The sequence below is a fragment of the Acipenser ruthenus genome, chromosome 13, assembly GCF_902713425.1.
Source record: "Acipenser ruthenus chromosome 13, fAciRut3.2 maternal haplotype, whole genome shotgun sequence".
Classification (NCBI taxonomy): Eukaryota; Metazoa; Chordata; class Actinopteri; order Acipenseriformes; family Acipenseridae; genus Acipenser; species Acipenser ruthenus.
Window position 1 is genome coordinate 33,861,185 of NC_081201.1, and position 138,822 is coordinate 34,000,006.

The 138,822-nt window shown below is 37.4% G+C and overlaps 10 protein-coding genes across 21 annotated transcripts; 8 read left to right on the top strand and 2 right to left on the bottom strand.

The window, feature by feature from the left end:
- Window positions 1-428: 428 nt before the first annotated feature.
- htra1b (HtrA serine peptidase 1b) lies at window positions 429-21,939 on the top strand. Of its 2 annotated transcripts, none has more exons than XM_034029970.3 (9): window positions 429-1,273; window positions 6,863-6,965; window positions 7,281-7,485; window positions 17,371-17,565; window positions 17,870-17,902; window positions 19,185-19,299; window positions 19,766-19,823; window positions 20,191-20,286; window positions 21,630-21,939. In XM_034029970.3, exons 1-9 carry the CDS (start codon window positions 811-813, stop codon window positions 21,796-21,798), a joined length of 1,437 nt encoding a protein of 478 aa, XP_033885861.1. In that variant the 5' UTR covers window positions 429-810; the 3' UTR covers window positions 21,799-21,939. The 2 variants fall into 2 exon arrangements, with proteins under 2 accessions (XP_033885861.1, XP_033885862.1); XM_034029971.3 differs by having other exon boundaries at window positions 6,866-6,965.
- Window positions 21,940-29,905: 7,966 nt separating this feature from the next.
- LOC117417717 (deleted in malignant brain tumors 1 protein-like) lies at window positions 29,906-37,860 on the top strand. Its single transcript, XM_034029952.3, has 13 exons — window positions 29,906-29,988; window positions 30,402-30,437; window positions 31,618-31,665; window positions 32,156-32,284; window positions 32,616-32,657; window positions 32,838-32,954; window positions 33,119-33,163; window positions 33,467-33,611; window positions 33,963-34,171; window positions 34,379-34,554; window positions 35,430-35,818; window positions 36,165-36,427; window positions 37,324-37,860. Exons 1-13 carry the CDS (start codon window positions 29,928-29,930, stop codon window positions 37,368-37,370), a joined length of 1,707 nt encoding a protein of 568 aa, XP_033885843.3. The 5' UTR covers window positions 29,906-29,927; the 3' UTR covers window positions 37,371-37,860.
- A 315-nt stretch (window positions 37,861-38,175) lies between these two features.
- c13h10orf88 (chromosome 13 C10orf88 homolog) lies at window positions 38,176-42,740 on the bottom strand. 3 transcript variants are annotated; one of them, XM_058985187.1, is made up of 6 exons: window positions 42,057-42,740; window positions 41,485-41,688; window positions 41,120-41,192; window positions 40,756-40,956; window positions 39,839-40,281; window positions 38,176-39,055 (listed from the first exon to the last, which is right to left on the bottom strand). In XM_058985187.1, exons 1-6 carry the CDS (start codon window positions 42,173-42,175, stop codon window positions 38,830-38,832), a joined length of 1,266 nt encoding a protein of 421 aa, XP_058841170.1. In that variant the 5' UTR covers window positions 42,176-42,740; the 3' UTR covers window positions 38,176-38,829. The 3 variants fall into 3 exon arrangements, with proteins under 3 accessions (XP_058841170.1, XP_033885901.1, XP_033885902.1); XM_034030010.3 differs by having other exon boundaries at window positions 42,061-42,739; XM_034030011.1 differs by having other exon boundaries at window positions 42,074-42,203.
- A 533-nt stretch (window positions 42,741-43,273) lies between these two features.
- LOC117417745 (RNA binding protein fox-1 homolog 2-like) lies at window positions 43,274-47,853 on the top strand. Of its 6 annotated transcripts, none has more exons than XM_058985190.1 (8): window positions 43,274-44,160; window positions 44,406-44,525; window positions 44,616-44,687; window positions 45,219-45,274; window positions 45,377-45,447; window positions 45,810-45,960; window positions 46,068-46,113; window positions 46,602-47,853. In XM_058985190.1, the coding sequence occupies exons 3-8, from the start codon at window positions 44,633-44,635 to the stop codon at window positions 46,802-46,804; spliced, it is 582 nt and encodes a 193-aa protein (XP_058841173.1). In that variant the 5' UTR covers window positions 43,274-44,160; window positions 44,406-44,525; window positions 44,616-44,632; the 3' UTR covers window positions 46,805-47,853. The 6 variants fall into 6 exon arrangements, with proteins under 6 accessions (XP_058841173.1, XP_058841172.1, XP_058841171.1 ...); XM_058985189.1 differs by lacking the exon at window positions 44,406-44,525 and having other exon boundaries at window positions 43,274-43,863; window positions 44,027-44,160; XM_058985188.1 differs by lacking the exon at window positions 44,406-44,525 and having other exon boundaries at window positions 43,274-44,248.
- A 124-nt stretch (window positions 47,854-47,977) lies between these two features.
- On the top strand, window positions 47,978-51,469 carry LOC117417961 (L-seryl-tRNA(Sec) kinase-like). The gene is made up of 6 exons (XM_034030405.3): window positions 47,978-48,667; window positions 49,170-49,455; window positions 49,723-49,924; window positions 50,351-50,426; window positions 50,524-50,617; window positions 50,933-51,469. Exons 1-6 carry the CDS (start codon window positions 48,449-48,451, stop codon window positions 51,142-51,144), a joined length of 1,089 nt encoding a protein of 362 aa, XP_033886296.3. The 5' UTR covers window positions 47,978-48,448; the 3' UTR covers window positions 51,145-51,469.
- A 6,429-nt stretch (window positions 51,470-57,898) lies between these two features.
- Window positions 57,899-61,587, bottom strand: LOC117418435 (zinc finger protein Pegasus-like). 2 transcript variants are annotated; one of them, XM_034031491.3, is made up of 4 exons: window positions 61,343-61,587; window positions 60,019-60,188; window positions 59,437-59,619; window positions 57,899-59,126 (listed from the first exon to the last, which is right to left on the bottom strand). In XM_034031491.3, the coding sequence occupies exons 2-4, from the start codon at window positions 60,149-60,151 to the stop codon at window positions 58,174-58,176; spliced, it is 1,269 nt and encodes a 422-aa protein (XP_033887382.1). In that variant the 5' UTR covers window positions 60,152-60,188; window positions 61,343-61,587; the 3' UTR covers window positions 57,899-58,173. The 2 variants fall into 2 exon arrangements, with proteins under 2 accessions (XP_033887382.1, XP_033887381.1); XM_034031490.3 differs by having other exon boundaries at window positions 59,437-59,649.
- Window positions 61,588-61,904: 317 nt separating this feature from the next.
- Window positions 61,905-70,439, top strand: acadsb (acyl-CoA dehydrogenase short/branched chain). The gene is made up of 11 exons (XM_034031489.3): window positions 61,905-62,040; window positions 62,656-62,830; window positions 62,930-63,030; window positions 63,665-63,871; window positions 64,421-64,591; window positions 65,150-65,275; window positions 66,044-66,136; window positions 66,408-66,497; window positions 66,934-67,071; window positions 67,683-67,782; window positions 68,810-70,439. Exons 1-11 carry the CDS (start codon window positions 62,008-62,010, stop codon window positions 68,884-68,886), a joined length of 1,311 nt encoding a protein of 436 aa, XP_033887380.2. The 5' UTR covers window positions 61,905-62,007; the 3' UTR covers window positions 68,887-70,439.
- An 18,285-nt stretch (window positions 70,440-88,724) lies between these two features.
- LOC117417624 (homeobox protein HMX3-like) lies at window positions 88,725-92,327 on the top strand. The gene is made up of 2 exons (XM_034029772.3): window positions 88,725-89,590; window positions 90,273-92,327. The coding sequence occupies exons 1-2, from the start codon at window positions 89,299-89,301 to the stop codon at window positions 90,881-90,883; spliced, it is 903 nt and encodes a 300-aa protein (XP_033885663.2). The 5' UTR covers window positions 88,725-89,298; the 3' UTR covers window positions 90,884-92,327.
- Window positions 92,328-95,196: 2,869 nt separating this feature from the next.
- Window positions 95,197-104,097, top strand: LOC117417670 (homeobox protein HMX2-like). Its single transcript, XM_034029857.3, has 3 exons — window positions 95,197-95,334; window positions 101,852-102,135; window positions 103,151-104,097. The coding sequence occupies exons 2-3, from the start codon at window positions 101,853-101,855 to the stop codon at window positions 103,675-103,677; spliced, it is 810 nt and encodes a 269-aa protein (XP_033885748.3). The 5' UTR covers window positions 95,197-95,334; window position 101,852; the 3' UTR covers window positions 103,678-104,097.
- A 1,382-nt stretch (window positions 104,098-105,479) lies between these two features.
- LOC117417936 (mitotic checkpoint protein BUB3) lies at window positions 105,480-120,972 on the top strand. 3 transcript variants are annotated; one of them, XR_004546770.3, is made up of 9 exons: window positions 105,480-105,645; window positions 106,587-106,781; window positions 107,286-107,355; window positions 107,913-108,064; window positions 111,112-111,270; window positions 112,639-112,816; window positions 113,144-113,360; window positions 115,233-115,316; window positions 120,554-120,972. XR_004546770.3 is itself a non-coding variant. In XM_034030355.3 (8 exons), exons 2-8 carry the CDS (start codon window positions 106,587-106,589, stop codon window positions 120,561-120,563), a joined length of 981 nt encoding a protein of 326 aa, XP_033886246.3. In that variant the 5' UTR covers window positions 105,481-105,645; the 3' UTR covers window positions 120,564-120,972. The 3 variants fall into 3 exon arrangements, 2 of the variants coding, with proteins under 2 accessions (XP_033886248.3, XP_033886246.3); XM_034030355.3 differs by lacking the exon at window positions 115,233-115,316 and having other exon boundaries at window positions 105,481-105,645; XM_034030357.3 differs by lacking the exons at window positions 115,233-115,316; window positions 120,554-120,972 and having other exon boundaries at window positions 113,144-113,364.
- Window positions 120,973-138,822: the final 17,850 nt, after the last annotated feature.

A 138,822-nucleotide genomic window follows, 5' to 3' on the forward strand; every position in this document is an offset into this window, starting at 1 on the left:
AGAGTTGGGAGTATTGGGTGTTTTGGAATCTCTTCACATTGTGTCTATGTGTGTGTGTGTGTGTCTGTATATATGTATGTGTGTATATCTATCGTAGTACAAATAACTTTTACAAAGCTACAAATTTAACTAGGTGATGGGTCATATAAATTGGACGTGCTCTATAACAATTTGGGGTCTTTTTGCCTGTGTCTAAGATTTGTCTTTAATTATTTATTTTTTTGTCAGCAGTGCTGAAAACGAATTATTGGAATACGACAGAGCTGTACTCTGCTGGTAAAAGTTAGTATTATGCGTGAGGGCTGGTGTTGACTGTTTCAATAATCTTCCCAAATTGAACGTCACGGTCAAACCACCAATCGCTGGCCTTGTATATTGTCTCCAAAGTGTGTCACGTCAGATGGAATGACTGAGCCTCGCTATAAAACTTTGTTAAGAAAAAACACAAACAACGTGCACAAGAGAGAGCTTCGTAAGAGAGGTCGAATGCAATGGTTTACACAGCTGTGCTGTAACTAACCATACCAGAATCGGCTGTTCCGTACAAGAGTAAACAGAAACTTGAATCGAAGTTTTATATAGTATACTTTTTGTTGGTTTTTTTTTTTGTGTTCACTTCATTACGTTTTTGTATTTCGTTCTGACTAACGTTGTAGTCATTGAATACCTCATGCCCATGCAAAGTTCATTTATAATAATTTAAACAAAAAAAAAAATCGTAGAACTTTTTTGGAGGTCGAATTTGTAATTTAAAAAAAATAACATTTTTTTTCCTTCTATTTATAATTATTATTTAAATAAGTTGTAATCATGTTTTTGAAAGTTTTTTGGTCCGGTTTGCTATTTGTACCCTTGCTGTTTGCAGAAGCCAGGATCTCTAAGCGATATGTCGTTGGTTGTCCTGACCGATGCGACAAGTCCCAGTGCCCTCTGATTCCAACAGAATGTCTCGCTGGGGACACACTTGACCAATGCGACTGCTGCCCTGTCTGCGCAGTCGGGGAGGGAGAGTCCTGCGGCGGCTCGGGGAGGCTCGGGGAACCGGTCTGCGGAGAAGGGTTGGAGTGCTCTGTTTCAGACGGCGTGGCTCACTCTCTAACGGTGAGACGGAGGGGCAAAGCTGGGGTGTGCGTCTGCGAAAGCTCCGAAGCAGTTTGCGGGAGCGACGGCGTGTCCTACCGAAATATCTGTGAACTGAAGAGAGTCAGTCAGCGTGCGGAGAAACTTAAACAGCCGCCTGTAATCTTCATTCAGAGAGGAGCGTGCGGACAAGGTATGTGAAGAATATTCTTCCTGTTCGGTTTTCTGTAGAACATTTAGCATGCTGTATCATTCACCAGTACCACAAATATTGCATTGATTAATTGTGCTAAATATGAACATTACCTTAAGTACTGTCAGACTGCAGTTTTTAAGTGTGTTCCAGGCAGATGGCACCACCAAGTATACTGAGTAAGTAAAGATCACTTCCTTCATTCCTGCTAAAGTTTTATCAGCTTCTGACAGTTACTGCAAAGAAAATAAAACCGTATTGTTCATCGGCGTATACAATATTATACTAAATGATATGTAGGCCTACTGTCGTTATACGTAATTACACAGTACTTAAACAGATACAACTAACGGGCCCGTATAATAACTCTTTTGTGCTAAAACAGTATCAATTTTATGGATGAAAAAGCGCGTCTTGTTTTTTCTCTCCAAAAGAAACATCAAGTCCATTTGCCAGCCTCAGACTGTTTTTGCTATGTGCTGCGTGCTGTGAGTGGTCTGGCTTCATAATTTCCTGGCGTTTATGTGGTGTGAAACGTGCCAGTCTCACCAGCCTGCCTTGAGATTTGACAGATGGCAGTGTCTGGGTTTTTGCACTGAGTCTAGGTTAAGTAGTGTATGTCTGCCATACCTCACGGCCATGTGCACGTTTACAGTAATATATAGTCATTTGTTGCACTTTACATTAGGCTTCCATAGTTTCTTTCGGTACACTGTTAAATTGTAAGATAACAGACTTTGTTGACAGTCTACTTTGTTTGAGCTTACCTCACCCTTGGAACCTGCCTTCCACAATGTTACCCTGCAAGCCAAAAATTACAGCTCCTGATAGCAGGGATGGAAAGTGAAAAGCGAAACAGTCCTGAGCATGTTATCTATACACAATGGCTAATTCAACATATAGTAAAACCTGGATTGGATTTAAGTGCTATGGAATGGGATTCTGACAACCATCCCTGCTGATGAAATTAAATAAAAAGGCAGAATGAGGGAGTGCATTCCAAGACTGTAAACCAGTTTGTGTGAATGCTATTGAGGTCGAAGTTGCCATCCCAAAACTTAAAAAAAAAAACATATCGATACATACATTATGAAATAAATTATCCACAAAGTGACAGGATATATAGCACACTGAAATCTGATAACTCACAGATAAGCATGACAAATCACTGGGAACTATTGTAAAGCAACAAACAAAAAACAACACAAAAAAGCATTGTCAGATTGTTAATGTACACTTAATTCATTATATAGACATGGGTGTAGCATGGAAAACTGCAAAGGTATTAGTGTGTGCCCAAGCTTGTGACTTTCTGGGTTTAGGGATATGGTTGGGGTTGGATGTTGGCTTGAGGATAGAGTTGAAGTTTGGGTTGGGTTAAGGGTGGCAGTAATCTACTTGTATGAAATTTAACAATCTACAGCATTAAAACATACCTTAGTAAACTGGGAGTCAGCCACTGAGCCATGAAAAAGCACTTCACACACTGCTGCAGTACATCGTTTCCTTTGAGGTCCCCCATCCAAGCACCACCCAGACCCACAACCTGATTAGCTTCTGAGATCACAAGGTCAGGCTTCTCCAAGGTCGTATGTCTCCCCGTTGAGTACCAAAGACTTCTGATACTAGAGACTCCAGCTCAGTAGAAGGGCACGTTGCTAGATTGTAAGGCAGCACTTCATAATTCTGTCCTCTGTATAAGAGAACATTGTTGAGTTGCTCTGTGCCCGGGTTAACAGCAGGAGGGCAGTTAGAGCTCATTAAGGAAATACAAGTTGTTGTTTCTCCAGCCCTGCAATACAGATTTAGCCAGGAGGATTTATTAATAGCTATTGGAATTGATGTAAATGAATATGGTGCACAATACACATAATGTCCTGCTTTTATAACACAGCTTATTAAGTGCATTAGAGCTGATTTGCTAAGCTTTTCTACTAGCGCAAAAAGTCTGGACCATTTTATTTTAACTGGATAAAAAAGTAGTTGATATTATAAATAGTTAGATGATTGTAAGATCCCATAAATTAAGGTTCTTAGTAGCCTACAAGGAATGTCTATACTTTTTGGGTATCCCTTTAATGAGCCTGTGAAAGATCATTAAATTAGACCAGTTGTGTTCAGGAGAATACTGTAATCCATTGCAATCAAGCACACTTACATTAGGATATTATTTTCCTCATGATTTAAATCCCTCTCCATGTGCATCATTTGGAATACCTCAATACATAAACCCTTTTGTGTCTCTGCTCATTGTGTTGCCTTAGTGGCAGCGGTTCTTATGGTTGCACTTGTGCCAGCCTTACAGTCTTAACTAGAAACACAGCTGTGGGATAAATCCATCACGTATAGCAGTTTGGTTCCAGCTTTGTGCAATGCACCAAATAAAACAAGTGATCTTAATATGATTTTACTGCCCTGTAATTTATAAGCTATTAAAGCATCTATTACTGTAGTGTCAGCGGGAAAAAGGCAATTCCTTAATAATAATAATAATAATAATAATAATAATAATAATAGTAAGACTCGTTGGAGTTTTAGAGGCGTTGGTTTTAAGGTCATACAACAAGTAGCCAGCCATTGTCAGCAGCTCCGTGTCACGTCACATAAACAACACCCCATGCTCTCCAAGACTATGATAGCATGAGAGCAGTGGATGTGGCTTTTCTGCAGCAGTTTTTTTTTTTGTGGGTCAACATGTTTTTGTAGCTTACTCAGCATCTACCCAGCCCCAACTGCAAATATAGACTTCTTTTTTTTCCCATTTAAATGTATTGGTAAACATGTACTTCGCAGTGAGGGTGTTTACTGTGCATCCCATATGCACTATTGCTGCTGCTGAGGCAGCTAGGGGAGAGAATCTCAGTCCTGCAACTCAATCCACTGCCTGCAGCCAGCGCAGAGTGACAGGCAAGCGATGGGGGCCCGGTGTGGACTCCCAGGACAGGAAGAAAAGCTTCAGGAGGGAATGCAATAAGGTCAGGAACCCAGCCAGACATTCACCAGGAGAAGTAACTGAGAGTGTTGAGGAGGGAGCCTTCTGCTGCTTTCAGGGGGGTAATAATAGACAAGCCAGGTCTCGCATTCTAAACGAAATACATTGAGGAAGGAAAAGTCACAAGCAGCGGTCATTGGGGCTTTTTTATTATTTATTTTTTTACATTCACTAATTCTCCTCCATAACTTCCAACGATTCAAATTAATTTGTTTCTTGGTTTTACCTTACGTAATTAGTTGCGCTGCGATTTGTTTTTTTGTGCATTCATTTCATTCTTAAAAGCTGTATTAGGACTGTGATGTTAGTATAGTACAGTAAATATGTTTTGTTTGTGTTGTCATGTCAGGACCCTTGATATAAATTACCTGTAGAGTATGTATTGATGTTGGAATGGCTACAGAAACTTGCTATGAGCACAGCTTAATATATATATATAAATAAATATATAAACAGTCAACAGGCAAAATCAGGCACCAGGAGCCTCTGAGCATATGACTGCTCTATAAAACGTGACAGTGGACATTAATGGTTTCAGTCTTGTCTGACCCCCTCCCACACTCCCACATGTACCCCAGTATGCATGCTGAGGGTTACTGAGGCCACCAAAACAAGCAGCAGTTACCCCAGTCTGCATAAACACAGGAAGCCTTTCAGAATAAAACCATAGTTATTTGTGCTATTTATTTATTTATTTATTTATTCATTCATTCATTTTATTTATTTATTATTTTTTTAAAAACTACTTTGAACTTTTTTCTGTTCTAATGTTGTTTGTTTGGGTTATAGCCATATTTCGAAATCTGTGTGGATTTTTTTTATCTTTATTTTTCTTCCAGTCATGCACAGCAGATGTTTTGGTTTGGGACATGATAAACAATCCCCAGACGCTACAGTAACTGTTTCGTGCCCAGTCACAGATGCACTACTGTTACAAAACTGACTTGTGATGGCTTTGAAAAGCACTCTCCAACAGCAAAAGTCTTAGACGTGTTGCATTTTTCTACTCTGATGCATTATGAGCATCAACAATTTACTCTAAGCCTCCACTAGTGTTTTCTCCTATTATAAAAACCTTGAGTTGCATAAAGAAGGAAAAACACTGAGTGAAATAGCTCACATCACTCGATTTTCAAGGTGTGGTATCCGAAGCATAATCAACAAGCACAGAGAAACATCATCTGTAATTGACAAACTCAGGACTGGAAGACCCAAAAAGCTGTCTAACAAGGATGAGCAATATTTGAAGATAATATTATTAAGGAATAGAAAGGGAGTGTTGAATTGACAAAAGAACTGGCAGAAGGCACAGGTGTCGTTGTCCATCCATCAACAGTCCAAAGCACCTTTGACCATTGTTCCATAGTCTCATTTCTGTGTTCTTGTGCATATTTTAGCCTTTTAGTCTTGTTCCCCTTTATTAACAGAGGTACTCTTACTGCAACACATCGTTCAATGGGCAACGACACCAACAACACCTTATTTTCTGCCTAGATTGTTATTTACCAGGATTACTAATTATCCCAGGAGTGTACAACCATTTTTGTAAGCTGAATATCTGAAGTGAGGTGTGGTATTATTAATGAGCACTGGGGCATGCTACTGTGGAATCTGGGAGTTTATTTTTTAAATAAAGATGCACCCAAAAGGATTAGCAATGACTTTCCTGGGCTTATAGTTGCATAGGTGAAGTGGAAAATTTCTAAAGCGATTTCTTCACTTTGAAATACATAGCGATAAAACAACATTCCTTACAGACTGAATTGCAGTCAGCGACCCCCAAGATTTTCATTTGCTGAACAGAACAGAACTTTTCCATAGCAAAAGAAGAGTAAGTCCCTGGCAGAGCATCAAGTATGCCCTCGTTTGACGATTATGAACGCATTGATTCGGTCCAAGCTTGGCCCAGCATTCCACAATCTGTTGCTGATTCCCGTTGGGCGGGGAGATGAAAGTCAACACCAAGGCTGTGACTCCATGAGCTTCCTGCCCTGACTCTGTTATATCACCCCCTCACACGTTTCATAACGGGTTTTGTAAGAGGTAACATCAGGAATGTTTGTGGGCCAGACCTCACTGAATTAATAGATTGTTTTGGATACACTTGAATAGGTTGGATTTAGTGGTTTAAAAAAAAAAAAAAGACATGATTGCAAATATTTTGGTTGACATCTGTTGCGAATTGAAGGTTTATGCAAGTTGAAAACAAGTGCTGGATTTCAGTAGTTCGAAAAGGTCTATTATATCATAGCCCAAACTTTTCTAACCCTTGATTTCTAGACACAGAGAATAACTGCTGTGTCTGAACTGTACTTTTGATTATAGGGGGTGGACAGTTTATCAGTAAGGGGTTCTTAATAAACTTGCCACACACTCAGTACTTCTTACTCTTCTGATTTTGGTAGGTAGGCATTTAATATAATAAACATAATATATATATTTTTTTGTGGAAAACAGAAGATTATTGTGGAACGCAGTGGATGATGTTTTCAAACCTCTTGGTGCGTGAACTCACGTCACGAGAAGACTCCTGTGTGAAATTTGCAATTACCCTCTTATGCTTTTTGGAATGTTGTGGTAATTATTTGTGTCTTCAGCAGGTCAAGAAAACCCAGACAGCCTCCGGCACAGATACAACTTCATTGCGGATGTGGTGGAGAAAATTGCACCTGCTGTGGTTCACATTGAACTGTACCGCAAGTATGTGTGTGTCGATCGATATCCTCTGGTCTATCACTGTATCCCCTGTGAAAATACTGTACTACTTTTAGGTAGTCCAAAAAAACTGTATATATTACTACTATATTCCATATAGTATACCACAGTATTCACTTCCAATCAAAGCATTTTCACGTTGAAAAGTCAACAAGCTGAACTTTAGAGTTGTACAGTCCCCCCAACACCACAAAAAAAAAAAAAATTAAACAAAAATATCAGGAATGGAAAGCAGTGACAAGGGAGGCACATATTGAAGGCTACACCTCAATGGATTTTCTCTCTTTCTCCGTCTCTCAGGTTGACGTTTTCGAAGCGGGAGGTTGCTGTGGCGAGTGGCTCTGGTTTTGTGGTCTCGGAAGACGGGCTGATTGTCACAAATGCTCACGTGGTGGCCAATAAGCACAGAGTGAAGGTGGAGCTGAAGAATGGGGCCACTTACGATGCCAAAATCACAGACGTGGACGAGAAGGCGGACATTGCACTAATTAAAATAGACACTGCGGTAAGCTGGACTCTCTCTATAGAGGGCTGTTTTAAAAAGTAGTGAAAAAGGGTAAGAAAGACTTGATTTAAAGTTCAAAACTGGCAGAGAATTCATCTGAACCACATGAATCATCCCTCTTGATAGCTGTCCTGCTCACTCAGAATCAAGCCAGTGTTTCCTTGGCATTGCTCAAGCCTTTTATTAGCTGTCTCAGCCACAGTTAATATTGGAGGGGCGGGGAATGCAAGACTGCAGCACCAGCAGACATGGCCAGGCATTTTCCCAATAAACTTACTCTTTTCAGTTTCCCACACTGAGAACCATGACCCCTCCGTCCCTCTTCCTAACGCTTTGAGATATTGGATCCCTACTGTGGTTCTCAAGGTCTCTGAGAGGCAGTTTGAGGTTGCAGCTTTCTGTGTGCAGCGTAGTGTAAACACTGCGTTGTGAATGCATTGCTTATCAGCTGTGCAAGCTCAGGAATTGAATGTATAGTGTTGTGGTGGCAGTATATATTGGGTCTCCTGAGTCAAAATGGAAACAAAATCTCTGATAAAGAAAGTGGTAGAGAGTTCTCATACTAGGATTGAGAAATAGGGGTGGATAATTCCTTTGTTTTCCCTGGAACTGGACTCAGCAGAATAAAACAAAGCCAAGGATCATTTACTGCAGCACTGGACTCGGAGGTTCATGTGAAGTGGTGGGGTGATTACACTGGAATACAGCATTGACCTTATCTGACACAGATATTTAAGAGCTATTGAGAGGCATTTATTAGGTAACTGTGCCATATCGCCCTCAGCTAGACCACTCCTTGCTTTTAAAAAGTGCTGTGAAGGATGCCACGGCATGTGTAAGCTTGCAGGCTGGCAGTGTTATTGTAGTACCACAGAGAAATGTTCTAATTTTAATGTGGATTTTCCCCAGGCTAGCCAACAATACCTTTTTTTTTTTCTTCTTAATGTTTCCTCTTCAACACCTGGCTTTTAGATCAGCTGTTTTTGTTTTATGTAGGTTTGTTCATTTCTACCCACATTTACAGAAAGAATACATTTTCATTTCCTACTGTGCTGGAAAAGGTACAGGGAAATTTTGCCCTTTTCCATTTGCAGTTTCTCAGGGTGAACCCAGCACAGTTGACTTTTCATTTAACAAAAAGTTGTCTTTTAAGTGTAATTACAGCATGTCTGCTTGTTCAGTGGATATGTGTGGTAACCTAAAATGCTATTTCAATACAAACAATACATGATAACCCTCAGGCCATCTAGCTACAACATCCCCCTGTTCTACAATGCATCTCTTATCCATGGCAGCTCTTGCTGGAGAATGAACCCAGTAGCTAGAACTGGTAAGTAAAGCAACATGCAGTCTAACCAAAAAGAAAAGCATGGGTTAAATGAATTAGCTGTTGTCGGTTAGGCTGACTCAGATTGGCAAGCAACACTTGAGTACAGTTGGAGCATAAAACGTGTACAGACAAGATGTCTGCTCTACATTAATAGGACAGGAATTGCAGTTAGAGCAAAATAGAACTGTGGACAAAACTCCTTTCTGTTTAAGGTGTCTGTGGTAAATCTTGAGCTAGTACTATAGTAGTTAGAAGTCCTCTCAATGGGGGAAAGTCAAATTTTTTTTATTTTTTTGCAGAAACCCGAACCCAAAACCAACTAATGAAAAAGTTGCATAGCCCAGTTAAACCATATTAAACCCACAATAGTGCTAGATTTAGAAATACAAAAAAAAAAAAAAAAGAAAACAGAATGCCAGCCAGAAATTGGCTCAAGCGAAAATGAAGTCTGAATAACTTTGCGGCTTGTGATGATATAATCAGCTCCCGGTGGAAATAACTCTTTTTTTTTGTGATGGATATTGAACCTCTGGAGAGAAACTACTTAATTGACATGTTGTTTTGCCATTTCCATTAGTCATTTACATTCCGCACGGCTGTTTTTTGTGGCAGAGGCAGTGGTTACCAAACAATCTTACAAAAAAGCTTTGAAACATGTTTTTTTGTTTCTCATTGTATTTACTCCCTGTAATTTGTGATCAAACAAATCATCCAATTACCGCAGGCCACAGAAAAGTAACCGGGATATTGTGTGGGAACATGAAAGAGCGGGGAACTCAATGACCTTTTACTCTTATTCTTAGCTTTTTGTCTTGTGTTCTGGTATTTTTGCTTGGGTTACAAAATAGTACTGGAGAATAGTGTGAACAAACTTTTGTGATCATGTGACCCCTTCAACACTGAGCAATGCGGCAGGAGCTTTGAATTGTGGGATACAATAGTGATTAACTCATTTTTTTGGCCAGCTAGTGTGTATATATGCAGTCAATCCCCTTTAAATAAATGGCACATCAATGGCACATCACAATTGTAAGAGCATTAAAAGTAAGGGATAATAACCTCAGCCTGTTCATACAGAATGACTGCCTCTGGGGAAAGACTCATTTCACCAGGTTGTAAAGTGCTATACTGGGAAGTGAAGTTTGCTTGGATGTGTTTCACTCTCCCCTGGGCTACAGAAACATGGCTAGAGACCGGCATTTTGTGGTTAGGTTGGTTTGTAGCCAAATTTCTGAATCTGCAGGTGCTGATGTGCAATAACGCTAGATAAAATAAATCTGTCTCAAAGATTTTAATTTTATGATATATATATATATATATATATATATATATAATATATATATATATATATATATATATATATATATATATATATATATATATATATATATATATATATATATATATATATATATATATTATTAACTTCTGGCCGGGGAAGTTTTCAACATATGGTAACACTTTCCAAGTAAAACAAAATTTGCTGTTTTCAAATAAAAACAAAACCGATGAACCGAAAAGCACAGGTGGCCAAGTTATATTTATGTGTTCCCTTTCAAAACAGTTGAATGATTTGTGCTTAACTAATTGCAAATTAGCCTGCAGCTATATAGAAAATAGCTTTTCAGTACATTATTTGTGAATGTCATGTTGTTTAGCGTGACTGTACTGTGAATTTAGGTCATGATAAGTTACTGTTTCCCTGTACTGACACTTTGTTAGCGGAGATTTTTATGGCTGTATCTTGGGGAAATTCTCACCAGAATATGATTGGTTTGGGGAAGCAATGACCAGTAATTACCACTGATCTATGGACATGTGCCATAACATGTTATTATGCTTGGGACCTGCTTATCAAAACTTACTCATTTTTCTAATTCATTTTAAAAGAATGAATCTGCTTTGCTATAGCATTTCAAATAAATGTAATATTTAAGCTTTGGAAACTTGTCCCATAGCATGAATGTAAGCCACCTATATACTTATTGAAGTATATCTTGGGAATTGCTTGTCTGGGTATGTCATGGCATGCTATTCTACATGTTTAGACCCGCTTTTCATGGTTCTGACACCAGTAAAGGGTTACTACAGAATATGCAACAAATGCATTCTCCTGTGTATTTTGCACACATCACTGCAATATCCTTTTCAACATTATCATAATTGTTTTCACATATCCTGTGTCATAAATCAACCAAGGAATGATGCCAAACACATTCCCCGACTTAGCTAGCCTCGGATCGACAAGGAAAACTTTCCAGCACAGTGCATCAAGTGTTTTGTATCCATATATAAGCTGTTGGCCACGTCTGCTAGAATGGGAACTGCTGGAGCACAATACCAGCATTAGTGCTCTTGCATGAGGGAGTTTTTGTTTTGATTCAAATGGTTGATAACACCATGTAACAAATTCAACCTACATATTGAATTGATGATCATTAGCACCTGTTTGGTATAATTGTTTAATCATACACCTGACTATATGCCTACAAAATCCCTGACTTTGTGCAAGTGTACCTAGAAGAATTGATGCTGATTTGATTTAGATTTTTCTTCTATTCACTCACTTTGCATTTAGTTAATTGATAAATATAATCTATTAACATGTCTATTTTTGAAAGCATTTTTTCACACCTGCCTAAAACTTTTGCACAGTACTGTACTAGGTAGTATGTATTTACAATGCAAGGTTTTTACTAAAAGCAAAATATTTAAATCTTGTGGGGGTTTGTTTTGGAGTAATGGGCAGTACTAAAATGCTTGGTCAGGGTTCTATAACCGCAGTGATTTTAGAATGACAAAAATTCCACTTTAGTTTGTAATAAACTGCAATACCCATCCTTGGCAATTGAGGTGCATTCCAAAGCCTTTTCTTTCTGCCTTGTTACTTTGGTGTCTGCCTCTTTTAATCTTTTACTCTTGTCAGTGAGGATTTTAAAAGAGGCACATAAAATCCCATGTACCGCACAGTATCTAGCTATACACAGTCAACTGGAGTTTCGCATTCTGATGCTCATCTTCTGCCATGACTTTGCTGTTTTGCTGCTGTACTGTGCCTGCTGTTTTGATCTCAAGTAAACTCCCCCAGCTACCATAGAAATGAATCTTTTCAAGTCTGGTAACTGAATAGGGGGTTGCCATTGTACTAGTCCAAGCACATCCCGCAGTGCGTTGGTTTATAAGGGATTCCACAAGATGACCTGTTTTATTTTTATTTTTATTTTACTGTCTTCTGATTGGGTGAGATATTGAAATCTGTATCTTGGGAACCGCATATCCAAATTTGAAAGAAGTATTCCACATAATGTTAATTGAATGGCACCTACATATATGAGCTGTTGAAGTTTATATATTGGGGTATGTTTGTCTGAAAAAATATTTCCTCAGATAGTGTTGTAACCGGTTCTGTTTTGGTAAGATAGTTTGCTAAAAATGATGAACTGTACTGTAGAGTCACCACGGCTCACACAGTAAAGACACTGTCATGTGGAGTGTGTGTCACTGTGGGCTCAAAGGACACTCTCAGCATTATCACAATGACCCCACGACCAGGCTGGTCAGAGGCAGGAAGAACTGAACCATTTTAAACTGGGTAGAAAACTGGGGAGAATATCTAATTTACCTTATTATGAACTGAAGTTTTCCTACTGTTGCTTGACAGCTACAGAAATGCTGTTGATTAATTGTTTCTAACAAAGATAGATGGAGTTCCTAACTTTGTGCTTGGGCAGTTAGTTGGTTTGGTCATGTGGTTTAAGGGTGACACCCATGCTCCTGATAAGATGGCAGACTAGCTTTCAACACAAAAAGCCAAGAGGAACCCAGAGGAGTTTCCCGTGTGCAAGAAGAATGTGAAAACTGTGTGTTTACCGTAGTGCAGCAAGAACTGATGCTGTTACACTGAGATTAAACCGATAGTCTATCTATGGATATGACAATCTGGAATGCAAAATGTTGGTATTCAATTATATAAGAATGAGGCAAAAAGCCCTGTACAGTAGGTGTTTGTATTTTTAGGTATTGAGTGGTATGTGAATGTAATACCCTGAGCCCTGCATCCCCCAGGCATGTGAATGCTGAACTTGCAGCACATCAAGATAGCAGACCAACACGGCTCTGTTTCTTTAAAAACATTCACCTTAGACGCACTTATAAAAATGATCCATTTAATATTTTTGGCTAATTTAAATTGTAACTACCTTTTAGCAGTGGTGTTTTTCCAAAACACTTTCCAGTCGGATAATAGAGTGTATAAGTACAGAGAGGAAAAAGTGAGGATTTCAAAAATAAGAGCCTGGGAGCATTATGATGTGGGCATGGAGAATTACACATACTGTATGAATTCCAGTCATAATCAGATTCATGTGTTGCCATAAAATGGCAAGAAATAAATTGATCAAATCCTAATTGCAGCAGGTGCTACTGCAAGATGTGATTGTTAAGTAGCTGACAGATTGCAAGTCCATTGGTCTTTACAATACTGCTAAGCCTGGAGGCTTGGAACTCTCGCGTTGCATTGAAAAACTGAGTGAGTGACTCACAGGGTTGGTTCAAATATTATTTTACCAGAGGATGCAGATCCCCTACATTGATTCATGATTATAAACACTTTTGACATGATGGTGTGCAGCTTTCTGGTTTCACGATAGATCTGTACATTGTTAGTGTCTGAATTTCGGGCTTGGCAGCTCAGCACAAAAACAGATTCAGCTTCATTACTCATAGGTTTAAAGACCTCTGACCGGGGAGAACAATTCCCAATTGTTCAGCAGCTGTAGTTCTGGCACGGAGATTCTAACTAACGTGACTCACTGACTCGTGGGATGAGAGTTTAGCTAAACTGCTAGTGACAGAATTTATATTTGACATACCTCTACTGGGATGTTTGTCCTGCTTGATTTCATTTGAAACCTTTAAAACCTTAAACTTCCTTTTTTAGTGACAGGAAGTCTTGACATTTTACTGTCTTTACTAATGGGCTGATAACCTAAAGGTTAAACATAAAGGCTGTAACAATGCGCAACCCACAAAAAAAAAAAAAATAGTGTGGTCTCTGAAAAAACCCACTGCCTCCATCTGGCATGTGGCATTCTCTTTAAAAACTCTCAGTTTCCTACAAAGTTGTGATTTCACATACAAATCTATATGTTATCACTGCACTGGAGTGTTTTCTCTTAGATTATATGAGCAATTTAATAATGTGTGTTTGTAAAATGTTTAAGAAATATTTAAATAGAACAATGTAAAAGTGCCATTTGTAGTGGCGCAGCAGGAACACAGATTGCGTGGCAGTGAAAGGGGTAAACTATAGTGCCAAGGAGTACAATGTTACAATGATAGTCTCAAAGTAACATAGCTCTTTTCAAATTATATTCAATGGCATTGTGTCACAGGGTGGCTTTGTGACTGACGTCAGACCAGAAAGGAATACACACAGACAGACAGTACTGGGGTTGAAACTGAAAACGCAAATGGCAGCGCACAGTATTTTAATAAACAAATAAATAAAAAAGGTTGAACAAAACAGAAGACAGGACACGGCACTTTACGCCAAAATAAATAGACAAACAAAATGGACTAACATTAACAAATGGTGGACGGACAGGCACACAAACACGGTGAGTTTAAACACCTTCTTCTTCTTATTATTTTTATTCTTTTTACCTCCTCTCCACATCCGTTCTCCACTCACCGAACACACCACCCCGAGTGAGTAAAACGTGCATCTATATATACTGTTGTGCCGGGATTGTAATTAATTATTCACTTGAATCCCAGCACGTGAATTAATTACGTGCAACCTCATGCTCAAATATTATATACTTTAAATGCACGTGAAGTGATGTGCCATCCTCGTGCCTAAATACAATTCTACATCTTAAATAACTCGTGCTGCACACACCCATTTATATCCCGCAGCCATCTCTATACACCAACATTAACACACGCAACATACAACATATAACACACAAATGCACACAGGGGCGGGGCACATTGCCACACATTGGCACTAAAATTTCAATGCATTGCAGGCAGTGAATGTTTTTTAGAATGTTACAAATGCACTGTACCATGCACCTTTTAAGCATAATATAAATTCCACTATGAACGCCTTCATCAGTGTTGCTGAAAATGATTAGTTGAATTGCTGTATGTCTTCTACATTTTTTGTCCTCTCCTATATGAATATCATGTGTGCTTGGTGCTATAAAACACAATGATGTAGACTTTCGGGTCTCTACAACTTTTAATATCCATGAATGTGGTAAAGTTCTGCAGTTGTAAAAATGACTACAGGGTCTTACTGACAATCAGAGCACTACTGGCAGGGAAGGATCGGCAGGAATTCGCCCAGCTCAGTACTAGGTGCATTTTCAAAGTGTTAGTCAAGCCTTCTCAGCAACAGTAACACGTTGTTCCTGCAGCGATGCTGCTAGATATGTATTTTTAATTTTGATGTGGAAATGCTCCAAGTGGCTGTTCTGTTCTGAAAATACACTGCTGGAATTTTACTTTAGATCTGCACTCTTTGCCATGCTTCTTAATTAGCTGATTGGGTGTATAAAGACCATGGGGGTTCATTCTACTGGTCTATACAAAGTTGGACCTAAAGACTGACACTAGTGGTGGTTAGGGCTCTGGACTCTTGACTGGAGGGTCGTGGGTTCAATCCTCGGTGGGGGACACTGCTGCTGTACCCTTGAGCAAGGTACTTTACCTAGATTGCTCCAGTAAAAACCCAACTGTATAAATGGGTAATTGTATGTAAAAATAATGTAATTGTATGTAAAAATAATGTGATATCTTGTAACAATTGTAAGTCGCCCTGGATAAGGGCGTCTGCTAAGAAATAAATAATAAATAATAATAATAATGATTAAAACCAGGGGTGCCCAGTCTTGGTCCTGAAGGTCCATTCCACTCCACGTTTAACAGGTAAAATGCTATAATGAAGAACTTCAGGGTCTGGATGGAGTTTTCATTGGTTCAATTAAACAATGTAGAACAAGTTTGGAACAAAGACCAGGAGTGGAAAGGCCAACTTTGACCACCTCTTTTTAGATCAATTTTACAAACAACTATATGCCTGTATTTGCATGGACATTTTTTCCAAGGTACTGTATTTCAAACACTGTGAACTTTGGTCTCAGGCACTTACATTTTCACAGTATTGACAAGTTAGTGAGGGGACTAATGAAGGCTTTATTTTCAGAATCTCTCACTTAAATATGAAGAGACTAACTTGCTCAAGGTGCTGACACCTGACAAGCTATCAAAAGGTTATGTGATTATGAAGAACCTGAGGCCGTTGTATCTTTTCAAGCAATTAACAGTGTAAAAGACTTCAAAGGTCCTTGACTCTAATGCAGCTCGGGCAACGATTATATATATATATATATATATATATATATATATATATATATATATATATATATATATATATTTTTTTTTTTTTAATCCTAGAAACCTTTGCATTTCTATTCACTTTCACCCCCATCCTGTTTATTTGCTTACATGCAGTGGATTGCAGACAGCTATTCCTGTTGAATGGATGTATTCCTCGAGCGGGAAAGAGGAGGTGAAAGATTCCCCTTCACATATATTCAGAGCATTCTGACACACTTGACACACTTTGTTGCGTGTTCTATTTATATAGGCGGTTACTCAATGCCAGCCAGGCTTCGCTATGCCCTGTGCATAGCACTTAGGTAAGTAAAGATCTGGCCAGATGAGAATTTGAGACCGATTTTTAAGTTTCTTTTTTTTTTTAGTAATACTTTAAAACAAAAGTACATGTTGACTTTCCATGTCTTTCTCAGGCCAATAACCATTTCAGCACCATCACGGATCCTTTTTAGATGTTGCTAATTCACTTACCCTGTGTTAATCAACCGTGAAACCGCTTTTAGAAACTTGACTCAACCTGGACATTCTATCATATTCCAAAACCATCCCCCTGACAAATGGGCTGCTGCTTTTATTTTTTACTGTCCAGACTCGCTCAGCATGGTAGTTTGGGGATCCCAAGGGTCTGGTTTCGAAAGTCTTCTCTTTCTTGGGGCCAGACAATTGAAAAACTATTTATAGAAAAGTTTTGGCAAATTGTTTCGTCCCACAGTGCACTGTACTTGCACTGGTAATTTATGTATAATCCTGTAAATAATTTTGTTTCCAAGTGGTTTCTAAGATATGACCAGAGGTTAAACAAACGTTACCAGGAATCAAACAATGACATTAAATATACCTTAAAGCATGCTATATTTTTAGATTTCTATTTAAGAATTTCTAACCTGGTTTCACTAACAGTACTTTTGACTGTTTTTGCATGGTCATAACACAGGGTGAAATGCATGTAAAATGTATTTCCACCATATGTATAATTGCAAACAATCTTTATATATAGAGACAGCTGAATATATGTTAAATCCATCTGTTTTTTCTATTTGCTTATCTGGTATTAAGAGCCTATGTTTAGATGGGCTCATCCTTCTGTATCGGTGGAAGTGGCTGCAGTGGTTCATTGCCGTTTGATTTTCGCCGGCTCCTCTATGCAGGCTAAGCTGCCCGTTCTGCTGCTGGGCCGATCAGCTGACCTGCGGCCAGGGGAGTTTGTGGTGGCCATCGGGAGCCCCTTCTCCCTCCAGAACACAGTGACCACAGGGATCGTCAGCACCACCCAGCGAGGAGGCAAAGAGCTGGGCCTCCGCAATTCGGACATGGACTACATCCAGACCGACGCCATCATTAACGTGCGTACTCTCTATTGGTTAAGGTTTGGGGTTAGGGTCGGGTTTACAGGTTTTATTAGGAGCTTTGGTGTCCTAAAACCCTCCAACACAGGAGCCACTGAGTCCAGATTAATAGTTCAAAGGAATACCTTAAATTGATCCATTTGTCCTCAAAATCATTGTGTAAACAGATTCACTTGGACAGTATCTGGCTCAAGGATACCATCATCCATACTGGAACTAAATAAAGTGTTTGAAATATAGTGCTGGCGTTTATATTACAGTCTTTGGCAGCTGAACATACCTGTTGTGTCTTTGCTTTCAGTATGGAAATTCCGGAGGCCCTCTGGTGAATCTGGTAAGCGTTCTTCTTTTTTATTTTTTTTTCTTGATAGACCACACAATAAAACAGCTGGCAGGAGCTGCTGTTGAGGCTTTTTGATTCTCTGGGATTCTTATGATAACAGACATGGTACATAAGAAGGCTTTGTTACACCCAGACTCATGTTGTATCGAGGAGTATATTATTTTATTTATTATTTGTTTATTTAGCAGACGTCTTTATCCAAGGCGACTTACAGAGACTAGGGTGTGTGAACTAGTGTGTGAACTACACATCAGCTGCAGAGTCACTTACAATTACGTCTCACCCGAAAGACGGAGCACAAGGAGGTTAAGTGACTTGCTCAGGGTCACACAATGAGTCAGTGGCTGAGGTGGGATTTGAACCGGGGACCTCCTGGTTATAAGCCCTTTTCTTTAACCACTGGACCACACAGCCTCCAGTATAACAGTAAGACAGTAATTGAATAAGAACCGTATTATGAACTATATATATTATGTATGTACGTGTGTATGTGTGTGTGTGTGTGTGTGTGTGTGTATGTATGTATATATATATATATATATATATATATATATATATATATATATATGTGTATATATATATATATATATATATATATATATATATATATATATATATATATATATATATATATATATATATATGTGTATATATATATATATATATATATATATATATATATATATATATATATATATATATATATATATATATATATATATATATGTGTATATATATATATATATATATATATATATATATATATATATATATATATATATATACATAGTGTGTGTGTAGGTTTTGCTGCATTTGTGAGCTAAGTGAATGTCCCAGAAACTTACATAGTCAGTGATTTTGGACACCACGTTATGGGTCTGGTTATTGTTAAGCCTTTGCAAATGATAGTAAACCATAGTGCCGACGTTGTGGTGACGCTTTACTATTAAATGCATAAATGTTGCCAACATTTTAAAACAAGAACCTTCAATAGGATGAACTGGGGTGGTACAAAGAGCAAGAATTAAGACACGTGTGTTCCAGTGCATACATCATGAGTTCTACTCTTTTTACACTACATGCTTTAAAATAAATCTATCTGGATCAAAGAAACAGGAGCTGGGGTGGAGGTGGATGCTCAGTGATTGTAAATCGCTTACAGTGGTCAATCACGTGAAACTACTTCATACAAATAGCCTGTTCTCGGCCATATTCCACCCACAATTCCTGCAAAGAGACCTGTGAGCTGAGCTGGATTTCTTTGCTTCTGAAGGACGGCGAGGTGATCGGGATCAACACTCTGAAGGTGACGGCCGGCATCTCCTTCGCCATTCCCTCTGATAAAATCAGGCAGTTCCTTGCAGAGTCCCACGACCGACAGGCAAAAGGTACCTCCAGGATTTCCTCTCTGCCTTGGATATATCAACGGATCCAGTTTCCATTCTGTTTGTACCAGTGCAAAGTTTGCTTCGTTTTCCTGCAAGATGAGTGTTATAAACCTACCAAGAAGATCTCAGAGCATAAACTTATAACATCCTTGCAGAAGAATATGGGGGAAACTTTGCAGTAGTGCATTGCCAATGAAAGGTGGACCCAACACATTTCATTACTGTGCAGGTATAAATATGTGCAGACCTCTCTGTATGTATTTGAGCTATTGATACCTGATGTGAACATCCTAGTTTGCTACCATGTTGGCTATGGTCTAGTTGTGACGGATGGTATATTTGCAAAGTATATTGTGCACTGTAATGCCTAGACCATACTTGTATTTACTATGTTTTACATGTGTTACAGTGTATATGCCTGTGATTTAACCTTCACTCATTGACATTCTGCTTTTCCTTTACTTAGGGATGACTGCACCAAAAAAAAAATATATTGGAGTAAGAATGATGAGCCTCACTACCACGTGAGTGAGCCCTTTTAACACAGCTGTGCATTGCTAAAGGTTCTTAATCCAGTAGATTAAATGTCTCAGCAGTACGACTCATCTCAGAAGCAACATGCTTTAATACTAAACATAGCAGCATTGCTGAAAAGCAGAATATCCAATGCTTATGAGCTAACACAGTTACAATGCAGTATAAAATCCATTCTTTGGTCTGCAAATTAATGTATTGAAATATAATTTAGAAAGGCAGCTTCATTCATGTGGTGTGGAGATGGATGAGATGGATTTGTATACACAATGTAAATTTTGAGGGATTGCTCCTAGAGTCTCTTTGAGAATCCTTGCAGGTCGCTGGTTCCTTCAGACTCATTGCACTGTTTTACAGGCTTGCCAGGGAACTGAAGCAACAGCACAAGGATTTTCCAGATGTCACCTCCGGAGCATATGTGATTGAAGTCATCGCGAAAACACCAGCTGCAGCGTAAGTGGAACAACAAAGTGCACAGTACAGCACTGCAGTTTCACTCAACAAAGTGCACAGTACAGCACTGCCGCTTCACTCAACAAAGGGGTGCACAGTACAGCGCTGCAGCTTCATACAACAAAGGGGTGCACAGTACAGCGCTGCCGCTTCACTCAACAAAGGGGTGCACAGTACAGCGCTGCAGCTTCACTCAACAAAGGGGTGCACAGTACAGCGCTGCAGCTTCACACAACAAAGGGGTGCACAGTACAGCGCTGCCGCTTCACTCAACAAAGGGGTGCACAGTACAGTGCTGCTGCTTCACTCAACAAAGGGGTGCACAGTACAGCACTGCAGTTTCACACAACAAAGTGGTGTGCAGTACAGTGCTGCTGCTTCCCAATTAACAAGCTGCTCTTTGTTTTAATCAATCCTTTCTTTAGATGGCAACCTCTGTTTGTGAGGGGTCATGTTGAAAGGCTCCTATTGGCCCGTTTCTCTGTTCCGAGAGGGAGTAGATTTCAGCACTAGAAGAGACATTGTAGTTAAACTGTATGAGTGCCTTAGCTCTATTAATGCAACAAGAGCCAGCCTGTGACCTAGAACAGGAAGCCAGGAGAACTTGGCTTAAAACAGCACTTCAAACATTGGCCCGCTCAGAGAGAATATCCTTGGCCCAGGCCAGCTGTAGGGTTGAGGAGCTGGGAGGATGAGCGGTTTGGCAATGGTACTGTATATGAAGCCTTTCACCTTTGTATTTGTTTCCAGACAGTAGTGATATTTAACCCATGTAATGCCGAATCCATGCAAGTTTGCCATTTGCTTTCAGAATTTGTACTATTTATTTCCAGTTAGTTCCAATATCTCAGGAGGTCTGGTATATTTCTTTTTTGGAACTTGCATAGGAAGAAGTGCCAGTGCCACAGCACTGTCTGAAAATGCACGACCCGTAACATAGCTACACTACCGGAAGTGGGAGCTGATCAAACTGGCTTCTGCTAGTCCAGTCAGTGTGTGTGTTTTCTGTAAGAACAGGATAGAGGATCAAGAGATAGAGAATTATGGACAAGAGGATTATAAAGCTGTTTTCAGAGGAATATGCATTATTAAATCAAACAATTACTAAATAAGCCTCTGTATGCCCACTGTACAGCCAGAAAGAAAATAAATAAAATAAAATATAATTCCAAATAGAAATACAGCTATCGGAACAGAAAAAAAAAACAACAGCCACTTCAATATTAGAGTTTGGGAGCAGTTTCCTTTTACCAAGAGGACAAGGGGAAGTCTAGGAAGGGCAGGAGTTCTTGATGGGATTGAGGTGGGTTCAGAAGAGCTGACCGTGTGATTCCTCGTTACAGCGGAGGGATGAAGGAACACGATGTGATCATCAGCATCAACGGGAAGCTAATAACCTCATCCAGCGACGTCAGCGACGCCATTAAGAAGGACAGCACCCTGCGCATGGTGGTACGCAGAGGGAACGAAGACGTCATTCTGACCGTCGTCCCCGACGAGATCGACCCCTGATCGCAACCCCGAGCTGGTTCTCGCCTTTCACAATGGACCCTAGCAGGACGTGACTGGGGGATCTCGTCTCTGTTACAACCTGCCGATGTTCGGGCTACTCTGATAATAAAGAGAACTGAGATTGATATGCTGTGCATTACATCCATGTTTTAGTTTCCTTTTTTTCCCCATGTATTTACTTGTTAAGGGATTAAATGCATGATTTGAAAGCTGTTAACTACTCTTAGAGATATACAAGTAGACAATGTGTGTTTCTTTTTTATATATATATATATATTTTAATAATCATTGTACAAGACCCACCAGAAACATTTGATATCGATACTAAACTTTAAAAAAAAATATATATATATATATATATATATATATATATATACACACTTAGTGGGCATTTTTTTAGGATGGTTTATTGTTGTTTTCAAATAATTGTTTTGGACGATATCTGCAAGAAAGGGGAATAAAATACCTTAAAAAGAGAAATATTTTTAGTTTGTACAATATTTACAGCATTCTTGGGATCTTCCATATATTCATTATACTGAGTCAGAGGTGACAGCTGTTCTTGATTCGAGGGCCTTCATGCCCGTTGATGATGGCTAATTCTGTTTTCCTTTACAAAAGCAAAATATACAGGGGGATCAGTGCTACTTTTTTGTTGTTAACAGTTCTCAACTTCGGTGAATTAGCTTTATGTTTACATTAACGTACCTGTCTGATTTTATAACTGCTTATAATGTACAGAAGTGTGGAAGCCAGGCTGTAGTAGATGTTTCAGTGAATCAATACGTGCACCCAGTGTTGATTGTTATTGTGCTTGGTTATCTATGTTGTGCCTGGGAAGCTCAAGGTTAAATGTTTTGGGTTTTTTTTTTTTTTTTTTTTAACATTCCTCCAGGATATCAAAGATCTTTCAGCTGGTGCTGTATCCAATAGAAAATGCTGCTGTTTTTTTATTGTTACCACAATGATGGAGAAGAGAAATGCAGGGCTGGCAGTTAAAACAGTTAAATAACAGTTCAAAGCCATAACATGCATTGCAAATCTATTGTAACTACAGTGTGTGTGCTTTTGGTTATTACACTATACTTCAGTTATGAATTTGTTGGATTGCCAGCAAAAAAATCAAGGTCCTTAATCATTAGTTGCTGCCATCTACTGTATTTGTCTGGCATTGCAGATTTGTCGAGCCCAGACATTCCTGGGAAGTATTTTTATTTCTAAATTTAAACCATTGAGTTAATTCCAAAAGCGCTTGAGAAATAAAAGTGAGCATCTGGCTTAATAGCAACGGGTAGTGTGGAACGGAACTGAAATGTAACAGGAACTGCTCCCGGAATCGCTTGTTCTTGGAATGCTTTCGCTTTGAAGATTTCCACTCAAATCAGACTTTGTCCCAAAATAGCTACCATATTGAGAGTATGTGACTTTTAGGCATCTGCATGTCTTCACACAGATATACTTGGTACACAGCTGTAAAATAATAATAATAATAATAATAATTGCTGTAAGCACCAGGCATATCCCAGAAACCATTTGAGATTCAAACTTTATATTTGTAACTTAAAATAAATACCTCAAGCAACTTGTGGCAGTGACCCCTGACTAATGCCTTACAAACTGATTACTTGCTTATTCACACTGAACTCTCCATAGAAATCAGGTGACCTGTATCTGTGATTATTGCTGCTTTTCTTAGACTCTGAAGAACAGCAATCCAGGCAAATCCAAGCAGCTGTTTCTTCACTTAGTCCAATCAACACCAATGTCCCTCACCTGTGGAGAGCTTCATCCGAATACTCGAGTAATCGGTTTGTGCGGCTCTACCCATGACCTAAAAACCTAGTAGGACACATTCCAGATTCAACCTGGTAAACAATGCATGCTTTCAAATGCAAATGCATTGTTCAATAACAACGAACCATTTTTGTTGCCACTTTGTTTTAACCTCTTGCCATATCCCTGAAACCATTAATGTTACATATTATGTTACATAATGTTGAATATGTACTTCCACACCACTTCAACTGATCGCCGCACATATTCATTTCTATTGCTTTGATTTTGTTCACAAAAACATCAATCTTTCCCCATCTGTGCTGAATGGCTAATATGGTGAGTCATAAGAAAGACAGAATATTGGGAACTTGTATTATAATTTTCCACTGTGCTACCACTTACCACATCTGAGGTCACGAGGAACTGATCAACTGGAAAAGCATCTGGGAATGTGGTGAAAGCCTGGACCAAAAATATCACACATAAAACTTTCATAGACTGAATTAGGTCACTCCTTGTCCCATGGCCTGATTTCATAACTGCCAATCACCCATAGACTTAAGTTGGTTGTGCAACAATATGCTGCTTTTAACCACAAACCCATATGTAGTGATACCATCCAGTCACTGCTCAATTTCAAGTTAACTGTAACAATAACAATGCAGTGGAACACTGCTTGTGAATGGCCATGTAATTACAGTGTAATAACCTGATGCAATACCAATGGTTTCTGCTCCTGCATGGTAACTACTGTGTAATGGCCTCCTGATGTAATTACATGCTAACACAATTACACAATAATTACACCAGGGTAAACTGTGAGAGCAGGAATTGTTTTTGGTAATTACCCAGTTATTACAGTGCCATGTAATTGCATGGTTCTGTATGCCCAATAATCTATTTTTTGTATGCACAAAATGCAGTGGTGTCCCCCAGGCTTTTAAAACATGGGTATGATTCTCAATTGTTCAAAATGTTTTTTCTATTTTTCAAAATGTAATTATTAGCAGTTGAAAATAACAATAATTGTTAGAAAATCAACAGCAGCCTATGAAGAACTGTTTTAAACATACATCCTGTTTGCACACCGCTGTGACTCACAGGCAATTATTTGATGCTTGCAAAGTGCAATTCTTTTTGTGTATGATTTACCTATAGCAGTTACTGTAAACCCATAAATATTTGCGACCAAAATATTTGGCAAATCACACCCATAAAACCTAGTTTGCTCCAGAAATGTTGGTGACCTGTTGCAATATATCAATGCACTTGCAATGTGACGTATGTAATGTTACAACAGCAAACACAATGCACATTCAGTTGTACAGCTCTGCTTCTGTTATGTTATCAGTTCAATACGTTAACAGTAATTGCCACATGTTCCATTGAGAATATAAATGAATTTCCCTTCTTAGTAACACACTGAACAATGTCCTACTTACCGAACATTTGTCAAAGTCAGCGATAAACCTTTATGTACCAGACACAGTCAGCACTGATTGGGTAGGAGTACGGATAATTGGGGCTTGTGAATACTCCACTTTCACCAGTCAGTTGACCCCCACAAAGTCCTAAAAATGAAATAATAATATGAATAACTGGTAAGGTTTGGTACTTTGCAGTACTGAAAGACATGTCATGTGAAAAGAGGAAGCAGTACGTACCGGAAGTGGCTGTGGTTCTGTAGGGCCAGGCTGTTTTAGAAGTGAAAAGGACAAATAAAGTTATGAAAAAAAGAACCATTGATTCAAATAAAGGGTTAGGGTTCATGCCATGGTCACGTCAAAAATAAACTGCAAGCTAACCATGCATGATACCATGAGGATTAATGGGGGCAGTCATAATTAGTCAGGATCTGACTTTGGTTCTTTCCACATTTATCACATTTATTTGATATGGCAAACCACTGAAGACTGAATTGACAGGGTAAGATTGATTGTGTTGAATGTACTGGGTTTAATTGGGAGCATGTAACTATTTTGGAGTCATTAGCCGAACCTGCTACCTTACCCACATTGTTATTATTAAAGTTGAATCATTTGAATGTTATAGGGTTTACATTTTATTTTCCTTACAGGTTCACTTAAAGTATAAAAGAAACAAAGAGTGGCTGATGTTTTGGGCAGTTAATGCAATGCTAGCATTAAATATTGGAATTTTTAGCGCATTGTTTATCATCTTGTTTTTCAATCCTAATCCTATTGTTAATGAATCATTAATAGACCACTTTACCTTGTAGCATAGATCAAATCAAACAAAGGCCTTGAATCAATTCAAATTCAATCATACAGTGCTGTGCAATACCAGATTGAAATTACCTGCTGTGTTAGACGATGTTTGTTGGGCAGGAGATCCTGAAAGACACAATTAAACAATGCAGAAATACTCCCATCTTACACAAAGTTTTAGGGTTCAATGGGTTCATATTTTCTGCCACAGTAAAACTCATTATATTCAGTGAAGTAGTCTTCAATATTTAGCTTTGATGAAGTCATGGGAAAGGTATGAAAAAAATTGATTTCTGATTTACAGAAAACCTTTAACTATATAAATGTTTGCTGAAGCCATACACAATTAGTTCACAACACTAATAAATGGAAGTAGAGCAGTTGCAGAGCTTTGCATCTCTGCTTAGTGAAAAACTGAGATTTGCATCGCAACTGAAAAAAAGCAAGCCACAGATGCTTAAATGCAGTGGTAGTCCTGACAGTAAATACTGTATTGTAATGTCATTTTAATTAAAAGGCCATTACATGTAACACCGCACGGCAGTTAAACTAGGCACCCTCATGAGACGATCGCTTCTCAAATATACTGTAGTAAAATAGGATTCTGCAGCCTTGAGTAAACATAATCATGATCATATAACAAGTTGCTTATCCACGAGGACTTGTTTTGATGTATTGTCCTCAGTGATTTGAGCACCATTGACATTTGTATACTGGATTTAAACTGCTGATGGTGGAGGCACGCTTTTGCTAATTGTAATCATATCGGTCTGCTTTTAAGACTATAACTACTTATAAGAATCAAATCATCCGGGATGGATGTGATTCTTATAAACTAAGTGCACTGTAACATACCTGGGAATGCACTGTCAAAAGCAATCGGCGCGTATACAATCAGTTGCACTGCAGTCTCCATTTTTCTCCTTTGCAGTCTGTTATAGCGATCAGTCACACCTGGTATATATAATGTACCCTACCCACTGAACAATGGGGCTGTTATCTATAGTTTTTATTTATAATAAATGACCAGAAACAAAATGACCTTTGTACCTTGTATCGAAGTATTCTGTTAGCAATTGTTATATATAACGTTTTGGCTCAAAAGAGCCAACTTCCCAACATTTTGGTATGTTTAACAAACCTTTGTCAAGGGAAAGTGTGTTTGACAACAAACAGTGGCGGTACTTAAGCTTTTGATGCCATGACAACTACAATCAGCTATTTCTATTTAAATCTATTAATGTGTTTGGGATGTCATTTAATACATAGCTCATGATTTAATGATCTACTATTCCTTTCATTTTAAACTTTCAGGGATCATAATATTGAGTCTGTTTATCCATTAATTTCCTTTACTCGTCTGTATTGTACATTATCTAATTTTATTGCTTCTAAAACTACAAATTGTAGGTCACGGATGTTTACTATGTAGTCAAAAGTTGCCCAATGGAAATGTATAATTTCTAGAAATTTCTTGAAAATAAATAATTATAGGAAACATTTTGTGTAGCAAAAGTTTTGCTTTCATGGATGAGGAAAACAGTTTCAAGAAATAGATGTCTACAATGGTTTTTTTGCAACAATCCAAAAATGCTAATTCAAAGGTATTCATACTTTGACAAGGAAAATTAAATTAATAGCTAGTTGAGGCACATTTAGCAATAATAACCTCTTTTAACACTAGAACCGCCACGTTGGTCATTTTGACCCATACATTTTTTAACTGCTTTGATATGAAAATGAAAGACAAACTATCGGATACAACTCAAAAGTTTTATTCATGAACATCATATCAAAATAAACATAAAAGGATTTATTTTCAAAATGAGCGCATATACAGCATGACTACAAAACATGAAAAACTATAATAAAATAAACATTTCAAAATAAACTATTGTGTAAACGGGTATAAAACTGTAAACCTGAAACAATTTTTTCAAACAATAACATAAAAAATATATTGCACTGTAGCCGATATTCTACTGTGTTTCTTCTATTTGTTTATTTGTTGTATTTATTTATAAATTGCACTTCTCATACACTTAAGTCACGTTGGATAAAGGCGTCAGCTAAATACAATAATAATAATAATGTGTAGCTGTGGCTGTCCGGTCCTACTTGATCACTCAAAGACCGCTGTATGTAAAGCAAATTACATCAGAAATAGCACCCAAAACAGCACAATCCTCACAGATGTAAAGCAAAAAAGAAAATATAACTGAATTTCTGTTCAAAGTTAGCGCATACAGCGGACTACAAAAATGTGTAAACACTATTGTGCAAACAGATCAAAATGGGTAGGCCTATATACATACAAAACTGTAAAACCATTTTTTTTTCTAAAAGTAATATTATTATTTGTTTATTTAGCAGACGCCTTTTATCCAAGGTGACTTACAGAGACTAAGGTGTGTGAACTATGCATCAGCTGCAGAGTCACTTACAACAACGTCTCACCCGAAAGACGGAGCACAAGGAGGTTAAATGACTTGCTCAGGGTCACACAATGAGTCATTGGCTGAGGTGGGATTTGAACCAGGGACCTCCTGGTTACAAACCCTTTTCTTTAACCACTGGACCACACAGCCTCCTATAAATGTATTTGGTACCAGAACCGATATCAACGGCTCGTTTGGCACCAAGACGGTTACCAGTGCTCCATTCTTGTGCACAACAGTTCTCAGAACTCCAGTCATCGTTGCTGTCTGTTTTGTGTGCACATATATGACACGGCTGAACTGTTTATTTCAACCTTGCACCATGCCTTGGTTTCACCCTTGTGCTGCTTGCAAGAGGAACATCCTGGCAGAAAATAAGCACGACAGGTGCACCCATTGCTGTTGGAAACGTTGGAAATTGGAAAGCAGGCTGGCCCGCTGTTGTAGGGACCTCTCTGCCTCTCTGACACTGGCACAACATCCAGACTCGCCCCATTCATGCCCTGGAAGACAGAACCCATAGGCTAACTGTCTGCTTGGAGCTTTTTCAGCCTTTTCAGGTGAGGGTGCTGACATTCCAGAGACTTCTGGGCCTGATGGCGGCAGTATCTCAGATCCTTCCCTTAGGGCTCTTCCAAGCCAGGTTCACCTCCAGCACCACCTGCTCACAGTGTCTCATCACTGTATGGAAGCTCTTTCATGGTGGAAACAATCAGCTCACCTGTGCTTGGGCACAGTTCTGGGCAGTGTCACGAGGAGAGTGGTGGTGACCACAGACGCTTCCAACCTAGGTGTGTGAACCCCCTAGGAGAGTCTACACAACATGTGTTGGAGCTGCGGGCAGGTCATCTGGCCCTGCAGCACTTTTCCCAGGAGATACAAGGGAGACACTTGTTGATCCGCCTGGACAACACCACGGTGGTGGCTTACATCTACCACCAGGGTGGTCTCCAGTCTCGCTGTCTCAATCTTCCTGAACACCTGCTTCCAATAAGAGCAGTTCACCTGCCAGGGGTGAGGAACTGGGTAGTGGACTTCTCGAGAAGAAGCCCCCAAAGTTCGGAATGGTGACTTCACCCAGAGGGAGAAGTTCGGGTGCGCAGAGATACACCTCTTTCCAACCCAGGAATCCACCCATTGGCCCAAATGGTATTCTTTTTTGGAGAGCATTTACCCACCTGGCATAGACTTACTGGCCCACAGATAGTCCACCGTTGCCACTTCTTCCACTGTGTGTGGAGAAGATCAGGCAAGACCGGGCTTGGGTGCTCTTAGTAGCCCTGTAGTGGCCCAGGAGGACCTCTTTCTCAGTACTAACACAGCTCCTGTACGGTCAGCCATGGGACCTGGTAAGCGCGGGGGACTCTGTGGCATCCAGAACCAACAGGCTTGCCGCTTTAGGTCTGGCCCTTGAGCGGAGACATTAGAGTCACCTCGGGTTATCTGACAGGGTCATTGTCACCCTTCAGAATACCAGCCAATATTCAATAAGTAACTGTGCGAATAAGTAACTAACTTTAGCCTTGAATCGGGAATAAGTAACTAACTTCAGCCCAGTTCTAAACTGTACGATTGTGGCTCTGATGAATAATTGGGGCTAAATAACAGTTCCATTGTTCAGTGGGTAGGGTACAGTATATATATACCAGGTGTGACTGATCGCTATAACAGACTACAAAGGAGAAAAATGAAGACTGCAGTGCAACTGATTGTATACACGCTGATTGCTTTTGACAGTGCATTCCCAGGTATGTTACCATGAATATAATTGACACTGTATAATAAAATTTACTGTGTTGCAATAATAGTTGCCCCGTCTTGCCTCTATCTTAATGATACACTTTAATTTATTAGTGTTGTGAATATCATTGCATGGTTTCAGTAAAAATTTTACAAGAATTACATGGCGAGCGAATGGATAAAATTTATATAGTTGACAGTTTTCTGTAAATGTGCAGATTTCTTTTTCATACCTTTCCCATGACTTCATAAAAGTTGTACTTAATCTAAATATTGAAGACTACTTCACTCAATATAATGAGTTTTACTATGATAGAAAATATGAACCCATTGAACCCCAAAACTTTGCAAAAGCATCCACAACCAACTCACTGTTGTGCAAGATGGGAGTATTTCTGCATTGTTTAATTGTGTCTTTCAGGATCTTCTGCCCAACAAACATCGTCTAACACAGCAGGTAATTTCAATCCGGTATTGCACAGCATTGTATGATTGAATTGAATTGATTCAAGGCTTTTATTTTATTTGATCTATGCTACAGTTGAAATTGTATATAACTGATTCATTAACAATAGGATTAGGATTGAAAAACATGATGATAAACAGTGTGCAATTCCAGTATTTAATACTAGCATTGCATTGACTGCTGAAAACATCAGCCTCTCTTTCACACTCTATTTGTTTTGTACTTTTTAAATGAAGATGTGAGGAAAATAAAATATAAATCCCTGTAACATTAAAATGATTAAATAAAAATAATATGTGCCCCTCATGAAATTTAATACAATTCCAAATGCGCGTCTCCAAGGAACATAACACAAGAGGTAGCAGGTTTGGCTAATGACTCCAAATACAGTACACCCTCGCTATAATGAACCTGTTGGGGTCCAAGCCTTTTGTTAGTTATATCGAGGAGTTTGTTATAGCGAAAGGACAGTCAAAATGAACAATATACTGTTGGAGTAAGTTAATGAGATGAGATTGTGAATAAAAGTCGAATTACATGTACCTGTTTGTCTCGTGTATGCAGTATTCTGCCTTTGCTTTATCCTATTCGTTAACGAATTAAAACGGCGTACAAAAAGCAAAATGCACCAAATCTCAATCCAACATGCAAGAATCCCAAACTGAGTTTTTATTCCAAATAAACCGACATGAAAAGTTCATCGGATCCTCGGATTTCTTGAATCAATTTTGCTTTGCCACATGGTTGCAGAACAAGTAAAAAAAAAATGATTTTCATTTTGGAGGCATACTTACACAGTTTATCTTTTTTATTATTATTATTATTATTTTATTTGGGGTCCAGGGGCCAGACTGTATTTCAACAATTGTTTTGCAGAACTCCATAAATGCAAAAAATTATAAATTTCCATTAAGGTATGTAAACTTTTGACTACAACTGTGTGTGTATGTATAATATATGTATGTGTGTGTGTGTGTGTGTGTGTGTGTGTATATATATATATTGCATTGTTGTCATTATATTTATCTAGTGGGCAAAACCTTTTTTTTTTAAGACAGTTTGTTATTCTATAACTGAACTAGACTGTACTATATGGCTACAATCTTTATATTTCAATCAGTGTAGAACCGCCACCATTCTGTGGTTAAAAGCATGAATTTGTTTCTTTCAGTTCTTTCTCTAAAATGGTACACCACAACAAGTTACCCAACTATATCTGGTAAGTACAGACTGCTTAACACAGTTCCAATGTTTTAGAGACATACCGCTATATTACTATTCTGCAGTATTTATCTGATCCTAATTAAAAGCTGTGTTGTATCATTTTAGTGTTTCATCCACAGTTTGGTAAGGTATTGGTGTTCCAATTTAAGATTAGGTTCAATATAAGCACACAACCTGTTTTACCCCACCATGACCCTATGTACACTCGTATACCTTTTTAGTTAACTTTTTGTGTTCTTTTTGGCTTTAGCAACCGAAAAGTCAGAGCTGAATTTGATAGGATCAGGGAATTCCCCTGGATTGCATCAACCTCTTATTTTTATGGGTAATCTAAATATGAAGCCGTTGTTTGAACAAATGGATTTTAAAGTCATGGTTAGCACTCCTGTAAGGCCCTATGTTGCAATCAGGTGTCAAATCCAGATATGCATTGTATTACACTATTACAGGGACTGAAATGTGTGTGATGGGTGCTTTTCTTTCAGATGGAACGCTTGGGACTTGCCGAGGCAGATGCAGTGGTTTTACTGGACGTTGCTTTTGCGATACCAGTTGTGTTAGAAATAATGACTGCTGTACAGACTTCTGTGACTACTGCCCCTATGTGAATACCGGTAAGCAATATACCCTATAACAACCTTTGCATCCAATCAGAATGCTCTGCTGTGGTAGATTATGTCATCATACACTCTTTTTGGATTTCAGATGTGTATGAAATGGAGCTAGTCTTTGTTCAAGGTCATATAGTAATGTCACTATATGACCTTAAACAAAACTTATCTGACTAAATACTTTTGACTAACTGTACATTATTGTTAAGATGCATTGCACCTACATCATAAGATATAGATGACCACCTGAAATTTGAATGCATTCTTTCTATTTAAATACACCATATATGTATATCTATTTAGTCATGATCTAAAGCAAGTCTCTGTTCCCTAGGTTACTGTCAGCCTTCAAGCACCCCACCCCCAAGCCCGCCAGGTGGGTGTTTGTTGTGTTATAACCCATCACTGTTATTATTCAGAGCTGATAAGTGTTGTACTATAGACTTTTTACATTTTAGTTATAGGCACATTTGATTCTTTCACACACACACCATAGAATACAGAAAACTCAACCTGTCCTGCTGTTTTCTTTTTATTTTTTTCTATTCATCACCAGAATCATGCTATGGCAGGTGCCATGGTTATGCTGGAAACTGCTCATGCAGTTCCAGTTGTGCTTACTATGGCAACTGCTGTGATGACTTCTGTAACTACTGCTCCTATGTGAATTACGGTAAGTAATGTATGGACTACTAAACTAACAATTGAGGACTTTACTGTGGAAGGCGCAGTCAGAAGATGGCAGTCACACTCCAAGCATAGATGGAAATGTTCGTATAAGAATGGTCATGTGCAACCTGTGTGCTAATGTACTAAATACAGATTTTGTTTCCTCAGGTTATTGCTACTCGACCCCCTTTCCAACAACACCACCAGCTACAGGTACATATTTTAAGATTCAGTACATAAACTATTAACCCTCGGTCCCCAGTGGCTCACCCAGCATGTGCACTGCTCCTCCGAACAATCAAAACTTAAAGCAGGGACAAAGGCACTGAAGCCAACAAGAAGTAGAGCATGGGATTTTAAAAATGTTAGCAACTACATCATATATTGTTAATGCCTTTGAACGTAACATATTAAACACAGTATTCTATAGTATAGTACTGTTTTTGTTTGTTTGCTATATATGAAACGCCGCAGTAGTTTCTTGCAAACAGAGTATGCTTTTTGTTGTTTAATTAGGTTCCTGTGGAGGCCACCTGGAAGGACCCTATGGATCATTCTCAAGCCCCAACTACCCCCATAATTATCCAAATAGTGCCTACTGCACATGGCACATAAATGTTGAAAGAAATGATAAAATATACTTGACATTCCTTCAAATACAGTAAGTATGTTTTTTTGGAACGACCCATTATTAGTGCAGTCACATTTGGCACCAGTGTCAACATAAAGCATACTTGACAGGTCACAGGAAAATCTATTTTATAAATGCAAGTTCATTCATCAACACTCTGCGTGTCCCTGTCTACTTATAAACCTAAAGTGAAAAATAACAGTCACATTTTTGCAGAAAAATTTGATTTTCCCTTTGGCAAGATAAATCAGCCTGTATATATTAATTGCTTTGTGGAGCTCTGTTTTCAGAGGTTCAAAGTATAATGGAGCACCTACTGTTCGAAATAAGCAGAATCTGTAAAATATCTGTTATAGTTTTTTTTGTTTTTTTTTCCCCCAGAATGGAAGCATGCAGTAATTGTAACTGCGATTCAATTTCAATATATGATGGACCTTCAACCAACTACCGTCGCATTGGATTTATTTGTCGTGATAATGTAACTGCATTTGAATCATCTTCAAACACTATGACAGTGGTGTTCAGAACAGATGGGTCTGTCACAGCTACTGGGTTTTATGCCCACTACAACACTGTACATGAAAACCGAGGTAATTCAGATACACATTTATTTATATCCCCTATAGTCTCACTATTAAAAGAAGGCTAAAACTCATTCATTGTAATACTTTTTAACAGGATACACAGGGAGAAGCATCTTCTTTAAAGCCATTTATATTGCAAGTAGTGCACAATTTAAACCCAATTTTCACTCTCTAAATGCTTCAAATTCACGGCTGTTTCCTGCATTCTTGAAGCAAACATCCAGTGCAGTTCCGACTACATGGAAGTGACTTTGCAGAGGTCTTACATCGAGTCCCTGGGCTACAATGCCAGTGAATTATACCTGAATGATCCAAACTGCAGACCGCAAACCACGGGCTCTCAGGTTCTGTTCAGCATACCGCTGAATCGCTGTGGAACCCACCGGGAGGTAATGCCAGTCCCAAAGAACATGTAGCTTGGTCAGGATTCCTGCACAGTACCTGCATTCATCTAAACGCTTTCAACTTACCATACCTTTTTAATATAAATATTTTATTGTTTTCACAATATAACCACTACACATTTCCAGTTCACCTGCATACAGTGGTAGCATACAATCGACACCTATTCAGGTATTCATAGTCACAGTCAATGCCATAGTCAGCTACCTAGAGAAACTTTTGTAGGGGTTTAATTTAGTGGTTAAAATGAAAGGGTCAGCTAAAGTACAAAAAAATAAAAATAATGTAATACTGATATGTAATACAATTGTATATCTGACAAAATGCATATTTATAAAATAAGCTCTATTGCATAATTCTGTAAATAGTTATCTAAGTGGGTATAACTTACTCTCTCCAAATGAATAATAATACTGGGGGTTTCGTACCCTTAACTATAAAGGCACCCAGTAGTAGAATATGTAGTACAGTAATACTACTGTATAGAAACTTCAATCTTCAGTTGAGTCAAAACGTTTGTCAGTACTTTATAAGCTTCTTTCAATATTTACTCAAATTAAACCGGGATTGAAAACTATTTTGGTAGCCAGGGCTAACCAATAGTTACACAAGAAGCTTCCACAGATGCTTGTCGGTAAAGTAACTACAGAAATGTGTACTGTATCGTATATAAAGACATCTATCTCCAGAGTTCTGAAAAATCTATTGTATTTCCCTTGCCAGTACTTGAACCTACAGTCCATTGTACTATTTATTGAGCTGGTTCAGAAATACTTACAGAAAGTAACCTAGATAGCTGGAATAGGGCTCAGCTTCCCTCTATATAGTTTCACCACAACCCAGATATTATTTTCCTTTGCAGGTAAATAACGGAAGCATTGCCTATTACAATAACATCAGAGCTTATAGTTCTGGAGGAGTTATCACCCAGCAAACCAACCTGCAGCTTCGCGTGGGCTGCAAAATGGAACAGAACACAATGGTGCAGATCATGTACGTGGCAAAGGAAGATGTGACTGCCAATGTAACCAGCTGGGGCCAATACAGAGTCAGCATGGCGTTCTATACGTCAGATTCGTTCTGGAGACCTGTTCACGAATGGCCATATTATGTGGATTTGAACCAAGACCTTTTCGTGCAAGTGCAACTCAACAGCTCGGATTCGGACCTGGTTGTGTTTGTGGACACCTGCGTGGCCTCTCCCTCTTCACATGACTTTGTGTCAAAGACCTACGACTTAATCAGAAACGGGTAGGACTATACTTATTACTGAACTTGCACAATGTTGTCATTATCAGCAGCTATTTCCAGTTATAAAAGTGGGCATAGGGAATAGGGCACATACAAACAAAAAGACGCCAATTTCGCCTAAGGTGGCACATTCAACTTTTCAGTTGGCAGAGTAGAGCACCCTTAAAGTCCAAATCCTTTCTTAGCAGAGAAAGGCATGCAAGTGACAGAGCCAAGGGGACACACTACTTACCATGTAAAACGTATTATAAATTCTATATTAGAATTTGAGTTAACAGAGCACTTATGAAATGTAGATGATTTATAAGACAACACGTGTACTGTCTTTGTTTGTTTGATTTTTCAGGTGTGTGAGAGATGGCACATACTCTTCCTATTACTCTAATGCTACCAACACTGCCCGCTTCAAATTCAGTGCCTTCAAGTTTCTGCGTAGCCACCCTTCAGTGTACCTGCAGTGTAAAATTGCAGTGTGCCGGGCCTACGATTATTCAGCTCGCTGCTACAGAGGCTGCTTACCCAGAAGCAAGAGGGATCTGAGGTCACCCGAAAGGAAGACTGAAGTTGTGGTGGGACCCATCCAGCTGAGGCAGGAGGGGGCTCCTGGAGGTAATCAGAAAGCACGTACTGCTAAAAAGACATCAGACTCAATTATGTACTCTTTAACTTTTTCAGCACAAAGTATTTAAATTGATCAGTCTATACCTTGCCTCTATAAGCCATATATATTATCTATCTATCTATCTATCTATCTATCTATATATATATATATATATATATATATATATATATATATATATATATATATATATATATATAAAAGAGCATTGTATAGTGTCAGGAAAGCCACTTTTATTTATTTATTTATTTATTTATTTATTTATTTATTTATTTATTTAAGCGTAATCCCAAGAAACCATTTTTAGATGGTGATTGAAATCTAGGATGAAATGCTGCAATTCCAGAGTAAAAGTTGAAGAAAAAAAAAGGAAAGTTTAAAAAATAATAATAATAATAATAATATTTTCAGCGATATGGACAGTACAGTTTCATGAACACTGCACTGGGTTCTGTAACACACTTTTTTTTTAAAATATAATTTCTGTCGATAGAAAAAAGTACTAAAAACATAGCTACAAATAGTAGGAAATATTATAAAAGCAAGCATACTAAATTCTTATTTTATGAACATCGGGACAGATGTTTAACATTTAGCAATAATATATTAGGCAGCATTACAATGCAAAATCCTTCAGAGATATACATTAGAGGAAACAGGATTGTCCTATTTCCTCTAAATAGGACAATCCTCAGCCACTGACTCATTGTGTGACCCTGAGCAAGTCACTTAACCTCCTTGTGCTCCGTCTTTCGGGTGAGACGTAGTTGTAAGTGACTCTGCAGCTGATGCATAGTTCACACACCCTAGTCTCTGTAAGTCGTCTTGGATAAAGGTGTCTGCTAAATAAACAAATAATAACCCTTTCTAATGTGTTGCTTTTCAGACCAGATGAAAGCTGATGAAAAGGCTCCTGCAAAAGTTCCCACATAAAGATCCAAGCAGTTATTTCTCTGAATCTACAGCAGCAGCTTTTACAGTTACCTGCACTATATTATCAAAACTATTAATTCCTTAACTTTCTCTGTAACCATCAGGATTTACATGTATTTTAGATATAATAACATCAATAAAACGAACACACATTTCACTCCAGCAGACAAGCATTGGATGACATGCTATCTGTAATTCTCATTTATAAATGGCACTGCAGGCACCAACATTATCCTTAGCAACTTTAAGGGCCAACAATTTTACTGGTGAAACCATTCATTAAACAGTGTTTAAACCTAATCAAAATGTACCCCAATGCTGAAATCCTGTTTCTCTCTTTTGTAATAATGATTTTTTAGACAATATTATATAGTTTCTTAAAGCTGTAACAGTAGTAATGCAATAAAATGGCTTTTAAAAGCATGTTTCTTTTAGTTTCAAATTACTTCACCACAGCATTCCTTATTTGCTGAAATGGGTATCAGGTAGTTCCTTCAATTGTTTTTTTTTTTTTTTGCTAGGTTTATCAAATAAGACTGTCATTGACTGGTGTATATTTTGGTTTATCGCTTCCGTTCAATGAGCATAAAAACACAAGATCCACTGATTTTAGGTATTACGCTGTTTCTTTGTTGTGTACTCTTTGTTCAAGTGGTCTTTTGTCTACCCGACTTATCAAAATAACATTTGTTCATTTAAATACTGTATGTAAATACACATCCTGCACAATTGCAACATACTGAACAAAAAACAAATGTATTGTATGTGCAGATTTTAACTGTACTAAAAATATAACTCAGAGGCATTAACTTTATAAATACACATTCTTTAATTGCCTGAATGTAACACCTCCCTTTAACAAAAATGCTGCACTAATCAAACGTTACCATAAACATTTTAAAAGGTTTATATCTTGAAAATATCACATTGTGCAGAGTACACCATGAAAGCAGGATATGGTTTTGTGCATTAAAAATTTAACCCAAAAAATAATCAACTGATAGTGGTTTCTTGTATAATACCGTTTTAGAAAAAATAAATGCACTCAAACTGCAACATACACTTACTTAAAAACAATATCCCTTTCTAAAATGCTGCTGCTGTCAACAACAAGCTGCATTCTGGTCAAACTGGTGATGGGGGGCTAGAACAAGAATGAGGGTTTTTACTATTTTGGTAAATGGTCTGGGGCTATGCAGCTCAAATATTAACTTCATTAGTAACACACACAAGCGGGTCTGTTCAACTGAACTAAACAGAGGTAGGTCTAAAAATGGCCCATTAGGTACCAAGGTAAGGCATCTGGTAACAGTGCTCTTTAGTGTTTTGTTTTTAACAATACATTTAACGCCCTATTTTAACAACATAAAATAGCAGCAGTATTTAGATCTGCGCGCATTATAATTGTCTGAATAGAGTCCCATTTCATTTACTCTGCTCATTGTCTGATTGGTCTTGGTTATGCATTTCCATTTACCAGTGCTCCATGGCAACCACAGTCCTGTTTGACCGTATTGGGGCCATCAGCCCTCCGAACAATGTCCAGCGCGGACTGGACCTTTCTCTCCAGGCTGTCCTCCAGTGCATTCAGACGCTGGTCTATGCAGTGCATGAGTCTTTTCTCCATCATCTCCATCTGCTTCTCAAGCACCTTCTCTAATGAAGAGCAGCACACGTGTTCCTTTCTGTAGAACAAACAAACAGAGCAGTGAAATCAGCTCAGCTGTAACATTTCAGACAGTTCTATAGGAAAATGTACAAAATGCCAACATTGCATACTGTAGCAGTTTTTCATTTCTGGTCGGACTTTTTTAAATTCGAAGTCAAACTTTTATGCCTGTGTTGTACATCTTTCTAGGATTAATTTGCGTCTTGCCTTATGGAAAAAAAACATGTTATCCCAGCAACAGTGTTAGCCACATGTGTTGTGTAAGTTTTTCATATTTATAAATTTTTATTACATCTTCAAAACAATGCATTTTTTTTTTAAACTTTAAGAGGCTGTGTAGTCCAGTGGATAAAGTCCAGGGCTTGTAGCCAGAAGGTCATCGGTTCAAATCACACCTCTGCCACTGACTGACTCACTGCGTGACCCTGAGCAAGCCACTTAACCTCCTTGTGCTCCACCCTGTGGATGAGATGTTAAATCAATGTCCTATTGTAAGTGACTGCATATAATGCACAATTCACAACCTACCTCTGTAAAGCACTTTGTGATGGTGGTCCACTATGAAAGGCGCTATATAATAAGATATTATATTGTATAACAAGGTTTCAAGTTGTAAAGATTAGCAGTATCAGATGAATGCAGTTCCAATACTGTCCACAAGGGAGATCACTTTCCTTATACACAGCAAGTTAAATGAAGATGTGTCTCCATCCCAGTGTGTGTGCATTTCTAGTGGAAACAGGAATGGATTATTTTTAAATTAGTTGATACTGTAACAGAATGCTTGTTTTACACTTACTCCAATTCTGGACTTGGCTTGCTCCTTTGCACCGCTTCACTCTTCTGTGCTCCATCCTCAATGCGCAGCTGTTTCACCTGACCGCACACACTCTGAAGGAACGGCAGCATGTCTACACTGATAGTGTTCTGCTTCTGTTTGGTTTGGTTACGCAGGTAGGATGAGACCATGTCTGTGATTTGGTTTGCAGGGGGGGGCCCGTTGTCCACTCCAAAAGGATGCTGAAGATTTTCAGTAGTCAGCACTCCTCCCGCAGTGACTTCTGCTTCAAGGCTAGAAGCAGAGTTGTGATCCAAGCTGTCCCCTGCTAATTCAAAATCCTCTGCAGTTTGTGCATTGACGTCAGGGGTCGGCCTGGATCCTGCATTTTCTTTTCCAAGAGCTGCAAACTGTCTATTTCCCATGAGAAGCCCCAGAAAGCCTCCCAGATTATCTTGCTGGTTCTGGAAATATTAAATACTATTATTCTTATTTTCATTACTGTTTTTCTCTAGGGATATAAATTAAGGACAAATTAACATTATCACTTAGTAACACAAAGGAAGATATATATTTTCTAATTGTTTACTCCAGTGTTTAAAAAGTTTATTTAACAAAAGGGAAAAACATGCGAGTCCGCGAGGAAGCATTACCAATGGCTAAAGGGCATCATATTAACAGTCAGTGCTGCACAGTGGTGGGGTATGTCCTTGTGAGTTCCTTAAAAGGCGCAGCATGAAAACATGGAGTTCCCAAGCAGAGAATACAAGTTACCTTCCTTATTGTAGTACTGTAGTAAACCCTTCAATAGATATAACATCTTATTTTAAATAGCACTCTGCTATTCATCTCTGCTATTTCATCATAAGTTTCTCTTTTCAACCCACCCAGCACCTTGTCCTCTTACAGTCCCATATGCTCTGCAACACTTGACCTACCTTCTGCTGAAACTGGACCATGTCCATGAGGTGCTGTGCTCCTGGGGAAAGCTTGGTTCCCATGGACTCCACCATTGTCTGAACTCGCTCCAGGTCAATGCTCGTTCCTCCTGAAGGAAAGCTTGCAAGCTTTTTGACAGGTTTCACTCCTAACAAAACATTATTAACACCCACTCTGTTTTTTCTACCTAGGGAAAGTAACTGGAGAAAAAATCATCGGTTAAAGTATAGCAGGAGGGATTGTAATGGTACCATTTCAATAGTTTCAAACTGAACCATTAAAGAAAAGTTACACAGCGTTACATTGTATAACTATGCAGTTGACAACTCACAGTTCTGCTTCCACAATACCAGGCATTCTTACCTTCACTTCACAAGACGTCACAGGACACTCGAGATGTACCCGTTTCTTATACAATGAAATACTTTCATTAACACTGCAAAAGAAAATTATTTTTAACTAATGTATTCTTCTAGAATTGCTAGGTTTCATTTCCTGTTAGTGTCATTACAGCCTAGTGAAGTTTATATCTCCATGTATATCTGGTGCATCAGAATGTAACCATTAACTACCCCCCTGCAACACTAGTGCCTCTAGTGAAAGTAAGAAATATCAAAGGCACTTATAATCAAGCTAGGGGAGCCAAGACTATTGACCTAAATGGAATTTAAATGGGACGCTATCGGACATTTATATATGTAAAGTAATAATAATCATAAAAAACATACCCATTGATTTGCAAACTGCTGACTTTCTCTCCTGGACAAGTGCCACAGTACTCTGTGTCTGAATACACCTCTATGATGCGAGCCTCGCTTACCACCTGCAGAAAGGCGATTTCACAGCCTCCCTGCGAGGTACACTGGAGATGAAGCACACAGGGGGAATCTCCCCCATTATCCTGCGGCTGCTCCAGAAACACTAGCTCATCCCTATGAAGTACAAGCAGGAGGAATAACGGTTGGGATTTGAGTGTTAACAAATATATAAAATCTATTGCTTACCTTTTTTGACAGGACTAAAGCAAGTGTATAGACCGAGATCATACATTTGCTCTCATTTATTGCTTTGAACAATAAAATAGCACTTGGTCTGCCAGCACTAACACATGACCAATAAGTAAAATATTTATTCATCTGTTAGAATAATCATAAGATGACCATGCTTCAATGTACACTAAAGGATTAGTATGCAACAACACAAAAAGTCTAATATCGACTACTTTCAAACCTAGAGCCGCCCTATAGAACATTCTTGGTGGAAAACACAATGCTAATATTCATGAACAGAAACTACTTACGTACTTATTTGAGTCACCTGAGCATTTTTCTGATAACTCAGCAGGAACCAAGCACAAAACATCCCAGAGCTGGTCAGGAGAGGAAGGCTCCCAAGACGAACGTGCAGAAATGAGTGCATTTTTACTTGAGTACAAAAACTGGTTTGCCATATTATTATTATTATTATTATTAATATTATTAATTAGATAATTAAAATATTACAATCACCGTGTTACTATTCAACGTGCTTAACAGAAGTTGCACAGAAAATGTATACGGTACTTGTGCACGCCAAATCTGTTATTGTTAAATTAATTGCAAACTTGGCAATAAGGAACTGTAATTTGTAAACTGTAACGATACAGTTTAGTCAGGAGCCTCGAATTAATAATGAATTAACAGCCGGCTAAACTACATATTATTAATCAAGAACATTGATAAGAATGTTTTGTTTTTTTTGTAACCGTCTTCCATAAGCTTTGTTGAAAACCTGATTTATTTTCCTAAAGTGATTTGCAATTCACCCTCCCCCTCTCTCTTTGTGCACATCACATTGTTTATTAAATATACCGAAGGCAATTCATATAGTTATCGAATCGTGAGGAATTATTAGCCAACAACAGTACACGTTCCGAATAAATGACTGAACAAATTAGCAGCAAAAGCAATAACACAACATACAGATTTGTTATGACAGGCCAAAGCGGCGAACCTGCTGAAGGACCCATGCTAAACGGGTAGCCACAAATTCTGCCCGAAAATAAATGTCCTACATTTTAATACTGGGATATGTAAACTTATATTTTAAACTATTTAATTTGTATTATTCACTATTTGTAATATTTCTATGTGTGTGTTTGTTTTAAATGTGCACCTTGCTTTAGTGTAGATGAAACCAGCAAAAGGATAGACCACTGAGTGAGGCCTAATAAGACATACATGTAAGTTTACAAACGAGAGAGAGCGGTAACATTAGCAATAGAAGCTTGTATAACGTTGTCTGCTTTTTTTTTTTTGGTTTGCTTTGTTTTAGTCGGGAAAGTACTGGTAGGTCTCTTTACCCTAGAGAAATATTTGTTAATGTGTCAGCACAGGTGAGGTATGACACAGGACTGTCATACCTCAATTCTTACATTCGTGCATAACATGATAATTAATATAAAGTAATCACCCATAGTTTGTTATATCAGTACAGCGTAATACCACATTATATTTTAATGGTAAGGTTGTGGAAAGCAGATCACTCTCTCTCTCTGATCACAATGTTAAAATGCCTGCAAGCTTTTCCACTCGTGTGACGACATATTCATGTGACAGACATGGACCAATCAAAACGCGAGACTGTTATGCGGTTCCATCCCAAAAACCGGGCCTGTGTCATACCTCGGACAGGTTGTACAAATAGTTTGAACACCACAAGTTTTGCATGTGGGCTGTCCCATCCATAACGTTTCTAGACCTTCCCCTGGCTTTGAAGATTTCAAACCAGCTGGTTGTCACCATGTCACTCTCTGGGGCATGAGGTGTATGGACACTGCTATAATCATACCTTATTGACTGGTTTCAGAGTCTGATTACTAATCCCGGACTACTTAATAATTAAGACAAAAGTAGCCAAGCATTAGTTATATAACCAGGGTCTGTCAAACCAGCCACCATAAAGTTATTTTGTCAACACTATGATTTGTATTTAATTCAGGTCTGGGAGACAAAAATTCTCCTGTCACTACTGGTTGCAGTATAGGTTTGTATTATTCATCACATGGTAAATCCTAACTTTTAAACGGAGGAAGCAAAACACAGCTACCTTACACCTTTAAATCTAAGGTACACACAACTTGGCTTCACTGGGTACAGTATTTTGAGCCTCTGTACAACCACTCTCACTTAAAATGATTTTGCCCGTTATTATTATTTATTTATTTAATATAACAAAAATACAAACACATGCCTCAGCTAAGATAACACTGCTGTCGTACTAACTTCCTAGCAAACACGTGGAATTGAAAGGAAGCCGCAAATGACTGAGACCACGTGGGTAAGATAAACTGAACACGGAGTCACAGCTCTGCAGAATATCTTGTATTTACTTTTCAGCTGCAAAGTTACGGTTCCATTAGTGTCGTGAGTATTAACCCATTTTATTTATACCAATTTTTTTTTTTTTGTAAACAAACATTTTTGGCAGTTTTTCCTTCCACGTGTGGTATAGGTAAGTTTACTAGTGGTATATATGTGTATACTCTCATGTTTGTTAGCATATTGAAAATATAAGAAGGGGAAGTATAGAACACAGTAAGGGTACACATTGATTGTTAGAGAAGTTGTTTGTTTCTTGGGTTTTTTTTTTTGTTGTTCACGGAAAACAGCCTGGCCGAAACTAAACGGTGAAGGTGTCTCAGGACCGTCAGTGGAGGCCAGGGTGCAAACCGCAAACAAACACGGACACAAGGCAGACTACAAAACGACGTGCACACAAAAATAAATAAGTAAATGCATGAACCAATTACAAAATCGTGTCGAATGATTTATATGTGAGGTTTTACAAATATGAACCGTTAGTTTTGTATTTTTCCAAGGATACCTTGAAGATAAGATGGATTTCAAAGAGCATACTAACTCCACAATGGAAACCATTTACCAGAAACGAGGTAAATATTGTGCAGCACAGAACTACTAGGCTGGTGAGCAGTAGTATTTGTTTATTTAGCAGACGCCTTTATCCAAGACGATTTACAGAGACTAGGGTGTGTGAACTATGCATCAGCTGCAGAGTCACTTACAACAACGTCTCATCTGATGGAGCACAAGGTCACAAAGTGAGTAAATTGGGATTTGAACCGGGGACCACCTGGTTACAAGCCCTTTTCTTTTACCACTGGACCACACAGCCTCTTGTGTGGAACATGCTTTCCGATAGATTTAAATTGAAATGCAAATGCATAGTGGCTTAAATATTGGTTTATTTTCTAATGCAGTGTTTTTGTAAGTTATCAAAATGATGTCATCTACAAAGTTTGTTAATCCTAACCCTTTAGACCACAATTACCCAATTCTGAAGTCACATGACAAGCCTGTGCATCTGGCTTGCACTGATCCACCAATCAAATTCAGAGAATAGGAAATACCGTAACCTACACACAATCAATGACTACATTTATTTATTTAACTTATTTTAACAGTGGAAAAGTCACAGCGTGAGGTGTATGTGGGCAACATCCCCTTCAGTGTCAGGAAGGTAGGTATTGCAGAACGACAATGTAAGAAAATGCAACAATTTAATCATTTGCCACATGAAAATGGGAATATACATATATTGCATTTTGTTTTGTATATTCAGCAAGAGATTGCAGATCTGTTCAAGGCATTTAATCCACTCAGTATTCGAATAGTGCATTCAGAAGAAAAGTGGTAAGTTGGGCCATTTCATTATCATTTGAAACTTTGGGCATAGCTCTGTGGAAGTGGTCTATCTTATTTGGGTGTGTACCCTGGCCTTATAGACAATGTAAGAACCTGGGCTTGTTTGTAGTGCTGGGGGTTGGGGCATTTGTTGCTACAATATATCTTGGTATTCCTGGGGGGAAAAAAAAATGTATTTAAGCAAAACTGGTAACTCTTCAAAGTGTCAGTAGTTGTGTTCTCGCTGGTTATATCTTGTGGCTTATGCAGTATAAAGCTGCCTGGTTTATGATGTTCACACATTTGTGCAGCATTTGATTTTGGTGCATTTGATTGTTTTTCACTGTAACCTTTGCTTTGGTTCTTTTAAGCTTCGCCTTTGTGGATTTTGCCAACCAAAACAGCGCACAGCAGGCAATCAGTCGCCTGAATGACAGTGTGTACGAGGGCCGTCGAATCATTGTCAGGTGTGCCTATGCGTCCAGAGTGAGTTCCCATGAATGCACCACCTTTGAAACGAAGGTAAAATGAAACCACATTTTGTTATTTATTTTTTATGGTGTATTTTTCAGTGGTCATCTTAAGGAAATGATCTTCCTGAATTGAACCTAGAGCTTTATCCCTTACAGGTTAAAGAATTAAGAGTGAAAGAAGAGTCAAACGGTTGCAGTGCCTGTAAGTAGAAATTAACATAGTAGTATGCACATCCAGGCTTGTATATCATTATGAGTAAAGGTTACTTCATAGGCAATTATAGGATTGTACTTGTAGTATTCCTGATGGGGTGTGCTGTATTTCCCTTGGGACAGGATGTAAGGATATTTCACACTATTCAATCTGATTGTTAACAACCCATTGAATGGGACGTTAATAGGAAATGTCATCCCACACGTATGGGCTGGTAGGGAATCTCATATCTTCACAAAGGTCTATGCGATTCAGTGGGTTGATCACAACCTCCTGAGCACAGCCATTTGAAACGATTTAAATACAGCCCTTTTTAGTTTCATAGTTTATTGAGAATCTTAAAGTATGGTTGTGTGAGTGGGGAAGGAATTGCAATTGTTACGAGACTTTACACATTGGCTGAAGGCAATGATTTAAATGAATGTAGTAATGGAACAGGCAACAAGTTGCCATGTTGTTTTTTATTGCACTTTCAGGTTCTTGCAAAGGAGCTATGGGAGGTAGGAGACTGTTTGCACGCCACGGTGTGGAGATGGTTTCTGATCAGGAAGATGAGAATCAATTTGGCTTGAAGACGGCTGTGAAGAAAGAGAAACTGGAAGAAAAGAAAATGCTGCTGGAGATAAAGAAGTTAGAAATTGAAATCCAGAAATTGCAATTAGAAATCAGAAGGCTATGATCTGAATTAAATCAAAATGATAGCGCTGCTGCGGTTGTCGCGCCATTCAATCACCATAGCAACCAAAAGGGTTACAGCTGCACTGTAATACCAATTTAGTTCATGCATACAATTTAGGCAATGCGATTTGAGAATGCAAGTTTTCATCGACAGTTCCCAGTACAGTGTTACAACTGGATGTTTGGCGAATTTAAAGTATGTTCTTTACTTTAGCAGACCTGGGTAGGCAATTCTTTTCTATTCAAATATTTAGTTTTCTAAAATGAGTGTTTTCTTCTCTAGTTCAGCAGCTGTAGCATTGTATTACACGAGGCAAGAACAATAACTGGGATCTGTTCCTTTAAAGTCACCCCAGCTTTAAGAGCAACACAATCTGCTGGACTAGGACTACTGCAGTTTCTGTTTATTTTATTTTATTTTATTTTGTAGCTAACTGTTGCTTTAACAGTTTGTGCACTTACTGAATGTTTCATTTTGGAAGAATACATGTAAAACGTTACCATTATAATATAGTTGACCACTAGGTTATAAAATATGTGATTTTTCTCATTGTACAGACAACTACACTGTAATACAGAGTTATTCTAGTTTGAATGTACTGCAGTTGATTCTTACAGTTTAGCGTTACTTGTAAAAACTTTAGTGATGTAAACTACTTCAGTGACAAACTATTTCTTTTAAAATGATTTACAATATGGTCAATGTGATGTGGTCCTATCTGTCTCGGTTTACTTTGACAAATGCATGTTAAGTATTTCTAAGTTTTAATAAAATGCACGGATCAGTGTTATATTTGACATAGTGAAATAATGCAGGTTCAGACACCTCTTGATTGTGCTGCTTCACCTCTGAAAAGTAAAGGATACTTTCTTTTTTATTAATCTGTCTTTTCACAGATTAATAGTTATGTGGGTGTTTATTTTTGTACTTTTAGGTATAATATTTATGTTCCGTCTGGTAATTTTTTCAAGCTGCGTTATAATTTTGTTTTCGAGTGCATTTTGACTTCATTTTATGTAATATTAATAAATATATCAATTTATTTTCGAGGTCATGTACTGTGGTTGATTATACGCTAATCCCCGGTTCAAATCCCACCTCAGCCACTGACTCGTGTGCCCCTGAGCAAGTCACTTCACCTCCTTGTGCTCCGTCTTTCGGGTGAGACGTTGTAAGTGACTCTGCAGCTGATGCATAGTTCACACACCCTAGTCTCGTATCTTGTAAAGCGCTTTGTGATGGTGGTCCACTATGAAAGGCGCTATGTAAAAATAAAGACGGGGCTAGTATTTCAGTGTGCTGTGGCTGTATTCACATCCTTTAGTGATGTTCTTTAAAAACTTCACTGCCCCTTCAAAACAAGAGGAATCGTATAAGGACCGCCCTTTTTTTTAATTCACTGTGCGGATAGGTTAGACAGTGTGTAGATTACAGTGGCACAACCTCCGGAAACGTCCCTTTTTCAAATTCCAAAACAAGGAAGTAAAAGTGTTTGTTCATTTTTAACTGAAACACGCAAATACGTGAGCAATTACATTTTATTCAGAGGTATAAAATGTAGCAGTATTTTGGATAATGTTGTTTAAACTAATTATTTTTCACACCAGCATGTCTCTATAACCAGTCAAACACCACCGCAGCAGTATGAGTAGCGCTATCGAGCCGGTGGAGAGACAGGTATGTGTGTGTGTCCTGTTCGGTCTTCCAGCGGCGGGGAAGTCGACCTTATCACGGGCTCTTCCAGAATACCTTTGGCGGCGGAGGCGTTGGGGCTGCGCGGTGGTTTCTTACGATGATGTCATTCCAGAGCAAGCGTTTAACTTGCAGTTGGAGCTCCGAGAGTCAGACACTGTAGATGAAACGGTAAGATAATAAATAATGACGGGTTTAACATGGTAACCACTGACTAGACGAATAACCAACATTACTAGCAGTACACAGCAGCGACAACTGTTTAATTTTTAATGCTGTATTCCTTGTAAATCTGTTTTATGTGAAAATCGTTTGGACTGTGCACAGCTGTTTGAGCTATTCCGGGTTTACTAAGAGTTTATTTAGGTTTTTTTCTGTCAGTATCTTGCCCAGTTAAGCTCAGGTGGCACAAATTAAGCACCTTGTGAAACCTGAAATAGGTCAAACTGCAATGCAATTGGAGTCTTATTTCCATAGCTGAATGTTGGATAATAATTGTGTGTGTGTGTCTTAACTCTCTCGATAGATAGATATAGAGAGAGATAGATAGAGATATTTTTTACTGGCGATACCATATATATATGGTATCGCCAGTAAAATATAAATGGTTGTTTTTACCAAGAAATGCAAAAATACCATGTTAAAAATAAATAAAATTAGATGTTCTTTTCAGCTCCCCAGCTGGAGGTCGTACAGGCTCAAACTGCTCCAGTGCCTGGAATACTTTCTGCAGCTCCTTGGCAGCTCACCCACGCTGTGTGAACCTCCCTTCAGAGAGGATGTCACCTGGAAGCGCTTTATTCACAGCCTGCAGCCACGGAGTGCTTTGTCCTCTGAAACAGAAATCAGTGGAACACACCTTCCCCATCAGTCGGCTTCCAGACCCCTTCTGATTGTTTTAGATGATAACTTTTACTATTGGAGCATGAGATATGAAGTTTTCCAGCTCGCAAGGAAGAGTAAGTATTACTAGAGGCATCTTGTACATTTGCTTTAAATTAAGTGTGAAATTAAATGATCCAGGAATCGATATAAGACTCCGATAGCATAGCAGTTCCACTCATTCCAGGTTTTATACAAGCTTGATTAGCCACAGTGAATAGGTAGCAAGCTCAGGTGTGTTCTGTTAAACTCATAGTAAAACCAGGAATGGATTGAACTGCTATGCAAAGGGAATCTTATTTCCATCCCTGTGATCACACTTTTTTTTTGTTGTTGTTGTTTAGGTTCTCTGGGATTCTGCCAGGTGTTCCTAGAGTGTTCCCAGGATTTATGCCTGTGGAGGAATCGGCAGAGAAGTAGCCCAGTGCCAGATGAGGTCATTGTGGCCATGTCTCACAGGATTGAGCCTCCTAACCCCAGAAAACACCCCTGGGAGCAGAACAGCTTGCTGCTGGAGAGTGGGGGCTGTATTTCAGATGACCACATGTAGGGCAGTTTTACAAGAATAATACATTTAATAATTAACTTTACACTGGATCCAAAGTTTTGTAAATATGTAGTTTAATTTGCTGTTAATTTTCAAATGGACCCAATCAATGATGTCAGTTTACCACTACTGCAAGTACAAAACATACATTAATATTTTTACATAAAGCACATTTTGACTTAAACATTTATTTTTAAGCAGTTGAGAGAGATATATATATATATATATATATATATATATATATATATATATATATATATATATATTTTTTTTTTTAAAAACACTTTCAAGAATAAACTGTTTAAAAGATTGTGAACTCTGAACAAAAACTCAGTCTTGCTCATAACTTCACCACTAGTCATCTTGCCTTCTGTGTCCTGTGCATTTAGTCAAAGTGAATGTATTTTGTTTCTTTTCTCACTCAGACAGAAGATGATTGCATTATTCTCCTCTGCTTTAGACAACCCCCTGAAACCATCAGAGGATAACACAGAACAAAAGGTTTGGAGAATTCATGCTGCATACAGAAAATATACACAAAGGGTTCTGATACATGTGAGTGATTACAAAATGTTTTTTCTTCTTTGGTTCTGTTTAGGAAGCAGACCGCTTATGTTGTGCAACTAGTGTTCTGCACCAAGCTGATCAAGCATGTAGGCACCTTGTATCCATGGCCATGAAAACTGCAAAAGGTAGGTCACAGCTTCATTGCATTTTTTTTTGTTACTTTGAGAAGGTACCTTTTCCAGGAAACACAGCTACTGTAGTCCATACGTGCAGAACCAAAATTCTTCGTTGCAGTTATTTTAGTTTTTTTTATACATAAATCCTAGTATGGGGAGGTAGATGGCCTAATAAAATATTAATTTCTAGATACAGATCATGAACATAAATTAGTTACGACATTTCTCTTAGTTGCCACCTGGTGCCCAAATGGTATAAACTGCAGTTTTTTGGGGTTTTTTTTGTGTCAGATCATTTTTTATGCATTTGTTTGTCTTTCAAAGATAATAAATTGTCTCCTGACAACATGAGATTATTGGCTGCAGAGCTCAACAAGCTGAAAGGAGTTTTTCTGGAAGACTTGAGGCGAGGACATGTGCGAGGGAATCCCATCGACCTCGGTGGCAGGGAGGAGGATGTGGTTAGGTTAGTTGTCTCACAGTTTGAGCAACTGAAAATGGACATTGTGGGTACGTTTTGCTTAAATACACCTTGAAGTCAAAGTAATCTATTAGAGATGAACCTGTTTTTATTACTTATTTGATGACATCGTCCCTGGTTTATCCCAGCTCCCTGTTTTATTTTGCTGTCTGACTTCAAATTGTTAAATATTAAAAACTGGATTAGTGAAGGTACTTGTATAGTAAAATATAGTGCTTGTGCAATTTACTGTCAATGTAGGCTCAACCAAATCATGAAATACCTAGGGAGCACTGTTTTATATTGAAAATCTCTGTATATAAATAAGGATGTTTAAATAATGTACCCAAGCTATTTTGTTGTTTTAATACTTCCAACAAATAAATACATTTCCATAATCATTTCTTTGCAATAATGTACAGTATATTACACTGCCTCTTGGCTATTGTTGGTTTGTAGAGTGGGGAAAGTTTTGTTTTAAAAGTAAACAAATAAAACACAAACATACTAGCAGCCCATTAGAAAAATGATTTTTACTTTGAAGTACAAAAATCAGAGCTTTAAAGTTTGAAATAGACATTAGTTTAAGTTACACAGTCTTTAATAAATTGTGTTTCTACACATACAATGCACTGATGTCAACAATTTACTCATTTACAGGTGTTACAGATTACATTACTGTCACAATTAATGTTTCAGGTACATCCAGAGGAGAAAAGTAAAGGCTTTCACATTGGAAATACACTGCCATAGAAGATTGATCTAAGTGTCTCAGTTTCATGTACCTTTAGTTAATGTCTGAGAGAAGATTTACATTTGAAAAGCCTCTATGATATTCTACTTTTAAAATAAATAAATTCCAGCCTTGTTAGACAGCATTTTAAATATTCTATAAAATTACTTAAGAAAAACCAAACGGAACACTGGATCAATCTCTTTGAGTACATGTATTATTTCTTGAAATGATTAATATAAATTTGCACCATTATTTCTACTATGTTTGTTTCTCTAGGTAAAAAATGCAACCCTTAATAAAGGTAATACATTAAAAACAGTGCAATTTCTATACCAGGAATATCAAATCAAAGGGTACACCATACAAGAGAGTAAGACAAAAGACACTACAAATAATGTGATGGCCCACATCGATCCCAATCAAAAGTCATGCCATTCAGAAACCTTCAAAATGAAAGTATTTTAACCCATCTTAGTGCAGCCATTTCCCATGATTTCTTGTTGTCTGTTTACTACATTCTTCCATAGCCAAGCCTTTACAATTCCCTTTGATCAGAAAGCATGTCCTGTTTGCCATTATCCTGATCTATGACAAAATCTCCGTATCATTGTAATACCCTTAATTGACCAAATTACAGGACTGACAAAACATTCACAAAAGGACTTCATATGAATTTGTCTCATATATATCATTTATGGACTCTCATGGTGATGCAGATGTAATTTAAGGCTGAACTACAGATGAAGTCACATATACAGTAATACTGCTACTTTTGCTTAGTTTAATTATTATTTTTTTTCTTTTGTATTGTGCACAAACATTTACAATTCACACAATTTTCACAACTTATTGCATGACGTACAACAACAAAATATGCATCTGAAGAGTATGCAAAAATCAAATCAAATAAATAAAAAATAACATTGCCTGTCTTGGACAATTGGATCGCAAGTGTGAGCGATGCAAAGAGGCTGGATTATATACTATACTGTATGTTAACAATTTACATATTACTTTCCAATATTAGCATACCTTTCCTAATGACTTTAGAGGTGATGTTTTATATATATATTTTCTTCCTATTACATTTTTACATTGGTACACTTTGTTTTTAAAACTTTGTCTGTACGTTTTTAAGAATAGCAAATGTTACACAAGATCTAATTTATCTGCTTAAGTGTTACTGGAGTATTGCGCAGCTTCATAACTTGCCTTTACTGTCTCCTGTGCTGTAAGTAGGTGTTATTGCTTTGATATTTACCATTAGCATACACAGGGCCATTAATCAATTGTGCTAAGTTTATAGAAACCAGAGAACTCTTCAGCTGAACACAATCTTAAAATAAAAGCCACCCTTTTGAACTTACACACTTGCAGCAGTGTGGAGTAGTGGTTAGGGCTCTGGACTCTGGACCGGAGGGTCGTGGGTTCAATCCCAAGTGGTGACACTGCTGCTGTGCCCTTGAGCAAGGTACTTTACCTAGATTGCTCCAGTAAAAACCCAACTGTATAAATGGGTAATTGTATGTAAAAATAATGTAATTGTATGTAAAAAATAATGTGATATCTTGTAACAATTGTAAGTCGCCCTGGATAAGGGCGTCTGCTTAGAAATAAATAATAATAATAATAATAATAATAATAACATAGGGGAATCTGATTTCAGTTACAGCTATTAAAGACCGTGGGTATGTTAATAAATATGAAAACAAACATCTAGATTATGTTAAAGGAAATCACTGGGATACGTACAGCACATCTTCCAAAAAAAAAAAAAAAAAAAAAAAAAAGCTTGGAATGCAGCATTATGTACAATCTATTATATAAAATACTACCAATGACAGACAATTCAGTTGCAAAAGCAATTGCAAAAAAACTAAACCTAATACAGTACCTGTAATGCTAACAAACAAGGACAACCTACTCTTTGAACGCACTGCACGGTTGAAAGTGAATTGACTGGCAGTTGAAATTCGTTCGGTAACAATCGGTATCATTTCTCAGACAATCACAAGAAAGCTGACTCCATCAACTACCAGAAGCATTGAAGCACAAAAACATTCAATAAATACTAGCTGTGGTCTGTATTGTAAAAAAAAAACTGTTAATCATAGTGTTATGTGGTATACTTAGTTCATAATTTATTTTTTCAATACAATATAGTATTGAAAAAATACTATATTGTATTGAAAAGTATTGAAAATTTAAAACACACTGTTTACATGTTGCATTATGAAAAGCAGAGGCATGGTGTACAAAAGCAATTTTGTATTTTGCATTTGAATATTGCTGCATAAATGCAATGCAGTTAGGATTAGTGTATTGTTGCTATGCAGTGGCTACTGTTCCCTTTTCACACCTGACATGATTTTCTTTGGAAAAAATCTGGGTTAAGCCAAATACACTGAAAAAATTACAAATTATATGCAATGATAAGCTGATTGTGAGTCCATACCAGATACCTGTAAAACATGTGACACCGTAAAATACACATCTCATGAATATTCACTGTATAACATTATTACACACACTCTCACAATAAGTTGTTAAAGGGTAGGTAGCTTCATAAGTAACCCTTGACAGTTTAGCCAGTTGCTTTCCTGTAGTGCACAAGGTTCTTCAAACTACACAACTGTATTAAACTATTGGTTTGTAGTATTTTTGGTAGGCACTTAAAACTCTCAAACTGGTGTGTGGATCCCCCATCCATGCTGATACTTTTCAAAGCTTAGCAAAATAAGTAATTTTAAGCACAGCTTAACAAAAACAATCCTAGACTATACATTGACTACCACCTTATTAGAAAAATGTTAACTTGTAGTTAAAACTTTCATGTTTTTGTTATTATGTATTAGATACTGCAAACTTCAAGTTGCCACAACCTGGGACAAGTCAACATATACACACAACAATCTTCATTAGATGAAAAACAAAATATGTACAGTAGTTTTTTACACTTGTGATGGGGGCATTTTATCTACCCCTTCATCAGAAAGGGCTGATATATTGCTGTTATGATGGCACACTAGTTCATGCGCAATTTCATCTAAACCATCAGAAAGTCAGAAACTTTCTTAGCTGAAAAGGAAAACTATACAAAAACAAATGCACACATGTTGGGCAATTTTTTAAATCAATAGTGACTAGGAAGGTAATTATTTGTGTAGCTTTTATTGCCCATTTAATGCAGTGTGTCTGAGAATGTAAACACACACATTATATAGATATACATATATATATATATATATATGTATATCTATATATATATATATATAGACATGGATGAGGGCTATATTTGCATCCTGTATAATACCACACTACTGACGTCAAAAATTGGGAGTTCCCTCTAGAGAAAAATATACTTGAACTTTGACCCATTTGCCTCCTCGAGATCATCACTTTCAATTCAAACATAAAATGGCTCGTTTTCAATCACTGGAAAACACCCACAGTACAGAAATGTTCATTAATGATAAACAAAATGAGAATGTTAAAAAAAAAAAAATTATGTAAAGCTGGTACATTCATATCTCAGAGGAACGGGAAATTAAAACAAGGTAAAAGCAATCATCTAAATAGAGCTGAAGCACTAACGGATAACGACATAGAACGTCTGTACAGGATTGAAACACCAAGTTAAAAAAAAAAAAAACTACTGCTGAACCTCGTCTTCTTTAATATTAGCATCACAAGGGTATCAATGTATTATAAAAAAATAATAAATGGGCTTCAGTGAGTTACAAGAATCAATTCCATCTTGGGTTTCTGTGACAGTTTATAAATTACTTGACCTCGTAATGTATGACATCACAGAAACCCTAGATGGATTTATTTTCCTGTAACTCACTGAAGCCCATCTTTATCTATCTATCTATCTATCTATATATATATATACACACACACACACACAGAGTTGGCGCTGCCTAATCGGGATATTGACAATCGGGATTGCTGCTTAAATGGGATCCAACTCTGGGAGACAGTTTTCCCCAATGCTATGTATGTCGTTTAATTAGGACGCCACTTTGTTTAATTGGGATACAGTATTTACAAATGATGAATGGAGATCGCGTTTGAGAGCAAGACAGGTCACGTAGCACAGTGCAATGAATACGTGATTACACTGTGCCTTGTGTAAATTGTGTAAACCATGTTGAACTCTTGAAAAAAGGAGGAGTCTCCTGTGGTTTCTTAGGCTGCTGTTGCAAAGAGAGTTGCCGTGTCAACATCGCAGGTGCGATTAATTTTGTTTGACTAAGGTAATCTCAACTTCCTCTCTAACTGGGAAAACCGTTTATTCAGGATATGTTTCCTTCTCCTGAGGCGTCCTGATAAAGCGGCGACGACTGTGTGTGTATATATATTTGCAGAGTCAAAAAGCAATTTGGCAAGTCTTTCAATTGGCAAAATAACAGATGTTGTCAATTTACAAAAAAAAATAGTTCTGATAAGTAAGTGGAGCCCTATTTTATGTACTGTACTGCAGTGTAGAATGGACTAGATGGCATTTGCAATTATACTGATGTAACCAAAGCACAATGGCATCACAAGGATAAACAAAGAAAAGTTACAGGTTTATTTTAAAAACAAAGTTAATCCCAACACATTACTAAATTAATAATTTTCAAGGCATAATTAGTGATGTAAAAAGTATTTATAGCACACACACAATAAAATGTACAAGTTACTGAAAAAATGAAATATTTAAAACATTCTAATAGTTGCTATAATGCAGATACAAAATATGCTGTTTAAAAATATATATTTTTAAAATGTTATTGAATACTTTGGACTTGAAATGACGTTTGTTTGTAATTAGTTCTTATTCTTTATTCTTCTCCACATCTAATGATCACTTTCAATCATATCCCATGGCTAATTAGAAAGTGCTGGATAATTCAGTTTTTTTTTTTTTTTTTTTTTAAATCAGGAAAATATAACATTTCTTACTTTCATTCAGATTCTGATTTCTTTGTGAAAATCTGAAATGAGCTGCCACCTTTCCATCGCATACTGGTAACTAAGGCATAATGCAACACAAGTATTTCTACCTGGTACACAGCAGAGTACTCAATCCTGCTAATAAAAATGAACGTAACTGAAATGTACTTTGACCTACAAAGGGAGGGGGGCTACAAGGCCTTAATGATATTGTTACTGTAACACATCTCACGCCAAACAGCTCAGGAAATGCACCACGATGCACCAAAAAGTACTGATAATCCTTGCTGTACAAGTCATTTCCTTCTGATGTGGTGGAAGCACTTGAAGAAACAATATGGTATTGTAGAGTGTCGTAGCTTGGGTTTGGACAGCATGGCCTGAATGTTTTGGAAACCTCAAGGAGCGGCTGACGTCAAACAAAGCCAGGCAGACATTCGTTCAACTTCAGATGCCAGTGCTTCTCCCAAAAGTATTAATAGTGCGGACTGCAAATTGTATCAGTCTGTACTAGTTTAAAGAAGTCTTAAAATGGGATTTTGGTTATTCTGTAGTCAAATCAGGTATTACAGCTCCCCTCCTTAAAGGATAATAAATGTACCCGTTAGAAATACTTAAATCGAGCTGGTATGGTAGAGTATACATCAGTATTATTTGATTTCTCTCCCAGATGTATTTTTCCCCTAGAACATATGCCTGACAATAGTACAGCTTACTGCACCAGGCTTAAAGAAGGCTGCTGGCTATACCCTATCTTAAACTGCAGAAAGAATTGAAAGTCTTCTTCCCCTCTGGCTAACTGAAGACCAACACCTTTTAATCCAGCACAGCAAAGATAAAGAATTACAGTAAGTTTGTAAATCATCCTGAAGGGATCTGATCCTACATTAGAAGACCTACAGACTAGTAATGGAGTGGGACTACAAGGCCTTAATGACATTATTAATGTAACACATCTCTCTCCAAACAGCTCAAGTGTGCTGAAGCCATTACCGAAGCATGATCTGGTGCCATTAGTAAAGTCAAGCTATTGTTTTAACTTCTGGATGTGCAATAATTCTTGTGCAGAAGTAATAAAGTGACAGCTTTCACAAGTACACTGATGTTGTAAAGTTTAGAGCCCCCCTTTAACAACTATTTTATGACTGCTGAGTTAAAAAAAAAAAAAAAAAAAAAAAAAAGGATACGACGTAGGCTTTAATTTATCTGCGCCTTTTTTAAGCAGAAAATAAGCTTACAGTCCACAAAGTTTGCTTCTCCCAAAAAAATACAGACCTAATTCCTAGGACTTTGCTTCTCCCAAAAAGATACAGATCTAATTCCTAGGATTAGCAACGAAAGCTTTCTGTGAAATGTATAGAACAGGAAAAATTAAAATTACTCTGTAATCCAACAACCACTGGTAGTATCATCTTTAAGGTCTTGCTGTCATTGCTGTTTATGCTGCCCCCTTGCAAAATGACAAGCAAAGTTGTACTTGTTTTTGCATTGGTACCCGCATATATTGCACTGGAAGGGGTTCTCATAGCCATGGCAGCCCATGTGGATGGTGTACAGTATGTTATCTGCGAAGTAGGTGTCGCAGTTCTGGCAGTGGTGGAGTAGCTGGGGGTCCTGCACTGGCAGTGCAGGGGCTGGGGTGCTGGGCTGGCTGTTGCTAGGAGTGCTAGTGTGGGCGCTGTGCTCACTACTGGGCCCCGCCACAGGGCTGTAGTTCCTGTGGGGGTGGGGGGGCGGACGGGGCTCAGGGCTGGTGGGGGAAGGGCTCCGAGCCACGCTGGTTGACACAGTGGACACCACAGGTGTGTCTGATGGGTGCTGGATCAAGAAAGGCTTCTCATCGCGGCAGACCACATCTGGGGATACAGGTGTCCGACTTTCGGGGGGCAGGCTGGACAGCTGCCCAGCCAACGTGGAAAGCTGGTTTAAGGGGTTGTCCACCATTAAATCCTGAGGGTCCCTGGAAAGACATCCACTCCCACTGCCGCTGCTCACCTGAGACCTGGCAATGCTCTCATATGCTTCAGTGTGGATGTTTGGTAGCTCATGGGAAAAGTCATTCAGATAGTCAGGCCTCTGCACCACCATGGAGGGTGGGCTGAAGTTGATGAGGAGCCGGCGGCTGAAGCCCAAGTTGCTGGACTTCTTCTGAAGGATGCTGAGCATCTTCTTGTTGGCCAGTGTGGGGCGTGTGCCCTTCATGGGCAGCATCTTGTGGCGGCGGCGGCGGTGGTGAGACAGGTTGCTGCGGTCACTGCAGCGGAACGAGCACAGTTCACACTTGTACGGTTTCTCTCCCGTGTGCGAGCGCATGTGTGCCTCCAGGTGGCGCTCATAAGCCGAGGCAAAGGGGCAGAGGTGGCAGCGGTGAGGCTTCTCTCCTGCCATTGGAGAAAATAAAACTGTTACATTAATAAAACCTAGTAGCCTATCACTCTAAACTAAAATGCAAACTGGTATATATATTTTTTTGGTTACAACCAAGATTAGATTATTTCAAGCATGTGCTCACAGTTGCTGAATGTGGCAGGATACAATATAATTTTATTTTTTTATTTTATTTTATGCAATTACCTGTTGAATACCACCTTTCCAGGTGCAGTTTTACAAGACTAAGTGCTTTGTTATGGCTAGGTATTAATGTGCCACAGGGCTATTCAAGGTGTATCTGCACTCTTTAATGTACCTTACCTGTATGGATTCTGATGTGCTCAATGAGCCGTGCGGTCCCCTTGCTGGCGTAATTACAGTACCGACACTTGAGCTTTCCATCATAAGTTCTCTCAAACCCATCCACCAACATCCCCGAGCTATCCTCCAGTGACACCTCTACCGAAGGGTGGTCCAGTCCATTCTGATCATTCTCTGTCCCAGCTGTCAGCAGTGAAATTATAGGTCGGTTTTCTGCATTGACATTCAAACAACCTTAAGGCTCAGCAAGAAGATGTCAGAGCACACTAGCTGGGCAGGCCTGATGCCCAAGGGGATCAGATGGCTAGTTTCAAGCTGAACCACCTCAAAAGCCTTTTAGGATGATACACAATACCAGGGACCCATTCACAGTAGGCTTAAGGGGCGAAATCTTGAGAACACCCCCCAACACTGCAGTATATGTTTCTATTCAATGAGATTAGCAACCGGCACATTTAGTGGGACTCTCCCAATACTAGATATCATCCAGAGGATGGAATCTACACTGTGTCCCTGAAACATCATGCGCTGGTAGGTGGGGTGACTATACTACATGCTCCAAGTTAGGGACGCATTTCTTACCTCCTTGAAGTGCCTCCGTTTCCTTTTCCCCGCTGACAGACCCAGAAATCATGTTTACGTGCTGCGTTTGTTGGGTGAGATACTCTTGAAAATCCTTCACGAAATCCAGAGGCTCTGGTTTCTTTTCACCCATCTTATATTCTTTTGTGGGTGGTGGGGATGTCTTAGACCTACGAACAATGTACATACAAAGTTACTGCAGTCTTCCTAAAACACAATTTTGACATCCAGTGTTTTTTTTATTGCTGTACAGAGGACATAGGTGTGTCGTCAGGCCAATATAAATAGCTCAACAGTGTCTTCATCAACAAAAACGGTTGCCCTTTAGATGTAAATGGTAAACAATGTGAATTGAGTAATGTGCACTGATGAAAATAAGAGGACCTGGTTCAATAACCAATTTAAATAAAAATTTAAAGTTGTAAATGTGGAAAAATGTGAAGCATCACTCTGAATTTGAATAAGGTGGGTACCAGAATTTCCATAAACCTAAAATGACAATATCAGCTGCTGGATTTTTAATAAGCCTTATTACTGACTTGATAGAGTAGACCTACATATAGTACAGCTCCATAACACATTCTAAAGGGTAAACATCTTCAGGCTGTGGAGGATTTTGAATTATATAATAAAATTAATCTACCGCTCACAACATTGATGTTGTAATGTAAATCAGGTATCCAGATGTCCTTTACATAAAACCTGCAGCATACATCCAAAATCGTATTTATTACTACTGTTACAATTACTGTTAGTATACATAACCAAAGCCTAGAATACAAAACTATAACAAAAGGAAATGCACTAGCTACTAAAATGTAATGTAATGCCTGTTGTGCTGGTAATAAGGAAAAATATATCAAGTGCCACAAAACCTGCATGCACCCTAATCTGTGTTCGGTTTTAGTTACACCCAACACTGAATTCAATAGCCAACCGACATATACAGAGCAGACAGATAGTATGAGATGTCTAGTCACATGGCATTCTGTCATCCAATGTACACAGGAACAAAAAAAATAAAACAACTTTGGAAACTAAATCTGAAACATCTTACTTAGCGGCGAACAATTTTGAAATACATGCAACCGCTGTACCAGTACTAAAAGTTAAAGGATCTACCGTCCGCTAGGCAGTTACAAAACAAAAAACTCACTGCTGCTAAGGAGGTGACGAGCAAAAAAAAAAAAAGATCGGCTAATTTATTTAATTCTTATTGAGATACTTAAATCTCTTCACATTACTGGTTATTTGCCTAGACAGATAAAATATATTCCAGTTACTTTGTCAAAAAAAAGATGTAAACAGCCAACGACCACCTTACCCGCAGTTCTGTTTGTTCAATTTAAATGTTTACACTCCGCTCTACATTGAAGATGACTTCCGTCGAAATCGACCAACCTTCTCCGAAGATACAATTCGTGGAAGAACAATGTTATTGTAATTTCTATTCAATAATAACTAAAGTGAAGTATTTCCATGGAGACACTGAACCATTCCGACCAACCCAAAAGAAAACGGAAAGCAAGCTTGAGCTTCTGGGGTGAAAGTTCAGTCCGCAAAGAAAATAAGCCCTACACAGCCAGGCAACACAGTGCTCGCACGGAGTGACACAGGACGAGAGGTTCCCAGCCACAAAAGTCAGTTATGGAAAATACAGATATGCGGCGTTTGCTCGTTTTAACAATTTGATCAAATACACCAAACATGAACAGTAGTATTATCATATATGTTAAGATATGACGTTCATAAATGTGACGTTGAACTAAGTTAAGCTAAAGCTAAACGCGTACTTTACAGTAACGTTCCTAAACCACATTAGCCTTATGGAGAACACTAGTATATGATTAAATATGAAGCAATATATACATAATAATAAACGCCACGTTCAATTTCCAGACAATTGCTTATAGGTCTGTACTGTCGTTTAAGAAAAAGGGGCTTGGCTAGTAAAACACAAAATTCTCGCGAGTTAAAAAACAAAACAAAATGGCAGCTCCCTTAGTGAGAAACTGCTTTAAGGTGAGTGAAGGTTTTATCGGAGAAAATACTGAAAACAACGACAAGGGACGCAACCATGTCGCGAATTTGTTGACAAAATATGATCTACTAGTATCATTGATAATTTCGCAGCAACGTATTGTTTAGGTCGTTTGCAATATGTTGAAAAGTACTTACATAACGTAGTTTTTCTACCTAGATACCGTGGAGTACCATACCCGCAGGATCTAGATATAATAGTATGTTCTTATTTGTTTGTTTTTAAATATTTTGCCATCATCTCTGTCTTACATATCAACTGTCACGTTTAGGGTCAGATTCAACGTGTCTCGATTACGAATGCCACGTCATATGACTGGTTGCACAAAACTATAAGCACAATCTAATATTACCTTGGCTGAGGTGGTCCAGATAAACCCTAATCGGTGTGTGTGTGTGTGAAACCAGCCTGTTGAGTGGTACAGTAGTAATACCGTACCTTGCTCCTCTGGTACCTCTTCACAGTACCATGTAACTGTTTTTTTTTTTGTTTTTTTTTAATTTCTGTATTCTGCATTCTTGTTTTCACTGATTACTTCAAGTTTCATAAAGGGAACATATTAATCATAGTAAAAAGTAAAACTCCATTGTCAACAGCTTGGAAGAAATACTGTTAGACCATGGAGCCTAGCGTCTGCTTGGAAAGTACAGCCATCTGTAACGAGGTCTATCATATCAAAAGCAGCAGGAGCAGAACGTGCCAGTGCAAACGATGCCCTTTATGCTCCCCTTCAAACTTTCACGGAAGAAGAGGCAATGATGAAGGAAGCAGGTTGGTAACGCTGCACACAGCTAGCACATTTGTCTGTACGGATATGGATGGTGTGGCACTGCGCTCAGAATAATAGGATTTTTTTCTTTTTGTTTACAGTTAAGAAGTTTGCCCAAGAGCGCATTGCTCCATTAGTGTCGAAAATGGACGAGGACTCGTGTATGGACGAGTCAGTTATCCACGGGCTATTTGAACAAGGGGTTTGTATACTTGTACTTGAAATACTTGTACAGTGGAAATGGTCAAAAACATATCCACACAATATGCACTTTCATCATCATAAACTGGTCAACCTTATATAGCTCCTTGATTGCTTTAAGGAGGCTGAGGTAAAACAATAAGTCACATAACTGATTTACTTGATTTAGTTTTTCTGCAGGAGTACTTTGACACTATGAATCTACAAACAAACATTAATTAAATGAATTTCACTGCGTTAATGTGCACAGTCGAGCCTGTCTTATGGTTTAAGTGTCTTCTCATGAGTACTTTGGGTGGGCAAGAGGACTGCAAAGCGAAGCTGTAACTGAGAAATGGTTATTTATTTATTATTTATTTCTTTTAAAGAAAGACCACAGTAACTAGTTAATTCCATTAGCCATGTCTTTGCAGTTGTTGTCATATAGTACAGTTGTCTTCTGTGCAAGAGACAGCACATGGCAAAATATGATGTACCGGAATGTTCTGAATCCCGGCATTTTCATTTGCTGATAGTGGCTTCATGATTTAGAATTGAGTTTTGTCCCCAACTTTCTTTTTAGTACTGCTGTATACCTCATGACTGAGTGCTTAAGAGTTATGGATGAAGAGCTTGTGTCTCTTACTTTGTTCCAGCTGATGGGCATTGAGATCCCAGAACAGTACGGAGGGACTGGCTCCACTTTCTTCTCTTCCATCCTGGTCATTGAGGAGCTGGCTAAAGTGGACCCGTCGGTGGCTGTGATGTGCGACATCCAGAACACTCTCATCAACACCCTCTTCAGAGACCATGGGACCGAGGAGCAGAAGCAGTGTTATCTCACCAGACTGGCCAAGGACATGGTGAGGAAGCTTTGATTCCCATTACTTACAGAACATTGACCCCAATATTCAAGAGAAACTACTGCAGGGATGGGTATAAGATTCCCATTGCATAGCAGTTTGATCCATTCCTGGTTTTACTAAGCATTTAATAAGACACTCCTGAGCTTGTTACCTGTACACTGTGGCTCATCAAGCTTGTATTAAATCCCGGAATGGGTCTAACTGCTATGCAATAGGAGTCTTATTTCCATAATTGCACTGTTACAAAACTACTGTCCTTAACTTAACCTTGCTATTTTGTTTTAGTTTTTTTCTGTGTATATTATGTAACATGTATGAAAAGGGCCAAGTTTGAAGAAAGGTTGAGCCCAAAAATAAGTCATTATTTGTTTATTTATTTTTTTGTGATGATGCCTTTTTTAATAGGATTATCTCAAATATGAAAACAAAATCTTTCAAGACCACAGAAGTCTCTTTTATTGATGGCACTGAGAAAGACTTCCCCAATAAAACATAGCCTTCCAGTGTCAGTCTAAATCCCCTTGTTTTTTTTTTTCATTGTTGTAGATAGGCAGTTTCTGCCTTTCAGAGGCACAGTCTGGCAGCGATGCCTTTTCGTTGAAAACCCGAGCTGACAAGCACAAGGACTACTATACCATCAACGGGTCCAAGCTGTGGATTAGCAGTGCGGAGCAGGCTGGCGTGTTCCTGGTTATGGCTAACGTAAACCCCTCTGCTGTAAGTAAGAACAACTTCCAGTACTGAATAGGAATCTGCACTTTCTTGGAATGCCATAAACTATAATAATTTAACCAAAAATTGGAACGGCAATCTATAAAAACAAATCACTGTGGGACTGGGTCACATTATGTATTTTTATAAATAGAGATATGAAATAGAAGAACACCTTCTATTTTGTGGGTCAAATCACTACCCCTTTTAAAGGTGTTTTTAATTTTTTTTTTACCTTGTGTTTGAATGGGGGGGTTTGCTCCAGGTTGAGTAAGAATATTATAACTTCTGTGTTCTTTTGACTGGACGAGTGAGCACACAGGGCTCAAAACAGAAAAGCACATCATTGTTGGGGCTTGGACTTAAAGATATGAAACTTTTGAGCTGTCCGTGTTGAACATAATGTTCCCCTTTTGAGCACAGGTTTCTAAAGTATTCTGCAGGTGGATTGCTTTTATTGTGGCTTAACAAGAATGCACATGATCATGACAACACTGGGTAATGGGTTTCTAAGCTTTGAAGTGTCCATTTTTGGTGGCATGGTTGTTCACCCTAATATTCCAGGGTTACAAGGGGATCACATGCTTCATCTTGGACAGAGACACAGAGGGGCTTCACATCGGGAAGAAGGAAAACAAACTGGGCCTCAGGGCATCGTCAACCTGCCCTCTCACCTTTGACAATGTTAAGGTAGGTAGATACACAGTTAGGAAACTCCACCCTTTACCTTCTACAGTTTTTCTGTGTGGCAGTTTGGATCAGACTGCATGCTGCTAAAGGTGAGCGAGTGAGTTGATCCACAAAATGTATGGCTCATGCTCCCGAAACCTCCCTGAAGTAACAGCTTGGACTGCTGAGGAAGGTAGATATCTGCCAGAGAGGTCTCTTAAGGAGGGCTTGTCACTTGTCTTTAATGGGCACATTGTTGATAGTGGGTGACATCACTGGAGAACAATAACATAGACGTTTAAATATTTGAGTTAAGAAATTATATCTTCTCCTATTCAGTGCAGAAAAACAGTCAAGCATTCTGTACCCATCATGTCTCGCATTTCATGGGAGAATCACATAACAGAGAAGAGAGCCTTAAAGAATGAAATAAAACATCCAGTTTCTAGTGTTTGGATTGGATTAGAAAGACATGTCAGAGAAGAGGTTTAGCAGCAGTTTTAATAGCATCTCAGCAATAGCACAATAGAGAATCTGCCACATGTTCTTGGATGAAAAAAACAACGTTTAGAGTCCAATTGAAATAAGTTTCAGCTGGGAGGAAAAATATAATTTCATGCAGTAAACAAAGTGTAAAAAAAGTGCAAACTTTTTTAGATCCTGATAGTTATGATCACTTGATGATTATAATGAAAATAAAAAAGAAATAGAAGCCAGACACTTTTTTTTTTTTTTTCAAACAAAGGTTTAAGCTCAAAAAAATGTCTATGTTTTTTAATGAATCCACAGGTTCCAGAGAAGAATGTCTTGGGGCAGTTAGGCCAAGGATACAAGTATGCAATTGGAATGCTGAATGAGGGGAGGATTGGAATAGCTGCCCAGGTCTGTGTGTGTGTGTGTGTCTAATATATATATATCTATATCTAAAATCTTTATTGTAGGCTACTGTGCATTTATCATATTTCTTAAAATACGCTTCAAGTGAATCAAAGAACTGAGCATTAAAATAATTCTATGTTCATTCAATTTGTCAAATTTATAAACTTCCAAAAGGTTGAAAAAATAGAAGCTTTGATGGCTTTATGGGTTTTATCTGAGATGCTGAAAGGTCTGGTTCTAAACTCTCAAATGAACCTTTTTGTTTTCTCCAAAGATGCTGGGCTTGGCTCAGGGCTGCTTTGACAACACCATTCCATACACCAAGCAGAGAGTGCAGTTTGGGAAAAGGATTTTTGACTTTCAGGTATGTTTTCTTTTCAAAATATCAAGTCTTCCATTCTGCCAGTTCTTGTTTCACACTTGTGTAACCATAAACAGAACACAGGGGGCAGTATTTCTTAAAGTCTTCAGTTGACACCTGTTTGAAAAGTTCATGTTAATGTTATGAAAGGAGACTGTATAAGATAAATATTACTTAGTTATTTGGTTCTAGTCTTGTTAACAGGAGATTGTTTATTATTTCTTTAGTTAAGTTAATTCAAGCTTATTAAAGACTACATAAATGCTTTGGTATTCTGTCTTCAGAATGGCTAAACGATTGAATTCCTTAAATAAATAACAGGCAGTTCCATCTCAATAATAAAGACCAGTACAACAATGAAGTACCTTTGGTAAGGGCAATATGACCAACTAAACCCATAGCATTGCAAGGGTGGGGATTTTACCAGTTTCTTTTACAGGGCATGCAGCATCAAATTGCCCACGTGGCTACCCAGCTGGAGGCAGCCCGGCTGCTAACATACAATGCAGCGCGCTTGAGAGAGACTGGGAGACCCTTCATCAAAGAGGCCTGCATGGCCAAATACTTTGCTGCGGAGGTAAGCAAGAGTACAAAGCCTGGTGTCTGTGTGGCTCACTTTGGGAGCCCCTGCGAGCTCGTTCCTATTGGACCAGCTTTTCAAAAAGACTTCTGTCACTGGTCTAGATCAGGCTGCAGAAGCAAGAGAACGCTTTATTATTATTATTTGTTTCTTAGCAGACGCCCTTATCCAGGGCGACTTACAATTGTTACAAGATATCACATTATACATTATTTCACATTATTTTTACATACAATTACCCATTTATACAATTGGGTTTTTACTGGAGCAATCTAGGTAAAGTACCTTGCTCAAGGGTACAACAGCAGTGTCCCCCCCACTGGGGATTGAACCCACAACCCTCCGGTCAAGAGTCCAGAGCCCTAACCATTACTCCACACTGCTGCTTTAGAATGTTCTTTTTTCTAAATAGGCAGGCGAAGTGCTATAAATGCGTTGAAAAACGAGATGGGTGGGGAACTGTACTTTGTACTGGGGATGCACTTTAAATGATCTTACAGGATGCATATTTAGTCCACAAAATCCTAATTCTCCTTTTTCAGTTCTGTACTTGTTTTGTCTTTAGAGAGGGTACTGTCATTGCATTCACGTCACTGTATTGTCATTAGGTCGCAACCTTGACAAGCTCCAAATGTATTGAGTGGATGGGAGGGGTTGGATTTACTAAAGATTATCCCATTGAAAAATACTACAGAGACTGCAAAATAGGTATGTGCTGTTTATTTCCTCATTAATTGTATTCCCTCTCACCGGTGTTTTGTAATCTGTAAAAATGGTTTGGCAATCACTATAAATGTTATACTTCTGCACGGAACATACCTTTACAGAAAGGTAGGGGAAAGTATTTATTTAGACATCAAAGTTCAAGACTTTAACTGATCCCTCAACCTACAGTCATTTTCAACATAGCTGTATGACCAGAACCAAGCAACAATAATTAAATGTCATCAATCCTGTCTTAATCCTCGTGTAAGAGATTCTCATCACATTAATGACATGCTGTATGCATGTTACAGGGTGTTAGTGTTATAAACAGAGGATGTCTAATGCAAAGGTACACAAAAGAGGTCTCAGAAACAGACAATTCCGAGCTAAAAGAGATACGTTTTAAATTGCAACATGATCATTTGCACAAGTTTGGAATCCAGTGCATGAAAAAAAGACTTTGTGGCCCAATTGTACCAGCATGAATGGGGTGGCCTATAGTACTCTGGAAAGCATGTAACCCGATATGATTCCCATGTGTGTTTCCGGATGTTCTCAAGCCTGAGTTTGAAAGAACTGAAATCGGCAGCAGTAAAAGCCTGGCCTGCCTCCTAAAGGACTGTCAGATCAGAATGTCTCCTTTCCTTTTGACAACGTCAGGGTGGCGCTGCATACCAATGGAGCAATTGCATAGGCCCCACTATATTTGGTCAAGAAAGTTTTGGGTCAGCGTAATATTAATATTATTATTATGTTTAACTTCATACAACAGGCTCCGCAGTTAAAGAGCTGTGAGACCTGAGGCATGTTGTTGGTTTGTTAACATTGTAATACTTGAAAACTCGGCTCAACAGAGTTGGCTTATAAGGCCAGTTGTACCATCTAGTGGGAGTTGAGGTAAGTACATATTACTCCTTTGTGGATAACACATGTACAACATTGTATGCTCTAGTAAACAACAAAACACAATTAGCCAAATATACTATAGTCATTTAAAAAAATACTTTTTCATCTGTTTATTTTTTTGCAGGCACAATTTACGAAGGGACAACAAACATACAGCTTACAACAATGGCAAAGGTCATCGACCAGGAGTATGAAGCCTGAGCTACATAATATATAGAGAAGCATTAAAACAGCCCAGTACAGAAGCAACAAAACCAAGAGCCGTTCAGAATAAAATCAAATGTCAAACATAGTAAGAGAAGTGTAAAAAAATAAATTTGAACATACTTACTCGTTGTGGGGTCTGTGGCACAATGTTCCAATATAAACAGTTTATAGTGATTCAGATATTTTCTGTAATCTGCTTCGTTAATGTATATAGATGTTTTGAATGTTATCCTTTATTTATAGTTACTGTTGTGCCATTGTTAACGAATTATGGTATCATAGCATATAATATTACAATCAATGGTAAATACAACTTTATTGCTGACTGCAATACTAAATGCCTTGCTACTAAATTGACAGCGGGTTCCTGCAGGAATTATAATGTACATCCAAGGAGAGTAACTGAAACTCAGAAGGAATGCATTGCCTTAAACTCAGTTACTGGAGGGGTCTCCAATCTACAATTCACACTTGATTTAGCTCTGTGTTACTGACAATGGAGAAATGTTTCTTGTAGCTGAACCAAACCATATCATGTTTTAATATGTAAGTAGACGGAATATGCCTTGCATTTATATTTAATGATGTAGTGGAAGAACTCCGAACAAGCTGAGGCACAGCTGGTCATTCTGCTTTGTATTTCAGCGTCTGTTACACAAACTGGAAAGGCGATCTCGTGCTCTTGCTGCGTTGATAGGATGGTAAACGCTTCTAGTATATAGTGGGTATTTATTCAATTCAGTAAAGTGGTGTTCTATTAAAGGGTGTTAAAGAGCTATTCTGTTTTTCTCGTATTCTTCGCCTTTATAATTCTAAAAGGAATTTCACATGAAATGTGACTATTTATTTTTTATTTTTTTGATAGAACACATGAAACCTGATGGCAAAATGTTGTGATTGCAGTTTAATTTTAGTAAAGATAGTCCCTGGGCTATTACAATCTATTCAACCACTGACTGGTACCTCCAGCACCATTTTGACCTGATCTTTGCGTCATTGAAATGTTATTTAGTGTCCGCTAATTTACTGGAATCGCTGTCAGATCAGCCTGCTGGCAGTGTTGACATGCTTTTCCTGTCGTATCACAGTGTCTGGAAATAAGAATGTGTGTTCAAAGTAACATTCAAGAAAAATAAGTTAAATCAGAAAATGTAGTATTACATATCCATCACAATTTCATAATTTGTAACACAGACATTTTACACAAATAACTGATAATTCTCAAAGTTGACTGTAATATTTATTTTAAAAAAGCAATATGTATGTATATTATAAACAGACTACTGTTGCAATATTTCTATTTAGACTTGCAAACAATGAGCATCTGGAGTGTAAAACAAGACTACCACTAGGTGGAGCTGTGTGACAAGCAAAAACAGCAATCCAGCGGTTTACAACAAAGAAGTGTTTTATGTTCGTCGTCAGCCAGAGCCTGCAGAGAAAGCCGTTACAGCAGTGTGTTTTAAAGGGGGTGTTCATGTTGTTATTCAATTAGGTGAAATTAGATTACCGGATTTCATTAAAAAGCAGGTTGCTTAACTTCAAAATGCTTTGTCTGGCGTCCTTTGTAGATGTTTACTTTTATAATTGTATTCAGCTCTTTTTTTTTCCAGTTCTGAACTATTTTGCACTCTTCTTTTGTAAACCGAATATACCAGTATAATATGTTTTATACACTTTAATACAATGGCACTGCAGCACAATGTAAACTATTGGTGCAGTCACTGAGTCCAGTCCCATATATAGCAGTACTGGTGCAGCAGTATATTTTAAACCTGTTTTAACATATTCTCTTTGAAGTATTTCAGCTCAAGGGGTGAAATGTGAGTGCTGGTGTAAATGTATGCTCCATGTTTTAGGGTGCTCTTTACTTAATTGATTTTGTGAGACAAACAAACTGACCGCATTCAAAATAAAGGAAAGTCCCCTAGGTTTAAAATTCCATAGCGGCTGGTCTACCTCATACGACCCATTTACTACTAAGCAGGACAGTCAATTACAACACCTTCTAATGACCTGTCACCACTAATGTTATTTTATTGCAATGTAATTATGCTCAGGTTTCAGATACAAGGAACTCGGTTTAAATAATTTACCTTCCGTGACAATAATTTATCAGTTAAAAAGAGGATTAATTAGAGCATCGCTCATTATTTCATCTGTTACTAAAATAGTAATCATTTCTTCACTCCTTGAAATTAGGGGTTCTTTTTTAGAGCCATTTGGTTTTATTCGGAACCCATTATTGTTTAGAATCTAAAGAACACAAGGAATGTGGAGAAAAAGAACGCCCAGGGACTCTATTTTCTAATGGTGTAGCATTGTTAAATAAGTATCATCTCATTAAAACATTATTTATATGTATTGTTTCCCTTGCACAGACTCTTGAAAGATAGAAACCTTGCCAAACACAGAAACAACATTATGATTAATCATATTAACTACAGGCCCTACAAAAGGGAGCAGACAGGAATGCCTACCTTTTGACCTGTTTAATTATGCATGTAGAATTGCAGAAATACTCATATAATTTACATAGAGACTGATTAGCTGAAAGCTTATGTCAGTGAGCATAATTAGTCATACTTCATATACAGGTATAAAAGGGCAACTGATATTAATGGATATTGAAACAGGTTAAAATTATAGCCTGTTTGACATTAATGACCAGTAAAGGAGGGGTGCATACTTTTAGCTGCTGGAAAAAATTACACTGTAATGACTTTATCAGATCAAATTTAAATATTGTAGTGCATTGTATAGCCTAATGAACTGTTCACACACAGTACATAAACAGAGTTTGATATCTCTGACAAGTGCAGCATGTTGAACTGAAAGGAAAGCAACATTAAGCCATGGAGGGTTTTTAAATGATTAGAAAGATGTATTTTCTTTGCTGGCTCTGTGTAAATGTATGCGTCGTTCCCCACCGCCCCCCATATGAAAGTAGGATACATTGACTTACTGCAGTTTGTTTATTCAACAGACTCACAAAAACTACACTTGTACACTAAATAAATAAATATATGAGAAGCGAGTTGGTGCAGCAGGCTAATTCTCTAGCCTGTCAAGGAGTGAAATTAGTTGGGTCTTCTCAATTTTAATTTTAGACATTTGTTGTCATGAAAAAAACACACAGTTTGGCACAATTTAGAGCAGGGGTCTCCCAACTCCTGTCCTGGAGAGCTACTGGGTCTGCTAGTTTTCGTTTCAACCGAGTTCTCAGTTACTTCACTGAACCAATTATTAGCTTAATTAGTTAAGTTTAACAGGTGTTCCAGATCTTTAGCCATTGATGATGTAAAGACACCTATAAAACCTGCTGGAGAGGGGCTCTCCAGGACCAGGGCTGGAGACCCCTAATTTAGAACAATTGTCAGACTCTGCTCTTACGAGAGGCCCAGGACTGAATGATAGAGGGTGCTATGCTTTTGAATCGGTTGCTTTACAGGACAGTATTTGGATGGACTACTTTTTATGTGGGCAACGTATTTTGCACTTCTGAGTATTTACCTTTTATTTATATACATAGCTGGAGTGCAGAGGTTAAAACTGTGACAACACAAGTAAATGGGTGAGTTCAATAAAACACAAATATGCATACCAACTTAAATGTGTGCTGGTTATCTGGAGGCATTTCCCCATGTTCTCTTTACACTATGCAACGGAAGACGCCAATTATTATTTTTACTAGGCAACAAGTTGTTTTTAATAAAATTCAATACGTAGGAGAGACCGGTACAACATTATACAAACGCATACAGAATCGCTGATCAAACATAAGAAATACAAAAGTAAATGAACCAGTGGTTCAGCACTTTACAAAGAACAAGCAGAACAGGTATGACCTACAATTCGTAGTTTTAGAAAAAATTAAATTAGACAATGTGCAATATAGAGGACAATGCATGGATACATGAACAAGTACCATGATGCCTGCAGGTTTAAATAGAAAGGAATAATAGATCATTACATCATCAACTACATCATGTGGTGAATGACATCACAATCACATTAATAGATTTAAATATTATTATTATTATTATTATTATTATTATTATTATTTATTTCTTAGCAGACGCCCTTATCCAGGGCAACTATATAACAAATAAATGAGTGTGGTTACCATGACATCTAAAGCCTTTAGTACCTCCAATGTTTGTTTTCAAACACTTTCCCTTGACAAAGGTATGTAAACATACCAAATATATAAAAAGGTTAAAGAGGGCTTTTGAATTTTTTTCCCCCCTTCAGATTCTGTATTTTTTTCACAAGTTTCCAGCTCTACAAGGTTAAAAACACAATATTTTTTATATATATATATATATATATATATATATATATATATATATATATATATATATATATATATATAGTGTTTTTAACCTTAAAATGGAAACAAAGAGATCATAGATGTGCTTTTGTTATTATATTTGTAATACATCATTTACTGTTGAACTAAATCTGTCGCAGAGGCTTGTTAGTATGAATTGTACTAATTACAGTTTGTGCTTAAGTGTGTATTTTTAAATATGGGTATTGATTTGGATTAAGTTTTCTTAATTAGGGTAAATGATTTTTCCAGCAGGTCCTAATTTAGTTGACACAGACAAACATTTCCCTGCTTTCTCTTTACATTTCATCTCTAGTTCCTGCCTCCCTGAATATTCATGCTTCCTGCTTTACACCTGCTTACGAAGAAAGTCATAGAGTTATCCACTTGCCCTAATTCAAAATTAAAGGGGGATAATTAAAAGGCTCACGTCTCTTCTAAACTGGTTGATTTATGTGATGTTTGCAGTTTTATAGAACACAAAACAATTAATTTACTTCTGAAAAGACCAGTGAATTAATCCAGTGAAGCCCCAGAGCTTTTCAAAGACTCGAATCATATGTTGGGCTCATTTAAAAGCTGCATAGGAAATTAGGCTGAAATAAAGGCTTTTAATTTTTGAAAAGTGCAGCTATAGTAACTGTCTTCAGGACTGCCGCTGCTAGATCATTACTCAGAAAAGGTTAAGGAGAGCTTTAGAATTTTTTTTCCCTCTCAGACGCTGTATTTATTTCACAAGTTTCCAGCTCTACATGAGGCATTTAAAAACGTAAAACAAAAAAGGTCTTTAAAAAGAAAGGAAGAAAATACAAAGCTTTTCAATCCGTACTCAGTTAATTTGCTTGCTGCCTCGCCATACCGTGTCTAATGAATGTAATTGCTACCTTTGATAAAAATACTATTATGTAGATCATACTTTACATTGACAAGCAGATCCTCCCCCCCCCCTCTTCCCCCCCCCCCCCCCCTTAACTCACAGCTACTGAGATCTCTAATTATGCACAGATCAAGTGGCTTTTCACAAAGGAGCATGTTGTCCACAATTACCAAGAATTGGAGCAAGCTACGTTTGCACAAAGGACAGATTCGATTTGCTGTACGCTCCACAAAACCCATTCCCTTGATTAATTTTCCTTGATTAATTTTCTTTTCCTTTGCTTACATAGACGACCTTCCATTTCTTGAATGATTTGTTTGCTCTGTGATGGGCTATTTTGCAAGACAATATTGGAAAATAATTAGGATCTATTTGAATAATCTTGTCTGTGTACTGGATGTGTTTCATTCATTTCTAAAGATGCAAATTTATTTGAACACCTGAAGATTTGTCATTTATATCCTTTATATACCTACCTGCATGAAAACCTCTGGGTGTGAGAATTTCAATTTCCGCTCAGTAATCGGTGATATAGAAACGATAGACATTAATGAAAATGTTAGACCACTTTGTGCTTTAATTAGGCATCTTAAACAACTTCCAAAAGGTCTCATGCATTTTGCCATTTGTGGCCATGTGTTCATTTTTTTTTACTATTATAAATCAATTGCATTCGTGGCCTATTAAAGTCATTAATCAAAGTTTAACAATTTGCCAAGCTATTTGGTGACAGTGGTTTGATTTCATATGCACAACAAATCTAAACAACAGAAGCAATGGGGTGTTGTAATACATTTGCATAATCCTGTACCTTTAAAAGGTTGATTCCATCTGTATCAGGTTACCATCTGGACTCAATCAAATATTAGAAGGATCGTGCAATATGTTTGATTGAAGTGGCATTTTACTAGTATTTATTCATTTCTACGAAAGCCCAAAACCATGGGCTATAAATATAGAAGATGGGATAATAGCTTTTGACTGGACCAGTCGTACTCAACTTGAAATGAAGTGTCCAGCTGTGAATTATAGTGACCAAACGCCATTTGTACAGCTTGAAAAGTGGGTGCATTTTTCTAGCTTGTCACTAGGGTAGCCATAGTTCATATTCTTGAATGATATCTCTAAATGCACAGTTGCCGTATTACAAGCATTTTACTCAGTGTTTGGAATTTATTAGACAGATTGGTCTGTCCTAGGGTGTATAATGAAAGGAATACTCCAACACATTCTTAAATATCCCTGTTCTATTAATCCTGGCATGTCAATTTATACATAGTATTACAAAATATAACCTGTTCCCTGATAGAAAGTGTTATATTTTATTTCTGAGCTGGGGTTTTATTAAAGGGTTTCTGTACTCTTTTTGATATTTATTTATTTATTTATTTATTTATTTATTTAGTTTCGTATCATAAGGAATAGCAGAGAATCTGGTGGGGAGCATAATTTATATTATTATTGTTTATAACAAGCAGAACATGAATCTGTTGTCTTGGCGTGTTGTCAGTGTTTGAGAGAGGCCCAGGACTGAATGGCAGGCTGGGGGTGTTCAGGTCAGGATTGAGGTAGGTGTGCTTGCTTAGAAGGGAAGCTCAGATGACTGCTACCTGCCTGATCCTCATCTAACTATTACCAGTGCCATGCTTTAAATACAATACACCACCTCCACGTTCCATACATGTGGGATAATATAATGCACGGGTTTGAGTGTTCCACTTGAATACCACACACAACATCATAAGCACACAAAAATACATTTCTGCATTTTTCAGGACAGTGATGGAGATATTCCTGCATATATCCACTCTTTGTTTATTTTACACCCTCCACTTCAAACCGTATATAAACCACTGTGGCTACATCAACCCCCTGAAAAGGGCTGAATGGCTGTTCATCAGAAGCTTTTTTTCTTCTATAAAGCTGAGTGCTGTTTGCAGTTAACAGGGGATCCTGCTAGATGGAGGGTTAATGATTCTTGTTAGTGAACCGAGGCAGTCCATGAATGTAAAAAGCCATATACTCCACCTGCAGGCATCGTTAGCTTGGAAATGATGGGAATGGTAGAGATGATGGGAACGGTGACTGAACTCTGACCTTATTGATCGGAGGCGGCTTTGTCCAGCTGGGTTCCTACAAACTCAGTCAGCCGGAGAGGTATTTAAAGGCAAATGCACTTTGCTGTCAGGTCCGAGTGTCATTAATTACATTTTCATCTATGACAGTGACAAACAGGCTGGACCGGCTGGAGTTTATTAAGGTCACTTTATAAGTACTGATACAAATTTCATGAAAAATGAATTTTGCGCGTGGACAGAAGGACATTAAGACAAGCAGACAGACAGTTACATAGGGTTGGATACAGTTGACAGATGGATTTGGTTTTATCTTGAACTTAATCTCTCATGTGATCAATGTTTAGTTTATATTCAGTTCATAAAAAGTAAATATCAATCAGTGATATATTTCACACTTCTTCACATTGATCACTCACCGTATCATTGATTTGTCACTTTTATATAACTGCAACACAGTTTCTGTTGTCGTATTCTTGCAAAAATGTAGTAAATGTGGCACTCCCAAAAGTGTATTCCACTTTCTATTGTACCACCTATCATTCTGAATGGGAATCAGAGGCCTTAAACTGATTTCACTTGAGTGTAGGCCTGCTTTTAAACTGCTGAACTGATGCAGAGGTGCTTGTGAATGCTGCCTTGTGCTCTGTTCATGGTGGCCCCACAAGTCTAAATTATATGAGTTGCTGGGTTGCTGTACCAGAAGTTTAATTCAAACATGAGAAGTCATTTAAAAAACAAGCTGAAGCACATAAGTACTGACGTCCATTCATCTTTATTAAAATGTCCTTTGAATTTATCATTGCATGTAGAAAGGTCTGGGCTGGGGGATATTCTACCTAACAGGTCACTTTCAACTCGATTCAGCAATGCTCGACTGGATTCAGAACTGGACAATAGATTTAATCAGACTGGACATTTATTGCATGTTACTCTGGAACAATATTACAATGAATACGTAGAGACATCTCTGTGCAAACAGTCTGCTGGTTATGTTCTTTATGAAACCAAGCATATACATTGTATAATTACCAAACTAGACTCAAACAGAATTAAGGAAAGTGAGTGTTTATGATAAGTTGAAAACAGGTTGTAATTTTGCAGTTTGAAAAGGCTACACAGTACAGCACAGGTGAGTGTTTTCAATCTTGTGTCACACAGCATGTTGCTAGACACAAATGTTATTTTATTGATGTTTTTTCTAATTATACGCTTGTCATTAATTCATACTTTCATACCCTGCAACCCGAATTGACAGGATGTAATAAATCTATGTTTTTTTTAGGGCCCTGTGCCAAAGTGGTCTGAGCTATTGAATCCTTTCATACAACAGCATCCCAAGCCTTTATTTCAATTCACACTGAACTGTAATGGGCAACCTGCAAACGAATAAAGAATTGGCTTTAAGGCTTTTGAAATAGACTGATTCTGCTGTAGGCCGCTCTGGGGAAATAAGTGGGAAATGTAAGTAAGCATGAAATAGTTTTCCATAAATAATCAAAGGGAAAAAAACAGGGTAATATGCTTGGGAGCTGTAAAAAATATGTAACCAATTTCCTTGCTATTGAAGAGAAATAGAAAGCTAAATATATAGCACGGTGAAGGAAAGTTTCATTCTGGGTATGGAAATAAATAGCAAAGCCGTACCTTGAGATTGGAACAGCAGTTTAAAAGCAAGCTGTAATGGTAAGTAAGGCCTTTTCAATCTGCCTGACGAGATCAATTGCTTGGTAATTGTTTGCATTTTCGTGTTTGAGCAGGTAGGTTTCAGCTGATCACATTTAAAGATTAGGAATTTATTTTGTGCGTATCCTTGTTCTTATAATCATTGCTTCATTTTGAACTGTTTAATTGGATGGGCTATTTGATGCCTTTTAATAACTAAAGGAAGGGGGTTAATAGCACCAGAAATTACACTTCAACATAAGTCATGTAGTACAATTTGCTTCTACAATTGCTTTCATAGTCTGCTTTTTGAGGTGCTGGTTATCATTACCTAGATGAATTTGGAACTATTTTGATAATCCTTACGCTCTTTGCAGGGTCTTCATTAAAAGGGTGCTGATCGTGTCTGTCTGACACACTTTAGGTGGTGAACGCGATACAGTAACTGCCAGGATTGTTCACAAGTCTTTTAAAACTTTCAGCATAAACTCCTTGTCTCCTGTAGACCCTTTGGATTGCATTTGTGTATAATCCAATAAACTCTAATCTTAATTGTCTGTATTCTATTTTTTACAATGAATCGGAGGTGTGGGGTTTTGAACCAGGATCCAATAAATAATAAAAGCATTGCTCAGGTGTAACAAGAGAATCAAGCTGAGCCAACATCATAAATATCCAATCATTTCACAAAATCCCTCTTTTCACTCAGACTGTTATTGTCACAAGTAAGTAATAGCCTGCAATTTTCTCTGATCCCTGGTATTATCTGTAAGAAAATCAAAGTAGGCCTTATACTCCATTTTCTGCTATGTTGTATCTTAGTTAAATGTTACACAATACCACACATGCCTTTGTAATACAGTAATCTCTGTTTGATGTCTTGTTTACATGTCAGCAATCTTTTTGTGATATTCAGATAACAGTCATGAAAAAATACCTAATATCAGATTCAAATTGAAGGCCACTATCTGCAGACATTTTTAAATAATTTTAGTGAGCTGCAACACAAGCATTATCCAGCAGGTGGCGTGAGTTTTTATGTTATGGTTAGTTCTGGGTAGAAGCAGGTGGTTAATTCCAGTGATTTGAGTGTATGACTGAGAGCCAAGAGATGCTGTGTTTCGATCCAAACAGCAAGTACAACATAATTATAATGTGGTTTGCACAGGAATTTCATTATGTCCTTAAAGAAGCTTAATGTAAAATGTGACCTATGGACAATAGCTGCACATGTGTATTGGTGTGTGGTAAAATTGTAACCTTAAAGTGAGCCATTATTCTTTGTTGGCTAGTGGAATTACCAACTCACATTGCTCACACTTATAGAACATTTCTAACAGCTACTGAAAGAATGCAGCCAAACTACAGTGACATCAGCTTGCTGATATTGTTGGTGCGCTGAAGAAAATGTGAATATTAATGAAAGGCTATAATAACATACTTTACCAGGCAGAGGAAGAGAGCAAACAAATAGCAATCACAGTACAAGTAGTTGCCAGTTTGTTAATCACTGGGTCACCACGGAAAATAAAACTGGAGGTGTTTCTTCATAGCAGCCACCCTTGAAATTATACTCTGTGTGTATATATATATAGAGAGAGAGAGAGAGAGAGAGAGAGAGAGAGAGAGAGAGAGAGAGAGAGAGGAGAGAAGAGAGAGAGAGAGAGAGAGAGATGAGAGGAGAGAGAGAGAGAGAGGAGAGAGAGAGAGAGGAGAGAGAGAGAGAGAGAGAGAGAGAGAGAGAGAGAGAGAGAGAGAGAGGAGAGAGAGAGAGAGAGAGAGAGAGAGAGAGAGAGAGAGAGAGAGAGAGAGAGAGAGAGGTATCTTCCTGGAATCAGTATTACTGTTAGTGTTCGAAACACCCAGCTTCTTTAGACTCAGTAAGACTTCATTACTAGATTGAGCTCAGTCTTATCATTAGTGTTCAGTTTGAAAGAAAAAAAAATGCATTTGGTGGGGTTTTTCACACTTGTAATCAGTCACACTTAGCCAGGTTTTTCAGATGTTTAAAGTATTGATGGTGCTGATCTGTGCTGATTAAATTGCCAACTCTGTTGGTGGGTGATAATGGACCTGACAGTAGCAAGTGATTTCCCCTACGTAGTTTAGTGTGGGTCTGTGTGCCCACAATGAATGAAGAAACACACCTCATTCAAGGTTCAATTACACTTTTTTTCTGGTATATAATATTTTCATTTATTCTGCATAGAGGGGACTCTCAGAGCTTTTGTTTGTAGCAACAGAAATGATGTGAGTAAACTTTTAAGACCTCAGCTGCGGTACCAAGTACCTTACTCCCAAAAGATGACAACTTATCAAGTCTGTAATGCTTCACAAATGTGTAAAAGGAAACCACGACACAGCTGAGCAGGTGTCAGGTACAGGTAACCCAGCTAGTAGATATCAGGATGTTGCCATTGCCCTGGTATAATGGGTCTTAGATAGAGCAAGAGAGAGCACCAGGCCAATCAACCTATACAAAAATATGGCTTCTTTAGACACGTCAACGTCTCTGACCTTGTGACCCATAAGAACAAAGTCAGAATGCATGAAGAAAAACAACACCGTTACAACAAGATGTTATTATACAATCAATATAGAACAGCACCATATATCTGAGTCCATAGGTGGCACTGTGGGACTGCATGTGATCATAGTTGGGTTTGGGCTCTGATTGCTGTAACCACGTGGACATCAGCGGCTCGCATAAAACAGGAGCTCAATAAAAGGCAAACCAATAGTTTTAGATGAGAAAATGGGATTTAAGGAAATAAAAAATTCATGCCATAGATTTACGGTTGATGATAATGCATTGAATTAATGAAAATAAACATGGCTCTGCATGTGCACTGTTTATTTTGTTCTATTTGTTCAATTATATTTTCATATCTAGCAATGTCCAGTATGAGAAAGAGTTGTAAATTTCCTGATATTTAAAATCAAACTGCACTGAAAAATCCAGAAAAAATTCAAGTGTAACCAGTAACAGTGCTGGGTATTAATACAGGTCCCCAACATATAAATATCCAAAAATGCATTACAAACTAAGGCAGTGAAACTACAACGATAAGACAGACTGCAAAATGAAGTAGTATATTATATAACAAATTAAAAGCAAACTTGTTTTAAAACAATTTCTTTAAAAAAAAGTTTTTATTGATGGTAATTCAAGTAAAGCAGATGAACAAGGCCTGTGTCGACACACTCAGTGGAATAAGTCAGCTAGTTCACATTTATATATGGTTCTGCCGCTGGGTTTAAATATACTTGCTTTCCTGGTTTTAAATACCCTTGAATAACAAGGTTATTTAAATGAACTCATTCATGGTTACTTCACTTGCCCGTCTGAATAACAAATCTATGAGCTCCTTCTTCGCTTTTAAAAGATTGTCAGAACTTTAGCTCTGTCCCTGTTAAAAAATAAATAAAAAATAAAAAAGAAAGAAAGAAAACTGTCAAAAGTGCCAGTGGCATGTGTGAAAGTAGCCGATTTTCTTAATTCATCCCTTAGGAATGGATAAGTCTATCAATCTATTAAATTGGAAAGCCATTAGCAGCCCTGGTTTATGCGTTTCAAGCTGTTAACTAGGAGCTGATTGATTGTTGTTCCTTTGATGGGATATGCTGATCTAATCTCACTGTGCTTGAATTTGCAATAAATTACACCATTCATTTCCTCCATTTAGAAAGGGAAAATCACACCTCCAGGCATGTCTTGCTCCAGAGGTAAAAGAGCAGGGAGCCTGTTTTATGGTGCCATTTAGGCTGCAAGCTTTCAGCAATTCTCGTCTCCCCAAAAAAATCGAAGCATAATCAAGGTGTATGTTTAGAAAATTTATTGTTATAATTTTCCCCCTGTAATCTCTTCCATTTTCCAGGAGCCCCGGCGACATAGATCATCATCTAAAAAGAGAAAATGAATAGCAGTTTAAAATTTATCGGTCTTTGATTCTCAATTATACGTGTTTATGACTTCATCTGTCTTCACTGACTTCAACCTTTTCCATTATAGTGGAATATTATTTGTACGGAATCCATTAAATTCACAAGGCAGCCCCTAATGGTTGGGCTGGAGCGTTTTGCAGAGGGAAAATTTTTTTGAAAGGTGGCTTCGCACAAAGCGTAGCTGTTATGACACTAGAAATTGCTTTATTGATAGCCTCTTCTCTCGCCTGTGCATTTGGCCATTTGTAACCAGACCCATATCTATATTTCAGGCTGACACTGATAAGAACCTTTCTGTTTCCCAGACCAGATTACACTTTGTAATGACACAGAAAGGCAGGTACGATTCACATCAGGACCAGCCTCTGTATAACTCTAACCCAGTCTCAAAGAGCTCCCAGGGTGTCTGCAGCCAGCAGGCAGGTGTGGACGCTGGAGAGAGCGATATGAAATGACACAATGCAAACAAAATGCTTGCTTATGATACAGGCACAGGATATAATGGAGTCCCAATATGGAACTGATAATCTCCAAGCTAGCCAGGCAATAAGCTTTTAAATGTGCGTTGTTCAGGTCGCTAGCCTCCCCGATTTATGACCACCAGGTTCAGAAATGACGTGTTCCCTGTAAATGGCATACCTCCACCCACATGTTTAATTACTTAACTATCGTGAATCGCTTGCAGTGTTTTATTTTACAGCTCTTTTGCATGTTCATTTATTTAGTTTTCAAGAAAATACATGTGCAGTAAAACTTAGAATACTATTTAACAAAAAAATAAAAAAAACAGAACATGCATATTATAAGTAAGTATGTAAAAGTGCAAAATTACTGGGCAAGACCAGACTATTTTTTAATAATACTCCATGTTTGTATCCCTTTAAAGTATTATTGCATTTTTATACACGTTTTCATATTGAAATCTATCACCATTATTTAATATCCTACCTTTTTTTGTATCTCGCGTGATTAATATCTCAGAATGCCTTGTCCATTCCCAGTGTCAATAAGCAGGCCATTACAATAAGACACGGCAGGTCAGGGAAAGGGCATTCTAATTACTGTAGTTAGACTAAATGTTAAATGCACACATTACAGACAACGAATTTAAAAGGAAGAATTGGTGATCTTGGAGTTTTAATGATTCTCTTCACCCACACGCTGAAAGTGAAGAACTCATGAAGGAAATACACAAACATCTGTTTCTTTAAGGGACCATTAATGTCTAATAGGCTGCTTGTGTAGAAACAAGTATTGGGACAGGACAGCTGAATACAAATCGTACCACACATTGGAATTGGAAAATATTTGGTGTACCACTGCACAAGTGAGATGGGTTGCTCTTTTGCATTATTCCATAAAGAAAAAGATGATTATCTATTTAGGGATACCAAAATATTTAGTAAGCGTAAGCAAAATGAGGATAAAATTGTCAATAAATGAAATTCCAGTTTGTCAAATGAAAGATATCAATATCGTTATTGTCGTCTATAAAAACTAAAATAAACACATGCAGTACACACACACACACACACACCTATATGTGTGTGTGTGTGTGTGTGTGGTTTCTATTCTGTGAATTTAAGATAAGAGTAATTGGCTTACGTTCTCACTTAGTTTATCACGACAATCTACCGTGTGTTACCCACCCCCCCCCCCCCCCCAGCACCCACCCTTTGCTTAAAATTTAATCTAAAGTTATGTGGCAGCTGTTTGATTATGAGTTCTGAGCCAAGAAGGAAACTCTAACCAGGTATCAAAACAAAAATCCATCTCCAGTTTTCCCACCAATTACAAATAAATGTTTAAGCGAGGGAGCAGCCATCCCCACAGCTCATATTTTTCCTCATTTGTCCATTAAATGGTGATGGATGTAAAGCTATAAAGTATCTAAACTGAGCCCTTTAACAATCCATGAGCAATACTATCATTTCTTTAATAGAACTTGCTGACCGTGTCTCTCTCATGTGCCATTTGTCATTTTCCATGTGAAATAATCAATAACGTGGCTTTGAAATAAATAATATAAAAGTCAGAGTATATTACATCTTCCAACGCTGAGCCTAGCTCAGGCCCAAAGAAATATATACATAAAAACAAGAATATAAGGAAAAGTTCAAATGAAAACTATAGACTGTCTTATTCTTTGTTTGAAGCATTTATTACCAACAAGGTTTACCTTAAGTTTTTCTCTTAAATTAAAAATAAAAAAATACCTCACTAAAAGACCATCATTTGATACGAAATACTGAAATGGATGCATCGGTCAGTGTATTCCATTACTACTATTACTCTGTTCAGTGATGGAACTCGCTTTGAATACAGTAGCATTCCAGGCAGAAGAGTAAGTAAAAACACAGCATTTCCATCTATTATTATTATTATTATTATTATTATTATTATTATTATTATTATTATTATTATTATTACTACAAGGCACTTTGTTATGACACATCTGTATTAAAGTTGAAATCCCTTATGAATGATGTGCTGTCAAATTTTAAAAAATAACATTTTATTTTTATTTCTTATAGTTTGAATAGGTGAAAATATCACAGAGCTCTGGGCAGATAATACAAGATACTACAAGGGCATAATTTCTAAGGTGCCTTGAGCTTTTAAATGGTTAATGTAGCTGTGAACAACAAATCCAAAGAAAAGACTAGACCTAGTAATGCTGAATGTTACCACCAGAGTGCGCTAAATCACTGTTTGCTGCAGGTGGACATAGAAGTATAACTTGTTTTACACAGACAAACGCTACACATTATTATTATTATTATTATTATTATTATTATTATTATTATTATTATTATTATTATTATTATTGTGACATTTTAAAAAGGTTCGCTGAGAGCGGAAGTGTATGTCAAAAGTATTCATAATGCCCTGTAGCTGAAAATATCCCCCTGATAACAGACTAGCCAGTACAATATTAGGGCCAATGGTGGCCCTAATATGTCATGAATACAAACTCTTATAATGCTTGTAATGGTGATCATGCGGCTAACTGCAAATATTTGATGTTCTTCGTTAACCTTTAAGTAGCAGTAGGCTTGCCTAGAATTAATGGCTTGTCTAGTCCAGAGCTTCAATGTATTCCATACATGCATTATTAAACTGTTTCCTCCATATATTTCCTCTGAGTGTGTATATAGATAGATAGACAGACAGACAGACAGACACACACACACACACACACACACACACACACTATATAAACAGGCGCATGGACTCTACACACGTTTATTTGCTACTCAACTGGTGAAGACGGCATGTCATGCCTGTTGTTTTCTCCAGTATACAGGAGATAGACATTACAACAACTCCATTTTTGGTTTGTTTGTTTTGTTTTGTTTTAATGAGTTTCATGTGTGGTCTATTGTTTTTCTATCGTATCATAGCATGTTGCTGCATTTGTGTCACATAATGAAACGATAATTACATATTGATTCAAGTTTCTAAAGTATAAGGTAAGTAAATAATAATTAGTGGACTATACGGGGTTATTTCTAGGGTGACCTTGACTCGGACAATCAGACAAACAAGTGTGACTGCAGTTCTAATAATTGGATTGAAAAGGGGAAAAGCACCATATCATTCTTTTATAAAATCAAAAAACGAGTTAACAAATTTTAAAATGATCAAATGAAAGAAAATGAAAGTTTACTGAAGAAGTCAGAGATTTACACAAAATACAAACGACATAGTTAATATCCAATAGTTTCATGCTTACACTGCACATGAAGCAACAGTATAATTGAATAAACTAACATGACCTCCTATTGAATTCATATGAACTATTATTATTATTATTTATTTCTTAGCAGACGCCCTTATCCAGGGCGACTTACAATTGTTACAAGATATCACATTATTTTTTTACATACAATTACCCATTTATACAGTTGGGTTTTTTACTGGAGCAATCTAGGTAAAGCACCTTGCTCAAGGGTACAGCAGCAGTGTCCCCCCACCAGGGATTGAACCCACGACTCTCCGGTCAAGAGTCCAGAGCCCTAACCACTACTCCACACTGCTGTCTAGACATCAATCAACTAAACATCAATTCGGGAGAAAGTCGGCATTGGCCCTACTCATGCTGTTAAAATGATAGTAAATTGATAGTAAATCCTTCAAGCTTGTTTATATCGAAATGCATTTGGATTAAGACACTCACTATTAAGTGTCATCAGTTTTCTTCTAGTTTACTGTGGTTATTTTAAGAAGATTTTGAGCAGTTATTTTGTGTTGGTGTTTGAAATGTTTACAGAAAACACAACTCGAGAATGAGTGTTTTAAAGTTATGGGGAAAAATCAAAGGTTGATTCTTGATTCTTACACTAAACCACATCTTTATAAACACGACTCTTTAAACGCGTTTTAGTATGTACACTTTACACTGCATACATATATATATATATATATATATATATATATATATATATATATATATATATATATATATATATAATAATAATAATAATAAAAACCATGTCGGCTTCATGCGTTGTCTGTGTGTGTTCTAAAGTATGCAGTTGGAAAAGTGGAATACACTATAGATCTCCCATAGAGGGCGCTATTTGAGCGTGATTTGACACTGTTGATCTTTCTCAGTGCAGGCATATAACCACAAATAGGCTACTAATGAACATAACACACATAGCAGAACAGGGCGCAAATTTAACTCTGCAACGACGAAATCGTTAGCTAAGAAATATGATATGGCGTGGAGAGGACCTATAGATATATCCAAAAGGGCTTGTCTTGATGTCTCTATCCCTGGGGTTTGTTTTAAAACCACACACACACACACACACGCATATATATATATATATATATATATATATATATATGAACAATGAAGGTATGGCTTGTAACACAACACTGTTTCCTAAAGCTAATCTGAGTAGCCTACATTTTTTTATAATAACTCGGGGTTAGCACTGATCAAAGCAATTTCAAAACGAGCATTTAAACTATTGATGTGGTGTTGGGGAATCATAGTCTTTTAAATGCTCTTCGGATATTATTAATAATGCAGGTCACTACACACACAGACACACGCACACACAGACACTGGCAAATAACCCGAAAGCCACGGATTTTTGCGCGTGTGTTAGAAGGAATACTACCAAAAGCAGTGCTAAAGTTTAGAAAGTGGAAAAGATTTTAAAAGGACAATAATTTAAAACAAAACAAAATCTCATGAGTGTGACTTTTTTTTGGTTGGGTAATTATGTATTATGTAATCTGTCTATTTTAATTTTAGTAGGCCTATACCTAAAACGGAAGATTCGTATTTTATATGTCACCTGTCTGCTCTTTGTAAATAAACCCCAATCACAACTTATATTTACAATAATAACCTAGATTTAGAATAGAAACGTAATTATCGGTACACTTTTTGTGGTGCTCTTCAGTTTATCCAATTACATAGAAGAAAAATCATCTTTCTCTAACTCACAAAAACAAGTCCTAGAAACATTTACAATATTGCTTATGAAGACAAACAAAGCAAACCAATTATAGCTGCTCCCCACCCAGCACTCTTGTTACTAGTGATCTGGTAATGATGAGGGCTCATTAACAAACCACAGTCCGGCACGCGTTTGTTTAGCTGGATAGTTGAAGTCAAAAAGCAAACCGTGCAAACCTAAGAACAAAGGAGCATTATCTTACACACACAATGCTGTGTCATTTTTCTGGGACAATTACCTGCCCATTTTTTAATTTTCAATAATGCAAAACTTGAAGTTAATCAAATTATTAAAAAATAATAATAATAAAATTGCTATCATTACATTTTGACAAACAAAGCGTGTCGCAAGTTGGATATTAGTTATCTATTATATATTAGCTTAGAACACCATAAGCACAGGTTGCTGCAGCACTTAAAAACATCTGCGACTAACGCGGGTGATTTTGTTTTTCTGTGAAAAGTAATTGGCTATAGCCTGCGATTCACCGTGTCAGATATTCAAGATGACAGCCTTTGTGAATACCGCCTATTTTATTCAATGCACGAGAAATGATGAATGAGTTAAAAGAAAAGGCAAGAGAAGATTAAGCTGCTTAATTACCTTTGCATTGTTGGAACCCGTTAAGTTATACAGAGGAGACATGAAAGAGATATGAAAAAAACTTATGTTGCATTCATGCACAACTAATAGAATATAGACTTGTACCTTTACATTAAATATACTTAGCAGTCACGGAATAATAAAAAAAGTGAAATATACAGACACTGGTTTGGCATAAACATCATGGTTTCTCTCTCCTGCCAAATTATTTGATTTACAGTAAAGTCTAAAACTAATCCTTCTGTTATATCAGAGTTCTCTGGTTATTATTGTTGTTGTTATTATTATTATTATTATTATTATTATTATTATTATTATTTGTACAGGAATAAACTATATACCGTTGTTTTATAACTTGTCATACAAACCGGTATGTATACTTCTTTTTGTTTTTAAATAACTCATACATACATTGTAGGCTTAGACATACTACTTACAAATAGAATACCATGACATATTCTCGGTTACATGTACTTAGACATTTGGAAGACATAAACAGTTTAGAATGAGTTAATGAAACACACACTTGTTATTGATTTGAGTTTATGTTAAAAATGTCCTGGTTGTTATCTAAATTCTAACTGCAAAATTAAAAGAAACATTTGATTTATTTTTTCAATCTTGGTAAGGAGCTTCTTTCACATCTCTGCAATAAATTAGACTTCCCTCTGTATCATTGTGTACGTCCTGAAGTTTGACTGTTTTGCTGGATGTAATTAGAAAGAAAGAAAGAAAGAAAGAAAGAAAGAAAGAAAGAAAGAAAGAAATACTCGAGGCTTTAACTAAATCTGTTCTGGCCGTGAGCTGGAAACGAAGCTGCACTTTGCACCAATAGTCAGATCTGAGTCATTTGCCTGCTGTATTAGTGGTGCTTAAGCAGAGTCCATATCCCTTTGTACTAATAGCCCCGTCCTCATTTGCTGGCTAATTGGACTATATAAAGCCAATAACAGGCGTGCGCTTACAGCCTAAAGCCAACGCGCAAAGTATAGGGAGGGTGGACTCACTGCAAAACCATTCTCTCTCTCTCTTTCTCTCCGTTTCCCCGCTCTTTCTTAAGCCATTGTACGTGCCCAAGCGCCGTATACTCTCCGCATTTAACTTGGATGACATTTTTATTTCATCATTAGCATCTGGCGCCAGACTGACGCAGTGAACATTGTACCATTTTGTAGAGGATCTCTAGAAGACTTGGATGCAACATTATATTTGAGCATCATCATTATTATTATTATTATTATTATTATTATTATTATTATTATTATTATTATTATTATTATTATTATTATTATTATCTATATTGATAGCGGATTGCGCGCGGAAGTATTTTTAACGGCACTGAAGAACTACAACAACATACGAAGATTACCGGAAACATCGTTCTATATTTGTATGGTCTGAGACATCGACCACCAACAACACACAACAATGCCTGAGACAGCGCAAGAAAACTCAAGTCAACCCAAGGAGTCTCCTTTTTCCATAAAGAACCTACTGAACTGTGATAGCAAACCACCCAAGCCAAAGACTCTGTTTTCCCCGGTAAAAGGGGCACTGGAAGGCGCTAGTTTCGCTTTCTCTCAAATGGGGGACCTCGGCTTTCCCAGGTTTGACGTACCTGCTCAGAGGTTTGCGCTGCCAGCGCACTACTTAGAAAGAGCTCCGGCTTGGTGGTATCCCTACACCCTCGCATCTGCAGGCCACTTACACAGAACAGAAGGTACGTGCTTACAAGTTAAATAGTCTTTTCATGGTTTTATAAACTTATGTAGAGTTAAGTGTAATATAATGTCGCTCTTTGGACGTGGTTGGGAGTGATCTGATATAGCTTTGTGCAATATGTGGCCGGCACATTGACTTTAACATCCTTAACAAGTCGCATTAAACACCACGCATTTTTATTACAGACATTATGTTGCAGGGGTTCTTTCTAAAAATTGTAACGCCAATAGAAAAAGTACAACTTAAGTAAAAAAATAAAAGTTCCGACAGTCAGCTTGTTCCACGCAGCCTGGCTATGCACATTATGCTTCCTGTATACAGTAGCTTACTTGCCAAAAAAATGCTGTTCTAACTCAGTGTAGCCTTATAAAGGAGATTAATTACATTTTTAAAAAAATGTCATTTAAAAGATCTCCCTTAAACTAGGATATGTACTTTAAAATATACAGGAAGTATGCTTATCTGAATGTGTGTTGTTAGTTTGATAAGTGGAATGGTCAGGACTAAGAGTTTAATGTCTAATTTCCTGCTGTTGTAAAACGACATATATTCTGTCATCCCTACTTGAATTTGTTTGTCATCCAAATTAGGTACAGACAGAATACGAGACAGGTAGACACTGGTTCAGTTAAACGCTTCCTAATGATACATTTTTATTTATTTTGTTTAATTCCTCTCAGTTATCGAAAAGGCCAGTGTCAGAGACTCGTCTCCGGCATCGGGCACCGATCGAGACTCGCCCGACCCGGTTCTTAAATCCGACCATGACACAAAAGAGAACGACTCCAACAAAAGCACAGAAGAAATCGTCCTGGAAGAGAGCGATTCGGAAGAACCAAAGAAAGACGATAATCTGGACGACTGGAAGAAAAGGGAGGACAGCCCGGACAAGAAGCAGTGTAGGAAAAAGAAAACGCGCACCGTCTTTTCCCGCAGTCAGGTGTTTCAACTGGAGTCCACGTTTGACATGAAAAGGTACTTGAGCAGCTCGGAAAGGGCCGGTCTGGCGGCTTCCCTGCACCTAACAGAGACCCAGGTCAAAATCTGGTTCCAGAACAGAAGGAATAAGTGGAAACGACAATTAGCGGCAGAGTTGGAGGCTGCCAACCTGAGCCACGCCGCTGCGCAGCGGATAGTGAGGGTGCCCATTCTGTACCACGAGAACTCTGCTTCAGAAACTGGAAACTCAACGGGTAACGTGCCAGTCAGCCAACCACTCCTCACCTTTCCACACCCAGTATACTACTCACATCCCCTAGTCACATCGGTACCGCTGCTACGACCTGTGTGAGGGCTGTGTTTTTATTTTATTATTACTAATAATATTATAACTATACCACTATTATTTTTGTAAAAAAAAAAAAAAAAAAAAAAAAAAAAAGCTTGTAGATTTGTGTTTCCAAAGCCAAGGAGCAGCTATACATTTTCAGTAATTGTTTGTAAGCATCAACTGATTTGTGCAATTTATAAATAGACGCCAATTCGTTGTTGTTGTTGTTGTTATTGATGTCCTGTGTTTTTGTATTTCTTTCTATTATTATTATTATTATTATTATTATTATTATTATTATTATTATTATTATTATTATTTGGGCATTTCACATTGTTAAATGTACATAATTGTTTTTGTTTTTTGTATAACTGAAACCAATGCTATATACTGAGTTTCATGTAAAAAGCTTTTTAAAATGTGAGGTATAAGGAATTACAAATTTGCCAAATAATAATTTTACCTGAAGAAATGCCTTTATTTCATCACGTTTTTAATTTTTTTTTTGTATTTGATTCCCCGTTTTATAAATCGTTCCCTTACAGCAAGTGACTTCTTTATTCAAAGGGTTTTAAATACTGAATGCAAATTAAGTATCCATGAAGCTGTAGTTTTTAGTGCAAAGAGGGATTGTTCAAATCCGCATGACTTTCATTGACATTTTTGTAATTTTGTAAGCCGGTGACTATTTAACTAAATAATACATTTTTAAGATTATATCAGTTGTTGAACAGCTGTATTTTTTTTAGTTTACTTAATTTGCTTTCATGTTTTATTTTATAACAACAACAACAAGAATAACAACAATAACAACAACAATAATAATAATAATAATAATAATAATAATAATAATAATAATAATAATAATAATAATAATAATAATTATTATTATTATTATTATTATTAAGAGTTTTCAGTGTGATGAGGGAAGAAATGAGTTGTATGTTTTCCTTGTTTTGGGGGTAAACGGAATTATTGTATATTTTATTGTCTTGTGTTAATTTGTTTTATATCTGTGCAATATTGTACTAAATCTGTTAAAGCACTCTTCAGTAGCCTAATGGAACGTTTCACTGTATAAAAATGTGTTCATGGTTAAACTGGAATACTGAAAACCTATAGGAAGACATACATAGCACTGACAGCATATACGTTCAGGCGCTTTAACTGAAGGACAATCAGAAATACTTTATTTTTAAATTAATTTAATAAATGTATTGTTTTAATTGTAAAAATAAAAAAAACCCCTTTTGTTCCAAAAGTGGGAATTTACTTGAACATAATCATGAACTGAAATTTCAGTGTGTTTGTGCTTCTTTTTCTGAATAGTTGTTGTATAGAAATAGCTTACTACACAAAGAAAATATTCTGTGTAAACGTCCCTTTGCGTAGGACAACTGACGTGACTTTTTATTTTATTTTATTTGCTATTGTATTGCTGAATTATGATGTGAAATAAATTGAGCATTCCTTATATATGCGGTGCGTGTCATTTCACTGCAGGACACAGAATGAATTCAGCATCGTGAACTGTGAGAATTGCAATACTAATTCCAATGCAAAACATTCAGTTTCCCTCGGGGATTAGTACATTTGAAATATCTAGCCTATATTTTACGTCATATACTATTATAGACAAATACAAAACCAACCAACAAACAAGCAGTATTGTGTAGCATATGCTTCTAAACTAAATTTTGTTTTAGTTAACATTTACGCAAATAGGTAAACATCTATTTATTAAAAATATAATTTATAGATTATTGATAGATGAATACATTGATGAATGGATTGTCGAAGTGATCACAGTTTCTCAAGATAATAAAAACGAGTAATACATATATTATGCGACTAATATTAAGCACAAAATAAGGACTTTTATCGAAAGTGAAATCGCCGTATACTCTAAGGGTTTCAAGGGTTCGCTATTTTTTTTGTTTGCCTGTTTTATTTTACTTTTGATAGGTTATATTGAAGTACGCATTTTTCTTGTATGATTAAAAAGGACTATATTTACTTTGGTTTTCAGATTGGGAATCAGCAACAGCGTGCAGGCGTACAGAGCAGAGTAGATTCACAGTGAGGCGCAGAAACATCCAAGGAGGCACTTGTTGCCAAACTGTGACACGTTTCATGGAGTAGCAAATGTTTAAGAATTAAACACAAATCTTATGATTTGAAACACGTATTCGTTTTTGTATACTATATACTGTATTTGGTGGCTTTTTGTGTTTGAAATGTCATATGTAATTGAATGCTCAACAAAACCACGTGGTTTTGCAGTGTATATCATTTTTAGAACTAACTCCATTTGAAACAGCAAGCATTGCATTTAGTCTCGTGACCATCTTTTTTAATAACTATAATGTTTTTTTTAGGCAAGGGCTTTCGTAATAAATAAACAAAATACAAAATAAAGATTTTTTTTCTTAAGCTGGAGCGGTACCTACGCGCCAGTGATATCGATCTTAAAGATAGCATTGTGGTTTCTTTTGGTGTATATAGCAATCGGAGCACATAGATTATATCCAAACTTAAATATTGATAAATAATGATAATAATAATACAAAAAAAGCTTACCAGAAATTTGGAGTCACAATGTGTTCCCTTGTGTAAAATACCAACAAAGTCGTGCTTGTTTTCGGTACAAGTAAGTCAATGGTTGACTTGTCAATGGTTGCAATAACAAACAAACAAACAAAAAAGATGAATGGAAAACACAAGCTGTTACAAATGTCTATACACAATCTGCATGTGTTGTGTTTAGTACAAAGAATCGTTCGCGCGCGAACTCCTCGCCCTTTAAAGAAATGATCAGTGCGATACAGTACAGATCATTTGCACTTGGCGAATTCACCTGTGATTTACTTGAATCACATACACACACGTTTGTTTATAGTGTTTATGAGGACTTTGCGTTGACTCTCACTATATTTTTATTACTATTCCTAACTCCTGTCAAACAAAACTCCACACAGGGTGACAAACAACAAACAAAATATTTGGGCACTTTTAGTTTGTTTTTAAAAAAAAACCCAAAACAATAATTGTTTAATATCTGTTTAAACTACGAGGCCCGTGTCATTAGGTTTTGTCAGACTTTCCTTCCTTGTGGATACTTTTCTGACCCAGCAAGCATATAGATAGATAGATAGAGAGATAGAGAGATGTGTGTGTGTGTGTGTTTATTATACATTTTTAAATTGGCACCGGGTGGCAGCCCACATTAATGGAATGTTCTGTGCAGGTATAGTACTGTCATATTAAGCGTATAATCGTGTTCCATTTCCCATTAAAAAGGTTAAGCATAATCAATTGACTGTTAAACACTATATATTATTTTCGTATTTGATCTTAATATACACAGATAGTCAGACAGAGAGATGGATAGACAGATAGAGATAGATGTTGTGCCAGGCCTAATTTCAACAGTTTGTATTGAACAGAAGCTAAACTGAACTGGTAGTGTAGTAAGTTGCCCAGAGACAAGACTCGGTTATGTTCTTGTAAGTAAGCAACATCATTGTTTTTGAAGCACAATTAAAATGTCATTTTTAACATTTCAGTAGATAAATGCCAGGTTGTTATTGTGTTAATCTGTAAATAGGGCGTTGGACGTACATTTTCATAAAATGATTTGACGGCCTTTCAAAGTAAGGTTTAGGGCCCTGTCCAGGTTTGTATCTGCTACCGGGCAAAATAATACCTAAATTAAAGCTATAGGGTAAATATAAACGTGTGCATCTGATTAGGACGGTATAATGGCTATTTATTTATTTATTTATTTATTTACATTCATTCATTCAAATACAAGCCGTTTCTTTTCAATACCTTATTTACGCACACGATGCCATTGTTATGGGAAACACACTGGTGTTCGTGTGGTATTAATGTTCGTTGTGTTTCAAACGCACATATTTTTCTAAAGGCAATATTGTACTGAAAAACAAATTCTGGTTGCTTCAATGTCAGTCCAGTTAATACAGCCTATCGTTTTTTTTTTTTTAGTTTTTTTTTAAAGAAAACCATGATAGAAGCAGTTTAAAATTGAATAAACCCGTTTTGTTTTGCTGTTGTTTCCAAACCACTGCGTTTGTTTGCAATTAAAGAGTTACATTGGCTTGTCCCTCTTGTGAATTGTTTTGAGCCAGGCTGCACATATCTAACTGTGGTGTTTGCATTTCAAACACTCATGTATTTTTAATTTTTTTATTTGGTGCTAAAATAGATGGTTCCTTGTATAGCAAACAGTCCCTAAACATGGGAAAAGATATATAAGTTCAGAATGGCAGAAATCAGCTCAGTCTCCTGAGTACAGTCACCTGAGTTCTGAAATTGAGATATATCCCACAGACAAATCATTAGACGCACTTTTTTTTTTTTTTTTTTTTTTAATAGTTTAGCAGTGCAGGTTTATTTGTGCGCACCCATCGTTTTATAATAAAACTCTGAGGGGCTTTTGGAGGATAAAGGTCAGTATCATTAATATAATAAGCTTAGATAGATAGATAGAGATATATCTATCTATCTATCTATCTATCTATCTATCTATATATATATATATATATATATATATATATATATATATATATATATATACACACGTGTGATCAATGCTGCTGGTTTGTTATTTTTTTTCTTGAGATTTACACATCCACAAGCTGTCCTGAAAATAGAAGCAATGACAGTAACATATTTTTTAGAAAACTTTGTGGAAAACTTTGAGCCAGCTTTCACAGACGCCTTTGTTCCTGAGAGAATGCTATATTTGGCAGTGATTTGCACACATTTAAAATGGGGGGTAACTGCTGCATATCGTTACAGGGGGGCTTCCAACCAAGTGTCTTTGTATTAATCACTTTACTGTAGCGACTTGTTATGCCAGGCAAACTCAACGAGGGGCCATTAAAGAGCATTAATAGATTGGCATAACATTATGCTTCGGTGCACCCGATCTGATTAGAATCAGTCGATGATTCTAATCAAACCGGATGTTCAGTTCTTATTGATCGCAAAACGTCTCTAAATATTGTTTCAAATAAAGGCCATTGTTCGTGTGCACATTTGGCAGTGTTGATAACCTTGATTTTGTTCTCATTAAAAAAGAAAAATATATCATTCGATAATGATTCCTTTCTGACAAGGTTATGCCCAAAAAAAAAACAAAAAAAAAAACACAGGACTGAACGCACACAAATAAAAGTAAAGTGTGTTATATTTCATTTAAAAACGACAAACAACGTGCATTATATATATATATATATATATATATATATATATATATATATATATATATATATATATGAGAGAGAGAGAGAGAGCCTATATGACCCCTTTACAACGTATTTATGTTTGATGTTGAATAATTTTTCCCAGCCTCCTTGCAGGTGTATGAGGAAACATTTACAATGGTAAAAACCTTACTTTTTTACATTTTATTTCATTTTTGAATCCATTCAGGATGCGCATTTGAGAAAAATCCGATGGTGTAAAGTGTCTATAGATTTAGATCGAGCCATTGTTAAATACTCTCCGCATTTGTTCAGTATTGTGTTAATAGAAACTTGACAAAAGTGTGATTTTGGAATTGTATGAATGCTTGATAAATAATTGCTATTTTCTGCTACAAGCGATTTTCTGGTTTCAGCGACACTTAAAAAGTCAAACACAGATCACATAAACAACACGTTTCATTGCGCACTCCTTTAGTAAACGAGTAGAAGGTATCACTGCCTGCTTCTTTAGTTCATATAAGTATTATTTTTGAAAAACAAAATGTATCTCTCTTATTTTTTTTTACTCTTTTAAACCCCCATTCGCTTCCATGATGGAGTGCAACCGTCAGATTTTCATCAAAGTTCTATTAAGTGAAACATAGGTTGCAAGGCACCGTCTGATTGAAACAGTTTAAATTCTAATTGTGTTTTTAATTTGACATATAGTTGCGGAGAAGAATGACACTGCAACGCCAAGGGGCGGTCGATTTTCTTAATTTCTCCCAGAGGAATTGATGAGTCTATCAGGCCAGTAGATTGGAAACCCATTAAAGCTCAATGGTTAGGTTGTTAATTGGAACTTGATGGATTGGGGGCCCGTCGATAGGCTATGCTGATCCAATCTTCATGGCTTTCTGTTTTCCAATAAATTACACAATTCATTTTCAGCCACAGATTACATAAACTGTACACCTCCAGGGCTGCCTTTTTTTAAATAGGGAGCTCTCTCTCTCTCTCTCTCTCTCTCTCTCTCTCTCTCTCTCTCTCTCTCTCTCTCTCTCTCTCTCTCTCTCTCTCTCTCTCACTCTCTCTCTCCAGAAAAGATCAGGCTGGGGCTTTGAATGAAAATCGAAACATAATCAACGTTTATACTTAGAAAATGTATTGAGATCATTTTCTCTGGTAATTTCCTTATTTTAAAGTTTGGACGCGCTATATATCACAATCCACACGTGTAAAAGGCCTGTGTTTAATATTTATCGAAGCTTGATTTCCAGATCAAACCTGTTTATGACTTCATCTGTCTTTTCAGGAGGAACGTTTTTTCCCCTAATATTACAGCTGAGCTCAACAGACCATATTTTTGTTTGCAGCCATGGAATTAGCGTAGGCTTTTCATTTATGGGGACAAACTATCTTGTTAGGGGTTTGTAGGGTTACTACAAGATGGATAATGAAAATTAACTCTCTCCCTCTCTCTCTCTCTCTCTCTCTCTCTCTCTCTCACACACACACACACACACACACACACACACACACACACACACACACACACACACACACACACACACACACACACACACACATATATATATATATATATATATATATATATATGTGTGTGTGTGTGTGTGTGTGTGTGTGTGTGTGTGTGTGTGTGTGTGTGTGTGTGTGTTTAAAACGAATATAGGATACAATTTTAACATGATTCCAATGAGCGCAAAGTTAATTAACATAACGGAAGTTTATAGAGTCCGGGGTTTTGGATCAAATCACTATCCAGCATCTATACAGCTGCTGTTCTGCACGTTGGTTATATAGCCCATTTTAAAATTATTTAAAAACACAATTACCAACACGACTAGGTTCATTTTACATTTACACCATTATTTCAATGCGTTGTTCCACTCGGATCCTGCCAACAGATGCCCTGATTTAAAAATCCTTAGATAGATAATACGTATACAATCTACCCATTTAACTATGTCATTGGAGATTTCACGCCTTATCTGTACCCCCTATAAATTCTATTCAATCCCTCAGCTGCAGGCAGCAGTACTCGTATATCACGCTTAGTAAAACGCACCCTCGTGTGAACATATGCCCAATTTAGTGTCCATCCTTAGCCTATATAACACTCTAAAATAAACACACAATCTGCCATATAAAAGGGGATTTGTATAAATTGTAGCCTACATTTTAAAATATAATAAATATAATAACAAAACGTATTTAAACATCACCCAACATGACTATTGGCTTTTTAGTGCTTGTAAAATCAAAAGGAAAATCACTTTGGTGCTGTATTTATTTATTTTCCACGGGATACAGACTAGTACACTGTAAACAGAGTTTTGTTTTAAAGTGTCCATCTTATTTCCATCTATGCATTATATAATTACGTCGTTCATTTTAAATGTTACCGTTTAGTTTAGGAATGCAACGTAGCGTTCCTAAATACCCGGAAGTGTTGATGAATCAACGGTCAACAGTACCGTTGAATTTAGCTACGCACACAATCAGATAGATGAATTGTACCCCTTTGTTTAGTATCCACAACGAGGTGTGGACGGCACGCGTTTTGTAACTTTTTGAAGCTACAGTTTCTATTTGGGGTTGAAACAGGACGGGTGTTAGCAGCAGCAGCAGCAGCAGACAAAACGAGCATAAAGAGGGGAGGGTGATGATGACCGTGTCTGGTGTAGCAGGGACATTGGGGTTAAAGAGCTGACAGCATGATTAAAGCTGACCATTTGTAACATGCCTCGACCGCGTGAAAAGGTTAACATAGGAGAACTGCGCCTCTTGTCCATGCACCTGCAGTTCAAAGACAAGGAGGGGCGGGACTAAAATCCTCCCACCAATTAATACGTCAATCAGTTAGCTGGGGCTCGTGCTGCTCCTAAGGGCGCGGGAGATTATTCAGATAATTATCAAATTATTACCAAATTGGAGGCAGAAGCTAGTAGCATTGTAGCTTCAAGCAATCTGATTATTTCCAAGATGAAAAAAAGTAAAATCCTTTCCATCTTTTTTTTATTTTTATTTTTTTTAAGTAGCATGCAGACAGTAGTAATTTGATCCTGTTTGACTGTAAACAAAAACAACAAAAGCATTCTTCATGCTATACAAAATGCATATCACTGTCTCGTTTGTGTAAATGCTTTCTTTTGTAGCTTACACATATTGTGATCTTTAAACAATGTAAGGAGATTCCAAAATTACGACATATTTTCTTTGTCATACATATATACAATATATCACAATAAATACGTACAGCATGCAAACTCTTCAAAAAAGAAGCTGCAATTAGCATACTATCTTGTTCACATTTGTGACAGTTATCAAAATACTACAACAGAACAGTGCACGACAACTTTATTAAAAAAAAAGGTAAAACAATTGTTGAAGCCTATTATTTATATAATGTTTAATTAAGCTACTTAATAGTAATTAAAGACAGTGGTATCCTATGTTGGTTGTGGTTTTAAAGGGGATTATGAATTTAAGTGCGAGGCGGGTTTAAGTACACCGCAATCGCTATACCTCGAATGGAGCTAAGGAGGGGGCGGGACTAAAATCCTCCCACCAATTAATACGTCAATCAGTTAGCTGGGGCTCGTGCTGCTCCTAAGGGCGCGGGAGATTATTCAGATAATTATCAAATTATTACCAAATTGGAGGCAGAAGCTAGTAGCATTGTAGCTTCAAGCAATCTGATTATTTCCAAGATGAAAAAAAGTAAAATCCTTTCCATCTTTTTTTTATTTTTATTTTTTTTAAGTAGCATGCAGACAGTAGTAATTTGATCCTGTTTGACTGTAAACAAAAACAACAAAAGCATTCTTCATGCTATACAAAATGCATATCACTGTCTCGTTTGTGTAAATGCTTTCTTTTGTAGCTTACACATATTGTGATCTTTAAACAATGTAAGGAGATTCCAAAATTACGACATATTTTCTTTGTCATACATATATACAATATATCACAATAAATACGTACAGCATGCAAACTCTTCAAAAAAGAAGCTGCAATTAGCATACTATCTTGTTCACATTTGTGACAGTTATCAAAATACTACAACAGAACAGTGCACGACAACTTTATTAAAAAAAAAGGTAAAACAATTGTTGAAGCCTATTATTTATATAATGTTTAATTAAGCTACTTAATAGTAATTAAAGACAGTGGTATCCTATGTTGGTTGTGGTTTTAAAGGGGATTATGAATTTAAGTGCGAGGCGGGTTTAAGTACACCGCAATCGCTATACCTCGAATGGAGCTAAAGGATATTGTTGATTTGCTGGTATATTACAAACATTTTAATTCTAATGTTACTTTTATGTGGTTGAGAGGATGAAATGCCCTTCCCTTTAATGACTCTGGTATTGCAAGTCTAGTCTAGAGGTCAGTTTGCTGAATACTTGAATACTTCGGGAGAATCACGTTGCCTCTGAACCTGATCTCTTGAATATGGGATGAAAAAGGCAGCATTAATATAACTTCAAAAAGGGAAATCGGAGACAGATCAATTCAAGAGGTTTCCATTTAATGTAAAATTATTAAACGACTTTTATGAATTCCAATAGAAATGTCAAGTAACTGCGTAATTTTAAAATGATCACGTGCTGTAAAGGCTTGTAGAATTACACGAGGGAGTGGGGGCAGCATAATTTGTATTTGGTCATAAATTACTTCGCTTGAATTGCATCCAATGAGCGATACCCCTACCACATACTACTGCTAGAATTCTTGGCGCCGGGGAATTTACTTCCATAGACAGCCAATAATTTTCCATTCAGTTCTATTATCCGATATTAGATTCATGCAGCAGCCTACCCAAATCTATTAAGTGCGCATTCAATACGTTCATTCTTTTTCTTATAGTCATCTGAATTTACCCTTTGCGCTATAGAGTCGTTGAGGATTTAGGTTTTTGAAACCAAATATAATATGTAGTTGCTATTGCCGATTTAGGCAGTACTTTGAACTAATCTGTATCTTTGCACCATTTACTGTCACTTTGCAGTAAATCACCTGCCGTTACAGAGGCCAAATGACTTCAGCATTCAATGCAGTGTGAACATTAAATCACGTTCTGTGTATTATAGTTCGCGCTACAGTGAAAATAAAATTAAAAATAACAGTCTTTGACAAACGGCTATATCATTCTCTCATTTAACAATGCATGTATTTAGCTTGATCATTTAAAGGTGCACAGCAATAATATATATATATATATATATATATATATATATATATATATATATATAAACAACATATACACACACATACACACACATAAATAAATAAGATTCATAATGCTTTCTGTGTTAAATTGAAAGCACAGACAAGACAGCACGATTGGTCTGACTTCAGTTACACATTCAATCCAAATAATTATTGCTTGTTAATGGTGTGGCATGTACTTAAGATACATGTGTACAAAACAATTAATCACAATCAAGTGGCCTGTTCTGGGATTGTTTTTTGCTCCAGAAGAGAAGTAGTTTAAAATTTCCGGGGCTAACTTTAAGGCTGTGATTGGCCCGTGTAAATCTAACCTGCATGCAAATGAAGCAACGCCACAAAGCTGCCTTGAGATCAATACCCTTCTGGAGGAAGGCAGGGGATACATTCAGGCTGTGCAGGCTCAGGGAAAAACAGCAAACACCTTTAACGCCTATACTGTACTCAATACTCCTCTAAATTGAGACGTGTTGTTTTCTCTCTCGCTCTCTTTCTCTCTCTCTTCGTGTTATGATCCCAGAATGAGTAATAAAGAAGACCGCGGTAGCAAGTGCTTCCCTGCGCCGATCTCCAGCTTTACTATCCAGTCGATCCTGGGTACCACGTCGGAAGGTGGCCGCTCAGGTAGCAAAGACACGTCCATTGGAGCTTTGCAAAGAACGCGAACCCTTTCTGTGTCATCGGAAGAAGACTGTAGCGCCGGGGAAGAATCGTGCTATAAAGAACCGGGCTGTTTCTGCTCGGAACCCGGCCACAACGAGCCATGCAATCACCAGCACCAACCTATCAACTTCTCTCGTCTCGGTAAGTGTCATTTAGAAGCTCGGTGAGTCTATTGCCACTTGATCAATCTTTCATTCGTGTTTCAATGTGCAAACTATGCAATTCGCTATTATTTGCCTCAACTTCTGTATACAATTCCTGAATCCCATACAATATAGCCATAATTAAGTTCTGCACAAATTCATTGTTGCGACCAAGAAAATAATAATAATAATAAAAAATACACTCGCTAATTTAATTAAACATAACGTTTACAATGATATGTTCCAGGTTGCGAAAAATACAATTTTAGTATGGTCTGTAAGTGCAATAGTCATAACGTAATACAAATTTGGAGCGTTTGCAACGTGCATAGCTTACAGTTAAGTATCAAATCATATAAAATATTTTAAAATTAATCGGGGTTCCCATCCCACATTAATTAAAATATTAAAATGTTACAAAAAAAAAAAGAATACGTGACAGCAGGCTCCGAATATATATATATATATATATATATATATATATATATATATATATATATATATATATATATAATAATATATATATATATATATATATATATATATATATATATATATATATCAGCATATTTGATATTCATTAAATTATTAATTTATAAGTGGAATGGATGTTTACTAAAACTTTTTGTAAAAGAAAATACAGTATTTTATTGACGTAACACTGAGAATAAGACAATTTGCACATATATAAACTTGGGAAATCGCATCAAGACACCTGTTTCTTCAAAATTGTAACAGATTCCTCGTTTTATAAGGTAAAGGCTGTATTAATTTTATAATAAAAATAATACGAATTCATATCAGTAATGCTATAAATAAAACAACTATTCTACAGTTCTAGACATTACATTAATATGCCCATTGTTCAGTTTGCTTAAAGTTACGATTCCATAAAGCAAATTGAAACTAAATTATTATTCTTGGAACGCAAACGAAAAAAAAAACAAAACAAAATACCGTGAATAAGCAATGCAGTAAAACCGTACGTTTTCACTGCTTTGTTTTTTCTGTAGGTAAAGGGATTGCAGCGGGTCAGGGCTGCACTGAAAGACTGCAGCACTTACCACCACCACCTCTACTACAGGATTACAAAGAAGAAAAGGACAGACCTTGTGGCCAAAACTCGCCGGCTTCAGAGGACAACAAACACAGCAACTCATCCAAGAAGAAGACCCGAACCGTTTTCTCTCGGAGCCAGGTGTACCAACTCGAGTCCACCTTCGACATGAAGCGCTACTTGAGCAGTTCTGAGCGGGCCTGCCTAGCCTCGAGCCTGCAGCTAACAGAGACACAGGTGAAGACTTGGTTCCAAAACCGCAGAAACAAATGGAAGAGGCAGCTATCCGCGGAACTAGACGCGGCCAACATGGCACATGCCTCCGCACAGACTCTAGTGGGGATGCCGCTGGTATTCAGAGACAATTCTCTTCTGAGAGTTCCAGTTCCAAGGTCCATTGCTTTCCCAACACCTTTCTATTACCCCGGGAGCAACCTACCAGCCCTACCTTTATACAATCTGTATAACAAGATTGAATACTGACTTTATTCCCCCCCCAAAAAAACAAATAAACAAACACAAAACCTGGTTGACACATAAATGTATATTTATATAATAACCTTACCTGTTGAAAATGTAGGCCTATCTTTCTTATTATGCAACAACTGGATGTGTAAATATGATAGCAATGTGCTTCTCTAAACGGCAAATACACCATGTGTATATTAATTATTTTGTAGATTTTTTTCCCCATTTAAATAGCTACCCCTTGTTTAACCGAAACACCTGTTATGTGAAAAAAATAAAGACATTCTGATGTTTTAATAACAGGAAATTTGACAAATCACACTGAAATAAATTTCTTTACACATAGGTATGTCTTATTTTTTCATACACACACACACACGCACGCACTATAAACATTGAAAATAAATGAATAGAGAAAGATGGGTTTTGTCTTATTGATTTTATATTACCACAAATATCCGAATGCATAAACAACAGTTGTAAAAACAAATTTAAATGTTGTCAGATTGATGAAATTGAATCTTTTAACCACACATAGTGTAGTATAAAAATGAAGTATTGTATTATTATTATTACTACTAGGACTACGACTACTAATAATACAGTTATTGGTTTTCTACAGAAAAAAAAGTTGGGCTATACTATACCTCAATTAACTTATGCTGTTCTGCCCTCAGCAACATGTTCAGTAATAAGAACTGCCAAAGCTGACAAAGAAACAGCGAGAAGTTAAAATGTAAAATCATAAAGAGAAGCCCCGTTTTCTCAGTGATCGTCACAATATGCATCAGTGTAAAATATAACAGTCTGCTTTTATCTTCAGCCCTAAGGGGGTTAATGTTGATCAACAGTTGGATTTGTGAGCATTGTAGCGCCTAATGGGGAATCATAATCGTGCTTACCCAGAGATTACCACTAAAAATGGCTAAGCCTGGTTCTATGATAAAAGTCTATAAGAAAACAGCTAGTGACGTATCACGTAGTGATAAAAAATTCCTCCCCCTTTATTATTATTATTATTATTATTATTATTATTATTATTATTTATTTCTTAGCAGACGCCCTTATCCAGGGCGACTTACAATCGCAAGCAAATACAAAATACATTCAAGTGTTACAATACAAGTAATACAATAAGAGCAAGAAATACAATAATTTTTTGTTCAAGTGTGACAAACCACAATTCAATAATACAGCTAGAGCTGGAAGAGTAAAATCAGAATCGGCTAAAGTAGCTTTACAAAAAGGCTACTCAAGGTCATGGGTAACGAATTCAATATTTTTCACGTGTTTTATTAAAATATAAAAACGGGCATAGGTATACATAGACTATTTGTATACTGATTAATAATCTACGGTTTGGAGTGTGGTCTTTCCATCTAGACATGTTTTGTTTTGTGTGTAGTTACTGTTGAAAAAAAAACGTTAGTACTGATACGCTGTATGACTATTTAAATACCGATACAATTATTCAAATGTTTCGTCTTTATAATGGACCTGTGCTGATGTTTTTGGCAAAACTATTTGCCGAAAACACCTTTTTTTCAACAGGAACTGTTTCATACGGGTGAGCATTTTAAATTGCAAAAACAAAAAGCTTACCAACGAGTTCTTTCTTACCGAAACACTGAACTGATTTCACCATACACAACATTACTATCCTGGACTGCAGTAACTTTTAAAACTAACCCGTGCTGAACAGAATGGGAAAATGCCATTCCTGTATCACATGACACCAATGTCCTACATGACAACGGAAGTGCGTCAACAAGAAAGGAGGCGGGAATGTTTTGTAGTTCAAATAGACCAATAGGAGAACGTTTTGTTTCTTTGAGGCAAGGAAACAAGGGCCGAGACGGATAGCGCGGGGTGTTTAGTCAGCAAGGAAAAAGGAAGGGAAAGAAAATATTGTACGCGTGTGTGTATATATATGTTAAATATTTCTACTTCTGTGATTTAATTTTTAAAATAACCAAGACAAAGGTGAGTTTAATAAATATCGATACTGTGAATGTTTTTTTTTTGTAAATATAATGCGGTCTTTGTTAAATTATATTATTTTGTCACGCGTTTTCAGGCCTTCTGTGTTGTTAATTGTATTATTTTATTATTTTTTTAAAACCTTTTGTCTACATCGGGTATTTCTTTCTGTGCCACTGTTGAAATGCATTTCTGTTGTTGTGTGGACGAATCGTTGGTGTTTATTTGTAGAAGGTTAAAACAAACTAAGATAGAAAGAAGATTATGACGTATGTAGGTGGGAACGAAATATCTTCGTATACCTCGGTGGTATTTTGAATGGCTTTTTCTGACCAAGTAAAGTTGGTACGAAATGTAAAACAAATATCATGATGTTGTTTAAACATCAGTATTGTGGCGATAAAAAACGTAAGACCTAAAATTAAAATGGAAATGCCTCTGTTTCTTGTGTAATTTGGTGCAGATAAAACATATCACTACCACGTACGTGTGTGTGTGTGTGTGTGTGTGTGTGTGTGTATGTATGTGTATATATATATATATATATATGTATGTATATATATATATATGTGTATATATATATATATATGTATGTGTGTGTATATAGATTTAAATAAATTACACGCACAATCTGTGAAAGCATTATACAGACCCATGATGAACTCCACTAAGAATTTGTTTGTGTGATAGAGAGGCACACTGAATCATGAAATCGTATACGTGTAGCATACTAGTACTACAGTTGTTACCAAGGCAGTCTCAGGGATTGGCAGAGCATTGTCTTATAAGAAAATACATCTGTGTAGCAAGAGGCAGTGTGTTTTTAATGTCTTATTTGTTTTTTTAAATGGGTTTGAACAGATTTGAAAGCCATTTTAAACCAAATTAAATGCGAGTAATTTTCTTGCATTTCTGGTTTAATACTGGATTGATTTCTACCCCAGATGACAGGTTCAAATGAATTTAAGCTAAACCAGGGCCCTGAAGATGGTATCTCTGCTGTCAAGTTCAGTCCAAGCACTGCACAGTTCTTGTTGGTTTCTTCCTGGGATACCACTGTCCGCTTGTTTGATGTTGGTGGCAACGCAATGAGGATGAAGTACCAGCACTCTGCCCCCGTTCTTGATTGTGCCTTTTATGTAAGTGATTATATATATTTTTTTGAACATATTAACAGATGGGAGTTTTGTGGATCTACTGTGACAATATTTCTTTTAGTTCAGTTCACCAACAGTTGGTTACAAGTTTAAAACAAACAAAAAAATCTAAATCTTGACTCAAACACTCCAGGTTAACCTCGTCATGCCCCTGTAGTGTTCCCATAAATTCCCATCATCTCAAAGCTGTGTGACCTTTGCAAATACAGTCCCATAGTTGCGTAGATAGGCCACTAAAGCCCCCCCCCCCTCCCCTATTTAGTCAAATTGGTCCAACCCTTCACCTCTAGGGGTTGTTAATTCACTACCCTTGTTTCATGCCTTTACCCTCTTGAGACCATATCACAGACTCTAGCAAACCAGGCACTATTGGCAGTCTCTGCCTGAGACACCTCCAGGACCGATTGATCGAAGGGGTGTTACATTCAGCAAACTATATATTGTTTTATATAATTATTTTTATTTATTTTTTATTCCCCCTCCCAGGACCCCACACATGTTTGGAGTGGTGGCTTGGACCTGCAGCTGAAAACACACGATCTGAATACAGACCAAGGTAAGCTGTTTTCTCATAATAGAAAACCTGCCCAATTTGGTCCCCAACACACACTATTCTGCAATATTGTATACAGTGATTTTCAATGTTATCAAAGCAGTGTGGCAACAACTTGTTAATTTATTTGGTATCAAAATGTATTAATACAGAATGTAGTATTCTTGAACATGCTGGCTTATCTACTTTATTTTCTATTACTATAATTTTAACTTTCAACTATCACAATCTGTTTCTTACTATCCTATTTATTTACCAGGTAAAAACTGAGATGCAGCAATATCTACTCAGTTCAGCACTAATACTCCTCAATCTGAATTAAACCAATGAAGACATGCATACAAATTAACCATTTTGTCTACCCTCCACAGTATTGGTAGGGCTTCAAATATTAGGTCTTCTGATTTGGTTTCTAAGGTTTAAGAAATTAAATCCTTAAATGCCCCTTTTGGAGACTAAAGCTAAGTACACAATCCACCTATAATGTAGATCATGTAATAACAAGGGTGTTAATTCTCACTCTTTCTTTCTTTCTTTCTTTCTCACTCACTTACCTGCAGAAACGATAGTGGGTGCCCACGATGCTCCAATCCGATGTGTGGAGTACTGTCCCGAGGTGAATGTGATGGTGACCGGTAGCTGGGACAGATCGGTCAGACTTTGGGATCCCAGGACTCCATGTAATGCAGGAACCTTCTCACAGCCGGAAAAGGTTGGTTTTGTATCTCAGGGTTCTCCCCAGGCTTAATACTATATTTGCGCCGGCTACTTTAAAATATTAGATTTCCGGGTATTATCATTCAGTCCATTTGTCGTATTATTGTACTGTAAGGTGATATAGTACATAAGATATACATATGCACCAAAAAAAAGCATTGTTGTGATTGTAAAAATATGTACCCAGGTGCTTGTGAGGTGTTGGTGGTTCATGTATTGAGGCTGTATGCCTTTAAGAAGAAAGGCATGATGGGATATCAGCAGAACACTTGTCAGCTGATATACAATTACAAATGCTTAAGTCCAGAGGTGCTGGATTATTACACTCCGGTTTCCTGCAACAGTTGTGATGGTGACCAATTTGTGTGGGCACTGTTGTGTAAAAAAATGGTTAAAATGAACAATTGCATTCAAAAAATGTGGAACAGCAAAAAACAGACATGCATTAACAAATGAAAAGGTTACACATTTGTGTGTTATTTTGTTTGAATTTCAATAAACCTACGTTATCTTTCCCTAGTCAAATTGCAGAGTGCCTAAATGAGAACAGTAATTTACCATAATAAAAAACAACAATGAAAAAGAAAATGTAGAACATAAAGAGCAACCAGATAGTCAACGAAAGACAACACATTATTCATATTCTTTGTCGTATTATATATTTAGGGTAAGGCAAGTTTATTTTTCTGTTAAAAGTGCTTCCGGCTATAATGTTTAGCCGCCGGGCTGTACAGAGTTCCTGGGGAGAACCCTGTATCTACTACATTTTTGTATTGCTCCACCAAAGCCCAACAAGATTTTAAAGGGCACCAATGTTTTAAGGAGATTTACATTGTTGGCCAAACCATTCTCCTGCACTAGAATATTTCATCTACGAGACCTGAAGTGCATTTGTCTGTCAATAGAAATGTAAAACCTTCAACTCTAAATTATCAGTACTCCTAGTGTTTTTGTAAATCCGTACACATCTCTAATTGGGTAATCTGTCCGTTCTAAGCTTTTATACAATGTCTGGTAAATGAACTGCTGTGGGAGGGTAAGCTAGTGAGGTTAGCAGTATGCAACACACAGTCAAATATTGGCAACTAGTATTACTTTATAATGGATTGTTTTATCTTGAACTGCTAGATGCTTTTACAGTGGAATAGTATTGTTGGTGCTGATCACAATGAAAATGAGGCAGGGGGGTGAAAAGTGTTTAGCAAGTAAAGACAGCTAAAAGGTGTCAGCTGTTTGGCAACCCCTGAGCATCAGTGTGGCGATAGAATACCAGGAGTTGACGTGGATAAATACTTGACACATACAACACAGCAAGATTGTTTTTCTTCCATGTTTATCAAGCACTGCTGTTCTTGTTCAGGTGGAGTTACAGGTAAAGCATTACAAATATTTTGTATTCCAAATGTTCAAAGTATCCACACTTTCAGCTGTAACACCTGAACTTGCAGGAGAGCCCTTTTCTGTTTAGTTAGACTGCAGTATCTGTACTGTAGACTTGCATGATTCTATCTGTTGTTTGAAACCCCTAATCTATATGCTCAGTAAATTGTTGAGACACATCCGTTACTTCTGTCCTTACCCCCCCCTTTTTACAGTGAAAATGACCACATTACACAGCACATTACCACTGAATGGCTGTGTTGCTTGACAGATTATTCTTGACCCAGTTTCAGCGAAAGCCCTGCGTTGAGAATAAATGGATTGCATTAGATAGCGGCAGTGATTTATAGCTGAGTTTGGCATGTGCGCGGTAAAGGGATGAATTTGTGACAGATTGGAGTGCAACTGACAGCCTCTGTGAATGAAGCTGTTTATTAGTTCCGCAGGGTTCATTGTCATCAGTTTTTGTAATACTTCACTGGGTGGATGTTTGCACGCCGTTGACTTGCAAGAATCTGCATGACCTGTCAGCTTTGCAGCTTGATTTATAACGGTAGAAGGGCATTTAGTATGAAGTCTGGCTGACAACCAATATTTATAAAGAATAGCTAGTGTTATGTATTGCCAAATGGTGTCTATGAATTACAATTTTTAATAGCTGGGGCAATTGAAATGATTTGAAGTGGTTAAACTAAAGAAGACAGCAGCTGGCATTACAGTGAAGATTTGTTGAGATGATGTGCTGCACTTAAGATTTGAGCAGGGTGATGTGAAAGGCAAGTATGGTGCGACCGAGGAATGATTTGTAGACGCATAAGAGTAGGAATAGAAATGGCTTAATCTCACTGTTTGGCTCTTGTATAACTTATTTCATTGTATAAAAGAAGCCTTATCCTTTCCTATCCGTCACACAATGCTATAGTAATTCCTTTTTGTACTATACTGTGTGGAAGGTTTTCATATCTTCATAGCTTTTTCCCTCTTCCAAGGTGGTGGTAGTGAGTACTAATGGTAAGTATTCTTAATCTACTGTCAAATGTAGAAGTTGTTCACTGAAGTGATTTATAAACATTTTCAAGCACTTTGTTCATTCCAAGCGATCAAAGACGTACGGTTGTGGTCAGCATGTACACTTGCAGGGGGATCTTGTTTTACTGTGACCTAAGGCTTTTGATGCGCAGCTACTTTCATAAAAAGATTGGAATGTTTCACTGGTCTTTCCTGATTCCTTAAACTCTTTGGATTGCAGAGTACTATGTTTTTACTAGTATAATTGTACCAATATTTCAATAGGCAAAAAGTTTCTCACTAAAACCTCCACCCCAAGTTTTATGGGTTTCTGTCCACTGAACATGCAACAAACCATACAATTGCAACTCAGCTTCCTTGTTTATTCAGTGTTAATCTGTGTGGATTTATTTATTTCTTTATGTATTCTGAGCAATGTAATGGCTTGTGTTACTTTTTGTAAATGAACAAATGTTTAAATTGAGTGAATATCCGGACATGAAAAAAAATATATATATATATATTTTTTTTCATGTCCGGATATTCACTCCATTTAAATATTTGTTCATTTACAAAAAGTATAATATTATGAATTTTTTTGTGTGTGTAATGGTTTTTTTGTTCTTGATTGTGGTGGTGTTACTACTTCCCCAGGTTTACACGCTGTCGGTGGCAGGAGATCGACTGATCGTTGGTACAGCTGGCCGGAGAGTCCTTGTGTGGGACTTGAGGAATATGGGCTATGTTCAGCAGAGGAGGGAGTCCAGTCTCAAATATCAGACCCGCTGCATCAGAGCATTTCCAAACAAACAGGTACCAGTGAAGTTGAACATACTAATTACATGTTTCCATCAGAAAAATAACAATTTAACCCTTTGCGGTCCATTTATTAATCGCGCGTCAGGCACGCCAGGTCTAATTAATTTTCACACGCGCAGTTAATTTTATACGCGCTGTTTGAAAGTATTTTTTTTCACAGTCAAACGGGTTTAAATGGCCCTGCATATCAACAAAGCACACACTAGGCATCTCCAGCCCCTCCCCAGCCTTTTGTTTGCTATAGCATTCAGCTGTGTAAGAAATAAATAATAATAATAATAATAGTCGTACATACCGATCGATCATCTCCAGATCACTCGTTTTATCACCAAACTCCTCAATAATGCGATCCAAGTCATTATTTTATTACTATAACATCTGAAAAAAGCTCTGCAAATGTCCATGATAGTCTCAGTGCGCTGACGCACTTAGCCAGCTTGTTTATTATGGACGCCCATTATCTGATACCTGATACCATGTATGACTATTCATGAAATACGCCTTTTTTTTTTTTTTTTCCCGACTTGTCTCGGCTCCTGTCGCTACCACTCGGCAATTGAATGGTTTTCTCGGCTTTTTCCGGAGAAAAAACGACTAAACACCCGTTTATTGCGTTGCTATAATGATGTCGGACCCAGTCCGACAAAGGACCTGTGAGGAATAATTGCAATGTCGGACCCAGTCCGACAATGGACCGCAAAGGGTTAATCTGATTCAATAACTTTTTTTTTTCCTAGTGTGTCATGTTAAAATTTGACAAGCTCTGGGTTTATTGATGTTTTGGATGGACCAATAGTTTGAGATGTGCTCCCAATAACAGCTAGCTTCTGACAAGTCATCTTTGATGCTACCCATAGCAGAAAGAGTGACAATAACTGGTCTTATTATTATTATTATATAATTTAAATAAACTGCATAGTGTTTTGGGCTCAATATTCTAGGTATAATTGAGGTTTTAATATCTCTAAGTTGGAATGGGAGCCCTAATCATTTTAACCACTTCTTGGGAGTTCTAACCAGGCAGGATGATGTAGCTCTAACAGGAAAGTCTTAACAAAAGTCTGGCAGCTATAGAATAGCTGCAGGACTGTTTTAGAAGTGTACTTTGCTTAATCACTGTTTAACCTTAAGACACAGAGATGTTTTTTCAAAAAAGATACGGTGTTTTCAAAAATCACTAATGTTTGACACCTCTAACTGGCTGACCTGACCAGTTCAACTGAGTTGCATGAGAGAAAAAAAAAACCTGGTGCTGCATCCATGTACTGCTGTTCAGGCTATTTGTAGCCCAGCTCTCTTCAGATGCTCTCATATTTGCGGTCTGATACAATCCCATGCTGAAGTGTTGTTTCTTGGTTGTAGGGCTACGTACTTAGCTCAATTGAAGGTCGGGTTGCAGTTGAGTATTTGGACCCCAGCCCAGAAGTACAAAAGAAGAAATATGCTTTTAAATGCCACAGGTTAAAGGAAAATGGCATTGAGCAAGTTTACCCAGTCAACGCGATCTCATTCCACAGTGTGCACAACACCTTTGCTACAGGTAAGAGCCATGCTTTTGTATTTAAACACCTCTTTTACCAGGCTTGTGGTGCAAGTTATCTAATACTGTAATCTCTTAATGTGGCATCTGTTGATGCCTTATTCTAGGGTTAAATGCTTTTTTTGAAATCAATTGTATTTCCATGGTCTAATGGTAAGCTGGCTGATATCTGTTCTGGTTTCCTTCCATATACTAGAGAAATGTTTTGAAAGCGATCAAAGCTGTTGCCTATGGTTGTTCTATGCCACAGTTAAGCTTTCAGTGTGTGGCTGCTACTCCCCCCCCCCCCCCCCCCCTAATCCTGTGTGGTTTCTGTTTTTTGTTAAGGCGGCTCTGATGGATTTGTGAATATCTGGGACCCCTTCAACAAGAAGCGTCTTTGCCAGTTCCACCGCTACCCAACCAGCATCGCTTCCCTTGCATTCAGTAATGACGGCTCCACTCTTGCTATAGCAGCGTCCTACATGCACGAACTGGGTGACATTGAACATCCTGAAGATGCAATCTACATTCGCCAAGTGACAGATGCTGAAACAAAGCCCAAGTGAGTTTCCTTCACCTGCAATTTTTTTAATCCTATTCCAAGTTATCTGTTTATTAATTTTTCACAATTTCATGAATGGAATTATTGATATGGGTAAGTGCAGCTGCCAGTTCAGTCAGTTTCGATTTTTATCTTGTTCTTCCAAGGTTTCAATATCCGCTAGTTGATAGACGTCCAGCAGATAACGCGCCTATTTTTTTCTTTTCTTATTCAATGCAGGATGTCGATCTTTCATTCCTTGGCAGTTTTGGAAAACATTGCCCCTTCAAATCTGTTGTCTAATTTATTTTTTACTACGCCTCTATTTGGAAGCATATCAAATTTGCACTAACGCCAAGAGCTTCAAGGAGCATTAACATAAACCTCCATTACAGTTTAGGTTTACAATACTAAGATGCAACTTAAAAGAACCAAGTAAACAAACATTTCGCCTAGTGCCACCATCAATGTACTTGTCTCGGTTTCTTTCAAGTTTGATTTATGTATTTTGAAGTTAATTATTTTTTAGGTTTACTGTACAACCCCTATAATTTTGCATATTTGAACCTTGCACTGTTAGTTGTAACCTGTCTTGTTTGGTTTGGTTTGGCTTGGTAAATAAACAGCTATACAAGTACATTTTTATAAATCTCTTACTATTACACATTGTATATAAAAGACAATGCTTATTTAACACAACCATAAGCAAACCTCTTTTATGTGTGAAAATATTTTTGGGAGAATTTGCCATCAATTAAATTTAGTAACCGGTGATTCTGGCAAAATGTACAGAGTTCATATAGAACAGTCCTTCAGAGGCTGATTGTTTTCCCAATACAGCATACTATTTTCTAATTTCCCAGAAAGTGAGGTCTACCTCCTGACGAGGTTAATCTGCAATTAAACTTAGATTTCCAGTTGGCCCTGCTTTGTGTTTAGCAGATGGTTTGTTCCCTGGACTGTTGCAGCATAGAGAGGTTAGGGTCTGGCTCTTGGGAGATGCAGAGTTTGAGTTTGATTTACTAATGAAAATAAATCCAACAATAGTAAATCTGACATTTGTTTCATTTACTTCAGAAGTCATCTTTTAGCAAACAATTGATCCCAGAGGGGGAAATGCAGAGTAGGTAATATGCTAAGAAACAACAGCAAAGATGCTTGTTTAGAAAATAATTTTAAAGCAATTGGAATGCATTAAAACAGGCAAATATTTGGACCCGTTTCTATCTTTAAGTGAATTTGAGGAACAATAACAAGGTTTTGATAGTGCCTTGTCATTTGTAACCTATGAGGTCTTAATTTATTGACTATAATGGTCAAATTGCTTGTTTCTTTATTTTATTATCATTCTGGTATACATACACACAAAATCAGATTTGTATTGTCTCAGCTTATTTCAAATCTTTGCATAGTGACTTAACTATAGCTTCAGTCTGCATTTTTTATTTTAGTATTTTGCACAACGTTATGTGGTATTTGTTTTTTGGGTCTTGCGTTCTTGTGTGTTAATGTGGAGGCAGCATCCCCTGTCGAGTTTAAAAAAAAAAATATATATATATATATATATATATATATAAATAAAATCCAACCTAGCCTGTTACACAAAATATATCAAAGTGCTTCTGTTACTAAGCACAGTTTGACCTATATTGCCTGCGTTTTTTTTTTTTTTTTTTTTTTTCTAAATAGTATGAGTAATTACAATAAAACCGTACTGGTTATTGTAAACATAAATGGGGCAATACATTTTATATATTTATTTATTTATTAATCTAAAACTGTGTTGCTTCATTACACAGTCTGAATTGTGGTAGGAAAGTTATGCATTGTTGGGATTTGTGTCTAGCACCTCTATCATCCACCATCCCAATTTTGTATATCTTCATTCGGCAGCTGAAGGTCCATGGCAAGCGAGCATCTCTGCATAGCACAGCATACCCCAAGGTGCACGAAGCCCAAGATGGAAGATCTACAAATGTAATCTTCAGAGCTCCATTTTTCACACTTGTAATGTGTGTGTGTGTGTGTTTTATATATATGTATATATGTATGTATGTATGTATGTATGTATATATACATACACATATATATATATATATATGTATGTATGTAATATGTATATTTATTTCAAACAAAAGTGAGGACTGGCTACCACAGAAAGATTAACGCATACCAATGCAGAGACATTTTTTTTTTTCTTTTCCTTTTTGTCTTCATGTTTAACATTATGAAGGTAAACTGATTGCTTGCCATTCTTTTATTGTTGCCTTTATATATAAAAAAAATAAATACTTATTTAGACATTTTTAAAAAGATTAGTGCTGGGACAGATATCCGACTATTTTTTGACATGTATTCGGAAACAAATTTCAGATGTTCGTATTCGCTAGAAATTACAAAAATACCTTGAACTTGTTTGCCACCTTGCCAAAAGTTGCGCTACAGTTTCAAATATGGCAAATGGAAAAGAGCTCTGTGTGATGTGAGATTTAATATATATACAGACGTGCTCAAATTTGTTGGTACCCTTACAGCTCATTGAAATAATGCTTCATTCCTCCTGAAAAGTGATGACATTAAAAGCTATTTTATCATGTATACTTGCATGCCTTTGGTATGTCATAGAATAAAGCAAAGAAGCTGTGAAAAGAGATGAATTATTGCTTATTCTACAAAGATATTCTAAAATGGCCTGGACACATTTGTTGGTACCCCTTAGAAAAGATAATAAATAATTGGATTATAGAGATTTCAAACTAATTAGTTTCTTTAATTAGTATCACACATGTCTCCAATCTTGTAATCAGTCATTCAGCCTATTTAAATGGAGAAAAGTAGTCACTGTGCTGTTTGGTATCATTGTGTGCACCACACTGAACATGGACCAGAGAAAGCAAAGGAGAGAGTTGTCTGAGGAGATCAGAAAGAAAATAATAGACAAGCATGGTAAAGGTAAAGGCTATAAGACCATCTCCAAGCAGCTTGATGTTCCTGTGACAACAGTTGCAAATATTATTAAGAAGTTTAAGGTCCATGGAACTGTAGCCAACCTCCCTGGGCATGGCCGCAAGAGGAAAATCGACCCCAGAGTGAACAGAAGGATAGTGCGAATGGTAGAAAAAGAACCAAGGATAACTGCCAAAGAGATACAAGCTGAACTCCAAGGTGAAGGTACGTCAGTTTCTGATCGCACCATCCGTCGCTTTTTGAGCGAAAGTGGGCTCCATGGAAGAAGACCCAGGAAGACTCCACTTTTGAAAGAAAAACATAAAAAAGCCAGACTGGAATTTGCTAAAATGCATATTGACAAGCCACAATCCTTCAGGGAGAATGTCCTTTGGACAGATGAGTCAAAACTGGAGCTTTTTGGCAAGTCACATCAGCTCTATGTTCACAGACGAAAAAATGAAGCTTTCAAAGAAAAGAACACCATACCTACAGTGAAACATGGAGGAGGCTCGGTTATGTTTTGGGGCTGCTTTGCTGCTCCTGGCACAGGGTGCCTTGAATCTGTGCAGGGCACAATGAAATCTCAAGACTATCAAGGCATTCTGGAGCGAAACGTACTGCCCAGTGTCAGAAAGCTCTGTCTCAGTCGCAGGTCATGGGTCCTCCAACAGGATAATGACCCAAAACACACAGCTAAAAGCACCCAAGAATGGATAAGAACAAAACATTGGACTATTCTGAAGTGGCCTTCTATGAGTCCTGATCTGAATCCTATCGAACATCTATGGAAAGAGCTGAAACTTGCAGTCTGGAGAAGGCACCCATCAAACCTGAGACAGCTGGAGCAATTTGCTCAGGAAGAGTGGGCCAAACTACCTGTTAACAGGTGCAGAAGTCTCATTGAGAGCTACAGAAAACGTTTGATTGCAGTGATTGCCTCTAAAGGTTGTGCAACAAAATATTAGGTTAGCGGTCCCATCATTTTTGTCCATGCCATTTTCATTTGCTTTCTTATTTACAATATTATGTTGAATAAAAAATCAAAAGCAAAGTCTGATTTCTATTAAATATGGAATGAACAATGGTGGATGCCAATTACTTTTGTCAGTTTCAAGTTATTTCAGAGAAAATTGTGCATTCTTCCTTTTTTGTGGAGGGGTACCAACAAATTTGAGCACGTCTGTGTTTATGTGTGTGTGTGTGTGTGTGTGTGTATATATATATATATATATATATATATATATATATATATATATATATATATATATATAAAAAACACAGGATCAACACAGCAGCTCTTGAGCCTCTATTTTAAGTTTTAGACAGCAAAAAGTAAACAAACCAGATTATGCGCGTGCAAGCATGTGCCCTCTACGAAAAGCTATCTGGGTCAAAAAAGCGTTTGCTTTAGCGAGAATGAGAATCTCATGACAGAAAAAAGGCAAGCATGCCATTCTGAAATGCCTTGTTTAAACAGTGCCCAACTTGCTGTGAATGTTGTGTAGTGATTTTTATATAGATTGTATATAATATATATATTATTTATTTCTTAGCAGACGCCCTTATCCAGGGCGACTTACAATTGTTACAAGATGCCACATTATTGTTTACATACAATTACCCATTTATACAGTTGGGTTTTTACTGGAGCAATCTAGGTAAAGTACCTTGCTCAAGGGTACAGCAGCAGTGTCCCCTACCAGGGATTGAACCCACGACCCTCCGGCCAAGAGCCCAGAGCCCTAACCACTACTCCACACTGCTGCCCCATATTTTTTTTGCGACTGTGTGGAATGTAATAAATGAGAACCAAAACAGTGAGTCTTTTTTTCCCCTTCATTTTACAGCGCTATTTCCATGTTTTTGTTTTGAAGTGTTTAAAGTTAAATTTCAGTTTTTGTTTGGTTTCTTTCAGCTACAGTAAGGCACAAGTAAACCTCATGTTGTTACTTTATGAAAACATTTCTATGGCCTCTGTTTACTGTGAGTAAACGGCAAGGAGTTAAAATAAATAAATAAATAAAATGCGTCGGAGGTCGTGCTGCCTTTTAAAAATGTGCATTTGTAAAAAAGCATGCAATCTCAAAATCTGCATTTTCAACCATAACATCTGCATATTGCATCAACATAGTTATATTATTTTCCAATGTAACTATTTCAGATTAACGAAGTTAACATGTACAACAGTACACTGTACAAATAATGGTAATAGAGATAGATATAAAGACAAGCTTACCATGAAATGCTTTCTTTTGAAAATCCCCCGTTCACTACGTAAAAATCAGTGTTGTAGAACATGTACCAATGTCTGTGCGGGTAGCTGTCAACATCAGAACTATTTACAGTTTTGCTGTTTTTTAGAAGTTATTTAATTTCCTTTTAGCACCCAAGTCAAAAAAAATACTTGTGCTCTTTCCAAATCAAAGTCTTAATTCTCAGGAGCTTCCATTGAAATTATCATGTTGTAGATGATCCTCCCGTAAACGAGAGTGTTTACTGGTCTGCACTCGGTTCTGATATCTAAAACCCCCCTCAAGGTATCGTAATTGCAATTGCTGCAAGTTTGTGCGAAAGCAGGAAAGATGTCGGAATAATTCTCAATAAACCCTGCAGGCCTCATCCATGGTCTTAAAAACGTGATTTTTGAGCATGTGTTTTACTTGTCCAAATTCTTGGCTGAGTGTCAACAGGTAAGATGCTCTGATACAGATTACTAAGCCACTCGAATACCAGGGACGTGCGCAGTGCTACATGGGATCCTGAGACTTCTGCTTTTTTTTATATATATATATATAATATATATATATATAAAATAAATAAATAACGAGGATGCAGAGAGCAGTGGAACCATTTTTACACGTTGCATTGTATAGAACTACGTCATATAAACACAATTATCGAATAGGGATGAAAAGGGGATCTGTTGGCTTACATCTCTGTTTTTGAAACACTTATTTTTTTGCGTTTTTATTAATGTTGTGCGTATATAACACAGAATTAAACATGACCTCTGAAATGCGGTGTCAACTTTTATATACTATTTATTTCGGGAATATAAAAAACAACGTTTAACTTGAACTGCTGTTTGGCATCCATTGTTTTGTAGTTGTCACTGTAAGGCCTAGACGACGTATTTTTTTACTCCTGTGTTATTTTTCTACTTTGACGTGTTACTGTAATGTCTTGCTGTAAAACAAAGGCGCACACATGGGCCATGCCCTCCCCCTGCCCCTGATACTATGCGGTCTCTGCCTGCGTTCTGAGCAATATAATGGCTTGTATTACTTTTTAAAAACAAATGAATATTTAAATTATGAACAAATATTCAAACGTAAAAATCCTGTGTTCGTCCCAGCACTAACATATATAATACAGTAGATGCCGCTTATTAACAACCACTCAGTTCCCAGCAAAAAGTTGTCATTAACCGAAAGTTGCCAATAAGCGAAAAGTCCCTGTTTTCAAGTGTATTTATATACTGTAGTTGTACCAATATGGCACTGAAATACATGTGTTTTAAATGTCAATGTTAAATTTTACGAGAAACACAAAATACCCAAACATAGAACTGTTTACTTCACGCGTGTGTAAAACAAAAAAATAGTACACAACGATGTACTACAATTGTCTTTACAATGAGTAAAGCAAACAGTGTTGTACTTGCAATCAATTCTAAAGAACACAATTTTAAAATCAAATGGTCCAATGTTGTCTGCTTTTTACATTGTACCACCTCCCACTGTAAATCCATCTCAATTTTGTGTGCAGCTTCGTAGCCAGTTTCAAAGCCACGATTCTGCCAGAAATACGCAGTTGCGAAGTCAGTGTGTTATAAAAGCTGCATGAAGTATGTGCATAAATCATGCCAGTGTGCTATGTAGCACTGGCAACTAGTAATAAAGTTGTCAATAAGCGGCATGCAGTTGCTAATATCAGAATTCCATTAACATTAAAGTCTATGGGACGAGGATTAGTTCCTGGGAAAATGTTAATAACCGAAGGTTGTCTTTATCAGGGTTGCTAATAACCTGCATCTAGTGTTTGTATTGTTCCTGTAACATTGAGGCTGTTTTGGTTATGAATGTGTTGCAGCCATTTAAAATGGGAGACTTTCAAAATAGAGAGTTGTGGATTATTTTTTTTTTTTTTTAAATCCATGCATAGACAGAGTACTGTTAAGGCAGGTATGTAACATGCCTGTTCACTACAGCTGTTAATGTCCATCAGTACTTCAGGTTTCATTACTGTTTTTGTTTCTTCCACAGGTCAACGTAAATTCCTCAAACTCAGTTTTTTTTAACACCCTGAAGTCTCCCTTGGTTGTGGAAGTGTCTGCTGGCATCCAGTCCTGAACCACAGATACAAAGGTCGATAAAATCGCCCTCTTCCTTTTCCTATTCATTCTGTCTTTTTGTATATTATGTGTGTTTCCTATTTCCTTCCCTAATAAATTTGTGTCCAATTGTAGTAAACTGACTTCCTTAAACTGGGGTAAAAATGATATTCTGTATAGATCTTTTGTAGATTTTTTTATCAGTGTTTTGTCTATTGACAACAGCAAGATTTAACTCTGGAATTCTTCTCTGTATAAGTTAAAAAAAAAAAAAAATAAAAAATAAATAAATTTGATGTAGAGATTTCCTGTGGTGTGTTTTTCTATGATCATAAAGTCTGTTTGCCCACACTTGCGTCTGATTCTGGTGCGCTAACTGTCCACAAAAGTGTTTAGCGATTGCCTTAGGGGTTTGTGAACGGTGCTAAATAGGGCCCTGAAAATCAGAAGCCCTAGCTGTAACAGACACCACTACCAAGAATAATATGCAACACCAGACATTTGATGAGCATACTGCACTAGATTTGTCTGTTGAAGAGCTCTTCCAATTACCAGGAAGTTGTTAGACACATACAAATAGGTCTGTAAGAACTAAATAATAGCAACTGCACTAAAACACTGCTTTGGTAATTGCATGTTTAAAACAAAACACCAGTGTCCTACAGTCTACAAACCTATTCAAAATGCTAAATAGGATACTTTGAAAGAACCCTATGTGGCTCAAAAACCATTTGCTAGACACCTGTGATCTACATGATTTGATAAAGTGGTATGAGCCATGACTTAAATGTACGATCCATTTTGTGCCTGGATTGTACCTAGATGGACAAATACTGTATATAAATTCATAACTGGGTGAATCGAGGATTTTTTTTTTTTTTTTTTTTTTTTTAAATTGAGGTGATGGTACTTCTAATGTAAAAAAATAAAGCATGTGATCACAGTACATACTATAAAAGCACTTTAGAAAATATCTTGAGTGGGAGCTTCCTATGAAGTTTTATTGGTGTAACACTCAATTTGCTTACTAAGCTATGTATTACACCCATGAAGACTTAACCAATGCAAGAGGTAGTCCGTTTAATTACATTTCCTCGAAGTGGCATGTACAGGAGCAAACTTGTATTTTTTATGGTTAAAGCTTTTTGTGGTAAACGCAAACCAAAGAATCATTGCCACAAAGGATAATTAATTTTGAGGGCATTGCTGCTTTCGAGACTACAACTGGAAACGTCATGCTTAATGTAAACACTGATAACATTGCAGTCCCCTTGTTTTCTGTTACAGTACCATCTGTTTTTTCTTTTTTTTTCTTTCTCGGTATTAGCCGTGATCCCGCTTATCAAACCGCTATTGCTCCCTGTCTGGACTGATCTGATTTTTGTAATGTGTGTTTTTGTAAGAACTGAGTTGCCCTGGATAAGGGCTTCTTTTATAAGAAAGTACATACATACATACATTAACAATAACAACAAAAACAAACAACAATAATTAATATTAATAATCCAGCTGGAATCACTTTTTTATATATATGTATATGTATGTGTGTGTATATATATATATATATATATATATATATATATATATATATATATATATATATATATATATATATATATATATATATATATATGGCAGCTGGCTCTTTGAGCTAATATATAACTTGCTTGTCAAACCTGGGCTGCAATTCATTCAACTTAAATAAAACAGGCCGAACAGGCAGTGGGATAAGAATACATTCAAAAAGCTGACAAAATTTACCAATACAGTAATCGGTAGCCATAGCCTACTAGTGTACAAGCAGTGTCTTTGATACAAAGGAAAGGAGGTGCAAACTTGCTTGATCAGTCTAGGGTTGATATACTGCTGTATGTGTCTATTAAAGTAAAGTGTTCCTGCATTATACAGGTAGTTGTTTAGTATCTGAGATGACGACCACCAACGGGACTATGGCATATCCCTGCCCATTTGGTAGGTATTACTGAGCTCTTTATACCAGAGCTGCCGATAGGCCCCTTCCTGGGATGATGCACTCGGTCCCGCCCACTGAGGGATTAAAACCGTCATCCTGAGGAAGCCATTTCTCTTTTTCCATCAAACCCGTGAGGGTGACTGATGCGACCTCGTGGTTGGTGGTCGTCTTCTCTTTCAGGGAACCAGGGTTAGGTAACCTAACGTTCCCTTTCAATTTGAAGACGACCACCAACGTGATTATGAGATTAGTATACCAGAGCCGTCGCGAGCGAGAAGGAACGGCAGCATATGAGGGGACGCATCAGAGACGCATTTGCGGAGGCGATAGCCAAGAGGAAGGCTGTATTCATAGACAGATGCTTCAACTCTGTGGAGTGAATAGGCTCCAGTACAACGTGAATGTTCCACTCGGGGAGGACAGTCCTTGTAGGAGGGTGTAACCTCCGAGCTCCCTTGAGAAGCCGGGTCGTAGGAAATGCGCACCCAGAGTTGCTGAATCTATGGGGGCATGGCACACAAAGATAGACGCTAAAGACACTTTCAATATGGAAGGTGATCTTCCAGCATCGAGCAGTTCTTGCAAAAATTGCAAGATAACAGGCATGGGGCAAGAAAGCGGGTCTTGACTTCTAGTCAGACACCAAATCTGGAAATACTTCCACTTGTACGCATACAGCGACCTAGTGGAGTCTGCCCTAGTACTCTGCAGAGCGACGGCCCTTGAATTGCCTCCTGGAACGCTGTTGCGCAGATGGTGGCAAACTAGTCTCGGAGGCAACCTCTGAGCTAGGTTCTGTCACGGTCAATGGTGCTGGTTCCCCTTCTTCCTCCATCTCAGTGGGGAAGGAGTCATCCCAGGAGGCCGCTAACGATAGCGTGTCTTCCTCCGTCGTCAATGGCTGCGACTCAGGCTCGGCTTGGGCTCCCGTGGGAGGCTCAGTGGCCAGGGCTGATGCAGGTAGCAGTGGGGCCGGGACCTGTATTGGTACCGCAGGAACTTGCTGCCTAGACAGGAGCTCAAGGACCTGTGTCATCTACTCCTTCAAGTACTGTAAATAATGTCCCTCGCTTGTTTCGAATGCTTCACCCTTCTCGTCTGGGGGGAGGGGGAGCCTGAGCGCAGAGAATCTCCTGCGAGGGGCTCTGCGAAAGCTGAAGGAGCGGGGATGGAGCCCTGAGTGCTGCTGACGGCTCGGCCATGGAAGACACACGTCTAACCCCATGGCCCTGTAGAGCCTACGGCGACGTATTTTGGGCTGAAAAGCCGCGCATAGGTCGCAAAAATTCTCTCTGCCCATAGCTTCCTGGGCATTCCTGGAGTGGCAGGTTCACACTGCACGATGTGCAGAGGTGGAACCACTGTATGCTTGACATGGTGCTCATTAAATGTTGGGTGTGCACTGGAGCTGCGCTCGCCAAGTGCACCGAGCAGTATGCGTCGCAAGCGCAGTAAGCACTGGAGTGCTGTGCGCAATTGGCTGTGTGCATACCGAGTGACCATGCACCGTGCGCACTGCTGAGACTAGCTCGCTGGAGCTGTGAACACCGAGGGTACCGGGCACCAAGTGCACTGGGAACACTGTGTGCACCGTGTACCATGCGGCACCGTGTGCCCGTGCACTAGCGCTGTAGCGCTGGGCACTGAACACTGTGTGTACTGTGCGTATCAAGCACCGTGCCCACAGAGTACCGTGAGCACTCTGAACAGAGCCCGGTGTAGGAATACATGGCTGGATGGCTGTTGTAAACAACTGCGCTGCAGCTAATCCACAGCACAACCCCGAAAAGCAGGGCCGTGTGGTCCAATACAGAGACGGGACGTGCAACGGCAGCCAAACAACAAGGCCCACTTCAGCTGCCAGGCGGCAGCTGGTGGAATCACTCGACAGCGGGGATGCGGCAAGGCCTAGCCCCGTGGAGGAACTGTATTCTCCCAAAAGTAGTTTTTAGAGAGAAAAAAACACACATACACACTTCTTATAATATTGCACAGGCAGTCGCTCACATACAACGGACAGCCTGCAACTTCAGTTTCGAGTAGGGAAAGCGGCAAGCCAGCTTTCAGCACGAATGCAGGGGAAATGCAGTTGACTCAGGAAGCTCTTTTTACAATAATGCTCAGTTAAACACAGAGGATCTTAAATTACCATCTTGAGATGGCCATTTGCGATGCGCATAACCCTCTGCGCGGTGTGCAAACCTCTCGAATATCTGGGTCATAATCTTTAGTTTACTTCTTGTTACATTCAAATGTCTCATCTAGTTCTCTTATCTCTTTGGCTTTAAGTATCCAGTCTGAAATTATTAATATCTAAAAAGGGTAAAAAGGGTAATTCCCTATTTTCCTCCTGAATCCCTTGATCTTAATTCTCATCATTACAGTGGATTATGTGAGTCATACTTAAGCAGTTTCCAGTGGTGACGACTCCTACCACTGCACAGCTTCTCTTCAGCAGTTGTTTGTTGTCTCACAGCCCCATTCTCCTTTTGAGGCCTTTTAAAAAAAAAAAGATAGACAAGGCCTCAAATTATTCCATTAAAGAGGTGCAATTTATGTAACTGGACATACAGTAGCCTGTAGAAGTACAGGCAGTTTCTTCAATATCCAGTGTATTATTTGCTCATTTAGTTAAATGATGTTTCCAATTCTCTCATAATTACATGTAATGAGGCACTCTCATTCATTTTAATGGGACTTAAGCTTAATGTAAAATGGCGTTGTTTTTAAAGATAATTACCACTCATGACAAAGTAAGGGAGGCTGTGGTTTGTTGTGTGGAATATGGCAAATTGCTCTGTTTCCTGCCTTCTAGTAAATTATTAAATTACGTTTATTTTAGCTGAGCATTGGTACCATTTTCAAGGGTTTTATCTTTTCTTATTTCCCCCCCTTTCAATCTCTGCATGCACATCTTTTGAAATGATCGGGTCTATTATATTGAAGAAAAGATTATTCTTTTTGTTAGTTCACTGTTATTAGTTGCATTAAGGCAGCATGGATAATGACTTGCTCTTAATGTAATAATCGTGCAGCTTTTTCAAGATCCTTTTTTTTTTCTTCTTTTTTAAAGCATCCATACAGCCTTTTTGTTAATTTAAATAACACTTTTTAAATGTTAACATGACAAGCCATCTTAATAAACACAGTAATATTGGAACAATACTTGCAGCACACAGTTGATTTTACCTTATCTGGTGATACCTACTGGAGACATAAAACCTATGTCTACTTTGTTTGCATCTACCTCATGCATAACCCATTAATGTCTGTTGAGATACCAACATGGGTGTGTAAAGCTAATCAAAAATATATTCTTCAGTCACATTTAGTAGAGAAAACTTTATTTTCTTTAAATTAAATTAAATTAAATTAAATTAAATTAAATTAAATTAAAAAGAAACCAAAACAAGGAGAACCGATACAGTGTGAAGTTATACATAAGCTGTATAATTTATATGTAAGGTAGATATCAATTTTCTTTCTCTACTTTAACCTCTTCATGGCCATGTCTCAATTATTAAAATCATGTTTGGTTACAAGAGGGTGCTCCATATTTTTCCCACAATTATTTAATGCAGCCAAAAATCAAAAATCTCCAGTAACTGAGCAATAGGACTTCTATATTTCCACCTTAGTTTCATAAAATGGGCTATCGCTGTTAATCATAGGAAAAAATTGGTGCACCATCTTGTACCCAAAAATGTCAATGCCAAAAATGACCTTGTCTCAATTGTGTCCATTCCTTGAAGGCAAATTCTTTATGTAATCATCCCTATTCCTTTGACATATAGCACATGCAGTGTTATTTCAGTAACAGCAATAATAATAATAATAATAATAATAATAATAAAACAAAAACAGAATATATATTTAATTTTGGTGATTGATTTTGTTAGCTGTTATGAAATCATCAGGATTCAAGTCAGTTATTTATATCCCAGACACAAACTGCTCTATTAATTAATAAACATGCCTCTGAATTATTTACATTGTTGCATTTGATTTCGGTTCATTAATTCACTTTGCTTAGCCATTAGAAAAGCCACTTTCACATTCTTGCCTTCTAAATGTCTTGCAGTGGTTAACTGATGCTGTGGTCCTGTGGTGAGGTTTAATTTCTAAGTGCTGAAGTGTTGCAGACAGTTTGTCTCTACATGACCATTAAAAAGAGGGAAATGCGCTCCAAGAGGCTGTCTTGTACATAGGCACCGGGTTTGTAAACTTGTTTGTGGTGCCCGGGGGTCAGGGGTCAGGGGTCAGATTTCCCAATACTTGGGGTTAGGAGAAATACTTGAAAATAATCTCTTTAAAAGCCTTGTTTTTAAACAACAAAATGTAACCTTTTTCAGTAAACCCAATATCTATTGGCAGTGGCGCTGGAACCATTGAACAAAACTAACCTGTATATCCTGGAAGTCATGCTTTGGGTTGCTATTATGTTAAACATGTTAATAAAACGAAGCAGCATCAACACCTGTTTATCTATTTAAGTAAAAAAATGATTTAACCACAGTCCTTACTATAATGTTTAGAATATGCTTACCTTAGAACGCTTAGAGCAAGCAAATTGAAAAGAAGCATATAATGAGTGCGATAAAGTGGGCAATATCTGTCCCTCCACCAGTATTTCTGTATGGACACCGGTATTTTAATCATCAATGCTTGTATGACATCTATGAATACAAATAATAATTAAAAAAAAAAACACAATAATAACAAAAATAAAGTAGTTTATATGCAATAGCATTGCTTGTTACATTTTGTTTGTTAATAAATAGATATCATATTTGGAATGATGAAAATGGATGAAAAATTATTATTGTACTTTTAATAACTGTATAAAGCAAAGCAGCCGATTAATAATAATTATTCCCTAAAAAATAAACAATCCAGCCAAAACATGCTTGTTTGAAACTGAACATACAGTACAGCAGACTTCATAAACCACTACATCACCGTGACATTGACAAACTCTACTGAAGCAAAGCTTGAGAATAGGCTTGCACTAGATATCCATGTTACCTGCAATTCAAAACCCTCCGACATACAGTAATGTACATTTACCAAAACCACAAAATGGTCTTATATTTGCAGCAAATGTGCAAATGACCTTCAAGCCAATCAATGTGTTCAAATATGTTTTGCCAGATATCCTTGAAAAGGAGCCACTTTGTCTCAGGAATAATATTGCAACAATCTATTATTGCTATTCAAGATAACAACCTTAATATAAATACATGGATAAAGTAACACCACTTTTTTTTCCAATAAGCTTTTTGCATTGGTCACCATATAAGTGTTTCAAGCAGTCAATGGTTGTTTTTTTTCTATTTAATACCGGAAGTGTTTTTATTGCTTTCCATTGAAATTATATGTATGCTGCGTGTTATTCTTTATTAAGTTCTCTTGGAACCAGACTTTGCAAATACAGTTGTGTATCTCAAAATTGATATATGTGAATCTAAGCGTTAGAATTATTTTTTGAATTTACCTCAGTAGGATTAAAAAAAGAATATAAAAGCATAAAAATACAATTGACTTAAAAGCTGCTTTCATATTTGCATGTTACCACTACTTGTACATCACGTCTTTAGATGGCAGTATCTATTGCAAAGGCTTATTGATTTAAGTAAGATAACAAATACCAAGCCTCTAAATTGTAAATGCCCTTTGTTATACACAGGCTGAAATAGACTGCTATATTGTTATAGATTGCATGTATTGTATCTACCAGGGCATCAGCACTGGGACCTGTTGACCTACTCTCATTGTCTCCAAATTCTTTCAATAAAAAAGGCGATTGAATCACGGCAGATTGTAGTTGCTTGACACTGATGTGAAAATAGCAAGCAACAATGAAAATGACCATTCCTGGTGTGTATTTGCCTGCAGAAACCCACTGACAAACACAGGGTTTGCAGAAATTAGCAACACTGCCTGTCTTAAAGCATTCACTTATCAGTCTGTAAGCTTTTACTTGTCATGATCCATGCCTGTGTGAAATACAGGAGTCAAGTTAGAGGCAAAGGCAGGCATTGGGTTGAGATGCGACTGGGATCTATTTCTTGGGTGCTATGCTTAGAGCTGTGAGATCCTAAATATAAAGTGGTTATGTAACTATTACGTGCTATTGCATTGCCGTTAATGACACAGAGGGGTCTGAACCACTAAACAGCACATCCTCCCACACTTGGTGTTCCTGTAAATTGTCCTATCCTCACCAAGCTTGACCTTTCTTGGCTTCTGCTACTGATGAGATCGGAATACAAAGCATTGCATTTGGTCTACATATAACATATTAACACACACATTGAAAACCTACACTGAAATCTCAACTGACAAATATGTTCTTACTTGATCGTATCAGTTTTAAAAGTATTCTTGGTTACATTGTGTCTGTAGAGAGCCTAGAGGCATTTTCTTAATTGTAAAAAACTAGACAAAAATGCTGCTTCTTGTTTGGAGAGCAGATGAATACGGGGGGTAAAAAAGGGCTTTCAAACAAGTGTCACAATCACCAAAAGCGACACAGAATGGGAATGGAAGCCTGCACAAGAATAAAACAAAGGTCTTTATTGTGTCGTCGTCCCCCAGCTGATACCTACTGAGAGGAAAACATATTCAGTTACATGGAGAGGTGGTGTTGTAAACTTGTGATTTTCAGCCAAGAGACCTGACCTCCTAAAGTCTTCATTTAATACAGTAGTGATCCATGTGATTTAAGTTACAAAAAACGTGTTATCAGTAAAAGGAAAAAAAAAAGCATTTTAATAAACAAAAAAAAGCTCAACTTTTTAAGAATCTTTGAGATTGTGGTCTGCTAATGGCTCTCCTATGGTCTTGCCAGTGTAATATTCTGGTATTACAATTTTTGAACTGTATCCCAAAGGTATAATTCACTTCTGAAGTAGTTTTTGCAGTTGTTGAACCTTATATATTGTAGTAGGAAGTGGGATACCTAACCTGACTCTGGGCACAGGGCATTTTGGAACAACAGTTTCCCTCAAGGCTGCATAATTTGTCTAACATACTCCTATGCAGGCGTCCAGAGAGGAGCTTGGAAATAAAAAAAAAATCATGACCTTTTAAAGCAGACGAGCTAAAGCAGCAGCTTCCTTTGCTAAGCTGGTAGGTTTTCCAGAAGTTATCCCGATCATCACATTCCCCTCATTCCTCCTCGCTTTTTGTACCTGTGTGCCGATAGACCGAACGGCACAACACAGGCTGATTTTGGTTGGCTTTAATGGTGTATCATTCAATAAGCTTCCCTAACACCTAACAGTTTTTGAATTGGACACAATCACTCCTGCCATACACGGCTGTCCTTATCTGACCCACACATGTTTATTTTTGCACATTATTCAGACGTATGTGCCATCTGCTGTAGCCTGTCAGTGGCTGAGTGCAGTCCCGACCCCTCAAGGTGTTGTTGTTCCCTGCTTGTGTTTGTAAAGTAGTGAGAGGTGAATGGAAGGCCCAATTACGTAAAAGGTGGAATTGTAACCTTGTATTTTATTATTATTATTATTATTATTATTATTATTATTATTATTATTATTATTATTATTATTTATTTCTTAGCAGATGCCCTTATCCAGGGCGACTTACAGTCGTAAACAAAAATACATTTCAAGGATCACAGTACAAGTAATAATACAATTAAGAGCAAGATAAACACAATGACTTTGGTTCTAGCAAGTACAAGTATGACAAAATACGATTCAATAACGGAGCAGTTAACAGTGTCAGTGATAGTTACATCAGGATATAATTAAATACAAAATACTACAGATTAAATAACACTTGACAGATTACAGTACTCTAAAGTACAGGATTAAATGCATTAAAATAGGGGGCAGATAAGAGGAAGTAAAGCGCATTTATGGAAGGGTGATAAGTGTCCAGAGGGTAAAAAAGAGGAGTTCTACAGATGCTGTCTGAAAAGGTGAGTCTTGAGGAGGCGCCGGAAGGTGGTCAGGGACTGGGCAGTCCTGACATCTGTAGGAAGGTCATTCCACCACTGCGGGGCGAGGGTGGAGAAGGAGTGGGATCTGGAGGCAGGGGAGCATAGAGGAGGTAGAGCAAGTTATTTGTCTCCATGTTATTTTTGCACCAACTAGTTCTTGCTTACGAGCATCACTAAATACAATGTAAATTTACTGTGTTTATAAAAGAGCAGGTTTATGAAGAACTCTAGCATAAAGATGGACAGTGACCATGTGGTAACAGCTCATTTACAGCTAGATTCTCAAAGCTCTTTACTCCAAATTGTCATTGGCATATTTTCAGAAAAAAGGAATAAAAAGCTCCAAATAAATGTACCAGTGTCAAACATTTGATTTTGAGGACAGCAATTTGTAGTGGCTTTATTTGTGAGAGAATTGCAAGTTGTATTTTTTTCTTTTATAATAAGAATTTGGAGAAAAACACTTTGAGAATCTGTCTCTTAGTGTCATTCAGTGGTTTTAGCCAAGTTTAGTTTGCTATGTGTAAGGGTTAAATCTAGGAAAAATGTGACCGAAAAGTAGAATGGATATGCATGGAATGTTCTAGATTGAAAATGTAAAAAAGTGTCAGATACAGTATGAGGTGGCATAAATAGTATTATACAACAATATATGCAAAGAAATATGAGAAATCCCAAGGAGCACATAAATTAATTATTCCTTTTTCAGGTATGCTGTGGGTTTCGACTATCATTTTTGATGGGGAGGCAGGGGTTCACACAGAAATGTTTTTAATAGTGAAGATTTAGCTACCCTTTGTTACAAGAAGTGCTTTTTTTGGTTGGGGGGGGGGGGGGGGGAGTGAGGGGGCTTTCTGTCAATCCAAAGTATAACTGTCTGCAGACCAAACTCCCTGCAGCTATACAGCTTACACTGAGGAGAACACAGACTATCACCTGACAACTAATTAGGCATTTGTGATTACTGCAGTTGAAAGAAATACATTGTCTTTGAATAAAAAAAAGCACCGAGCCATTTGAATCTGTTTGAAGTGTCACTCAGTAAAATACACCACTGTTTCTAATGCTTTTGTGTGGCTTCTGTGAAGATTTTTCTTTCTTTCTTTTAAATACTGCTCCAGGGTGTGCATTTTCTATGTTTTTTTTTATTTTGGTTGGCTGAGGCATAAATAAAAATAGTTTATTGCATGGTGCAGGATTAGATACCACTCAAGATATAATTATAATTTAAACAGCCAGACAGAAGTTCTCAAAAACTCACGTCTGCGTTCTGATACGGACTTGGTCCGATTTGATAAGCTTTTGTTCTGCAATATGCTTTTGCTACAGGTCAACGCTGACTGGTAAAAGGCATTTTGGAATGCAATACTGTATGTTTTATTTATTGCAAGTGAAAAACTAAAATGTTGCAGTCAGAAATATCTAATAATAAATTTGAAAGAAAGCAAACTATTCATTTCCATTCATTCATATGTGTATTGTTTAAAGATAAATCTATATTGTGCAAGAAAGTACTTTTATATATAATTAATATTTTTTTTATCAACTTAATATTAATTTTGTAAAACCTGTTTAGTATCCTAGATTGTGTTTTTTGTATGACTCTCGTTGTTTCCGCTAAATCGTTTTATTTCTATGCTTACAAACCATTAAAAAAAAAAAAAAAAAACCTGTGCAACACTTATATACTTCCCCACAGTCTGCCTTGAGGAGTCTTCTCAGAAACAATTATTTTAGTAAGCCTAAAAAAAAGAAACAGCAATGAGAATCCTACAGAACACAGATAATACAGGATTGTAAACATGCAAGCATATTGTGAAAATGCAGATGATATAATAAAGTATCCCTAATAGAACATTCACTTAGGAAATATCATATGACCTTACTGATTTTGTAAAGCTCCCTTATCTTGACCTCAGGACACTTAGCTATCTCATTTCAGCCATTATCTATCTGCTCATGACAGCCATTCATACAGTATACGTGGGAATGTAAGAGCCAGTGTACAAATGATACAGTATATTGCTCTTTCAAAGATGTATCCCCTGGTATATACAAAACACCTATTTGGTACTACTCATTAATTCAACATACATTCATTCAACATCCTCTGACCCTCTACATTCAACATTGTGTGGATTCCTTCCAATAACAATTGGGAGGATATGTGAAGACCAGGCTAATATATGGAACTACCAAGGTGGCTAAAGTTGATAGCTGGTGGAGTCAGTATTGGAAGACCCAATTACATAAAAGAATATAAGTGTTAGAATCTGCGCCCAAAGCTTGCTGTGGCTTTTCACCTCATCAGTACAATAGCACAGGGGCCAGTGATGCTCTCTCCTGTCCCTTTCAGTCTCTATTCCAGTTCAGGACATACAGTACATAAGGAGTTCAATTAACTTGTTTGAACAAGGTTCCATGTGGGCCTTAACAGGCTAAAACTTCCATGTAACTGGAGTCGCTAGACACTATATAGGTCTGCAGTGTTGAAAGAGTTTATGCTAAAAAAGATCACCAATCAATCAACTATATATATATATATATATATATATATATATATATATATATATATATATATACAGACGTGCTCAAATTTATTGGTACCCCTCCACAAAAAACGAAGAATGCACAATTTTCTCTGAAATAACTTGAAACTGACAAAAGTAATAAAACAAATGAAAATGGCATGGACAAAAATGATGGGACCGCTAACCTAATATTTTGTTGCACAACCTTTAGAGGCAATCACTGCAATCAAACGTTTTCTGTAGCTCTCAATGAGACTTCTGCACCTGTTAACAGGTAGTTTGGCCCACTCTTCCTGAGCAAACTGCTCCAGCTGTCTCAGGTTTGATGGGTGCCTTCTCCAGACTGCAAGTTTCAGCTCTTTCCATAGATGTTCGATAGGATTCAGATCAGGACTCATAGAAGGCCACTTCAGAATAGTCCAATGTTTTGTTCTTATCCATTCTTGGGTGCTTTTAGCTGTGTGTTTTGGGTCATTATCCTGTTGGAGGACCCATGACCTGCGACTGAGACAGAGCTTTCTGACACTGGGCAGTACGTTTCGCTCCAGAATGCCTTGATAGTCTTGAGATTTCATTGTGCCCTGCACAATTTCAAGGCACCCTGTGCCAGGCGCAGCAAAGCAGCCCCAAAACATAACCAAGCCTCCTCCATGTTTCACTGTAGGTATGGTGTTCTTTTCTTTGAAAGCTTCATTTTTTCGTCTGTGAACATAGAGCTGATGTGACTTGCCAAAAAGCTCCAGTTTTGACTCATCTGTCCAAAGGACATTCCCCCAGAAGGATTGTGGCTTGTCAATATGCATTTTAGCAAATTCCAGTCTGGCTTTTTTATGTTTTTCTTTCAAAAGTGGAGTCCTCCTGGGTCTTCTTCCATGGAGCCCACTTTCGCTCAAAAAGCGACGGATGGTGCGATCAGAAACTGACGTACCTTCACCTTGGAGTTCAGCTTGTATCTCTTTGGCAGTTATCCTTGGTTCTTTTTCTACCATTCACACTATCCTTCTGTTCAATCTGAGGTCGATTTTCCTCTTGCGGCCGCGCCCAGGGAGGTTGGCTACAGTTCCATGGACCTTAAACTTCTTAATAATATTTGCAACTGTTGTCACAGGAACATCAAGCTGCTTGGAGATGGTCTTGTAGCCTTTACCTTTACCATGCTTGTCTATTATTTTCTTTCTGATCTCCTCAGACAACTCTCTCCTTTGCTTTCTCTGATCCATGTTCAGTGTGGTGCACACAATGATACCAAACAGCACAGTGACTACTTTTCTCCATTTAAATAGGCTGAATGACTGATTACAAGATTGGAGACATGTGTGATACTAATTAAAGAAACTAATTAGTTTGAAATATCACTATAATCCAATTATTTATGATCTTTTCTAAGGGGTACCAACAAATGTGTCCAGGCCATTTTATAATATCTTTGTAGAATAAGCAATAATTCATCTCTTTTCACAGCTTCTTTGCTTTATTCTATGACATACCAAAGGCATGCAAGTATACATGATAAAATAGCTTTTAATTTCATCACTTTTCAGGAGGAATGAAGCATTATTTCAATGAGCTGTAAGGGTACCAACAAATTTGAGCACATCTGTATATATATAGTTCTCAATTAATAGCACTGCTCTGAAATACCTTATATTTATGGAGTAGTCATTGCTTACTTTAGCTAAACGTATCAAATGATTTACAATATGAAGATTCAAATCAAAATTTGACCCTGATTATTAGGAATTTCTTCCAAGGGAGGCCCTACAGGGTCAATGTTACCGGCTGAGATCCAGGTGTGCTCATGTGGGGGCTTTCTTACAAGATTTACCTTCCCTTTCTAAACAAGAAAAGCTACAAAAGATATGTAAAATAAAGTTTATTATTATTATTATTATTATTATTATTATTATTATTATTATTATTATTATTATTATTATTATGTGGGGACAAATGAGGTAAGAGGAGACATTTAATTTTCAATTTGAACTAGATAAAAGTAACAAACCAATACAGAAGCCAACTGTAGTTAAACCATGCAGTTTCTCCACACGCTGTCATGATTTGTGTGTGTGTGGAACCCGGTTTTCTCTTTGAAAACACATTTGTAACCATTAGTTTGGTGTTGGGTTTCATGGGCAAAGTGCATTTTCACTTCTTGTGTCAATCTGTACCCTGTAGCAGCATCGTGGGTGAAGGAGGCTGCAGGCTGGTGCCTTCGTGTCCCAGTGTCCATGCATCATATTCGGCAGGGCAGTAACCCGAGCTCGCCCCTGGCCCCGCTGCAGAGTTTCACGGCTCACCTTTTAGCAGTTAATTCCAGCCCCAGGGATGCTTTTAAAGAGATTCAGAGAGTGAGAAAACATCTCTTCAAAAGAATTGTAGTTACATTAGAAACTAATTAGCAGAGCTCAGGGCAATGGATCCGCTGCCATATTTTACATTTAAAACAATCCATCTTCAGCTGGGTAGAGATTGAAATCACATTGCACAATAATCCCATGAACACCTATTAAGTTAAGTTTGTAGGCTCAGGAGATTAGAAAATGATGTGGTTTTGACACAAGTAGCTCAGTTGCTCCCTGCATTGAAAGACGAACTAACTTGGAAGGTATAGTTTTACTCCTTTAAACACTGCATATGTTTTTTTATTTTTTTTTATTTATTTTTTTTGCTGTTTAAAGGACAAACTAAAACAAGCATTGAAGAAAAAAACTGTCCATGAGTTGCAAATAAGGGTGAGTAGAGGATGGTACGCCTTAGAAGTCTTCTGACTGCCCAATTTTAGAGTTGCACCACATTGGATCTGAAGACAAGACAACACATTAGCACATACAGTGTACACCTAAGTGAAAGTTACTTAAAACAGAACTTGGTAGGTTGGTAGGTTGATATGACTCCCAAAAGCTTAATCATAGGCTTTAGGCTTTACTATGGAAATAGCGCATGGCACAGAAAGTATAATTTTCTGGATAATCAATGTTTTCTTACCATGTATTTTCAGAAACCACGTGTAGAATAATTTTATCCAGAGGAATATTGTAAACAGAATGCAGCTGCAACATCAATTTTTAGTATTACCAATTAGCAGTCATGTTTTCTGGTTCTACTAACTTAAAAAAAAATGTTTAGAAATGAGTTATCCATAATTTTAACATTTGTTTGCAGGGGTGAGATAAAGCTTGTTTATCTGAGCGAATGTCCTCAACAGCATCATGCATTATTATTGAAACCTTACAAATTTGAAAAACACACACACACACGCACACACTATGGCTTCTAATGAGAGCATAATATGCAGGGATTTAAATCAAAGCAATAGAAACAGAAGTAAAATGTAGTTTGCATTTGAACTGGGTAAATGCCAAGGAACCAACACTTGCTGTACTTTATTAGGGGAACACAAAGTAAAAAAATAGCATTTTATTTCTAAAGCACCTGTTTTAACTAAAGATGCAGCAATTAACTTAATTCTTGTTTTTGTGGCGCTGAGCACACTTACGAATGGTAATGGCAGCCTTTTCTTGGGGGTGTGCATCAGATGGCTTACTTTTGATTTAATGCATGCTCTAGATAAGGCTTTTCTGTCCTGTTCAGAGCTCCTGTTCTCATCCACTAGAGGAGCACAGAAGAAGCAATATCCCACCTGCTCTATTCAGCAGGCAGAGCTTAAAGCCATTCTGAGGAACAATATGAGCGAGGTTTCACATCATTACAGTGCTCTGCTGTCAGGAAAGAAAGCATCTGTTCTTTCAATGTCCTTAAACCTAACAGGCAGCCGAAAGCACTACCGTGATACCATGGTATAACCCCCCCCCCCCCCCCCCCCCCCTCCCCCCCATATAACATGGGTTACATGCCTTATATAATACTGCTCTATCAAATACACCATAGTATACTATAGAGAATATAATCACAGAGTATACTCCTAACCTTGTATATAATGTGCAAACCTTATATAACACAGAAGCCTAGATTAGACATTTTAATAGCAGCAACAGTGTCTGTTAATGTTGAAAAAAAAACTTCTCATTGCCTGTTCAAGATAGGTGCGTTATATGGTTTAAAGATGCTTTATTCAATCATATAAGAGTTGTACAGTTCTTGTAGCTCTGCTATAACACACATCATCCAAATGCAATTGGGAGAAATTATTTGGGTAACAAGTAGTTCGTTCACAGTATGATGTGCCACGTTAATGAATCATTCAATAATAGAATTCAGAAAGTGCAGATCACTCAATGCTGTTGGCTCTCACTTCTGTAAGGCACAATGGCTGTTCTAATCTATGCTACATACAGACAACTGGAACTGAAGAGCAGCTCCTGAGCTCAGGGGAAAGCAGCTTAACAAAGACTAAAAAAAATAGCATTTGAGTAATTGTAATGACTGCAAACATCACAGTATTGGGACAGTAAAAAAAAAAAATACATATGTATATATAGATATAAACTGAATCTACTTGCTCGTTAATGAAAAATAGAAAGTATAGCATCAGTCAGTATCATGCTAATAACTGCAGTGTATTAAAGTCAGTACTGCAACCTGAGGGTTTCAGATGACTTTGTAACACTCTTGATCTGGCCTCACAGTGTCCTTTAACCTAAGCACTTGATTGTATTACTTATATGTAATTGTATTACTGACATGTAATACACCCAAAGCCCGCTGCACTGACTGTGTGTAATAAATAGGTTGGCAAAGTGAGCTTAGTGTAGTGGTTAATACTCGTTGCTCGGTGGACATTAGTCATGTGTCAGTCATCTGCATGGTAGTAGGGCCAGAACTGAGGTGGTTCTGTAGCAGACTAGAATCGAGAAGTTTTTGCAAAAGTTTTGAGGGAAAATTCATGCAGTGTCTTTCTGCTCTAAATTATATAAGGGTTCCTTTCCCATTCATGTTACAAGTTACCAAAACATATGTAAAGCAATTGCACAGCTTTGTTACACAGGTATGTAATTAGAAAACTATGTACTGAGCTATCAGGTTATAACGTTTTCTGTGCCAGACTTAACCTAATAGGTCAAAGATCACTGATCAAAGTTTACCCCCTAAGAAAGCTAAGGCGTAATTTGTGAAACACTGATGCATGCTCTCGTTTCTGTAAATGATCCCATCAATTGATTGTTGTTTTTTTTAAGTCATCTGTACCCTTCAGTTCTTTGAGGACAGGACAGGAAGGGCTTATCGGCTGTTTGGTGGGGAAGGAAAACACAGGTCAAAGCTGTCAATACGCTTTTATTTGTAAAGATCAATGACATACAAAGACTAACCAGTGCTGGATCAAACCCACTCGCCTTCAGGATCTGATCAATCAAGCTCCCATGGTTCTTAACTGGTTAAAGTCAACTGTTTTCCCTGCATGCTTACTGGACCTCATCCAGCAGATAATCTTTTTACAGGGTGGATTACTTCACTGTAACAGTCTGTGACAGTAGATTTAGCAGGAATGTTAGTGCTCTGATTGCTGATCAGTTTTGTAACTAATCTCAACAAGATAGATGTAATGAAAACAATACCAGGACAGCTATGATTTCTTTCTAGAGGGAAGTGAAAGTCTTAGATAGAGACTCTTGATGGTAACAGCATTAGGAAGTCTAATCAAATTCTTCCCAATTGTTTGTACATGACAGAGGGACACAAGTTATAAAATACCCCACTATTTTGTGCATCCCTGTCTGTAAGTTGCATGGGTTCAGGTAATAAATTGTCCCTGGATGTAATTCCAAACAAAA

Excerpts from the sequence above, each read along its gene's own strand:
- LOC117417717 (XM_034029952.3), top strand. The coding sequence starts at position 29,928 with ATGAAGACTGCAGTGCAACTGATTGTATACACGCTGATTGCTTTTGAC. Across the intron at positions 32,285-32,615 it reads CTGCCCCTATGTGAATACCG|GTTACTGTCAGCCTTCAAGC; the intron begins GTAAGCAATATA and ends TCTGTTCCCTAG. Across the intron at positions 33,164-33,466 it reads AACAACACCACCAGCTACAG|GTTCCTGTGGAGGCCACCTG; the intron begins GTACATATTTTA and ends TTGTTTAATTAG.
- LOC117418435 (XM_034031490.3), bottom strand. The coding sequence starts at position 60,151 with ATGGGTGAAAAGAAACCAGAGCCTCTGGATTTCGTGAAGGATTTTCAA. Across the intron at positions 59,650-60,018 it reads AACGGAGGCACTTCAAGGAG|AAAACCGACCTATAATTTCA; the intron begins GTAAGAAATGCG and ends ATGTCAATGCAG. Across the intron at positions 59,127-59,436 it reads GCACATCAGAATCCATACAG|GAGAGAAGCCTCACCGCTGC; the intron begins GTAAGGTACATT and ends CTCCAATGGCAG.
- c13h10orf88 (XM_034030010.3), bottom strand. The coding sequence starts at position 42,206 with ATGGCAAACCAGTTTTTGTACTCAAGTAAAAATGCACTCATTTCTGCA. Across the intron at positions 40,957-41,119 it reads TGACGTCTTGTGAAGTGAAG|TTACTTTCCCTAGGTAGAAA; the intron begins GTAAGAATGCCT and ends TTTTTTCTCCAG. Across the intron at positions 40,282-40,755 it reads TGGTCCAGTTTCAGCAGAAG|AACCAGCAAGATAATCTGGG; the intron begins GTAGGTCAAGTG and ends TAATATTTCCAG.
- LOC117417670 (XM_034029857.3), top strand. The coding sequence starts at position 101,853 with ATGAGTAATAAAGAAGACCGCGGTAGCAAGTGCTTCCCTGCGCCGATC. Across the intron at positions 102,136-103,150 it reads TATCAACTTCTCTCGTCTCG|GTAAAGGGATTGCAGCGGGT; the intron begins GTAAGTGTCATT and ends TTTTTTCTGTAG.
- acadsb (XM_034031489.3), top strand. The coding sequence starts at position 62,008 with ATGGCAGCTCCCTTAGTGAGAAACTGCTTTAAG. Across the intron at positions 65,276-66,043 it reads TCACCTTTGACAATGTTAAG|GTTCCAGAGAAGAATGTCTT; the intron begins GTAGGTAGATAC and ends ATGAATCCACAG. Across the intron at positions 66,498-66,933 it reads AAAGGATTTTTGACTTTCAG|GGCATGCAGCATCAAATTGC; the intron begins GTATGTTTTCTT and ends TTTCTTTTACAG.
- LOC117417745 (XM_058985188.1), top strand. The coding sequence starts at position 44,633 with ATGGATTTCAAAGAGCATACTAACTCCACAATGGAAACCATTTACCAG. Across the intron at positions 44,688-45,218 it reads AACCATTTACCAGAAACGAG|TGGAAAAGTCACAGCGTGAG; the intron begins GTAAATATTGTG and ends TTATTTTAACAG. Across the intron at positions 45,448-45,809 it reads GTGCATTCAGAAGAAAAGTG|CTTCGCCTTTGTGGATTTTG; the intron begins GTAAGTTGGGCC and ends GGTTCTTTTAAG.
- htra1b (XM_034029970.3), top strand. The coding sequence starts at position 811 with ATGTTTTTGAAAGTTTTTTGGTCCGGTTTGCTATTTGTACCCTTGCTG. Across the intron at positions 17,566-17,869 it reads AGACCGACGCCATCATTAAC|TATGGAAATTCCGGAGGCCC; the intron begins GTGCGTACTCTC and ends CTTTGCTTTCAG. Across the intron at positions 17,903-19,184 it reads GAGGCCCTCTGGTGAATCTG|GACGGCGAGGTGATCGGGAT; the intron begins GTAAGCGTTCTT and ends TTGCTTCTGAAG.
- LOC117417624 (XM_034029772.3), top strand. The coding sequence starts at position 89,299 with ATGCCTGAGACAGCGCAAGAAAACTCAAGTCAACCCAAGGAGTCTCCT. Across the intron at positions 89,591-90,272 it reads CCACTTACACAGAACAGAAG|TTATCGAAAAGGCCAGTGTC; the intron begins GTACGTGCTTAC and ends AATTCCTCTCAG.
- LOC117417936 (XM_034030355.3), top strand. The coding sequence starts at position 106,587 with ATGACAGGTTCAAATGAATTTAAGCTAAACCAGGGCCCTGAAGATGGT. Across the intron at positions 107,356-107,912 it reads CGATCTGAATACAGACCAAG|AAACGATAGTGGGTGCCCAC; the intron begins GTAAGCTGTTTT and ends ACTTACCTGCAG. Across the intron at positions 108,065-111,111 it reads CCTTCTCACAGCCGGAAAAG|GTTTACACGCTGTCGGTGGC; the intron begins GTTGGTTTTGTA and ends CTACTTCCCCAG.
- LOC117417961 (XM_034030405.3), top strand. The coding sequence starts at position 48,449 with ATGAGTAGCGCTATCGAGCCGGTGGAGAGACAGGTATGTGTGTGTGTC. Across the intron at positions 49,456-49,722 it reads TTTCCAGCTCGCAAGGAAGA|GTTCTCTGGGATTCTGCCAG; the intron begins GTAAGTATTACT and ends GTTGTTGTTTAG. Across the intron at positions 49,925-50,350 it reads TGTATTTCAGATGACCACAT|ACAGAAGATGATTGCATTAT; the intron begins GTAGGGCAGTTT and ends TTTCTCACTCAG.